Source organism: Alligator mississippiensis, chromosome 9 (genome assembly GCF_030867095.1).
Source record: "Alligator mississippiensis isolate rAllMis1 chromosome 9, rAllMis1, whole genome shotgun sequence".
NCBI lineage: Eukaryota > Metazoa > Chordata > Crocodylia > Alligatoridae > Alligator > Alligator mississippiensis.
Window position 1 is genome coordinate 17,817,796 of NC_081832.1, and position 144,179 is coordinate 17,961,974.

Genomic DNA, 144,179 nt, shown 5'->3' on the forward strand with positions numbered 1-144,179 from the left:
AAGCACTTTAGAGGACAGAGGTCAAGGATTCAGGAAGACCTCGACAGGCTGGTCCTACAGACTGAACAAAACCAGATGAGGTTCAACAGGGACAAAGGCCAGGTCTTTCATCTGGGTAGGAAGAACCCTCACCGTATCTATACAATGGGTGGTGGTCCACTGGCAGGCACTGCATCCGAAAGGGACCTGAATGAATATGAATGAATGACTGCCATGTGACAATCTACCAGAAGATGAATATGAATGCTATCATGTAACAATCAACCAGAAGATGAATGAGCCACCATTGTGATGAAGTCGCCAACAGAGCAAGTACAACTCTGGCATGCATCAGCCAATGTGTCGCCAATGGATCCATAGAGGTGCTCCTCCTCCTCTATTCAGTGTTGGTGAGGCCACAGCTGGAGTACTAGGTCCAGTTCTGGGCACCACACTTCAAGAAGGATGCGGACAAGCTCAAAAGGGTGCAATGAAGGGCCACCCACATGATCAAGGGCCTGGGGACAGGCCCTATGAGGAGAGACTTCAGGATCTGGGACTGTTCAGCCTGAGCAAAAGAAGGCTGAGAGGTGCCTTGATAGCCACCTACAAATATGTCAAGGGAGAACACCAGGACCTAGGTGAACCACTTTTCAGAAAAGCGCCCCACCCCCAGGAAGACGCAGACCAGTGGACCCAAACTAATCGAGGAAAAGTGTTGCCTGGACATAAGGAAAAACTTATTTTCTGTAAAGGTAACTTGAATCTGGAACACACTCCCAGCAGAGGTGGTGCAGTCACCGTCTCTGGCGTCTTTAAGAGGACACTAGACAAATACCTCGTTGAGCCCATTTGAGTCCAATTACCTCCTGCCCTTGATGATCTTATAGGTCCCTTCTGGTCCTTCTTCCTAGGATTCTATGTGTAGACACATCCACTGAGTACATGTACAGTGCCTAACACAATGGGGCCTTGTAATCAATCGAAGCCCCTTGATGCTACTGGAATAAGCTCACTTCAACAAGCCTGGGGCATATCCAACATGATGTACTATATTTTTGTCAGCAAAGGAAGATTTCTGTTGAGAGCAGAAAGAGTTGAGAATCTGGTGGACATTCCCCATCTGACAGTCTTGGGGCAGAACATTTGGGAATCTGTGATATTGTGAGATGTCAAAATTGCTATAACAGACATGTTTCCCTTTAACTGAGAATGGAGGATTACTTATTTACTTGTTCAACTTTCAAAGTAGAGTGGACCTTGCATCTCTTGGGCCTGCAACTACTATTTTTAGGTTTGTGTCTCTAGTGAATTAGGGTTTCCTTTTGTGTTCTGTGTTGGCTTTGCATTCCAGTGATTGTAGTTTTACCTGGTATAACATACTGCATAAAGAAGCCGCCCACCTGACCACTGTGCTAATACTTCAGTATGTTTGACTGGACTTTCTTAAAGCTAACTAGAGAACTAATATCATGAATGTAGGTTGTAATGAGAATTGAAAAAAAAGCCAATCTGATATCCTCTGATCCATGCATCTAGTTGCAACTTGAAAGGAGGAAAAGCTTCATGAAAAATGAGCCTGAGCATGGCTTAATTGCAGTGTAATGGACCCCTGATCATCATCTCTTGGATAAGGTGACTGTTTTCCTATCTCAGATGTCTTGTTTTGAAACTACCCATAATACATTTGCTTGAAGCTTTTAGGTTGATTTCTCCTGGGAGTCTATACATGTATTACTGCTGCTATTGGGCACTGCTCCTACCCCCTCCCTACCCCCCAACACATACTACAGCTCCTGAACAGCTTCTGCTAATGAGCCTTCTTCAAGCATGTTTGTGCAGTTCAACTGCTTCGGGAAGCTGCATTCTAGCAAGTAAAGAATGACTGCCCAGCAAACAGGAATGCATTCAAGAGACTTACTGTAAGTCCAGCAGTGACCTCATGAAATATCCATTTACCGCCACAGCATGGGCAGAGCTTTTACAGGGACTGGCAATCACAGCACATACCCTGCTAATACATGGAGCTGAGGGGAGGCCTCCATGGATATACACACCCCTCCCACAGTCTACCCCCACCCACTTTTGGTAAAGCATTTGTCTCTGGTTACAGCGGAGTCTTTTACTACATCTGCCCCACAGGCATGATGGCTCCTCAGTACTTTCACAGCACATGACCGACTGTGGCCACTTCATTATTAGATGCTGAAAACTCTGCTCCGCAGTTTCCAAGTACTCTTCCGCTCTGCATTAGCCCATGTGGTAGCATTTCTGTATACCACAGATTCAGTCTCAAGCCCCCTTTTTCTACTGAGATGTGAGATTTTTTAGATTGTCCGTTTCCAGAAGGGAACAATACATGGGAGGCTGAAATGCAGCATCCTCAGCGCAAAGGGACCGAACGAGTGAAACCAAATGGCATGAAGCATGATAAGCAGAGGTACATTTTTGGACAAAAATGATCAAGCTAACTTCCACTACTTGTGAAAAGAAGCCCAGAAAACTGGCAGGACACTGAGGTTTAACTGTTACTTCTAAACGCAGCTGAAAAGAATGTATGGGGAACACAATCTCCTTTAAGAAAGCAAAAGTCTAACTCAGCCAAACCAGGATTCAAAACCTATGATTTCAGTTAGATTAGGCATTTAAAGCTAATATTTAGGCCACTAGGCCATCTCAGCACATGTGGGACCACAGAACCACAAAGCAGTATCTAAATACTCTTTTCTCTATGCACAAATGATTGGTTATATTTTGGGTTGCATAATGTGCAACACTGCTCTCTACTGGATAGAATATAAGTTGTTTTGAATAGCCTGAACACACATCCATGCCTAGTATCCGATACAGTATAAGCAAACTTGCGCTGAGGACCTCTCCTGGATGGAATCAAAGTTGCTCAAACATCTGTGATTTCTATGCTATCTATCTTAGCAAGTGGCATGCAGACTGCTGTACAGCAGCTAACAGGTTTTGCTTTGACCTATGGTTCTGAAGCAGAGAAAAATCACAGCTTTTATTTCTCTTTTTTCACAAAGCATGTAGTTTAGTTGTTAGTCTTACCTATACAACCAGGTTACAGTTTGGCCATCTGTTGCACCAAGTTTGCATGCACCAGTGGGGGGGAAACAATTTTACTGTTTTCAAATTAATGCCTGGGTTTAAACTGAGGCTTTGTTCCTGTTTCTGGACCTCCATTTTTAGCAAGATCCTTTTGACAAAGGGAAAGGAGGTGGAGGGGGAACGGAGGTGGAGTGGGGTGAGATGGGAAGCAGCACTACTCAGTTCTAGCCAGCAATTTTGTTACACATCTCAAAATTGCTACCATGGACAAGGCAAATCATGGTTTATCCTTTGAAACCACTGGAAAGGCCACCTGTGTATAAGACTTACCTTATTGCATATTAAGACTTATCCTGTCCAGATTAGAGTTTTGCATTAGAGCTGGTGGGGACACTTTTGCTGGAAATGGTGATTTGTTGGACAAAAAACCCCCTCTTCCTATGAAAAGACTAGTTTTCAAGGACTTTTCTGACTCAAAACATTTTGAAGCTAGGTTTAAAGTAGCCTGAAGGTTGTGTTTCAACATTTTTAAACAAAAAAAATTTCAACATTCTGATTCAAAACAACTTCGGGTTTCACCATTTAAGCTGATTATAACAATATTTTAAATGAAAATGATACAGAAAGAAACATTTTGCTATCACTGAAACAAAATGTTGGGATTGAAACAAACTGCCCTTTTTATTTCACCAATTTTTTTTTTTAATTTCTCCTTTTCCTGATGAAGGACTGGAACCTTTTTTCACTTTGAAAATTTTCTTGAAATAGAAATCTCCTGCTGAGTCCAGCTTTGTACTGGTGCAGTTACACTGGTAGTTGGAACTAGGGCAAATTTCCCAGTATTGAGAAAGCATAGAAAACCAAAGTCCCTTCCTCCACTGTCTCAAACATTTTTCTGCTGTATTCCTTATCTTACAAAGGAAAATGATAACTGTGGCACAAGAACAGAGAGCATAAACCCGTCAGCCCATTACAACTTTCAGCCCTTCTGCACACCCTGAGTTTCCTGTGATGAATTCCTGATTCCAAAATACTGGATTTTTGTACTAGAAAAAGCAATTCAGTAAAAATAAGGGTATGTTCTGTTGCATACACATTTCTATACTAACCCCATCACTGCAGTATCTGAATGCCTTCCAACAGAGGGTTAAACAGCATAACTAATGCTTATCACATGTCATTTGCTCTTACTCTCACCCTCACCCCAAGAGGAAGGCTGTGGAGAGATTTGGTTTGGTGGGGTTTTCAGCATGCACACACTGCTTTGTGTACAGGCTTCAAAAGACAAGGTCAAAGCAGCATACCTTGTACTTGGGAGTAGATGAGACTAGAGACTGCCTTTCTTTCCAGCAGGGAAATCAGATCCACAAAATTACAAAATAAAATAAAAAGTAACACTGATATTATGCTGCTTGGTCTGTCATATGATTTTTTTAACTCCCTACTGCCGTGCTCCTGCACATAAGTGACAATTTCATAGATTCATAGATGTTAGGGTTGGAAGGGACCTCAATAGATCATTGAGTCCAACCCCCTGCATAGGCAGGAAAGAGTGCTGGGTTTAGATGACCCCAGCTAGATGCTCATCTAACCTCCTCTTGAAGATCCCCAGGGTAGGGGAGAGCACCACCACCCTTGGGAACCCGTTCCAGACCTTGGCCACTCGAACTGTGAAGAAGTTCTTCCTAATGTCTAGTCTAAATCTGCTCTCTGCTAGCTTGTGGCCATTATTTCTTGTAACTCCCAGGGGAGCCTTGGTGAGTAAAGCCTCACCAATTCCCTTCTGTGCCCCCATGATGAACTTATAGGCAGCCACAAGGTCGCCTCTCAACCTTCTCTTGCAGAGGCTGAAGAGGTCCAGGTGCCCCAGTCTCTCCTCATAGGTCTTGGCCTGCAAGCCCTTAACCATACGAGTGGCCCTTCTCTGGACCCTCTCCAGGTTATCTACATCCCTCTTAAAGTGTGGCATCCAAAACTGCACGCAGTACTCCAACTGCAGTCTGACCAGCGCCCGATAGAGGGGAAGTATCACCTCCTTGGATCTGTTCGTCATGCATCTGCTGATGCACGATAAAGTGCCATTAGCTTTTCTGATGACTTTGTCACACTGACGACTCATGTTCATCTTGGAGTCCACTAGGACTCCAAGATCCCTTTCCACTTCCGTGCCACCCAGCAGGTCATTTCCTAGGCAGTAGGTGTGCTGGACATTTTTCCTCCCTAGATGCAGCACTTTGCATTTCTCGTTGAACTGCATTCTGTTGTTTTCTGCCCACTTGTCCAACCTGTCCAGGTCTGCTTGTAGTTGTTCCCTGCCCTCCGGTGTGTCCACTTCTCCCCATAGCTTTGTGTCATCTGCAAACTTGGACAGAGTGCACTTCACTCCCTCGTCCAAGTCGCTGATGAAGACATTGAAGAGTATCAGTCCAAGAACCGAGCCCTGCAGAACTCCACCAACGCCCCTATTTATTGAGGAACATGATTCTGACCTACCTTTTAACTACAGAAGCTCTCACTAGGTGCCCAGCGATGCAGAACTCCCAGATTCTTCCCAGCCTCCCAAAGTATAAATCAATATACTCCGAGTCCACATCTGCCCATTCCCCAGCCCAGCAATTAATTTTTTTACTTCTTGCAGTTCCTGAGGACTCATCTTTCTTCTCCTTCCCAGATGTGGTGTTAGTGAGAGCAAACAGTAACCCACTGTTCACAGGAAGGAAAAGGGAGGAAGGACTGGAGTTACTGGTACAATAGGCATCACATTTGAATCGGTTTGCTTCTTGAGAATCAGCTGCTTAAGTTGGGGGTAGCATGGGCATGGACATAATAGCCCACACTACTTCATTGCTTTGGCTTTATCTGATTTCTTCACTGCCTTCTTGGCCTTGGCAGGTTTGGTCTCAGTCATAGCTGGCTTTTTGGCTTTCTTTTGGCTTTTTCTCAGACCCAGCCTGTCTAGGCTCCTTGGCAATAGACTTCTTTGGCTTAAATCGCCACCCTTTTTCTCTGGGTATTTTCCTGTTGGATATTTTGCTCTGTTTGAAGGCACCAGATGCACCATTTCTCTTGGTGTTAACCAGGTGCCCTGGCTTGCCAGGTTTTTGAGCTTCAGTCCAATGCAGCTGCTGTTCCCTCCATGTTGTGCCCTCCCGTAACCATCCAGAAAGCAAGTGAGACCCCTTTGCACTCCTTGGAAGCTGGGACTGAGGTTCAAAGGGCATTGGTGCCTCCTGATGTCTTCTTCAGCTTTTGATCTGGAACCTCTGAGGCAGAGACGGAGGTACTATCAGCAGCTGCATCGGGTAGATGGGATTCAGCAACTTTGTCTGCTCCCCCTCTTTCCACTGTTAATGGAAGGCATGAAGGAAAAGCTCTGCTTGCTTCCTGCAACAGCCCTTGGGGATAGACAGACTAGGGAAGATAGCCAATCAAGTGCTCTCTGCACCCATCCTGACAGGACGACCAGAAGACTAGAACTTCTGGGGTCCCGGCTCCACGGGCTTCTAGTCCTGGCTAAAATCTTATTACTCATAGAAAATGATGCAGGATTGCAGCACTGATCCTGGTTTACCACAGCTGGCCAATTGACAGTGCTAGGCAGAAATCAGGCCCCATGTGAACCATTTTATACCATGCAGGAGCCTTTATAAAACTCTTAAGGGACTCTTGGCTGGGCTCATGGTCCTTTAAGAATTTTGGACATGACTGTCCCCCTCCCACCCTCAACTGAGAGTCCCCACTGTCTCTACCCCCAGCACGTAGTACAAGATAAATGTCCTTGGGAAAGCAGGAGGCCTAGGTCTGAGAAACTGCAAGCTGCTTTCTCCAAGACGAGCTACGTCCATTGTTTCCTGTGTTCACCTGTTCACAATTTGAAAATGGAAACACCTTCCCACTCTAAGTGCCTCAGGACTCAATAATGAACAACTCCACTGAGAAACACTAAGTGACAAGATTTGCAAACTAGGGAATGCTTTAACTACAAGAGGCAAAGCTAATAAACCTCTTTGGGCCCAATGCAAACCCCAGTGAGACTTCATTGACTCCAATGGGCTTTGGATCCAGTCCAATAAGACAATTTCAAGTGCTCAGTATGTGAGACTGGATTCAAGGTCTTGAGAACAGATCATGGTTTCAGGACTCAACTTCTAGGAACCCAGTGCAACAGACACTGATTGTCAGATGTATGGGACAGATGCATCAGAAATCAATATGCTGAGCACATCCAAGTGGAAACAGAGCTCTTATGAACCTCTAACCACAGTCTATAGTTTCTTCATCTCTGAAATAGAGGTAATTGTGTTATCACAGCACAGGTGTGGATGCAACAGTATTTATAAATGCTTTGAAGACACCAGTTACTAGTCTGTTTTCCAAATAGTTGCCTGGGATCACAGGGAATTGAATAGCGTGACCTGAATGCTCCCTTCCACACCCACTTTTCTTGTTAAGAGCATTATGTCCTAATCACAAGCTCCTGGTTATTTCTCATTTTTTTTTTTTTTTACAGGTTTAAGAATAAAGTCTCCTCCCATCCTCCCTAACAATTTTGTACTTTCCTTTATGGCAGTAAAGGGCTTTCTTCACTTGATTCTCAAATGAGCCAAAGCTCAGTGCTTATTTTCTACATCTGTGTGCAGCTTTGCCAGCAAGTTCAGCAGGAGCACATGCAACCGGTGAAGGTCACAGGTATCAGCACTGAAAGTACATTTCCCTATGAGATAAGTTTAGTTAGGCCCAAATCTTGTCAAGCTTATGTGCTCATATCCCTTTAAATGATTTCTTCGCAGAACACAATCCCTCGCGTTCTTTCTTGGCAGCTCCAACCACGTTATGGATCACATTTAGTGAGGGAGAGGCCTTGGGGCGTTTTATTTCCTGCTTGTTTCAGATGCAGACAAAGGAGGAGGGAGTCCCTGGTGAGGAATGCTGTTTCCCTGGAATATGAGGCATTTGATAGTTTTCTGCTCTGTAATCTTAAAACACAAGAGACTAATTCAGCCCTGAGCTCTCAATTATAGGATAGGAGGCCGTATAAACAGAATGTTTTTAACCAGTCTGCCTTGTTTTAAACGTAAACCGGCTGTGAAGGTAAAGGACAGCTATACAGTCTTTTCCCATTACATCAGCATTTTTGTGCTGCACGCTTAACAGGAAGCTGTTTGGGTAAGCTGGAAGAATCAGATTGCTGCAGCTACCTACAAAAACCCCAAGACCCAGCAGTAACAAAGTTTTTCTTAAAAGCCAATAAAGAATAATTCAGATGGGAAGGCTGGTTCTCACAGCAGCTTTAGGATATAAAGCAGATCTGATAGCAAAGCTATTCCTTCTAGAATGTGCCAGACCTTGAAGTTGTTTATGCCCTGCCTCCTGGAGTCTGAAAATGCAGTTATTCCCACAGTAGTTGAACAAATGCAGCGCTGCAGAGAACTGTCTGGTCCACAGGAAAGGTTCGTCTTCACAGTGGACAGGGGGTAAGGTCATAGCCCAATAGATAGCTCAAAAGCCACCTTATTCTCTCCTGGAGACTGCACCGTTCCTGGATGGACCCCCAGCTGAATCCCTGCCCCACCCCAGGCCTCCCTTGGAATGCAAATGTCACAATACAGGAGGACACGGTTCTCTGGGTGAATCTGATATCTTTTATTAGACCAACTTAAATAGTTGGAAAAAAAATGTTAAGCAAGCTTTCGGGTTCAAAAACACTTTGTCAGGCTGAGGAAGTTTCAGCAGTTGGTTGGTGTGTGCTCTTCCTGGGTGGATGAAAAGTAAAGAGGCTGGTCTGCACACAGGATAGGTAGTCATGAAGATGTAGATTGAGGAATCAATGGGTGAGAGACAGGCTGGGTGCGGGGGAGAGAAGGGGAATGAATAGTGGAAAGGTACCTGGGGAGTCAGATGTCAGGCAGGTTATAAATGTGTCAGAAATCCAATGTCTATATTTAGTCCATGACACGGCTACAACATATACCCCCACAATACAGGAGGGGCCTGCATTACTTTACCTGGGGAAACCCTTGCAATTCTCCCTTGCCTTCCCACAGCAGGGGATGATCATTGCTGACTTAATTCCCTCTCTTGGGCACAATCTTGGCCAAAGGAGAACTATGAAGCAGATGGAGAAACTTAGGCACATGGAGGGAAGACTAGCCAGCAAGAACAGAACAAGCAGCTAGGCTGCAGCACTTGTTCTCATCTACTGGTACACAGCCGCACAGAGCTGCCGCAGTTAGCCCTTCCGCTAACACACATCACACAAGTAGTTCTTGCGGCTATTCCAGCAGAAACTTGTTCACTATTTCTGTGCTTTTGCTGCCAACAGCAGCAGGTCAGGCTACAGCACATAGCAAAACCCTACCTGCAGGGTCAAAGGGCAGGCCAGTGTCTTCAGGCTCTCTTCCAAGGTCAGAGAGGGCTGTTCCCTGCTTGATTAGGAGGGAACCAGACCGAGACCATCAATTATTGAAGCCTGGAAGAGAAGTAGGGCAGACTGAGTGCACTGGTGGGACAAGTAACAGTGCAGACCAATTGTACCCTCAGTTGTCTCTTTACTCCCCACACTGAGTCCGAGTCAAAGCTGGCAGGTTCTGAGCACACAGATGGACGGGAGCCGAGGGCTGCGAGAGCAGAGGAACCTCCTGAGCGCTGGCCAGCTTTGGTGGACTCCTTTTCCACCAAATCAGTTTTTAGCATCTACAGCTGCAAGGCTAAGCTCCTAATGGCTGCTCCACGCTGCATTGCCATTTAACAACTCATCGCCCTCCGCTACATCAGCTCATTAGTCCTCCTCTCTTCGTACAGCAAAGCTCACTCGTAAGTCCAGCCCCTGGTCTTGAAAGCATATCCCCAACTGACAGCCCTGCATTGTGTGCTGACTACAGCTTTTTCCACCTGTATTCGGTCACCTCTGTTGTTTCCGTCAGAGGTTTCTGTCAGTCCTTTGTGCAGCTGTTGGAGAGAAGCTGCAGTGTAATTAGCCTGCATTCAACTGCAGAGGGCTCAGGGATGCTTACAGACTCGGTGTTATTGATTACAGCCACTTGTCAGCTTGCACTGCTTGTCAGATAAGCAAGTAGATTGTCTTAATCCCCCAAGTCCTTCCCCAAATGCAAATACATGGTGGTGGGAGAAAGAAAAGGCAGTTTTTGTCATACTGTTCCTTCCCCATCTTTGCCACCACCCTCAAACCACCCTGTCTATCACAGCCCCACTGCCAGCACTGGAGAGGGAAGACAACTAGAAGCAGGAAGCACCTTCTCCTTGCATCCAGCAGATCAACTGCTTAAAAGCAATGTACGTCTCTCCCTAATACAAGGCCCTAGACTCTGAGCTTCAGGTAGAGACCTAGGAACTGTTCCCAGGCTCCTGCCTGGCAGAAGTAAAAATGAGAGAGGCAGTCTGACCAGCAGCATTACTAAGGCTTTGATGCAGCCAGAAGGGTTGATCTTATTAAAATTAAGTGATGGTCCCCTATAAGTACACCTCTGCTTTTTTGGTCTTCTACCCCTGTCACCTCATCTATATGGAACCAAACTGTTCTGCATAATGACTGCAAAATCAGCCCCCCTTTCCCTTTGGGATCAAAATTCAGCTATCTACTATACCAGTGACTCTCAGTGAGGATGTCCCACATTTTTTGAAGGGTGTCAAGGTGTGAAGAGATAATAAGCAAGGTCTTAGAAGATAAAGTAAGCAAATAAGCACAGGCTCAGGCTTGTCCCTGCCTGGACCCCCCATTCCCACTGCCAGGCTCCTCTACATGGAAGTAAGTGCAGTAATGCATAAATTCATTTTTTAAGTTGGGTGCCATTCAATTCACAGAAGTTATGGAGAGGTACTTTAAGTCCAATGAGGGGTGCCTTGAATCCAAACAGTTTGAGAACCACTGCATTACACAAAAGTGTGCAGCAGAATTGAAGACTGCTTAGCTGACATTATACCAAAGAAACATAGAAAGGCAACATAGGCAAATATCAGGGCAAAGAACCCCAACCCCCCCAGACACAGTGGAAAGCACCACAGAATCCAGTGACCACTAACAGAGGGTGATATAACCCAGACTCACCCGTTGCAATAAAACACTGCTACCAGACAAAAGACGACACAGACAATGGCGTTCAGTTAAGTTGTAGGAATTTATTTTAAATAACCTACAGTTGATTAAAAGGGAATTCATGATAAAAATAGAAGATACTTGTTGAGGAAAGACTGCAGGAAATGGCCTTCGCACACACACTAAGCTAACAATGCCTCTAAAACTAATGATTATAGCAAAAAAAGGTTTCACATTAAAATTCTGCTTTTTAATTTTTTTAAAATTTTTTTACACAATTACAAAATAAAAAATAAAAGCCCTAAAATCTTGATTATTTTTTCCTTTTTGGACCAATGCTTGTTTCCCTCGAAATTTATTGACCTGTGAAACTTCTTTTTACACAATAAAATCTTTCAAGTAAAAGAGGGGAGTGGGGCTTAGAAAAAAGGGGGGGGAGGAGGGGGGGGAGAAAGTACAACAGTCCGTCAAACCTAAAAAGTGGATATTCTTGAAGTGTTGAAGCATGCTCAGAACAAAGCACGATGGGAAATTGTTTGTCACTGATTTCATTTGTCCTCAAAATTCCACACTCACCCCCCATTTGCCCTCCCATTCTGCCTCCCACCCTCCCACGCCATCACCCCCAAATCTACACGATCTTTAAGATCAAGAAGAAAAAAATGTTTAAATATTTTAAAATAATTAAAAGAAATAAAAATTCACATTTAAAAAAAGAAACACTCAAGTCAGGAAGCATCTTCCCATCATGCTTTGCTCTGAACTGATGTGGAGGGTTTTAATTCATGTTCCAATGCCACGACTGTATCGAGTGAAACTGATGAAAAAAATTGGGGATATTTCCATGACGATAGTGACCGCTGTAACAGGTGCGTTGGGTTTTTAATTTTTTTTGTTAAATTCCTGAAATGGGGTGGGGTGGGGGGAGGGCAGGGGTTGAAGGAGTCCGTTTTTCTATTAAAATATAGAAGTTATTGCAAAACCCTAACTGTAAAAACGCACCAATATAATTGGATTTTGTATACAGTAGCTAAAGATTCCCAAGCTCTTCAGTGTAATGGTGAATTTGCCTGGCGGAAGGTTGACAAATCCCCCATCCACTTGCCCTGCCTCGAGAGAAAACACACAAACCATACAGCTAGAATTTGGATCTCTGAAACATTTTTAAATAAGTTGTCCATAGGACAACTGGCTCAGCTCCTTTATAATATTTCCAGGTTTATCTTTTCTCAAAGATGTTGGTTTCTTTGTCTGATGCTCACTTGCCCCTCCTTACCCCTTCCCCCAAAATATAAGGACAAGTAAGGCTCACAGTTTATCAATCTCCCTAAAACCAGGCTATCCCCCCTTTTTCCATAAAATCCAGCTCATTAAAAACAGGTTAAAACTCATAGTCTTCCTCTGCCATGTCAATAGCCCAGGCAAATTTCTCTCGTTGGGTTTTGTTATATATCTTCTCTATAGGAATCCCCCACTTCTTACACCTGGAAGAGAAAAGGAGACACAAAGGTTAGCAAGCAGCTCATCCACACACAAGTGCTCTCCTGGGATTCCTCCCTCCCTGTACTCCACTGTATACTGCAGCTGGTCTTTTGTGCACTCCCTTATATCCAGTACAATGGGTTGGAAGCAGCTTTTCCCCCCCATACATAGAGCTCTGTCACTAGCCCCATCACTCTCCAACTAGCCCAGCTTGTTGTTACCTGTCATTAGCCACCAGCTGCTGATCAGACAAGGACTCCTCCATTGTGTTACATATGGTAGAAAGAGGAAGATGTAGGGAGCTTGCAATCTGCTGCTAGTTCTTCCCAACCTTCACCCCACTCCCAATCCATCTCTTGCTAACTTGCCTCTTTTCCCAGCTACATTCCAGATTCAGGAGGAAAAGAGGTCAGAGTACCCACACTAAGATGACAGGACAACTCTCAGCTCTCACAAAGAAGAGCCATGTAACTGAGTAATTCCTCTTGGATGGATTTAATTCACAAGGGTAACATTCAATTTCCAGGACTGTCTGAGTACTTGAAGCTAAGCAGAAGTGGGGATGGCTAATAGAGATCTTTGTTAAGAGCCATTCAGGCTGAAGAGCTTTCAACTTGCCTATACAGGTGCAATGAAAGAGTAATGGAAATCTCCTGCTACCACCAGCCACCCATTTCTCAAGCAGCAACCTTTGCCTCAGGAACCTCTATTGCTTGAGGCAGTGTAAAAGATTAAGTTCACCAGCATCAGTGCAGAATCTCCAGCTCCTGAATACAACATGACCTAATCTTTACTTGCCCACAGGAGAAACCCCAACAGCCTTCTTTACATATGCAGAACTGGCATGGTTACAGCATCTGCTCAGGAATGGCTCAGGCTTGGAGGAATGACATGATACACCAGTGGTGGGCAATTATTTTGGCTGACAGGCCACTTAAAACAAATCGTATACTAAAAAACAAACATCTACTATAACATATTTTAATTTAAAAAAATAGTTTTTGTCCTGGGTTGAATAGTGTATATAGAGGTGATTGCATAATAGCTCAACATAAAGTCTTACTCTTGTATTGTATTTTGGGGGTGGGGGGTGGGGGGGGTGAAAGAGGGGTGGGCTGCCCATGTGCTGAGTCTTGAGAGGTGGCCAGAGGTAGAGGAAAAAGTGGGGCAGGCAGAGGGCACATACAGCAGAGCTCACCCAGGCAGGGCAGCGCAGTGCAGGTGCGCGTTCTACATGGGGCCGAGCCCTGCCCGTTCCTGCTCAGGACAGCTTGTGCCACACTCCAGCCCACACCTGCCTCATGCCCACCAATGACAATGCCCCAGCCCCTTCCTGGTGGGGCTGTTGTTGATGCTGCCCAGCTCCCTCTGCCTCCAGCAACTCCTTTTTCAGCCCCTGCTGCACCACTCCAGCCACCTTCCACCCATTCAGTGCCTGCAGGTAATGGTCATTGTGCCAGGCAGCTGAGTGGGTGGAAAGCAGCTCAGAGCTGAAGTTCCATTTGCTGGGGCAGGAGCTGCCTGGATGCAGCTTCCCCACCCCGACCTGGCTGGGCATGTGGTGCCTGGCACATATCACCATGGCTGCTGCTGCTGCAAGCGGCACAGCAGGGGCAGGAGAAGCAGCTGCCGCCACTGGAGGCAGAGGGAGCCAAGCAGTGCCTGGGTGGGTGCAGCAGCAGCCGAAGCAGCTCCACTGAGAAGCTGTGCATTCTCATGGGGGCTGGGCTGGTGTCACAGAGCGGGTGCAGGACACAAGCTGCCTGGGGTGGGCCTTGGTTCCATGCAGAGCACCACAGGGGGCAGCCATGGGCCAGACAGCATTAACAGGTGGTCCAGATAGAGCTGTGGGCCATATTTTTCCCACCCCTTTGACCAGCCGCCCACTTCAAGCAGTAATTTTTACCCCAGGAACTTCTAGCATAAAGATTCAATTCACCAACACCCATGCAGAATCTCTAGCTGCTGAATACAATATAACCTAAATCTTGATTTGCTTCCAGGAAAAACCCCAAAAGCCTTCCTTCCACACGCAGAGCTGGAATGGTTGCAGCGTCTGCTCAGGAATGGCTTAGGCTTGGAGAACGACATGACAGGTCACCCCTGAGACCACAGATGTGCTGCAGAGTTGGCGGGGCAGGGAGAGAATGTACACAGTGTGCTTGGCTCTACCCTCTGTCTCCAGTGAAAGTTAGGACACCGACATGGAAGAGATGGCAATTAAAACCTTGTAGGTGTTATCTATTTAACTGTCACTTTCCCCAAGATCCCAGAGATGTTGCTGGTCCTGGTGGAACACGCCTTTCGTCTCAACTGGTCTAAAATTCAGCAGAGGACTCTGAGGCTGAAGTATCAGAAAGTACTTGAATAATGTGCTCAAAATGATCCTGAGGTAGTGCAAGACCTTCCACCTTCAGAACAGTAGCTTACCAGGCAACTGAGATCCGAGGATCCAGGTAATTGAGTTTGGAGGTGCCCAAGGCAATCTGCTTGTTCTCCTCCCTGTCTGTGGCCTGAACCTCCAGCTTCATCAGTTGCTCCTCAACCCTCTGCACAGCTTTCTTCTTGCTCTCCACTGTCCTGTAACAGAGGGAGGGAATCAGGGAACCATTCGCCAATGCCTCTGGGGGAGCATTATTGACCAGTGATTCAAAGGGGCCCAGGCAACATGCACCCTTCTTTCTAGGATCCTTATGTGCAAGTGATGCTCAACCACACCAAAGTGCAGCCATGTCTGGGGAGAGAAGTCACATGCTTTCAATAGTCCAGTACCTGAAATCAAGGGCTGGAACTTAAACTATTTAGTAATACTCAAGAAGGCAAGTTTAAATTAAAGGAGTAAGTAAGAATTGGAACTGATCTAAGACTGGAGATAACACACTATTTAGGCATAGAGAATGAGGTCAGAATACCAGTATCAAGCTTCATTTAACAGAGGGCTATTCTTACACTGCCTGTAGAGCCTTGTCTCACAGTAAAACGCACATGCCTAGCCAGTATTTCACTTTGGCCCTAAACTGTTCCATAGCTTCTAAATGGACTAGAAGGTAAGATCTAGCCGTCTCATGAGTCAATAGGAATGCACACTGCACGGCAAATGTTACCAAGGGACCAGGGGAGGGAGAGGGAAAAAGGATGCAGGGAGATTACATGGTGGCCTAAGAAGGGTTAAATGCATCGCCAACCAGTGTGTCATTAAGCAAGCAGCTGCATGGTGGGCTCATGGAAGCATCTGAAGGCCATATATGAAGGTGGAACATCTTAATATTCAGTTAAGGAGACCTCCAGAGTTACTTGTGGGGGCTAAAAATGGCTAGAAGGCTATTTTTAATACAAAGCCCTATGTATGGGGTTGAACAATGAAAACTAGATCCCTCAAAACTCTTTGAGGTCCACCAACCTGGAGGTATTTTAAGAACCACTGCAGTGAGAAGTCCCATTTTGGGCTAGTGGCTATGCCACAAGCCACCATGTGACATTTTTCACCTCTTTGTGGCCCTGAAGCCAGCCTTACTTTTTAGACTTTTCATCCCTCCGGACCTTGGCATCAGCTTTGGCGCTTTTCAGTTCTCTCCTGGCATCAGCTAACTGTTCCTTCTTGGCATCAATCTAGGAGAGGCAAAAACCCAGACAGCAGGAATGTGAACAAGTGTGAATAATTGCGGAAGTGGAGATCACTCATCCTGGGGAACTAGAAAAGGCTCTTGACAGATTCACCAGCTGCACTGCAGTCTACAATCCAACAGCTTGCTTACATGCAAGAGTGGGACATCTCATCCATAATGGAAGAGCTTGGGGAAAAAAAAACAAACCACCAAATCGGCTTTTGGAAAAAAAAAAATGTACAAGTTCAAAGAGCGCTTAAAAACCTTGTCTGCCTATGTCCTTAGACCAACACGGCTACAACCTACACCCCTTAAAAACTAAGGACACTTTAAAAGGGCCTGATTTTCTGGGCACCTTTCCTTTGAAAGTCAACCTATCTTAGGCTTAATTTGAGCACTAGTAAAACAAAACTAAACCAAACCAAACAATTCCCCACCCAAAAAAAGAGAGAAACCCCTCCTGAGATGTTCAAAATCACTTACCACTTTTGGCAGGTGAAAAAAGTGGCACCAGCTTTACAAATCCATTGTACACAGAGACTAACTTGATAAAAAAAAGCTGCTTATGAAATATCAGGATGGGCAATTCAAAACAAGCAGCAGCAAACTGGGAAAAGCCTCTGGAAGCTCCCTCACTCAGGTGCAAAGCGCAGTAGATAAGTACACTGGGATTTGCCAAAGCATAGCTGATCCAGGGCCCTTTTGGTCAGTCAGTCCCTAGGCTGGATGCAAACTAAGACCAGATCACCTAGAGGTACCATGTTATCCCATGGAGGAAAACTTCTTGGGCAGAGATGACAATCAGTTTATACCCTGAATTATACAGATTGAAAGCTCTTTAAACCTTCTAAAAATACCGAGGACTGCAACTAGGCTGACAGTTTTAGCCTTTGCTTGGGATTCAGTGACATTTAGAGTTTCACAGCTTCCCAGTCTTTAATTGCTACTCTCAAACATGCCACCTACTCCAAAGTTGAAGGCTCAACCCAGTTGTAAAAATCAGGGGTGAGGGCAGAACAGGTTAAGTATCAAGGAAGCAAGGAAACACTACAGTGCTAAAACAGAAGATCTTATTGTAAGGGTTATTTTGAAGACAGGATGTGAACAGACTTAACCACATTTGAACCTCACCGCCTTTGTCAGAAAATCTATAAAGGAAGAGGTCAAGTCAGAAGTGTATTGGAGACAAGCTGAACTGATACAATGGTCTACAGGCCACACTGAGGGACCAGACACCCGCACTTATTTCCTTTTACAAGTCAGAGACAAGAGACCTCTGGTTTCAAGGTCAACTCAATGGCAAGTCCTCAGAGCAATTCAGAGTTTGAGGATGGGAAGCATTCTGATTTGTTTTCTCCCTGAGCAAAGGTGCCTGATAGTATTCTATCTGAAAGGAGAAAAGCACTTGTAACTATACATTTCCTTTAAAAAAAAAAAAAAAAGAAAAAAGATTCACTTCCCAGAGCAGATTAGTTTCAGACATAGATGCATTAATGCCCCAACCTAAGGAGTCTGGTTCTCCACAGACCAAAGGAAATAAGATACCCAAGACCCAAAGAAGAGGTATTTCTAACACTACTTTTAATTTAATGGAAACTGGGCATTACCTTGGTCTGAAGATTCATCATGGATTTTTCAAAGGTCTTCGGTGGCGCCCTCTGGTGGTTACATAGAATAGCAACAGCTCTATTGGCACGGTTATAGGAAAGGATCTTTGCTGGGATGTTATCATCCGCTGGAAAAGTTTAAAAGCAGGTGAAGTGGAGCTCTGCAAGGTTGAGTATTCACGGCCACATTCTGCTGGTTTAACAAGTTCATATCTACTGAGGACGCTACTGAGGTAATCTGTATTCTTCTCTACCGTGCCAGTCTCAGCATTGCATTTCAACTACTTAGCACTAAGTACCAGTTTACTTGTATTCCAAATACTAATTCATTTTGGGTCAAGTTCCTTCAATGGAAGCCTTGGCCTGCTGGCACCAAAGAATTAAAGGTGTATTTTGCTTTTTTCTTCATGCATTATAATCATGAATAACTGTAATGGAGACCACCAACAATGGAGAGTGGGGAGGTCTGTCTGGTGGCGAGGACAGGGGTCTGTGAACTAGATTTGCTCTTGACAACGTGAGACATTGGACAGGACACTTAACTTTCATGTGCTTCAACATACATACTCTTCTAGAAGGGACTGGGTCTTCCTGTCTCAGAAGGTATGTTAGGCTGGATTGAGAGCCTGCAACACCCATTTTGGCCAGTCCCAGATACGAGCTGCATACAGTGTGCACTCCAGCCAGTTTGAGGCAGACACCACATGCCACAGATCCCGGAGTGGTCAGAGTGGGTCCTGGATCTGGCATGTGGTGGACCCCTTGGAACATGCCCCTCCCCACCATACCAGATCCAGCACCTGCTCTGACTGGTCCTGGACAGCTCCACATGTAGTGCCTGCACTGGGACCTCTGCTGCATACAGCGCCTGCCCTGAACAAGCCTTATGTGCAGCCTGCATCCTGGACTGGCCAGAGAAGGTGCACGGGCCACATGATGTGGTTCTGCGGCTCTGGTACAGCCCGCAGGCCTCATCTTCAACACCATTTTGATGAATGGCACCAGAGAAACGTTAAATACTAATGCTGGCTTGTTAGTTTGCAGGTGCCCAGCTGGAACAAGTGGGGCTTTAAAGGACACCTCTGCTCCCTGCACGAAGAGTAACTTCCAAAATGTTAAATAAAAAGACAAGACATTTGCAGGGCCCTGGCGGCTAGGTACATTCCAACGGGCACAACTAGAGGCTGGGGACAGAGTGCATGTGGCTGATCATACATCAGTTTACTACTGCCCCAACCCTGGGCTTCTTCCCAGTGCAAGAGCACCCACAAGGCTGTTTTGGCAGTCAATTTCGGTACAAGCCACAGGCCCAGTCATGCTGCTTATACTGGGAGAAGTACAAAGGGAGTGCCACAGGTTTAGAATAACTAAGTCTACAATACCTGTATTGACCCATCCTAAGGGAATCCCTAGGAAAACTGATGAAATTCTCTTTCAAGCTGTTCAGTGCCGCAAGAATGGGGACCAGAACCTGATCCCGTGGAGCCCAAAAAACACTTCCCCCTTTTAATCTAAATATGCATGCTGGGTCAAACTGGTTCTAAAGACAAAAGGAGGAGAGAGGTTTTTGGGGAAGAGTAAAGGGGAAATTCTAACTTGTAGGCCTCATCTTAAGTATCTTCTCCATCTCCACAATGATCTTTGTGCCAGACATCAAAAAAGTGCCCACATGCATTAGCTAAGGTAAAAAAGGGATCCATCCAGGACACTGCAGTCATCACAGTTCCAAATGAGCCAGTCCCAGACAACAGAACTTACGGGTAGTGAGCTCCTTTAGCTGCTGCTGTAGCGTGATGGAGGCATTGTAAGTACGGAATACCTTGGCTGTCAGTCCCTCCATAAGGTCTTGAAGATGTTTATTTAAGATACTGGTCTATGGAAGCAGAAAAAGGTTGAGGCTTCAATCAGTCCAGCATCATGACCAGAATCCAGCAAAACATTTGTGTCCTTACTAGCCTCATTACTGAACTGAACTGGAAGTCGAGTAGTGAATTTCTAGGCACACACAAGACTTGCTTCCTGGAACAGGAATCCTGCTGACAAGGACAGGTAACCATGCCTAGAATTTTGCTAGGACTTTCATAGATTCATAGATGTTAGGGTCGGAAGGGACCTCAATAGATCGAGTCTGACCCCCTGCGTAAGCAGGAAAGAGTGCTGGGTCTAGATGACCCCAGCTAGATACTCATCTAACCCCCTCTTGAAGACCCCCAGGGTAGGGGAGAGCACCACCTCCCTTGGGAGCCCGTTCCAGACCTTGGCCACTCGAACTGTGAAGAAGTTCTTCCTAAAGTCCAATCTAAATCTGCTCTCTGCTAGCTTGTGGCCATTGTTTCTTGTAACCCCCGGGGGTTACAAGAAACCCCCTCTTTCTAGATCTAAATCTGAGGACAGGGTGGCTATGCTGTGGCACAGCAGGCAAGGACCTGGGGTGGAACTGGGCTTTACATCTAAATTAACAGGCTGGGAAGGAGAAAGTGATTATAAACCAGTAAGTGATGGTTGGTTACCATTCATTCTAGAGGTCACATTTCTTCTTTCACATTTACACTTTGGGCCCCAGAATGTGTGAGTGGGTCTATCTCACCCCACTCAGCACCTTCACTGTGTTCCTATTAATCTGAACTCGTTTGGTTGGAGCAGACAGGAAAGCTGTTATCTCATGCATCCTTCCCCTCCACCTAACACTCAGGCTGCTCCTGTACCAAGTCCTAAGGCATTGAATGGCAGTTTCTGTAAAGAGATTGTAATAGGCACACCCCTACTGGAAAGATGACCCACTGTTTCTGGGCCACAATGACAGGCCTAGCTGGTTAAAAAAAAAAAAAAGAGATGAAATCAAGGCCTCTGCTGTGGCAGGGCATTTGCAATCAGCTGGCTGTCAGCAATGCCTTCACTCTAAGACTCTCTCTAACAGCATAGTAACAATTGCTAGGGCTAGATTAAAGGATCTCCAAAATGCCATTTATGTGCTTACATTCAGTCGGTCAAAGAGGTCATCCTCAGGCTGCTTATTCTCCATGAACAGCTGAAGATTCTTAAAAACCTACAAGAAAGAAGGGGGAAAGGGATGGAGGGCTCTTAATAAGGAGACTGGGTGGTTGGCAACAGGATATGGAAGCTTTTACTTCCAGGTTACCAGTTCAAATCCAGCCCAGCTTGATAGTGTATGAAACCCACCATCTTTAAAAAGCTGCATGGTGAGCAGGTGAAAAGACCTGTCCCATTCCTAATAGATACTTGTCTGCACATTAAGGCAATGCCAGAAGCTTGTCTAATGCTTCACTCCCTGATAGCAGAAATCAGGGGCTGACTGGCCACTGAAGTGAACTCCCCCCTCCCAATCACAAGCAACTAGGTTACTTGCCAAGTACGTCTGATATCCAAAAGTATGCCCCTGACCATTCTCCAAACAAACAAACAGACTTGCCAGCACAGGCCCAAATAAGAGACATAAGCAGCCCAGGACATCCAGAAGTGACCACACTCCCTTTGCCCTACTAGATATTTCACACAACTGTCCCACATTTGTAAATTCCCTTGATTACACCAAGACTGTGAATAGTGCCCTATGCAGCTTGGAAACTTCAACATCCAGGCTTTTTAATCAGAACACATTCTCATAAGAAGATACCAAATATACAAAGATTTCTGTTTTCTTTAATAAGGAGTTCCCTACTGGAAACTCTGGAGAAGATGCACCAAGAGGAACAACCATTTTAAACAATTAAAAAAAATTGTTTTCTTCTTTTAAATAACGATTCATTTATATAGTGGCCACAGTTTTATAAAAGGTCAACATTTACTGCTCTTTTACATTAAATTTACCACAGTATTGCATACACTGTATTTTACACACTGTGCTAAGTGTATACCTTGCGGGCCAGATTCTAAACTCAGCTACACCCACATAAATACAGAGCACCTTCCTGGACTTTTTAAACCCCTCCATTTGCATTACATAGACACAGATTTATTTTTGGATTCATTCACACAATTTGAGGAATAGAACAGATGAACCGATAAGAAACAAACAAACTTTGCCTCAAAGACGACGACCTCAGGCAGCATGTAAGAACCTTACATACTGGTTATTAGGAGTGGACCTGCTCTCCATAGTACCCAAGATCAGGATGTAGACCAGTAGAGGAACATATTCAGATGTGAATGCAAATGAAACCAAGGGCTCACAGAATATTTAGACGTCACCCAGGGACTGCCTCTTAAGGCGTAACTATGTATTTACTGTTATACCAGTAGCTGTATAGTTCAGTATTGACCACTTATGATATTAGGGAAAGTTTGTCTTTTGGGGTTGTAGATATGAAAGCATCTCTAAGAAGTCTACCTTCACAGTACCTGCCAAAAAGCCAAGGCTGATGACTAGTTGTTATATGGCAGCATGTCCATATAACAACTCTAAAACAGTCATTTCTAGTCACAACGGGAGCATACAACCACAATGGCTGAGAGCTCAAGGTGGTGAGAGGGTAGGAAAAAGAAGAAAGCTGTTTACATCCTTCATATTTGGTCCATAATCAGAACAAGGCAGGTACCATCCTTACCCCTTTAAAAAGCATTTCACAAGAAGGAAGGTTAGGAAATAAACTATTTGTTTTCTGCTTACACATTTGTCTAATATCTACCAACACATTTGGTTTCTACCACCCAGCTCCTCTTTTCCCTGTAGTACAGTGTGGAGGGGAATGATTGCAGATATCTTACCCTCTTCTCAACAGGGACTTTGTTGTAGTATCGGATGGAGTCTTTTCCGAGGAAATCAAACTCAACCACGTATTCCTGACCATCCAACTCTGGATGCAACTTAATATGTTCTACTCGGAGAGAGCAGCAGCCCACAGTGTCAGCCGTCTCCCCTTCTTCCTTTTCATTACCAGCTCTCAGGGCAAGCTACAAATTGAGTAAGGAAGAGAAGACTGTTAGCATTTCAAACTGCTCTGGTATTTATGGACTGTGGGGACCTCAAGACATACTGGCTTTGGGGTCAGGGCATTCTCCATTTGGTTTAAAAATCTTAGATTTCAGTGCACTAGTGCATTGCTCTCAAAACAGGAGGTGAAAACGGATGTTCACAAAAGCTTAAAAGTAACTCAGAAGGAGGGTTTTGAAAGTCAGATTGCTGAAAGCGATTTATTAATAGCTGTAAGCAAAATGAAATGCAGTTGGATTTACATGCCCGGGGGAGAAGAAAAATAAAGATGCATCAGGGTAGATAAGTTATTTATTTAAAAAAAACACAAGTTTTTCTTTTTAAAAGTAAATCTGTTTACAGTTCAATAAAAAAAAAAGATGATGATAACGATGATTGCAGCCTAAACTTTAATCATAATTTCTTTAAATTATTTAAATGTAAATAATATGAAATAAAACGTGAAATTCACTTAAACTTTTTGCATTTAAAAGTTACCTAAACTGGAATGAATCATTCACTATTTGCTATTGTAATAAAAAGTAAGGGTTAAATATCCACATAAACATATGCCAAGCTGTTTAATAAAAATGTATTCTCCTGGAAAGAAAAAGGTATACCCACTTTGGTAAAAAAGGCTATGTCTGGCTGCAAAACAGTAAGCCCTTCTTTATAAACATACAAATATAGAAATCAATAATTTAAATCAAGATCTCCTGCTTTAAATCAATCCACCTTGATCAGCATGGATACTTATCTGGTCACAGAACCCACACAGAGCTGGGATGTCATTATAGGTTTAAATACTACAGTGGCATAAAAAATGTAGTTCTTCTGTAGTGTGTGTGCGCGCGTGTGTGTACGTACGTACACACGTGCATGTGTACACACATATATACACGTGTATGCATGCATGCATATATATGTATGTGTACACACACACACACACACACACACACACACACACACACTACAGAAGAACTACCTTTATGCCATTGTAGTATTTGAAACAATGACAGCCTATATAGGCTGTGCACACGTGTATATATGTATGTGTGTACACGCGCGTGCATGCATGCATGTACAGGGGGCAAGAGCAACTAGCATAGTTTGGGTCATGATCACGGAGCCCACAGGTGCCAATGAAAAGCAGAGCTTTCCAATTAGAATTAGAAACAGCTGGAAACAAGAGCCATATACCCACATGTACAATTCCCACTGATCCAACTAGGGAATTCTGGAATTAACCAAATTGTGAATTTTGTCTGAACACAACAATGCAGTCAAAAATAGCCAGGTTCAGTCTGGCAGTTTCCAGTTATTCGGAAAGAAGCAGAGGGTAGAATGCCCCCAGAAGACCCCATGCACTTGAAAAGTTGGGGTCCCAATACAATAATGAACAACTTCTCTCAAGGCCCTTTCAACTCCTCTACTTTGCAGAGGGTGCAAATGTTTTAATCAGGGCCTGATTTAGGGCTCTGGCACAGGCATCCAACCATCTTGCATTTTTATACCTAGCAAGATAGAAGAAAATGACTGACAGACTGCTACTCACTTTATCAATGAAGTACAACGCCACAGCCCTCTGTCGTACTTTCATTTCTTTGGACTTCCAATCTTCTCGATATTGATTCCGGATCTTGTCCACACACTTCTTCAACCTCCGAGCTGTCTCATACTTCTGCCAGTCCTTCTCACCCTGTGGAGACAGACACAGCCAAGTCAACCTGAGAAAGTGAGCAGCAAGAGCAAGGAGCTTGATCTTAAATCCTGCTCAACCCTGAATGCAACTGATAGTCTGTCACTTACAAAAGCCCTAGGATTTCACTACTTACAGCCCTACTCCAGACTACATTCATAGGCAGCTGCAGATAATTCAGTTAGCCATATTAAATGCCAGCAAACAGGTAACTATAGAAGACAAATGAGTCGGGTACTTAGTCTTCCATCTTTCTATATGTAAAATAGTGTCTCCCTATTCTATTAAGATGACTTAATTACTTGCAACTTCTATTCTCACAAGCAGGCACCCTCACAACAAAGACATAAAAATAGTCGACACAGTGAACGTTAAACAACATGCAGAATACCTGTGTGATGACATAATTAGAAATTGGGAATTTGTTCTTTGGAACAAGGTCCCCACACATGCAGAACAAGCCTCTTATTTTCACTCCCTGAAGAGTCAACCCAGTGAGACTATGGGTGTCTTAAAAGGAAGCAATTTTCTTGGTGTAGAACTTCCAAAATATAATCTTACTTAAACAGAAATTCAATTAGGTTTTAAAGGATTTTGTCATACACTTGTTGCAGGATGCACGTGCATACACAGCACGTCTTTTCAAATCACTTCCGTTCTGCAGGTAAGTAACATGGCTTTAGGGGTATGCGAAATGGGCAGTATTCAATTTGGATTTAGCCCGAGTTAAAGGACAGTGATTCAATTTTGCTGAATCTGAAGATTCAAGTCTGATTCAGCCATAGACACAGCTTTGTATGTTTTTTCTATGTACCTCAAGGTACCAGGCATGGCTCATGAATGCTGAGATGGTGGGGTGGATGAAACGTCTCACAGGAGCACAGGGAGCACCCCATGCGCTCGGTGGTGGACCTGGAAGTGGACCGGAAGCACTTCTGGTCCACTTCTGGGTCTGCTGGTGAGCGCACTGGGGGACCCCCTCTGCGCTCCTGTGGGACACTCCATTCACCCCATCTCAGCCTTCATGAGCTGCACCTAGCACCTTGAAGTACGTAGAAAAAAACCCCAAAACAAAACAAAAAACCACACACATATAAAAGCTGTGTCTATGGCCGAATCGTTGAATCTCTCCAAATCGAATTAGAGGCTTCTGATGTAATTCGGAGAGATTAATAGGTCTCAGATTGATTCAGATTTGGAGATTCATCTGCCAAATTGGGCCAAATCTCCTCCAAATTGAATCAGCAACTGAAGCATTGCACTGCCCTAATTGCTTTATGATGGGGAGATGCTGTTGTCCAGCACATAGCTAGCGCTTCACTGCATAACTAGGAAGGAGAAAGCAGGGACAAACCAACAGCTGAAACAGGTTAAATATTTAAAAAGACTTTAGGAACCAAGTTTCTCGTTAAGTTGACTTCATAGTGTGAGTAGTTCTCATTAAAAGGAGGGGTAACACTGCAACTCTGATGTACAAAATCTGAAAGCACTTACTATTCTTATCTTGCATTGCTGCAAAGTAGCAGTTACCCCTTTCTGCAGACAGGAAAGGAGGTGACACATGCCTGTCTCTTGTTTTAAATCAACAAGCTTCACTACTCCCCCTTCTTTAGAGGGTCAGTTGTGAGACTACATGGCCAAGCAACTTTCCAGACAATTACCTTGATTCTAGAGCTGGGGTTCAACATGATGTATTTGATAGATCCCTGGATGTTCTCAGTCCATGACACTAGCCAGGTCACTTTGTTATCATGCCGGACTTCCTTCCATTTGTGCCCTGGAGGTGGTGGAGGAACCTTGGAATCTCTGCAAAAGGAAGGAAAAGCAAGAAGAGAAAAGGAACAGTCTTAAGAAGTCCAAAGTAATACAATATAAATGAGCAGCAGTGGACAGTGAAAAGCAGTACACAAGTCTCTTGCCCTTCAGTGGTTTGGATAACTGCCCGTTTCCCACAGTACATGACACAAACTAGAAGACATCAGAAGTTTCACTGCTATGCTCTACCTCTTCAAGAATTATCCTGTTAGTCACTGTTCTAAGAGATAATATTGGGCAGTCTACTGTTCTGATTTGGGGATGTTCCTGCAGTTACAGCATGGGAATGGAAAAAAAAACTATAGGACCTAAACATAGGTTTATTACCTCTTAGGCCACAAACTGAAGTGAGGTGGAACAGCTGTATACTGAAGAAGTTGTGCACTTCAGTGCTTAGCAGTACCATTAATGGGTCTGGTCTTAAATAAACAGTGCATACAGTTTATCAAGGATGTTCATCAAGACAGATATGCTGACGGAGGTACATGCATGAATTGTGAGAAAGTTTCTACAACTTACTTGCATTATACCTCTTTTTCCAACTATTTAAGCTGGTCTAATAAAAGATCTCAGATTCACCCAAAGAACCTTGTCTGCCCATGTCCTTAGACCAACATGGCTACAACGTACACCCCTCTCACCTCTGAGACTAATAGTGCTAAGATACCCACCCACATGACCTTTAAAGTATTTTGGTGCCAAATCAAATTATACATGATAAAAAAAATAGGTTAGCTAGGAAACATATAAGGTACAAAGTATTCTATGCTCACTTGCTGCAATTAATGACGATGTCTTCTGGCATGATCCGTCTCTTCAGCATGCCCATCTTGGGATGGTTGCCACGCCCTCTGAAGAGGCCTGGGGGCTCAATCTTGAAGTTGGCAATCCTTTCCTTATGGTTATCCATGACGCAATAGCCATATTCTTTCAATAACCTCTCATTCTCCTCTTTAATTTTCTAGGAAGACCCAAAGTCAGGAGATTACAAGCCGCTCAATGTTTTGTTCAATGTTAAGAACAAGGTCAAAATTACTTGTACTCTGGTCATGGCTAGACTCCATCATGTTACATGCCATATAAACCTTCAGTAACAGCAGTCTTTGCCCAACAGATCATAGGCATCTACATATAAATCACCAGACAAAACACTTTGTAACATCTAAAACCCACTCAAACTTTGAGGGAAATAAGTTCGAGCAACTGAAACAATTTCCCTACATCAACCCCCCCCATTCATCTGTCTGCAGACCACAACTAGCTAATAACTTAACAAGACTGCTTGTTAAGCTTGACCCAGCACCCATTTTAAGATCTCTTGATTGACTGCACTTAACAAAACATGTTGCTTAAAGAAAGGGAATTCCTATTGTTCAGGTCCTAACACCATGAGATGAAAAGGTATAAAGAAATCGATGCATCCTTAATTAAGCTGCATGCTCTCCCACTAATGTCACTGAAGATCTGCCAACTGAGACCTGACAAAAAAGCCATTTCTACTCCATTAGTAATAGCACAGACAGAGGAAACTAACCAATAAAAGTCAGCCAAGTGAGACAGAGTTTCACACTGGGAACCTTTGAATGCTGACACGATGGGGTTTGGTGCTACTGGGAAAGATATTTCCCCACAATTAGTAGACCTCTGAAGTAGTGTTAGATTGGAGTTTCATTATCAAAGACACTACACAGGAGCAAATTTAGATGGTCAGATAAGCCTTTTGCTCTTACTGAAGTGGCCCTGAGGAAATATAGGGCTACCTGCTTCTAAGAAGCTTTGTCTTAACTATACACCACAATGCAGGAGGAGCGTGATCAGAGACATTCAGTTAAGGAGAAAGGCTCAGCAGGTGGCGATTCCTTATTCAAATTTTATCCTGAGATATGACTCATACAGACATGTTAAAGGAAGCAAATCACACACACACACACAAATCTAAGGGATGCTCAAAGGGAACAAAAACCCAGTGCCTTCAACACCATGGCAAGGTCACCAGGAACCCTTGAATTGTGAGACAATTGTTTCAGCTAACTCCTTCAGTATGAGAGAGGAGCATAATGACAGAAGAGTCATAAGTGGATGAACATATTAAAAAGTTTTCTACAGTTCCTTAGAGTACCTGTTTCTCTTCCTTGGACATCTGTTTCCTAGCTTCTGTTTGAGCTTTGAAATACTGGCTCATGTGGGTGAAGTCGCACTTGCTGAGGTTGCTAATAGTACTCTTCTCTTCTGCAGTCATTTCCTTGAAGGGAAAAGGCAAAGCTTTTAAGCCTTCTTGCATGCAAAAAATATTTGTCCCTCCCAGCCCTGTAAAGCAACACAGAACAGGTACTGACAATAAATACAGACTGTCAACTGCTACGAAAGAGCTCCAATTTCTATCAAGTGCTATGTATAGTGAAGGTTAGAGAGAAAGGGATGGATGAAAAGAACTTCTGATGCACAGAATTTTAAGACAGCCTGATCTTTGTAAACATTGCAAAATAGTGTGCATTTTATTACACAGTAACCTTTTCAAGTTGTTGAGATAACTGGGGGGGAAGAGAGGCTTGCCTAGGCAACTTTTGTCAATGGATCTAATTCGATCTTTTGGCATGCTTACATTGGTTGAGATGATGAAGCTCCTGCTTGGTAGGTCCCTGGAAGGGGCTTGTCTCCAACATAAAGATTATGATGGCTCTTCGGTGATGTACGCAATGATCAACTCAGCCATGCCTGTGATGTGGCATGATGGGTAAGCTTGCCTTGGAAAAGGTCGACCCTTGTTTGAGAACATATTTATCAGCAGGCCCTTCCTGGTAAACTATGTACAAGCTGGAAGCTCCAAAGCTAAATCTGAGGCTGCCCTTGGTCCACTGCCACTCACACTAGAGTTTTTGGGCACAGAGTCAGAGTAGTCCCTAGTCACTTCCTAGCCCTTGGAAGACAATAGCAGCTTTGGCAGACATCCAAGTCCAGGATTGCATACCTTTCTCCAGTCTTTAAAAAAGTTTTTCCTGAAGATTTCCTTTGTAGTGTACTCATGATCAAGCATTTTTGCAAAGAATGTGGCAACTTCTTCTGCTTTGGGGCTCAGCTTCATGACTTTACCTACAAAAAAGGAGTTTTTGAAAGTCAGCCAAAGAACTGGAGACACAGCGATGTTCGTCCCCACATGTCAATCTATTCTTCCCACCCATGCAAGGTTCAAGGCATGCAAGAAGTCTCTAACCAGTACTGGCCTTCTATGGAGGTATAATACACAACCAAAATAGTTACGCTAGGGATGTGCATGGCTTTTCCCCATTTCAGAGAGGATTTTTTTTTGCAGACAAGTAACCCCTAACTAGGCACTGAGGATTGATGGAAAAAAAAAGTGAGTTTGATTTCCATTAAATGGTTCTAATCCAATGAGGAAATTACCCTGAAATCTAAAGTAGTAAGCAAGAAGTAACAAGCAACTTAATGTTAGACAGTCCTGAAACAGATACAGTGGGAAGAAGGGACAACTCCTTGCAGCAAACCGCTAGCCAAGAGATAAAATTTCCAAAGGTGTGCAAATCCCAGTTGACAGGAATGGTGCTGTTGAGAAGGAAAAACTATTGGCTTCTATTCAATACTCTCTTTTCCCCTTCCACCATATTTAACAAGCCTACAGACAAAGAAATCATTTTCTCATTCCCTCTTCCCCAAAAGATCTCTTTCAATTGCACTTCTAATGATAAGCAGCTATTTCTAGCTAGATATGAGGCAACCTCATTTGCCAAGAAATATACCCATAGTGTCCTTATATTGGCTGGCAGGTGATACCAAACATTCACCTCTTGCTTTCATCGCAGGAAAGCACGCCAAACCTCTATTAACCAAGAGAATGAGAGACTAAGGTACCATGGGAATGCACTTTCCAAGTCAAACTCAAAAGCTAGTCATATTTGAGAGACCAACTGATCTTTCAATGAATAGGGAAGTCAGATTTCATCTCGGCTGCCAGACTGCTGAGAGGAAGGAGGAACTCTGATGGTTTGAGAGCAAAGCTGCAGATTCAACACTTAGCCCTTCAGTCCCAGATTGCATTCCTGATGACACGAGGCTTCAGTACTTCCTAGGAAGGATTCCATCTCTCTCTCACATGTATAACTAGTAGGGATGTGCAAAACAGCATCATGCCACTTCGACTTCTGTTTTGACGGAACAGCGTTTCGTTTAGCGTTTCGTTTTGAAACCACTGTGCTGTTTCGTTTTGTCAAAACTGTTTTGCCCACAAGCAATAATGGGGGAAGCACAAAAAACTGGCTTTAACTTCATCATTTCTAGCCAGATTCGGATGATGCTTGCAAAGATGGTATCTGAGGGCATGAAGCCTGCCAGTTTCAAAGAGACAGGTGTAGAGGTTTTTGAGAAACTGCACCTCAAGGTGCGGACAGGCAACACTGCCATTTGCAGGCAGCCTCCTGTCATCCGGTAGGCAGGTCTGGGGGCCCGCATGTCTGGGAGGGCTGTGCCGGACTCCTTCCTCGCGCCGGGAAGATTGGTGCGCTGGACTCCTTCCTCGCGCCGGGAAGATTGGTGCTGCTGCCGGTCCCAGGCTGCAAGACCAGCCTCCTGCGATCTAGCAGGCAGACTGGGGGCCCGCACCCCCAGGAGGAGTCCGGAACAGCCCCCGCAGCCCTCCTGGGGGTGCAGGCAGGCCCCTGATCTGCCTGCTGGACCACAGGAGGTGGCTGCTGCTGGCTGGGGCCAGCGGTAACACCAATCTTCCTGCCACTGGGTGCGGGCTGCGCTCTCCACCAGTCCCAGCTGGCAGCAGCAGCCTCCTGTGACCTGGCAGGCAGATCAGGGGTCTGCCCACACCCCTGGGAGGAGTCTGGTAGAGCCCCACAGCCCTCCCAGGGGTGTAGGCGGGTCCCCAATCTGCCTGCCGGATCACAGGAGACTTCTTCTGCTGCCTGGGACTGGTGCTGGGCACAGCCCACACCCAGCGCCTGGAAGGCTGGTGCTGCTGCCGACAGGCAGATCAGGGGCTCGCACCCCCGGGAGGGCTGTGGGGCTCTGCCAGACTCCTCCCAGGGATATGGGCAGGCCCCAATCTGCCTGCCGAATCATAGGAGGCTGCTGCTGTTGGCTGGAACTGGTGGTGGGCGCAGCCCACACCCAGTGCCGGGAAGACTGGTGCTACTCCTGGCCCCGGCTGGCAGCAACAGCATGCTGTCATCCAGTGCACAGATCTGGGGGCTGGTGCCCCCTGGGAAGGCTGGGGGCTGTGCCAGAATCCTCCTGGGGGCCACAGCCTCCAGATCTGTGTGGGATAACAAAAAGCTGATGCTTCTGGCTGGAGCCAGCGCTGAAGCCAAGCCTGAATTTGAAACTTGAAATGTTTCGAGTGACCTTGTTTCATTTTGAAGGCTTTTGTTTCATTTTGATTTTGCTGTTTTGAGCTCAAAACACTTTGAAACAGCTTCGAAAAGAAACACCCAGCAAAATTTCACGCAGCCCTAATAACTAGTAGCAAGACATATTTAAGATCCTGATAACCTTGTGAAGAGTCTGCGCATCAGTGTTCTTTTTCCTAGCGAACTGTTTTCTCTCACAAGCCAATGCTAAAGCTACTACTATTACCACCGACTATAACTAGCTATTGAGAAAGTAGAATATAGACCTTTTAATTTACTGTGTGCAAAAGAAAAAAAAAAAAGTTGGCCATGTGCAGACATTAAAGTGAAGTAACTATCTATCTGGCCAGAGTAAAGAAATCAGCCTTCTTTTGGTATCTTGTTTAGACCTGGGTAAACCCAACGTGCGTGAGAACAGACAACACTAAAAACTAAGAGGACTGCTGCTAGTTTACTTGTCACAGAAAACATTGTGACAGTTTACTTGCATAGAAAAGGACCCCATGTAATGGGGTTTTCACTCCTGTTACTAGCGAAAGACTACAGGGAAGAGCCACAGGGATAGGTCACTTCAACGTGAGGACTTTTCAAACTAGAGAGGATGAAGACAGGAGATGCAGCTGAGGGCAAGCTACAGACCTACCTTTCCTGGAGACTATTCCCTGGTAAGGAAGACCACCTGACTGTGTGGGATTTGGGGACCAGAGATGGAGAAAGACCTGAAGCCATGAAAGCAGACCCCAGCCACTGGGGGGGAGGGCGAGAGAGAAAGAGACAGACACTTGGCAGTGGTGCCAGGTCTGAATGCCCGAGGGGGAGACACCCCACAAACTGGCTAGCAGTGCCCTGGGATGCATGGGGAATGGACCTACAGATGTGTGGATCACCGCAGCGCTAAGCTGCGTGTTTTTTTTTCCCCGTTGTATCTTTTGGGCCAAGGGAGCCAAAGATTTGTGTTTGGGACTCTGTTTGGTGGCCCAGAGGGCAGGACAGTTAGTAGAAAAAAACCCAAATTCTCTGTTGTTAACAACCAGTGGAATGGACATGGCTATAAGGGGCTACACGTGGAAGCCGTGCAACAGGGAACCAAGATGAGGGAGCTATAATTGACCCTCGGCACTTTGTGGGTGCTTGTTCTAAGGCCCAAGTCCTGCCAGGGCAAGCAGAGACCAAAAGCCCACTGATCTAGCTCAAAGGTTGATTAGCCTGCAGAGCCAGGGGTGCTGGATTCAAGACCCAGAAGGGACACAATAATTAAGATAACTGGGCAGCACAGGGTGGGATCTTGCAGTCATCAAGGCTGACACCCTGGAAGCCTGGACTCAACCACGGACAGGGACAACACAGATAAGGATGAAGCAGTGAAGCCTGGCTTTAAATCCACCCCACCCCTTCTGGGATGAAGTAACCTCTTCAAATTATTTAACATTGAGACATGGCAGGTAAGTGACAGAGGAGGAGTGTGGAGCCAAAAGGGAATGGAAACTTGAGGGTCACTTGCCAGTGGCAGTCTGTAACACCCTCAAACAGATTGCAGAAGGAAAAAGTGTCTGGGCTGAAAAACAGATGATTTAAAAAAAAAAAAAAGTGATCAGGCAGTCTTGTTTTAGGGTTAATACTATTAAGAGTGCTCAAAAGCTACCTAAAGGTTGGGGGTAACCCCACTTACTCTGTACCACCAACTTTGGAAACACAGCTGGGGAAACCAGATCTGCTTGAACTGCATTTTCACACCTTAATTTTCCTTCTCTCAAAGGCTTGGGAAAGTTTCCAATAATGGAAGTGCATCTTCAAAGACCATGGAAGATGTCCAGAGCTCTGGACATGTTACTTGGCTTATAAAGCAAAGAGCAACTAGTAAGCTGCTTTGGCTTTAAAAGCTAATTTACAGATTCTGGTGCTGCAAGTGACTGGGAGCTCTAACAATAGCTCAGGCAATAATTACAGACATCTTATCAGATGGAAGCAGGCATTCTGTTGTAAAAGAAGGACTAGGAAAGGGAGAGATGCCTCTATTCAGTCTGGTAGCCTAGCAGCTGGCAGACCAAGTGTGGAAGGATTATTTAAGTCTACAAGCAATACTGGGGTAATCTCTAAATTGGACAATGCCTTGTGCACAGAGAAGATGATGTTGAGTGGCTCTCTTAATAGCTGGCTTGTGAATTAGATACCTCATTTTTGAAGACTTCAGTGCAACTTGGACATGCAAATAAATGTGTTATTAATTAACAGAAGAATCCTGCAGTTATTTAAAAATTTAAAGCCCACACTATTGCCAGGGAACAGCCCAATCTCTGAAGGGAACAGCTTCTGAAGCAGTTCCAGGAACAGATGTCCCTTCAGTCAAAAATTCAATTTTCATCCACTCAAAAGCCTCTGCCTTCCACTTAATCCAATCCCTAGTTAATTTGGTCCTCCATTTAATATGATCAAACCTGCTGGAACCCAATCACTTGTATTAAAATAATGTTGGCCTTTTATTCTGATCACTTCAAGCAGGTGTTATTGTAAAATTTAATAATGGGCTATAGAAAATTGCAATTTAATTAATAACAAAGAGAGAGAGAGAGAGAGAGAGACCAACACTGGGAATAAACAGAATGCCTGAGGAAGACCAGTGACGATGATGCATAGCTACAATCACAGGCTGCACTGGTTAGATATTGTCCTTGCCAGTGCAAAACATTGTCAGGTGCATCTGAGTTGTGATGTGTATCAAAAGGAGAGTAAGTGCACCCGTTTAATTCATTCTAAACCAAAGAATCCTGTAGACTTTTCATTGTTTGTTCCTCTAACATTGTTCCGTTTGTTCCTCTAACGGAATCTGCTTTAGAAGCAAATCATTAAGTCAGATCACCACTTCATTCTTCCCTTCCTTAAAAGAACCCCCAATCCAAAATGCCACTTTCTTTTCCCAATGGGACCCCTAGTGACCCACCATCATAGTAAAACTTGACGTTTTCAGGCAGAGGTTCATATGGAGGAGCAAACACAGGACCTTTGTGCTCTAGGAATTTCCATTTAATGCCCTCAGGATAGCGCTCTTCCTCCCACCTTTAAAAGAGGAGACAGACATTAGTTGATACCAACTCATCACCCTGTAGCCATCGATCCATTAACTACTTAGATATGATGTTGCATAAAACATGAAGCAATCACTGCACTTAACTTCAGAATTTGGAGAAAGCAGTATGAACAAACTTTGAACAGCAAATATACTGTTCTCTTTTTCAGCATGGTAGTCTCTACATGCAAATTAACATTCTGGATCAAAGTTGTCTTGCTATCTTGCCAAAGAATTATCAGTTGGTTGAAGCATCTTGACATCCACCTTGCTGGGGTCATCTGACCCCAGCACTCTTTCCTGCTCAAGTGCAGGGGGGCTGGACTCAATGTTTTTGTAAGGTCCCTTCCAGCCTCTAACATCTATGCATCTATGAAGCAGAGATGATGTTAACCTGCCATATATCTTCACCAAAAGGTTTTGAATGCATGTTTGAAAAACCCCGGTTCTTGGCCAAAGGAAAGCACAGGTTGCCAGACTGGTGCAGGCTTCTTTACTACAAAAAGGTAGTTAAATAAAGCCCCAAATTACCACCGAGTCTGGGACCTCTCCTTAGCACAAACAAATAGTGGCAAATGTGACCCTTTCTGATGTGGAAAGGTGTCCTATTAAAGGCAGAGAGATGGTCAACCTCATCATCAGTTGCTGATTCCTGCCACTCACTGGGTCTGGCAGTACCATAGCTCCTGAAATAACAGTTTCACTTCTGACCTAAGGAAACCCAGGTGTCTGGAAAGAGAAGTAAGTGCTAATGATTCTGCTGATAGCACAACCTTTTTTTCTGCAAAAAATAAAAAAGGCAATCTGAGGCAAGGCAAAGAAAGGATAAGGACAGAGGTGCCCTAAAGCACTCTGTGCTCAAGTACTCAAGTATGTGACAGTGGCTTGCAGTCAGTAATTAAGTATCACAATATTGGCCAAGTAGGTATAAATACCCTCATCTTGCAAATTAACCAACTGAGGCAGAGAGGATGGGAGATTCTTCTAAATTAGACAGCTGAGTCAATGATCAAGCTAGAAAAATAAAACCTAAGAAATTCCCAAATTCTGAGCCCCAATCTTATGCTCAATCCACCACATCACATTTCTGCAGGCATTTGCTCCAGTCCTCCATTATGATGGCAATAAAGTCATTGTTACGTGCCATCCACACAGGATCTCCTGCTGAGAAAACAGTCTACTGCACCTTCGTATTTAAGCTGTGGGAGGGAGGGGCACCATTATCCTGTCACAATGTTCAATCTCTTAATTACCCAGCCAATTTGTTGAACAGAAAAAAGCCAGGTTTCCCCATGCTCCTCCTGATTCCCACAGTCCCAGCCTCCTACTCATTTCACACTGAGGAGTGTCTCCAGCTGGGTGAAGACGTACATGTACTGGGAGCAACACAGGAAATGTTGTGCACAAATAAATGCTGGTTACTGCAGTTCTAATTAGATAACAGGATCACTGTACAAAAGGTAGGCATTATATGGAGGGGCTGCTGCTCCTTGAAGGAGCCTAAAATTGTATGCACAGAGGCTCTGCTGAAAAGCAGTTGCAGTCAGAGTAGAGAGCAGCATTCATTTGAGATGCAGTTAACAGCTACTGGTCAGACAACACCGCCTTTGCCCAGAAAACCTAAGGGCTAATCTTTACTTCGGGCAATGCAGGGAAATCCAAACAAAACAGGTAGAGCCTGAGGTGTTAAGATCTCAGCATAAGGGAATGCAATGCACTAAGTTGACCATAGGGAGGTATGACCCTGTATTGCAAGGAGATACAGGTATTTCTAGCCTGAAGTGTTAGCCATTCAGAAATTCCTTCAGAAATTCAGAAACTGGGTAAACACTTTTCACTCAAAGAACAGTAGGAAAAGTTGTTTTTTTGAGAATGCCAAGCACTGTTTTTTGAGACTGCCATGCTTACTGGTTCCCAAAGTTGTCCTCTTCAAGATCAGGTACAAATGGCAACCTGACCAATTCAGATCTCTCAAGCAGAAAAATCTCTCAGATAATCAGAGCCATCTCAGTAATAAAGAATTCCAGAGCAGTTTACAGAAGCAATGTTTTTTATCCATACAAGGAGGACACACTCAAGAGACTGAGATGGGTCATGGGGTATTTTAGCTCAGATATACAAACCCAACTACAATGCAAACTGTGAGTAGATCCCCTATTGCACAAGTGCTGGATTGTGCAACACAAACATCTTTGATGTCTCCCACATATGACCCTTGAAAAAGGAGCTACACAAGATAAAAGGCAATGGCAATGCCTAGGAATATCTAGTATACCATCATAGCAAGGACTAAAATGCTCAAAGCATCCAGTGCTGGAGGAAGCAGCACAAAGAATTCAGACTTTCAGAAAACTGACTAGGATGGAACACAAAATGCCCCGAGGAGATGAGAGTTCTCCAACATGGAGACGAAACCCAGCCCAGAAAAGACGCACTATAAAAAGCTGCAGAGGGACTCGGGGAACATCAGCAGAAGGACATTCTTACCAACTGCCAGGTTTTGCAAAACTGCTGAATGAAACTGCATTTGAAAGCATGTCAGCACAATCTGCAGAGCTCTGGCAGAGAATACCTGGAATTCAGCTGCCAGAACAGGCAAGGGGAGAATTCTATGGTCTTTCAAGTAGGAAGCTGGCTAGGATAAAAAGGGAGTCGTGACGACAAAACATAAGGATACAGAGACCAATAAGGAAGCTTTGTTTAAGACAAAGCCAAAGAGTCTTGTTAGCCCAAGAGAACTTCTGCGGTTTACCAATTGTGGATCCCAGTGAAGCATTTAAAAAAACAAAACCAACCAACCAAAAAAAACCCGAGTTGAAAAAGTCAGAGCATCAAAAAGATCAAGAAACCAAGAGGATATGCACAGAAAAGGACCAGGAAATTTACAGAGGGGCTAAAGAGGTCAATTTAATGAACCAAATAAGGGAACAGGTGGGCTACTTGCAGACATTTAAAAAAAAAAGACACCCCACTTTACCAGAAGAGGCAGCGCATTACTATGAGCTGGCTTTGCAGCATCTATATAGATCGGGTGCTTCAGAGGAGTTTTTTGGTGCTTTTAGCTAAAGTTGATTAAAACAAAAAAAAGCCCCACTAAAGTATACAATCTATTCAGATGTTAGGCAAGCCAGATCCACCTAACACAATGCCTCTTTTGCGCTTGCACTGGGTTCAGCATGGGAGCATGTGGAGTTTCAAGTAAAGCACCTTTTGGCAGGGGGAGCGAGGGGGGTTAACAGCTGTAAGTAGCCATGGTGGCTGAATCTAAAGTCATAACAACTAAAGGAAAATATTTGAAGGCTGACAATAGAATCATGGAGGAGAATTATTTTTAGGGTGATCCAAGGAGCTACCATCAGATGCGGCAAGGTAAAAAAAAAAAAAAAACGAAAACAAAACCCGCAAACAATTTTCTAAAAGCTTTCCCCAATAATACCATCCACTACAACAGATGAATGATCTCCCAAGAGATAAAGAGGTACCAGAAGTCTGGCAAATATGTTATAAGTGCTGAGATCACAGGAAACAAGACAAATATTTGCATTTGAAGCTCAGGTGGAAAGTGATGATGGTCAGTCCCCCTCAAATACATGAGCATTCACTGCCCTACAAGTATTCTAGGCATGACAGTGGATTACATTAGAGGTACCCATAAAAAAGCAGCAGTTAAAAAGATCGATTTGAGTCATCACTGACTTGATAAATTCATAACGGGTAGGCAAATACAGGTGCAATTCAAGTCATGGATAGTTTCCTTCTCCTCCACTCACCAAACTGAAGGGTCCTCATTTATTTGTAATCTGTATTTAAAAAATGCCAATGTCAGTGAAAGCTGAACTTCAGTCACACAAGTACGTTAATTTTAGATTCTGTACAGCAAAGAAAATGCTTCTCATTCAATTGTATTTTCAGATTGGACAGATTAAGCTTTAAAATGCTTTTAAAAATGTCTCAAGAAAGAATCTGTCACTTGATCAGTTTTCATTCACGAGTTCTTTTAGCAAAATCCTTTTGGAAAGGCACAACGTTACACAGCTGAGTTCAGACCGTAATAAAAGCAGGTGAAACTTGCTTATGTTGCATCCCTCTATATAGATAAGAGTGCCACTAGAATCAAGCTTACTAATAAAAAGCTGTGGTGATGACACTTTGTGTAATATACCACAACATGAAAGAACCCACACCAAAAAATACATCCCAAGTTTATGAACTTTCATATTTGTAAGGGAAGAACATTTGGGGAGTCCAAAGGCTGAGAACTCCAGTGCGCGATCACAATCTGTAGCCTGTTTTACAGGAGGGTAAGAATCTACTTTAGTTTCTGGATCTCTCATTACATAAGCAGGAAGGAAAGGAGCTCGTTTTAAAAAGGTGTCCAGGAAAAGCAATATGATTAAGGAAGTTAAAATTCCTAATTTGTTTTAATTTAAAGAATGAATGTTCCTAATGAGGAAGCTCAACCAGCTAGTGAAAAGGCAAACCTTGATGAATCAGCAGAGAAACAGGGTCACTTTGCATACTTAATCTCTAGTCAGAACAGGAAGTAGTAGATGGAAAGCCAAATAGCAGAGGTTAACTGATCAGCAAGGTGTTACCATTTCCATTTCTGTTCCTCTTCTTTCTTTTGTTTCTTTCTCTTGTTGTCTCCTTCAGGAGCTTTCTTATCTTTGCTCTTGGCTTTCTTGGCTTTAATGTCCTGCAATGGAATGGGGGAAAGATAGTCTGATTACTATAAAAAGCTACCATATACTGCTCAGCAAATGTTAAAACAAAACTAACAATCCCCACCCTTTCTTAGCTCTACACTAAATACTTTTCCTGGGACATTGTTTGAGCAAAATGCCCAAACACAGATACATTTACACTGGCAGAAAGTTGATTTTGCCTGGATGTTGTATGGTATATATGTTATATTAAAAAAGGCATTTGCAAAGCTTTGGAAAACTAAGTACACCAGCTAGGATTCCTGCAAAGATCATTTCAAACCATACCTTTGTGAGCAGATGTAAAATCTGGAGCTCCACTCCCACCCAACAAATAGCCCAACAAAAACTGAATTCTGTTGTCATCTTAGAATTCCCTTTGTCAATTCCCTTTCCAAATAAGGCATGCCTCAAGCTCCACCTATAACGGCTTTTATAACGGCATTCTGCAGCTGCAATTATGCTCCATTCTCATTGTTACACTGCTATACCAGGTACTAAATAAATACTCTGCATCTGAACTGTATCACATCTGTGCAATTACCAGATGTTGCTAATAAAGCTCTGACATCCACTGAGAAAGGTCTAACAACAGGAGGAGTATGAGCTGCCTAGATCAGATGGGAGACTTTTGTTAAGATGCCTCCAGGAAGAAAAACTTTCTTAAATGATCAATTTTAAAACGAGTGTTTATTTCCTTGAAATAAATTGGTGCCTTCTTGGACACACGAGCTAGCTCACTCATGTAATTCAAAGATATTGTGAGAACCTCATCCTTGAACCCAGGAATTGCAACCTTCCTCTCCCACCTATCACCCACAGTTTACCTCCTCCTCCTCTTGTTTCCTCTTCTTCGATTTCTTGATGTCTTCTGTTTTGATTTTCTTGGGTTTGTACTCAACACTGGAGAAGAGAGACAAGTTGACAAAAAAAGATAAGTCCCTTGGTTTAAAAATCATATCTACACATGGATCTGCAGAAGCTCATAATTGCTTCTGCCACCACATCTGTGTCCATTCTCCCCATCCTCCCAAACTTAGAGGGATTCACTGAATAGGGTGTTTTTTGCTGGAGGAGATTGCTCTGCCATCACTGTCCAGTCATAGCCCTTAAAATGAACTTTGGGGATCAGCCTTCTGAACTTCAGTGTGTCCAAGTGCAAGAATCTTTCTGGTAAGAAAGAATACACATGCATTACTAGTTCTGCACTCAGAATAATTCCAAGGTTGAAATACTTTACAAAAGAACTGGGGAAGGGGAGTGCCTTTCTTCTTTCTTTGTGACTATCTGAGATCTGGATATTGGCTCGTGTATTTCAATTAATTCAACAACGTCACTATCCAGTGTTAGCACATAATAATCTTTTTATCACGGGACACTAGACTGGGAGGTTACTGAAATGCATCAGGCAGAACACAATGTGTGATCATACAGAAGAAAACTATTAATGTTATTCCCATCTCTGTCTTCTGGAAACAAAGTACCACCACACACGCACAAGAACAGACTTAAAAGGCTAAAGACTAAATCATCGGCATAACTTGCAACATATTTAGGCCATTTTAAAGGGGAATTCATCCAAGCATCTCGGGCAAAAAATTGGGCTGAGTCTGCATTTTTTCCTCAGGCAGTCATTTCATCACCCAGGAGAAAATTACTGCAGCCACTTAGCTAGCATTAATGCCCCACTCAATCAGATTTATGTTTTCCGTTCTTAAGTCTTGTCCCTTTTCTCTGCCTATCTTCTGATTTTATATTCACTGGTCCTGTAATGCTTAACACCACCTTCTGCTTCTTGCAGGATGCACAGAAGGGTGCATACTACAGCAAAACACACCCTAAAACACTCTACATTTATAGAATTTCACTTTTACTTTCTAATAAAGAAACTGGTCCCAGTTCCCTAGTCTTCCATCTTCCCTGCTCCTTCTGAAATACCCATGACTTCCCCCCACACTTCTCCAAATCCTTCTCTTCACCACAAAGGCAACATATCAAAGTTGCTTACTCATCATCCTCTCGAGGTCTCTTTAAAGGTTTGAAGTCCTCTTTGGGAGAAGTGTAAAAGCCATCATCATCCTGTTCTTCTTTAATACGTGGTGGACTAAGGGAAGAACAGAGAAGAATCGCTTTAACTACAAAACACCGACTGAGAAATTTTGAGACCAGAACCAGTTCACTTTATTAAAGTAAATTATAAAAGAGATCATGCCTGCTGGGTCTGCAGCACAGGGTTGTCACTCTCCCCCATACCTATAAACAATGTTAAGCAGATACATTCTGTAGGCAGTGAGTACTTGCATTTCCCCAATACAATAAAATATAAATATAACAAACATAAATATAATGACACTGCTACAGCATAAGGAGCACTATTTTATCAGTAAGCATGTTAAATGCTTATTCACTTTTGAGAACAAATCCAGATATCAACATTTGCAAATGTATTTTTAAAGGCAAAATATGGAAATCTAAGCATTTTTTAATATTGATCAAATTCCAATATCCTATTTGAGTTTTTATTTTAAGACACCTTGGAAAAAAATTAAGTAAGAAGAATAGTTTTTCAACTGAAAACTGATTTCCAAACTATTCCCTGCAGTCTTTGCAAATGTAATGGCTTATGCATGAGAACTAGAGAGGAAACCAATGATCAACAACAAAAGCTAAAACTTAATTAGTCTGTTTTGACTGTCCAAACTGGAGGAAATGCATTAACTAACCTTTGCAAACAGACACTATTAATATTAAATTGGGCTTAACATTTCCACTTATAATATTCCAAGGTCCTAGCAAAAGAAATTATTTTTAAATATGATTTTAAAGAGAACATCCCTTTAATGAACTTACTATTTTTAAATGTCAACCTTGTGCTTCTAACAAAAGGACTTCACTTTTCCTTATAAAACAAACATGTTGCAGAATGCTTTAGGAATTGTATTTTGAAGCATTTAGCTGCAATTTGACTCAGGTGAAAGACACTCAAGAGTGACAATCTGGGTTTTCCTATTCATCAATTATTTCCTATTTTCTATAATTCTGTGATGCTCCATCAAAGATTTTGGTATCAAATTAGCTCAGTTTCCAAGTCAACACTCAGATTTTGTGATTGGGTGGAGTGGGAGAAGAGAAAATCAAGCAGCATTCTGCTTTGTACATCACCATCAGCAAGAGACATTCTAGAATCTTATTTTAGCTGGCAATTGTGTTGATGAAGCAGAACAAGGCAGTTTGCTCTTTCACAGCTGTATAGCCTCTGCAGTGCTGGCAGATGCAACTCAAGACATAGGGAACCAATATATGCTGTTAGAAGGAGCCATTTTTATAGCACTGCTTGCTACTTAAGACGACCTGAGCCATAAGCTTTCAGACATTTCCAATAGGGGTGGGAGAGGAAGGGGGGCAGTATTAATTTGCCCTGGATAACTTACTCCCTTCTGGAGGCAGAAATCTGTCATCTGTCTTATCTAGGCAACGTTAAATGTTGGAACATCTCCAACCATTTTGCAACAATAGGAAATGAAGTGTCTAATATTTTAAAAGACAGGAATTGCATGACTGGAATAAACCTTGACCTGCTTTGTTCCTGAGAATACACATCCATCTCCCCGAGGCATATCTCAAATTATGATGTTTCCCCTGCATCTCAAGTCTTCTTTTGAGGACTTTAGATATTTCTGGAAGGACATATACCTCTGTCAAACTTGATAATGGAACATTTCAGTGAAAGAAAGTGGTATGGGGACATAAAATGACTTCCCTCTTTAGCCTGTTTTGGGTTCTCTACAGCATGAGGCTGGGGAAAATCTTGGCAAATTGGCATGGGGACATAATGACTTACTATTTACACCAAGTGCTGCATTAGGAATCTGACAGGGTTAATATAAGCTCCAGGTTTTAACGCCATAATATCTAGCATTCACCACTGTTTGTAATCATCCCACTTTCTACATTTCTAATACAGCAATTCCTAAAGATGCCTAGAGAGGGCGCCTCTTTCCTCTGCCTTGAATTAAATGCAGCATTTGCATTTTCAAATAAAGCTTCTTGAGAAAATGAAACTGAAAGACCCATGCACTGAGCAGGCACATTTAAAATAACTTTTGCACAACTTCAATCAGAGAAGATAGGCAGGCTCCTTCTCTTGACCTCACTGAACTGCCCCAATTCCACTATACCAAAAAGCATGATTGGGAAGAAAAATAATTCTTGATGGCAGCATAAAGATAGGCAAAAATGTCTTCAGCTGTAGATAAATTGCTTCCAAAGCACATCTATTTAAATATACAGCAGGTGGCCAGACATCCCTCCCAGGGAAATGCATGTGAAGCCATTAGCAAGGCACTGGATCAAACTCAGCAACTCAAAGCTACTAAGAACAGGTAGCACACAAACAGAAGGGAAATCCTCGTTTGTCAAATATTAAGAAAGTATGTTAATTTTTTTTTTTAAAGATAATGAATCAATAGAGGGGGAAAAACCCAACTATGTAGCATCTGGTACAGTATTTATGAAGTCCAGGTAGTTCTCTAAGGATTAGGAATTCAACAGAGTAGAATAAGAGAAAGATATTCTCTGAAGATTTTGTTCAGCTTTAAACAACTGTCCCTTCTATCTGTTATTCCCTTACAAAGGAGAGTATGAAGCTGCAGTCCTCTGATGTCTCCCTCTCTCTCAGATAAGCAAGTAACCAGAGATATAGCATTCTCAAGTGCAACCAAAGGAAACCAACTCCATGATGGGAGTCAAATATTTCATAGATTTCATAGACATTAGGGCTGGAAGGGACCTCGGAAGATCATCGAGTCCAGCCCCCGCCCAAAGGGCAGGACGTCAGCTGGGGTCATAGGATCCCAGCAAGATAAGCATCCAGTTTCATCTTGAAGGTGTTCAATGAAGGCGCTTGAACGACCTCCGGTGGCAGGCTGTTCCAGACCTTGGGGGCTCGGACAGTAAAGAAATTCTTCCTTATGTCCAGCCTGAAACGATCTTGTAGTAGTTTGTGACCATTCGTCCTCGTCATCCCTTGGGGCGCTCTGGTGAACAAACGTTCCCCTAGATACTGGTGGTCACCCCTGATAAATTTGTAGGTGGCCATCAGATCACCCCTGAGCCTGCGCTTTTCCAGGCTAAAGAACCCCAGGGCTCTCAGCCTGTCATTGTAGGGTCTGCTTCCCTGACCTCTGATCATGCGCGTGGCTCTTCTCTGGACTCTCTCAAGCTTCTCCACATCCTTTTTAAATTGTGGAGCCCAAAACTGGACGCAGTATTCCAGCTGCGGCCTCACTAAGGCCGAGTACAGGGGGAGAATGACGTCCCGGGATTTGCTTGAGAAGCATCTATGGATGCAAGCCAGCGTTTTGGTCGCTTTACTAGCCGCAGCATCGCATTGCAGGCTCATGTTCATCTTGTGGTCAATGACGACGCCCAAGTCTCTTTCTTCTATAGTGCTAACCAACATAGCACTGCCGAGCCTATAAGGATGCTGCGGGTTTTTTTTCCCCAAGGTGGAGAACCTTGCATTTATCGGCGTTGAACACCATCAGATTCTCATCCGCCCAGTTGCTGAGCCTGTCCAGGTCAGCCTGGATCATCCGCCTGTCTTCTGGTGTGGATGCTTTGCCCCAAAGTTTGGTGTCATCGGCGAACTTGGCCAGTCCGCTTCTGACTCCAGTGTCCACATCATTAATGAAGATGTTGAACAGTATGGGTCCAAGGACAGAGCCTTGGGGGACCCCACTGGTCACAGGACACCACGATGAGTGACTTCCATCAATTACTACCCTCTGGGTCTGACCCCGGAGCCAATTTTCCAGCCAGTGGATCGTGGGGGACCCAAGGAGACACAATTGGCCAGTTTCTCCAAGAGACGATCATGGGACACCAGATCGAAGGCTTTTTTGAAGTCAAGATATATGACATCAATCTCTTCTCCCTTGTCCAGGTGATAGGTCACCTGGTCGTAGAAGGAAATGAGATTGGTCAAGCAAGACCTACCCGCAACAAACCCGTGCTGGCTATCCCTTAAGATGTTGGCGTTGGCCAGTCCATTAAGGATGGCCTCCTTAATAAACTTTTCTAAGATCTTCCCTGGGATAGAAGTCAGGCTGATGGGCCTATAGTTAGCCGGATCCACTTTCCTCCCTTTCTTGAAGACAGGCACCACGTTGGCCTTCTTCCAGTCTTCGGGCACTACACCAGAGCGCCAAGAGTTTTCAAAGATCCGTGCTAGAGGCTGGGCTATGATGCTCGCCAGCTCCTTGAGTACCCTGGGGTGAAGATTGTCAGGGCCGGCTGACTTGAAGGTATCCAGCTTCTCAAGATGTTCCTTCACAAAGTCAGCATTAATGGAGGGCAGGGGATCACCCTCACCCGGACTTCCCGGCCCTGTAGCGGGCACGGGCGTCCCATGGGGCTGATGAAAGACCGACGCAAAGTACCTATTTAATAGGTTGGCTTTTTCCTGGGCGTCAGTTGTCAGTTGCCCCATCTGGTTCAGCAGGGGTCCAACGTTGCCCCTGCTTTTCCTCCGGCTCCCCACATATCTGAAAAAGGACTTTTTATTGTCCTTGATGCTCATAGCTAGCTGGAGTTCAGTTGCAGCCTTGGCTTTCCTGGTCTGCTCCCTACAGGACCGGACCAGTGCAGAATAATCCTCCTTGGAGGTGACTCCCATCCTCCATCCTATGTAGGCCTTTCTTTTTAGCCTCAGGAGGTCTGCTAGGTCCCTGGAGAGCCAGGGGGGCTGCTGTGCCCTCTTGCTGCCTTTCCTCCGAGATGGAATAGACTTAGTTTGTGCATTGAGGATCGCTCCCTTGAGGAGCAACCACTCTTCTTGAACTCCCCTCTCCCTGTGGTCACAGTCCCTTAGGGCCTCACTGACAAGCCTCCTGAGCTTGTCAAAGTCGGCTTTCCTGAAGTCAAGGACTTGCGTGTTGCTGACTGACTTGCCAGCTTTTCGGCGGATGGTGAAGGCGATCAGCTCGTGGTCGCTGTCACCCAGCTTCCCATCGATCACTAGGTCGCCAACTAGGTCCTCCCCAGTAGCCAGCACCAGGTCAAGCAGTGCTTTGCCTCTCGTTGGCCCATAGACTTCTTGAGTCAGGTAGAGGTCATCCACGCACGAGAGGAAGCTCTGCGACCGCTCAGATTTTGCTGAGCGATCCTCCCATGAGATGTCTGGGTAACTGAAGTCACCCTTGACAACCATGGTCCTGGAGCAAGCTGCCTCAGCCAGTTCCTGGGCAAACTCCTGGTCTAGCTCAGGACTTTGGGTGGGAGGTCTGTAATAGACTCCCACCATTGTGTCCCCTGTGCCGTGTTCCCCACGGATTTTAACCCAGAGGGTCTCCAGCCGTCCACCCTGGTCACCAATATCGGCTTGCAGGGACGCGTAGCTTTCCTTAACAGAGAGAGCTACACCCCCGCCCCTTTTCTCTACATGATCCCTCCTGTACAGGGTATAGCCATCTATCCCCGTGGTCCAGTCATGGGTGGAGTCCCACCAGGTCTCCATGATCCCTATGACATCGTAATTGTTTGCACTGAGCAGGAGGATGAGCTCCTCCTGCTTATTCCCCAAGCTCCTGGCATTTGTGTACAGGCAGGCAAGTGTCCCCTGGGGGGCTCCTTCCTTGCCCACAGATTTTACCAGGGCTGGGGCTGGGATGGGCTCCCTTGAGTGCTGTGATCCGCTGGCTTTGCAAGAATTGTTCAGCGGGCCAGCAGTGGCGGTCGTCCCCCCGTCCCCCAGCGGGCTTAGTTTGAAGCCCGGTGGAGCAGGTCAGCCAGTCTGGCTGAGAAGAGCCTCCTCCCTAGGGGAGAGAGGTGGAGACCATCTCTTCCCAGCAGCTCGCTGCCTCTCTCGCCAAAGAGCGGGCTGTGGTCATTTGTAGTAGTTATAGCCAGAGAGGGCTTTTGTCCAACTTAATGTTTCCAGGAGTCTACACTGTCCTGGATAGAACCCAACCTCCTGGATCAAAGTATTTAAGTATCCACTGTAGGTAACAATCCTGCATGCACAGGCCACATGCCCTCCCAGCACTTTCCTCATTACTATTTTCTATTTAACTGGTTGCTTAACCAAAAACGTAGCTACATGGGCACATATCACACAAAGGGAAGATACCTCAAACAGAACCCCTGCCTCTGCAAGCTGGCTGGGAGCTTACAAAAGAAACCCAGGCTACAGGATTCTGGACCTGCTGTCTTACCTGGAGAATCCATTTTCCTTTTCCTTCTTTATTTTTATATCACCAGAAGATTTGCTCTGAAAGACAAAAGGTAACTATTGGTCAGTTAGCACCGCATCTTTGACCCACATGCAAATCAAAGAGAACAAAGAACCTGCAGCAGGAAACAAGTGCACTGCAAGCACTTGCGACTTAATGCCTTCAGTACCAACTGACATACTAGGAGCACAGAAAACACCCATATTTTGTTCAGGTGTTCCTTGTCTCTTTCAGCTGGGCAAGGCAAAAGTAGTATCAATGCAACATTTCCGGTCTCTTATACTGGGTAACTAACTGTCTCCTGTCCTTGCATAGGATGAAGTCAATATTTACTTGGTCTTTTCTTATATTTAAGAACTAGGGATTAAACTCAGCAAGAGTTCTGACTGCAACTATAACAGGAACGATTTACATCAAGTGGGCATAGTGTCCACTTGATTTCAGTAGTATGATGCCTATTTATACTGCCTGAGGATACGGCTCTGTATCTATTGAGCCACAAAATCTAAGGACCAATCCTAAATGGGAGCGAGTTCTCAGTCCTAAACTAAACACTTAAAAGTAAATGCCAGAAACAGCCTTTCTGCTTTCACGCAGCACAACAGCTGAAAACCAACCCCCCTACACCTCACATAAAAGAGAGCCCCAGACCTTTTCTTCCTTCCGTTTCTCCTTGTCTTTATCTTTGTGTTTGTCTTTGTGTTTCTCTGAGCTGCCATCTTTGTGTTTGGTTTTCTCCTTCTCTTTGTGTTTCTTCTCCGAGGAATCTTTGTGCTCGCTGCAAGATAAGAGAGTCAGTTCAGAGAGGGGACATCAAGAGTTTTGACCGGTGTGAACAATTTACAATGTTCACTGAGTCCCTGAAGCTTTGCCGCTTACAATCACTTGAAATAAATGATCTTATTAATAGGAAGATCCAAAAAAACAGTCAGCTGTACGTCAGGCCTGGTTCTTCAGAAGGGAAGGAAGAGAAAAGAACTTGTGGTAAAAATCAAGCTGTCAAGCGCTTCTAATCAGGGAACCAGAGCCCATGTGGGGGTGCCAAGGAAATTCACCTTGTGCACTGCTTATTGAGCTTGAACACTTTCACAGGAACCCCCACTGTTCTTGTTTGCTTCATTTCCCAATCAGCTCTGAATAGGCACAACTGAAATAAAATGGAAAACCAGGTCCCACTCCTCAGTGGATAATGCCCTGTTGTTTTGATATTTCTTTCATCCAAGGAACTAAACCCCCCTTATGATTGGCATGTGTGTTTACTCCCAAACAGCTGGGGGAGCCAAGGCAGGGAGATTAAATGACTGTGCCTAGGGTTAAATGAACATAAACAGAAAGGCTAGGGGTAAACTCAGCAGTACCTATTCCTAGTCGCTTCTTCCAGTAGCTAGCACTTACTGTTCCCCAATCAGAACTGGTGTACGGGTTGACACAACTGATCCTGCTCATGAGAAGGTCAAAATTCAAAAAGTTACAAGTCAGTGCATCCCTGTCCTTACAAGACACTACAGCGGAGTCTTAGCCAATGCCATTATATCACTTCAGATCAGATTAAACAAATCCAGATTATGGAGTTACCAACCTAGTGCCCAAAAAATCTGGAGTCAGGCTGCAAGAACCAACAATTGTTTTAAATTTTCTCCTACTGGTTTCTGAGCCTAATAGATTCAGATCACGTTGTCAAACATTTTGTTGCAACCACAAGGGCGAGAAGGTTATTTTTATTTTTTCAAATGAAAACTGAAACGCTGATAGAATTACTTTACCCCTTGCACTGAAGCTTCACAAGAACAACAGACTATTGTGAGACTAGTGATAAAAATCTCAAGAACCCGAGACAGATTCACATCAGTGTTCAGGGAGCTAGGCAAGAAGTCTGTCATTTGAACACACCTCAGATGCCCATTTACAGGACTTCAGGCACTCTCTTAAAAATCATATATCACTCATTTCAAGGTAGTAACATGGTGGAAACTAGGTTCTCTTTTTTCCTGGGAATAGTGAAATAGATGCTTTTCCCTTTCTGACCCCATGTGTAGGCCCATTTCCATCAGTAATTTTTATTCCATCAGAAATTTTTATTACATGCTATCTTTCCCCACTATTATCCTTTGAAATATTTTCCACCACTCCTTGAGTGGAAGTGGTCTAATACAAAATGTTATTAGAAGCATGCCGCCCATTTCAGCCGTTTAACACTCAAATGCAAGGAATGAAACTTTGCAAGACAGAACAGTGGAAAATTAAATTTACGACAACATGGGAGGAACCTTTTCAAAACTGCAAACTTTCCAATGCTTTCACTTCTATCTAAAGGAATAGCGACTAGGAATAACGGGTGCAAACTAGTGGAGAGTGGATTTAGGTTACATGTTAGGAAGACATTTTTCACAGTAAGGGTGGCCAGGATCTGGAACGGGCTTCCAAGAGAGGTGGTGCTATCACCTGGCTTGCAGGTCTTCAAGAGGAGGCTAGATAGGTCACCTTGCTGGGGTCATCTGACCTCCGTCCTCTTTCCTGCCAGGGGCAAGGGGTCGGACACGATGATCCACTGTGGTCCCTTCTGATTCTACAATCTATGAATAGGAGCATGTGGGGGGACTGGCCTGACAAAGCTTGACAAGAGTTATCCAGCATCCAGAAAGAATGCACAAGATAAAGAGGAAGGTAACTGAAATTACAGTGTACAGATCTGTTTGTACTTCTAGCACTTCTGAGAAAAATCTGACTTGGACACAGCTTGACATCCTTATTTTATATCCATGCAAGCCTTGCAATGTATATGCTTGAAGACTTAAACCAGGGCCTGGCAACCTTTTGCCACTATGGGCCAGAGCTTGCGACCCAGCTGTCCACTGCAGGCCACAAATCTCCACCTCCTGTAGCATACAAGTCACCTATGCTTACCACTACTGCCAAACCTTGTCCTCTCTGTAGCAAGGGTAAGCATAGGTATGAGAGTGAAAACTGGGAGAACAGCAGAGGGGATGGGCAGCCTGGTACATCCATGTGTATGACCTAGTCCCATGCTACCCCAGGGCAGGCTGGACCTTCATAAGCTGGATCCAGCCTGTGGACTATAGGTTGAAGATCCCTGATCTAGAGACTAAAGCTCAAAGTAGCATAGTACAACATACACCCATTTCCCTTGATGCAAACAGTTGAAGAAAATCTCATTAGGATCTGAATGGATTTTGAACTCAGCATGGCACAGAACAGTGAAAAAAAATCAAGAGGATCTCCTGCTGGTGGTTCAAACTATAATAATAATAATAATAATAATAATAATAATAATAATAAAAAAGCCTACTTAGCAGGGTGATCTCTTCTAACTTGCATATAAATCAGTTTCCATTTAACTCTTTGGAGACAGGATTAGACTAGCGGAATAACAAAGTAATATTTACCGGTGAAGACAAGTGGCACTCTAGAAATGCTTTTAGATGGACATGTCACACCACAATCAGCCTGCTTGTGAGAATTTAAAAACTGCATATTATTCTTACCTAGCAGTTTACATTATGGACACTGTGTGAACAAGACAGCAAGTACATACAGAATCCAACACTGGATTGAGAAATCAATTGTATGCCTGCTATTGTTATACTCATTTTTTACCTCAGATAAGATTTCCCAGCTTTAGTATCCTGTCCCCACTCCCCGTGAAGCTCAAAGACTCCGGCATTCATTTTGCATCATTGTAACTTGCTGACAGTCCCTCTGAAAGCACAGGATCTGTTTGTGTTATTAATCAAAGCCTTAAACTCACAAAAGCCTGGAAATTCTTACTTAATATCTCACAGTTATGTCTGTACGGATATTAGGTGCCTTATCTGCCAAGAGATTAAAGCTTTACAACCACATCACCACAGATAAATCAAAATAGGAATAAATACAAAATAGGTCAACCCCCCGCCCCCTTTTTTAAATGTTGGATGCATTAAGTAATTTCCATTTTCTGAGCTTGATGACTTTCCTAAACCTAAGGAGTGGACATAGAGATCACCCTTTACTGCCCCAAAAGGGGCACTTTGGGGATGTCGGCCAAGTTTCAGAAAAGAGAAACTCCACTGACTAGCATTTTTTAGAGGAATATGGCACAAGAAATGATCAAATCATTGCAAACCTTACAAAACAAAACTGAAAAAAGATGAGCTAATGGTTCTCACTCTGTTAATTAGCTTATGATATTATAGTTAGGGATCACTAAATAACTCAGAAGAGCTCAGCTATTGCAACAAGTGCCTTGTAGGTTTAGCACCTATGTAGCTGAATATACTAGCCAGGTGAGAAAAGTAACTTAGCTGCTTCTTTTACACAGCAGGGCTCAAACCTGAACATTTGTTTGCAAGTCTCTATCGTTTTGTCCTGACCAGAAGATTTGCATAGTTTCTCCCTTCTTCCCCCTGTTTTGGAGTCCTACCTGAAACCATTCATACAAAATACTAGAAATGGCTTCTATAGCAGCTCAGTGGCCTTGACAAAGTTAGTTTAGCTCTGGGAAGTATGCAAGTGCTGCCATGACAATTTCACAAGCAAGGAAGGACAGGAGATTTAAAAGGACAACATTTTCAGGAGCATCCCGCTTCTTTTGAATGTCACCCTAGCAGCCGTACCTGCAGGCCGCATTTTCTGACATGCTGAGCAGAGCACAGCTTTCCACCTGTGGTAAGCTGTGCCCAAGGACTCTTGTAAGGCAACAGAAAAAGCTGAGGCATTGCCCTTCAAACATAAAATTCAGTGTCCACTCATGAAAATGTTTAAGTGCCTTACCCAAAGCCAAAAGTTATACCAGACTAGGAGCCAAGAACAGGAGTCTGGGGTCCTGTCTACCAGTCTGAGTTCTTATCCAAAGGCTACCCCCCCTTCCTCCTTTTGCTTTTTTTTGGCAAGAAGTCACATTTGTCACCTCCCAGGACCCTTAATGGTGGACTCTCACTGATGTTCAGAGTCTAGAACGGCATTAGGAGTGGTAGCTCGGAGAATGCAAGATATATATGGGATACTGGCCCATAAAGCCTATTCCAAAATATCAATGGTGAGGTCTGAGGTCCTCTACCCTCTTGTTATAAAGCTAAAAGAAGTAACCCAGAGTCCTTTTGTTTTATTTTTGTTTTTTAAACCCACCTGCTACCTCCTCTGAGGAAATAGATTATTTCCCCCGTTCTTAAGCACTTTCCTTGACATACCTAACCATCTTCTGGATATCAGAACACAGCTCTGATTTAAAAGACAAGCAAAGCTGGATATACTGAATAGCAGAGACAATCATGACATCATCCTGCCTCCCTGGAAAGACCTGATCTCTGTCTGTACCCATGAGCAAAGCCTATAGTAGATCGCTTCAGCCAGTTGTCTTGGCAACAGCAGGGTTTCCTCCCCCCGACCCTTCCACACATGTAATTCCTCTAAATATATCCGTTTCAGTCAGGAAACAGAATTGCTTTGCCCTATCACTTGCGTCTATTAGGCTACTATCTAGAGAAGTTAAATAAGGGAATGAACCAGTTTGGCCACTATCATATTTGGCAAAACAAAATGAGTCAATGTGGTACCTATTACAAGACACCATCCTTAACCTGCAGAATGGGCTCTGGCCTCCTACCAGCTGTTCATTAAGGCTACTTAATGCTATGATTAGGAGGTAGTTGTCATATAGTAAAGTTCAGGGAATCCCTTTCAAACCACTGCAAAGTTGAAACAACTTGTGTGCCATGCCCTACCCGCCCCAGCCTTCACTAAGGAGACTCGATGCAACTGTAAAATTCTACTGAGCAACCGATTCCTTTCCAGCACTCTGGATACCTCCTGCTTTTGCTAACCCTGCTGCCTACATACGCCCTTGGACAGTCTCATTTGTTTCAAATGCAGAAGTTAAACAGTGAAGCCCACTTTGGATATAGTTAAACTTCCTGCTGTGCTAAAAGTTGCCCTAACTGGAATACACGTTATTCACAGGAGATGTATTCATGGAAGGTTTCACGAACACTAGAGCCTCCTTGCAATGTCATGTACATAGAAAAAAACCAGAACCACTTTACTTATACCATTATAGTTAAATTGGTACAATTCTGTACCCTGGTTACAATTATATCTCTATAAAAGTGCTTTAATAGAGCTTATTTCTGCCTGGAAATAGGAATATGCTTTAGTACATGGCACATTTTTTACAGTACAGCTACAGCCACATTAGGGGTTGTGGTGATATAACTATTTTTTGTCCAGAGACATGCGTCATATCTTTAAGAGACATAGATACACTGATTCAACATGTGTACGTCAGACAAATAAAGAATATACCTGTTAAAACAATGCAGTCTTGTTGCAGTGAAGTTACCCAGTAGAATATTCCTGATGAATACCAATGTATTCATAGAGGAAAAAGAAACCTGCCTGCCACACACCTTAGACACATAAGGCAGCACCCAATTCGCACTAGATTTGTTTGTAGGCTTTCATTTTAGGAAGCTTGTTCTAAGGAGGGACTGAATGGCAGGAAATTGTAAACACCTCAAACAAAACTGCCTCTCTGAAAAGTCAAGCAAGTGTTCCTCAGTTGGGCTGCCAAGAGGAAGATGTAAGGGAGTGTTTTTTCTTTCCCCTTAAACCAGAGCAGGGAAAGAGAGAACATGCACCTGGCAGCACACCTGCTTATACTATGCTCACATAGACAGCTACAAGTGGAAAGTGTTTCCAAAAAAATAGGAGATGTACAAATACACAGCTCCCTTCAAGCCACAGCAGCATTACAGTGCATTTAACACTGCATTCTTCAGGCACCATTTGTGTACTTCAATAAGCCCTCTCCCTGCCCTTTTCATCCCCACCTCAAATGACAGGCAGGGAAAGATGCTTTCTTTAAAGCTCCTCTATTTCCTCTCTCATTCTCTCCGCTGTAATTAACTTCTTGTACAGTGGCTGGGAAATTTCTACTGATGAGCATTAGAACTAGCTGCAAACAGCATTCTGCTACCCTAGCTGGTATCGGTTAAGACTCCAACTAAAGCATAAGTAAAAGGGAGCTATGATTTCACTGAAATCAAAAAACACAATAGGGACAGAACAGAGGTTACTTGGCCCCATGTCTTGTCTGAAGAATTATGATACGAACTCAAAGCTGCGATTACATTTCAGACCTATATGCAGCAAGCAGTGTCCAACTAATTGGAAGATTTTAACCAAAACATGGTCACATTTTCAGCTGCCTTGGTGTTTTGCAAGCTCACATTTAGAGATGCATCAAACAGTAAAACTGGGTGTAAATCTGTGCGCGCCTCAGTTATACAGCTGAGCTCCCAACTACGTAACAAGGTGACTTCAGCAAACACTGGATCAATAGGAATCTTTCCATTAACTTCCACATACAAGCAATCAGGCCCTTAGTGGGCACAGTGCTGTGGAGATAAAACAGAAGGCCAGGGCTGTAAACATCCACTGAGACAGAAGACAGTGGAACCGTGTCAGAGTGCAAGCTCTCAGAGACTGGGGGTGGGCAAAGCATGCACATTTTAGGCACTATGGGAACATAACAGATTTTACTACTGGAAGCCAGTCTCTCACTAGATAACGGGCCAAGGTCAACAGTATACACACAAGAAAAAACAGAATTAAATCAGCACACCCACACATGCAAGAAAACTAGGTTTATGTATGTGGCTTTTTTCCCCAAATGGTCTTTTCCTTTACATTAATGATAGCCCTTCCTCCACACCCCTCACCAAAACAAAGTGAATGGCTAAGGGGGAAAGACCATGTGAAAAACAGAACTTTCAATTATCTGAATTTTTATTTTATTACTTTATTTAATTTATTATCCACAAACAGAGGCCCTCTCCATTTCAATATTTATTGGCAAAACAAAAAGCCCAGAGCACACCAATCGGGTCACAATCCCTGTTACATCCTGCAAAATCTCTGTTTAAACCAAACAGATATCAAGAGGCATTTTGGAACTAAAGCAAATATACAAGCTGATGGAGGATTTTTCTTCTGGAGCATTTAAGATACTTGTCATGCTTGTAATATGGATCAGTGCTGCCAAAGCAACCTGGGGGGAAAAAAACCTAGTCTCTTCACTCCAGTCACTGCAGCAGCCGCTTCCTGCAGCATTGCTGTTCGTGGGATGCGGCTGTCAGGGAACTGAAAGTCACCTGGCAGAAAGATATTCAAATCTGCCTTAAGGCTTGCTAGAGATCAGTTTAATTTCAAACAAGGTCCATTATCTCATTATTTTATCAAGATTTTTCATTTGGTCCAAGGAAGACAAGTGTTTTAAAGGTCTATTATGAGATCAGATTTCTTTCATGCCTAGATATTTCAGAGGTTCAATATTGCTTTATCAGACGTCAGTTTAAAGTAAAACCAAACCCAAATAAAACAGAGGCAGCGCTTCAAATGATGCAGATCTATTCTCTGATAAGGAGGTTGCTTATGTGGGCTGAGGGTGAAAAAAAAAACAAACCAACAACAACCCTGAAATGTACAGGAACATTTTTCTCCCAGTTTGCTATATCTGTATTTGAGCGGTTAAGATATAAATGTCATCTTGCAAGTGGGAGAGAAGGAAAGCAAAAAGTGAAATTAAGGAGTTCTGTATATCAAGCCATTACACTTCTACCAAAAATAGATCATCTTGATCTCGTGTGACATTTCTGAGACACTTATCTCAGCAGCTTAGAACCCTCACCCAGAAATGGGACACAGACACTGTTCATTCTGCATGGGAGTGTGGTGGTCCTCTTGACAACACAGGTTTATAAAAAAAAAGGCTCGTTAAATTTGTGAAAAGGCATGACGGAGCCTTCAAACTATTATAGACAGACGTGGAAGGCACATGGCCTGCTTCTCCTACAAGGAGGAAATGCTTCTTTCAGCACATGTTCAAATACAACTTTGTACCTTATGGAATGGGGAGATGTGTTAATCCTCCAACTAGGAAAAAACCGCGGGGGAGGGGGGGGAGGAGGAGGAGGAGGAGGATGACGACACACCACAAACATTTTATGCTGAACACATTAGGGAAATGCCCACTCTAGCTCTATAGTTAAGGATAACTTAAGTTTGACTTAGAGCAATGATTCAAGCTCTTTGTTAAATATGAAAAACACAGCAGTCTTTCCATAAGATTACAGCACATTAAGTGCAGGCTGGATTTTCTGTGAGTTTAGAAACAATTCTAATTAGTATGAGGCAATTTTTTCAAAGACTTCCCTTTTTACTTCTAGCAGCAGTAGAAGACCTTTTCTCATAATTATAACAAACAGAGCACCAGTTTTCAAAAACTTCTTACAGTTAAAACAATTCAACGTTATGCATTAGCTGCATTCTCCCATCCTTTCTTAAGTACCAACAAGCCATTTTCTGCAGTTACTCTCCACAGCTAACATTTTCTTCAGAGAATTCCATGCAAATCCCTCTTTCAATATGGCAACTTTCCTAGTCTTTTCAATGGGACTAAGCTATGCAGGCCAAAATAGACATCGTTTCCATTCACCTGCTCCTCATCACATCCTAAACTGCTACTATATTCCTAATTAGCAAAGAAGAAAAAAGGTGGCAGCCATTTTGATCAAGGATAGCCTTTCATGTGTTTCTCTAAAAGATTTTTTTCCTTCAACCTCTAAAAATCAGTTATAAATCTGGCAAAAGAGGACTATGAATTCTAAAAGAGATTTCCTGAAGTGGCCCGTTTCCTCAGGCTTACACAAAAGGAAGGGCAAGAGGCATGTTGAAACTTCACTGAATTAGTTCAAAATTAAATTAAAATCAAAATTAAGGAAGCCACCCTGAGTCCATGTTATAAAAAAAAAATTCAGGCTGCACTAGGACAATCACAATCCCCAAAAAAATCAAACTAGGTTCCATATCAAGATTAATAAAGAAATTGTATGTTCTGCTTTCACTGTGTGTCAACATTTTCTTTAAGTGCTTTACACTGGTTGACTTGTGACATTCAGATTTGATACCTCCATATGTCTCTAATCATCTTTTCTTCCACTTCAATCTCTGAAATGTTTTCACCATAAATTTCCCTCTGGGCGCGTGCACTCTTAGATTGGCACATTCTGTCCATACACTTGGGAGTCTCCTTGCTCCTCATCCACTGAGCAGTGTCTTTAAAATTCTTCCAGAACTATTCCCCACTGCTCTCTCTATACCTCTCTTACCCACTAAGTTGCTGGTCCTTGTTTTGAGTGTCAAAATTGCATGCTTTACAAAGGATTGATAGTTACTTAGCCTAGGTCTATGGACTGTACTGGTGAAAAACCAAGTGTATGAATGATATCAGTTGTTTCCATTAGTAAGCTGCTTGTTTTAAATATATGTGATGTGACAGTGAGACGGCTGTTACGTTGTGCATGACTGAATGAGGATGGGCAAGAGCAGCATCTTTCCAGTATTCTTTGATAAACATTCCAGCTGAAGTGTTCTTAATGTATGCAATTTTATCTTCCTAGGGTTATCAGCCTACAGTCATGATTTAGTGATACACCAGCCAGATGTGTGGGCTACATTTTCAAAAGGAAAAAAATGCACGTAAGTACATGCGGCTGCAAATTGTAGGCACAAGGGGAAGTCAACGTGCAAAAAAGGGAAATCGGGTGCCTCACAACCTACTTGTACTGAGCACAGAGAAGAGGAAGACTGCAGTAGGGAATCTTTGCAATATGAATTCTCACCTCTGCTGGGATTCTTTAAAACAAACAACGAATACAACATGTGTGGTCCACCAAGGGATTCCACGAGCCCCTGCCCCAATCCCCTTTCAAGCAGGGGTGCACTGATAGAGATTTTCTGGAACAATACCAATGGCTGACAGCAATCTGATTCAGATATACAGCTCAGCAACTTGGAGACTAGTGTCAGGCTGGTAAGTCTGGTGTGGGGGAAGGGACGTGGGGGGCACATTGAGGCCCTGAGATCTGCTATACACACCCTGGGAGGGCATGGAGGTGTGCGTGCCCCCAAATCTGTGCATGGGGTAAGGGTGGACTGCCACTCAGGGTGGGGCCGGGGTGGTGCTGGACTCCTCCAGGCAGGAGCTGGGCCAGGCTGTGGCAGCAGCGATGGGAGGGGGACTACGGCTGGGGGGGTGGGGTGTGGTGCAGCCACACTAAAATTCGCAATAGGCCCCCCTGTAGCCCTGCTCCCAGCACTGATGCCACCTGCCCCAAGCACAGTTTGGCTCAACCCACCACCAGGAAGAGCTCGGTACCACCCCAGCCCATAGTGGCAGCCCGCCCCCCCGGCAGATTTGGAAGCATGCACCCTATGCCTTCCTAGGGGTGCGCAAGCGGTGGGAGCCACCCTCCTCTCTGCCAGACAAACTGCAGCTCCATCTTGTGCCCCACCCCAGATGAGCAGCGCCTGCCCCAGCCCCATTCCCTCCTTCACCATGGGGGCCTCAATCTGCGCATCCCCCCCCCTCCCCCCCCCTTTCCTTCAAGCCATAACAGACTTACCAGCGCAATGCTGGTCTCCAAGCTGCCAGGCTGCACTCTTGGCCATACGCATGCTGTGGCTGTATGCATGCACATGGAATTTAATCGGCCACATTAGGCGAGAAAAAAAAAAGCCGATTGCCGATACTGTCAATTTCCCCTACATCAGTGCCAATCTGATATGGGACTGATGTATTGATGCACCTCTATTTTCAAATACTGTCTACAGGGTAAATCAGCTTCTTAGGCAAGAATGTATGAGCCCTTTGAGGCACGGACCTTTTGGGGTATCACCTTTATATTGGACCAACTTCATATTTGGGAGAAATTTTGGATACATTTTTGGGCACAAAATACCCTCTCTAAGGCCTTCCTGAAGGTTTTAGGCTTTACAATAGACCAGGCTGTGGTGCCTAGTCATATGAGCTAGTTCTTCATACCATGAGTCGCTTCATTCCTTTCAGTAGAAGTACTTGTGGAGTCAGTCATTATTCAAACTAAACTTTACTGCATTCTAAAACAACGTGAGCTTAATCCTTCTAATCTCATGGCGAAATGTCTCTCAAGAAACACAGCAGTCATCCTGAGTAACTCCATTCCATTGCTGTTTATTATATACAATTAAAGATGACCATTTTGGGGCTACCTCAAGTTATGAACTATTTGATTTGTGTGCTGGGAAAGGTACTTTTTCCAGTTAAAACAAATCCTGACCCCTCCTTCCTACAGCAAGAAGCTCCAAATATACATGAACTCTTAAACTTTACATATGGCATATACATTAATCCTTACTGAAGGGAACTTGCTTTGCTATGATTGCAGAAAAATGGCTTTTTAAAATGAAGTGATAAATATCTGGATGTGTAGGATTTTGAATGTCTACCAAGAAATCATGTTATGTTGTAAGGTGAGAAGTCAAGAGACTGAGGCAGTGCCAACAAATGAGCAATGAGGAGAGTATGCAAGACTGTGTCCAAGGAATTTACAATCTCTGCTGCTGAAGCTGGTAAATGTTGTAAGCAATTTGGCTTGTACATGTCTCTTCTCAACTACCCATTTAAATCCATAAAGACATGCAAAATATGGTGGGGTACGAGACTGTACAGTTAGTGAAGAAAATCAAGTTAGTTATAGACACAATAATGCATCTCAAGTGCACGTAAGTGGTAACTGCTACTCCTGTTTTTCTAAGGTACATAAGTAACAGTTACTTACCCTCCAGTAACTCTGGTTCTTTGGTGTATTAATCAGTGCAGATCCCGTGCAGATATATCTATCTGAGCCTTATGAACAAGAACTTGGAATCATTTCCAAGACAATCTATTCATTAGGGCCACACGTGTAACTGGTGTCTTTTAAAGAAGCGAGTAGCTGCATGCCCTTTTTCAGAGCCTATGTCAGAGTATTACAAAGGGTAGGGATGGCAAGTAGGCTGCAGAGTTCATACTGACTAAGCATCTTGAAAAAAATACCAGTCACTAAAAGGTAAATAGCTCTTCTTGGAATACATGTTAAGGTAGATCCCACCATAGCAAGAGGTATCCTCTCCCTAGGTGGGACTGCAAAGTATCAGCTGTATCGGTCAAACTCAGATTTGAATACAACTTTACTAAATTTAGCCTCTGATCAGTAACTAAGCCCAGTGCATGCTCGATGAATGCGAATGGATTGCCCCACGGAGCTACTTTGCAGATTTAAGATAGTAGTACAATTTTGGAAGCAGGCCGAGGATGTCATTCAGGCTCTCATCAAGTGTCCCCAATGGACTTAGGCAGACAAGGTTCCTTGGGTGAATTTGATATCTTTTATTAGACCAACCAAACTTCATTGCCCAATGGACTTAGCCACTCCAAAAAGAGTGAGCTTCTGTGACTACAGTGAGACTCTCACCAACATGTGCTCAAAGGACTTAAAATATTAATGCTGAACATACACACAGTACCACAAAAAAGTGTGTAGTATCAGCTGGACTGAGCTAACACTCCTTCACCTTATCAAAGACATTTTCCAACCACTTTTAATTATATCATCTAAATTACTAATTCCTACCATTTTAAAAGCATATGGATTCAACTGCACATGTAAAACTATATGCGTATCTCTCAGCAATTTTGACTTTGATTACAGTTCCACTATATACCAAGAACTTAAAAATCCTGTCAAACACGCACAAAAAAACGTACTATCATCACATGGACTGTTTATACAAAGCTTTGACTGTGGGTGAGCAAAGGCCTTTTTTGGGGTCAATGACAACACATCAACTGATTTTCCTTACCTATTACTGTGCTTGGACTTCTCCCGATCTTTTTCCTTGTCCTTCTTGTGCTCTTTATGCCGGTGTTCTCGATCTTTGTGTTTATCTTTGTGTTTGTGAGAATCTGCAAGGAGAAAAGCAAAAGGAGTTAAGAAATAAAATCAGGAGCAATCTGTGTTTTGGGCCACAAGCCCCACATCTATGCATCCTGATGCTGCTATCATATCCCCCTCAAGTCAACATGTGGAAGAACAACTCAGCACTAACAGATTCTATCGTACTTAACAGATAGATCAGTTTATTGGGAACAGTTCACTCCTGATAGCAGCAACTGCATTTAGTCTTTGGCCCAACAATTCTCAAAGACTTCAGGGACATGAAGAGCTCTGTGAATTGGTAAGTATGGTTAACATTATTTTGTTGGTAGGAAAACTAATTTCTCCAGGCAATTAGGTAATTAAGGTAAAATAGCTCCAAGACATTGGTAAAAAGGCAGAAACACTGAGTATGAGGCTGGGAAGTCAGGGTCGCTGGATCCCTAAAGTTAGGCTGCACTGTCCCTTATTCACATATTACTCTACACCCATTAACCCACAGAAGGCAAAACCAACCATGAATATTCTACCTCACAGTCTTCTGCCACAGAAATCTCCTTAGATAGTCAGGATGTCACAGAAACATACAACTGCCTCCAAGAATCACCTATGGACACCTCTCTTTGAGGACTATGTAGACAAAACCTATAGAAGTTTAGTAACTCCATTTAATTTTGGAAAGCAAGTATAGCAACATTTCTGTGATAATTTACATCTAAGAATCTCTTTATACTTTAGGACAATTTAATCTTCACAGTTTCTCTGTGAAGTAGTGATTATCCCCAAGTTAAAGATGGAGAAACTCAGTAAAATTATTTAGCAACTTTGAGGTTTCAGTCTTCCTCCTGCAAGAGATTTCTGATCCAACTATGACAGGTCTCCCGACTCCTAGTCTCGTGCCCTCTAACAAGTTCTTGTAGCTTCTAAACTTTGATTTTACTGTGGATGTACAAAGAAAAAATGCCTTATGTAAATTCCATTTAACCCACTGTTTTATTTGCCTTCAGGTACTGACAGGAGACGCTTGCAATAAAGAAGCTAAAGGAATGCATGAAGGTTGACATTCCAACCTTCCATCTGACTTCTGCCTCTTTCTTTGCTTCTGCTAACTGAGTTCTGTTCTAATACTCCCATATCTCACATCCAATTCAGTATGTAATAATTCACTAATAAGTATATAACTGAGCAAGAAATAATCCAATTCTCTGCATTTTCAGTCACCAGGTGAGTGACTTTAGATTTCTGCACTTCAGTGTTGCAGCTTAATTGTGCTACAGTTTTTAGATCTCAGGCAGCAAGTTGTCTACTGTCCCAGTACACTGAAGCCTTAAAGCAACCTCTGGGCAGACTTTGACAAGTCTCAGAACTGCCAAGGAGTGGTTTCTTGGAAAAAAAAATTACCAAAACAAGACATGTATTTCAGTGGCATGTTGGCAGCCAGCCCTTGCCAATCTTGTGATCCTTCAGATTAGCCACCAGCTGGATGCCTCCACAGGCTGGAAACTGTCTTGGTTTTTCTTCCACAGACCTTTTACTCATGGATTCCTAAGGCAAGGACTGAAATGAACAACTGCCTACTTACATGGGATGAATGGAGCAAATCACTAGAGAAACCATCACAGTGCTATACATAGAAATATGTAAACTAACTTATTTTATAATACAGTCAGATTTCAAAGAGGCACATACATGGTGTCAAACTTTTTCTATTGACTGGTTCACGTTCCCCTGAAGTTGGACAGTATCTGTGTTTGAAATTATAACATGTTAAATGCAGAACAGTAAGATTCATTTATTGTGAGAAAAACACACATGCACGCAAGAGCTGCCTTGCATTGACCTCAGCATTCCATTGCAACCAAGGCCTCTGCTTTCCAGCAACTGCCTGCTGAAATGATCATAGAAAAACAAGGGTTGAAGAGACCCTGAGAAAAAGTCTGATCCACCGCCTGCCCAAGAATAGGATCAATCATCCCAGACAGATAACCTGCAAACCGTAGTCTAATGAGAAATGCTCCCCTGCTTTTACAAGGCAAATTCATTGGCTTCGAGTTCTGAAGCCACATCCCTATAGTAGCAGGGACACAGAAAAGTCATAGTCAAGCTCTGACAACACTTCTCTGCACTGCTGTCCTCTGCACTTAACCCTATGGCCCACCATAGGAGCACTACCACAAAATGCACATGCGCACTTGGTAAGATGAGCTCATTACAAAGTTTTATGGGAAGGAGAGAGAGTACCATTCACCTATTCCATATCCCAGTGGCCAAAAAGCCATGAAAGAAATGCTCCTGGAAAAGAAAACAGAAGCTCTAGTTTCTACTCTGTCTGTAGACAGATACCAAGAGAAAAAAAAGTTTATTTTCAGAAGTACAAAAGAGTAGAGTCTTGTGCCAATAGATATGTCTGCCAATTATCATGTCGCCACTGTCCTCACCATTGCCTAGTGAGAAAATGAGATGAGCGCTCTAAGAAAGGCAGACTAACTGGCAGACAGAAATGGCTGGTGAACAGGCAGCTTTCTGCCTACTTTATGAGGATAAGGGAAACAGAGCAGCATCTAGAGTCATTATTAATGGCTTTTCAGTGGCTTGGTCATTAAATTCCACTTTAGGTATGCGCAGTGCTGGAACCGATGCAGAAGTTGGAACCACTTGAGACTAGCGAATGCAAAAGACAGATGACCAAATCGGCACGAGATCTAAATTCTTCTTGTTCCTGGATATTATTTCCATCCAAGTTCACCGGCCTTGCAGTAGTCAGAGGAAACATGCAACTGTAGTGTACATGACTACTTCTAGAGGTAAATAGTTTTAACACCCTATGAAAATCTCTCCAGTGCCTTCTTTCTGGTTCATTATCCAATTCCTAACTATAAACAAGGACAACCTCCTGCAAGTGAAGGAGGGGACAATCCTTCCATAACAACATACCTATCAAGTGTCTAATAGGATCTGGCCCTAAGTGGACTTCAGTGCCTATTTGTAATCCTATTTCACCCTCCTTGAGTTTCTGAAAAATTATTAACAAAAAGATGGATGGGCTCTGCTGGACAATGCTTTCTGTGAGACTTAACCTTAAGGCCCATTACAAAATTGGCATACTAACTTTTTCATGGATATAAATAGGGTGGGAAAGGATCACACTTAGGCACCTAACAGATCTTTAGATCTCCCTTTTACAGCTAGCTAAAGAATATTTGCTTCTCCCATCCTATACAGGGAAATAATTCTGCTTCTTTTTCAGGATTATAAGTGAAGCCTGTTTTCTGCTGTGAGCTTGATTTGTCCATAAGGAAGTTAGATACGATGTTTACAGATACGCAAGAAATCAAAGATTTAAATGGTTCATGGTTATGCAGGAAGGGGGAAGATGACACACTTCATGGCAGACTTGATAAAAGTCCAACAACTCCAAGCCAGGTATTACCTCTAAGCCTCCCTTGTTGGGATCTGCTAATACATGTGTGGTGTTTAGCATCCCTTCTATTCCAGAATCACTTAATGGATCTGGAGCTGGATTTGTCTGTCAGTATGGTATATCTCCAGAAAAAGATGCCAATTCTCATGCACTTCCTGCTATTCCTTGATCATAAGCTGCTCTGAGTTTCACTGTTGCTTCAGAGTCTCAAGCCTGTCCATTTAAAAGTACTCCTGACATAAGTAAAAAATTATAGACATTTTTTGATTTGTGACACTGCTTTTAATGTGTTTCTTTGGAAAAGGTTGAATCACAAGCCTGTTAGTGACCATGAATATATATTATTGAAACAGTGATGTTTTATTCTCCATGCAGAAACAAAATTCTCGAAGTTAGGATGGCTTTTTAAGTACAGAATCCCCAGAGAAGAGAGACAGGGCTTCAAGACTGTCATGCAGTAGAGATAAACCTAGAGCACTCCTTACTTACCGATGCTAGCTGACAGAAAAGGTCAAACAAAAACAGCATGCAACTATGCTCCCGGAAAGGCCTACCATTTCTTCTACCAAAATGAGCCACCATGTAACCAAAGTAAATCTTGTTAGGCTACATCCTGTTACCCAGCACAGCTTCAGGCCTGATTTCTCAAAGGAGTATTAAGGCCCAAGTCACCATGCTACAGGTACATTTTTTCATGCACGTTTTTAAACCTTAAGTCCTAGAGAGGGAATTGCATTTACCAGGTGAGTGTAATGGCAGATCTAGCAAAACTTTCAGAAGTGTTTCATGTAACATTGCCAGCTGTACAGCAAATCCCATGATATGGATTTTAGAAATCATTTGCCAATCTGATCCAATTTAACTCCCAAGAAATCTGGCTTTCTGAGGAATCTAGTTACTATGGTTTGGTTTGTGTTTTAAGCACACAAAAAGAGGCTAAACATAAAATGTCTGGCTCATCTTCCTTCTATTAAAAAAGTGTCATAACTATTAACATAATACCTGGTACCCCCTATTTTCAAGGCAATTATACTATTTTCCTAGATTAATCAATTCTACTGGATGTGATTGTTTATTACAAATAGGTTCCCCTTCTTATAAGAAGTCTTTGTGGCCAAAGTACAACTTTTTCATTTGTTCTGCTTACGAAGTTTCCATTAGTAATTGCTGCTTTTTTGGGAGATGTTATTCAGTTCTGGGAACCAGGCATTTTTTAATTCCCCTTCCAACTCAGTTAATGGGGAGTTACCTTTGCTCCCACCTTAATACTCTATGGACACATTGATAAATCTCTCAAGTTGTCAATGTATTTTAATTAGATTTTAATGGTATAGGTGAGGATGATCAGAAGGGTTATTCTATATTCACTGCATCTAGACATGGCAATGCAATCAATTATACCAGTCTGAATTTTAACTTAGTTTAGTTTCTCTAGCTTTTCAATAGCTTTTAAACCACATCACCAACCATCAACCTTACTGATGATAAACTCCTGTTCCCAGCAAGTCTTTCCAAAACATTGGTTCATTAATCCCCACCCCTGCCCATTCTGAAGCTGTAAACTCAAAAGCATATGAAGTGGAAACTGTTAAAGGCAAAAATCAGAAAAAAACCCCTCACGTACAATTATGTTAGTTTTGAAGAACCAGATAGTAGACCTTTCTGGCTCAGCATATGTCCACACAGCATTTATTGTGCGGATTTGAAGAAAAAAAAAACCAAACAAACCAGGATGACCTGACCACAGTATTTTCCTCCTTTTCAAGTCAAAATAATCCGTTAAATAACAATTCTAATTACCTCACCTGTATGCAACAGCTTCAGATTATGGGAAGGGCTGATAGAAATGGCAGTTACCCCATTTCTGGCAAAATACTGCTTATCCTTTAGAAGGCATTAAGGGCTATTTTAGCCACATACTGATAACAAAAGATTAATGGGAGGCTACAAATTCCATTAGACTGCTTGGGTGGCACCTGAAGGCAAATCAGGTAATTCAGTTAAGTACATCTGGAAAGAAACTTAAGTTTCATTACAAAAGGCTGGAAAAAGTCAGCTGGGAAGAGGAATCTTGAGCAAAGAAGTATTTTAGCAGGATAATGGTTGACACCCTTTCCCTGGTAAAGAAAACCAATAGGTGTTATGCGAATGGAGCCATGTACCTGTGGCGTGCTGCAAGAACAAGGAACTTGAAGAGAAGTCGAAGAAATCTTTATCTGAATCCAAACCTGTGGTGGACAAATGATACTTAAATTTAGTTTGATTTGTTTACAATTCCGAACAATGCTACTGGAGAGAGCCCGGAGTCTTCTTATTCTAAATAGAAAAATGGAAGAGAAGGGGAGCTCGGGACAGGAGATGAGTGATACATTAGGACTACTGTTGTATGTATGGGAAGCCATGTGGTTGAGACACTTAGTTCCTGTTCAGGGGTGGGAAGGACATTGTTACCCTGAAAGATGTGGAACTGAGAGACCAGCAACACAATGGCCTCTTAGTCTTGGGAAACAAGCAACCAGAAGGCCAGAGTAGATTTACTGCATCCAGCAGGAGGAAGCGTGCTGTGTAGAGAGAAATCCAAAAGCAAAGCAAACCAAGAAATAGTCCACTTTTATTTAAAAACTCTGTTATAATGAGCAGAAGAACAAGATAAATATTAAAGAACCTATTTCCAAAACATATTTGGGGAGAGGTAAATAATTTTGTCCTCTGCTTTCTAAAACAGTCTCTCAACAAGTCTAATTTGTTTACCTTTTAAAATATGGCCCCATTTTCCACCAGGAAGCATCAGAACTTTGACTTCTATAGGAAAGGTCCCACGAAGAAAAGTTTAAGGGCAGCACTGGTGGTGAGATCCCTATATTAAAAATTAACTAAATATAGGAAATCCATTCCTCCCCCTTCCCGCAACACACACAGATTGGTTTACTGGCCTTGTTCTACTTTATAAAGGGAAAAAAAAGAATTCATTCTGTTAATTCTAATAGATGATTGGGTGGAGAGCAATACCTACCAAGGAATAAACCAGTTTCACTATGCTGCCATTTTCTTTTTGGGAAAGTATGTGGCTTTCAATAGAAAATCTGTCCTTGGCTCCACTAACAGATCATCCCTGGAACATCACTGTGAGAACTGGCAATTCTTCTTTTGAGGGCCTTGCATAACCAAAGAACAGACAGGGTGAAAAAGCTAAACTCACCCAATTCCTATTACAAAGTGGTCTCTCTTGTTTTTAAGTTTATGGCTGCTGACATCTGTTTAAAGGCATGATGGGATCTTATCTCTGATCCCAACAATTGTACCTCCTGCTGTGCCACATATGAATGGCAGGGTACAAGATTCTGGGATTTGGAATCTGATGCAAATCATATTCTACTTGTCAGTGCAGGGGGAGCCCAGGATCATGAGTTAAAATTCAGGTGCCCAACAAATCAGCTGATTATTGGCTGGACTAAGACTGGCGTGGTTCAAGCCTCAGCATGGTCCTGGATGGTCAGCCTGCAGGGACCACACCAGGCCTCGCTGGAGATCCTGATGCTGTCCTAACCCTGTCACGCATTCAGTTTGTGTGATAGAAACCAGCCACAAATCTTACACGTTTTTGTGTACTATTTTTCTGGCTGGTTTTCTTTTGTGTGGAGACATTAATTCCCTGAAAGCGTGGCTGGGTTACTATTTAAGACAAGATTAACAGACTAATTGAGTCTTAAGGTTAACATTTGCCAGGGGTCTTTATTCTTAACCTTGTGATGTTTTACAAAGCCTCCTTTTCCATCAAAAAGTTTGGACTAATGGGTATTAGTTTGTGGAGACAAAACAGGGCTTTGCTGCCTAAACTCCTGGGCTGGAAGTGCCTGTTGAGGATGTTAGTTCTCTTTACCAGCAAGGAAGCCTGACTATAAACTACGGAAGAGCTACAGGAACTTCCTTTGGCCACAGACTAACACTACATAAAGGGATGGATCATGACCATTACACTGAACAGGTTGGGTTTTTCCCATTTGTGGTATGTGCTGGTGTGCTATATTTTGAACACTGGCTAATATGAGACAAAAGGAAGTAGAGAGAGCCTTGGCTTCCACAGAAACACTGTTTCATTTCCCTTTGCTCTCTATAAATTTAAAATTACACTGGCTCTGTTTTAAAGGCAAGTATCTGTACACAACTGTTATCACACAAGTTTTAAGATGGAAAGATGGGGGGGTCCTTAAAGAAAAAAAATGAGGAGGAAAAGGTTTGATCTCCCCAAAAGTGCACTCCCTAGTCTGACCTAAAGTAAAGCAGTTGGGACTGCTCTTAAGTGAAGTTTGGTGCCTTCACAGCAGTTATTAGTGGTCAGCATGTGATTCTTCAGTGCCATCCAAGATCACTGGCTCCAAGTATGAAGTTCTTTCCACTCCTAGGCTTCTCAGAATCATCTACAACTTCGGGCAAGAATGTTATCTCTAAGCTTAGAGATATTATACATTTGCAAACAACTGGACATGGTAGTGGTCTACAAAGCAAGTGTTTCCACATCGTGATTTTTATAGTTCCGAGGCATGGGTATCTTGAATGGGTGTTAAAGGCTTTATGACTCAGTTTCAGAATTATGCAGTTGACCTCTTTGCACAGAAGGGAGGCACACTTATATTGAGAGACAACAGTCATTGCCTAGACAGGTCTGGCTAGTCTTATAACTAGTAGTATCAACTGAGAAAGGGTTAGCCCCGTTCTGGGCTCAAGCTTTGCCATGGTCCTGAACAACAATATTTATTACACAGTGAAGATATTTTTGGATTATAGGGTCCATCATCCTATTTACTGGGTTGGATGAAGAGTATGCTTGCGTGACCACGCTGAAGTACTGTTACTACCAATTGAACCCCCCTTTCTTCCCCCAATTTATTTCTTGCAATTGTTAGCATAATTTAACATGGTGCTGAATAAAAGTGTTATGCTGCTGAAAGGACACTGAATCTATCAACACATGCATGTTACACTCAAAGACTTGAGTCAACTATAATTTCTTTAAACAATCATTGTGTTGCTGGCAAAAAAGGCACTGTCTCAATAGGCAAATGTCTTAGGCATTTAATTAAGATGAAGTTGGTGACACAAGCTCCCCATCAGAAAAAACTTAAGTCATAACAGTTATCCAACATCTTCAAAAGCAACAGAGTGATCTGGTTGTGGAGGGGGTGGGAGGTGGATTATCTAGCAAGCCCTAACTGTAATCCTATTCATAAGCATTGCTTTGTGGGAGGTTCTGGTCAGCTTAGGTTAAGCAAGCAATTCACAGCAAAAAGCTTACTTCAGACAAGAAAAGCAAAAAGATAGGGCAAAGCTTCCATGCAGCTTGAAAGGCAGAAGTAAAACAGTTACAACTCTGGACTGTTACCGACTTATGCGATCTAACAACTTTCAAACCTTACTTTAAAAGGTTATTGTGCTTCTTGACCACACAAAGATTTCAAGAAGCTTAACTGTTGACACAGCTCTTTATGATCCTTGGGCAGAAAGTCTATAGAAACTAGAGGTGCACCGATACACTGGTCCCGTACCCACGGTGAGGGAGCAAGTGGGACTGGGGCTGGTACTGCCCAGCTGGGGTGGGTCCGGGGGGATGTGGGTTTGTGTGTGATGACTCTTGCTTCTGCATGCACCCCAGGAGGAAGCAGAGGGGACACGTGCCCCCCAGATCTGTGTATGGGGCAAGCTGTAACAACAGGCTGCCGCTGGGGCCAGGGGTGATGTTGGCCTCTTCCTGGTAGGGGTGTTGGGCAGGGGCTGTGCTCAGGGAGGGTGGCAGCAGTCCTAGGAGGGGGAGTTCAAGAGTCAGTGATTTTGGGGTGGCTGTAGCCCAGCCCGCTTCCAGCACTGCCACCACCTGCCCTGCCTGAGTGGAGCCCTGGCCCAAACCCTCCCACCAGGAAGAACCCAGTACTGCTCCTAGCTCCAGCCCACAGTGGCAGCCTGCCCTCACCCTGTGCAGAGATCCAGAGGGCACATGCCCCCCCCATGCTTCCTCCAGGGGTGCGCACAGTGGGAGGCACTGCCACCCCCTCCCCACAGCCCCTCTAGACGAGCCACTTGCAGCTTGGTTCTCCACCCCACCCCATCCAGGCAGCACCTGTACCTGCCCCAGCCCCATTTCTGTCCCCCACTCACCAGCTGGATGCTGCTTTCCAAGCTGCCGGGGTGCATAATGGCAAACTGGATCAGTATTGGTTGACGTGGCCCATTAATAATTGGCCATCAGTATTGACTCAAAAAATCTTTATCAATATACCCCTAATAAAAACTCTAGGTATAATCATAAAGTTACAGTAACTGAAAATTAACCATGTATCTGGCTCTCAATGACATGGGCTTGGCATGGAGAGAAGCACAGGACTCAGAGGTAAGTGGTTTTTGTCTAGACACAAAGGAAGTAGTTAAAAAAGCAAAGAGCAGCTTCTAGGAATTGCTGACCACGTCACCATCAGAGCAATAGAGGAGTCAGGGCAGAGGACAGTAACTACAGAGAGCAATCAAAAGAACTTTCACACTTCCTATCACTGCCAGGACCTGGAATCCTTCTACATGTTCCTGGCGAGATGGATAATGCATTTAAACAGTGCTTGTGGACAAAATGCAGCACTTCTGATGTCTAACTTTACAATGGGCTTCCTGTGGAAAATCAGAAATCTCACTATTATTCCAGTGCCTTGGTTTCCCTTATAAAACAGGGCACCATCACCTACTATTGAGAGTCAGTGCTCATCTTTAATGTTTGCAAGTCATCTAATGTTCTGACATGGCACAAGGGATGTACAAAAGCATAATCTATGGGAAGACCACTTTCTGCTCATTAAGACCAAATTCCACGTAACATTAAATCATTCATCTTTAACTGAATAATTCTCTGGCTTGTAAGTGGAGGTCCATGCCAACTTCTATTCCATTATTTTGACTCTAAACCTGCATGTCTGTCTGCTAATTAAAACTAGACAATGAAGAAAATGGACTTGTATTTTCAGTCACTTCCAACTCCCAAGAAATACTGGAAGTACCGCTGAAACAAATTGGCTGGGTTTCTGGTACTTCTGCTAGAAGCAACATGTGTAAGCCGGTTCTTACAAAAGCTGCCTGATGTGTGAACCTTACCCAATAGAGTTCAAAGCTACCCCTGTAATATTTGGTACTACAGACCACCTTTGGCCCCTGAGCTTGTAAAATCCAGCCCATGCTCAAACAGAAACAGACTGGCTCAATTAAATGTACACTGGCTAACTCTTTAAAGCCCGTTAGAATTTATTTTGCTGTCAAATTCAAGCAAACAAAGAAAAAATGGCTTTGCCCCAACCCACTTCTTTCCAGTGCATCACCAGCCTGGCTCAATTAGCTTACAGCAGTTGTTATCATTTGAATACATTCCAGCAGTTGCCGAGAGACTTCCAGCATGTGCAGGATTCAGTCCCAGACTGGTATGACAGGGTAAAAGCTGACAACATGTCCCTTTGATGCAAAGGCTTTAGCTACAGTACCTGCTGTCTCTACCTCAAATAACAAAATGTATATATGCCATTTCTTTGTCAATCTTCCAAAGACCCTACTGCTATATGGCAGAAAAAGAAAGTACAAACCCATGGAAGAATATTACACAAGGAATACTGACCTGAAGACACTGAAGGTGGTCAAAAGGCCAAGTGGTCCTTTCTGCATTCTTTCTGCCCCTTGAGATAGGTACATAGATTTATGAGGAATTCCTGAATTTACTAGAATATAAGATGACTCTGATCACAGGATGACCTCCCCCCCATAGTTAATTCTATATATGGAAAAATTTATCAATTAGATATAATTTTCCAGGAACAGAATCTAATTATTGGAGGTTTGCCTTGAGTTTGTCTCCTTCCCACTGCTAGAGCAAGGAAGATGAATCGGGGGGGGGGGGGGGGGGGGTCAGGTGGCCCTGCTGCCCTCTGCCTGCCCCTTGCAGTGCCCCGCTTACTCGTCATACCATATTCTCCCTGAGCACATGGAAGCGCAGAGCAAATTTGAAAACAATGACCTTAAAAATCAACACAGCTGTAGTAATTTGCATACAGTACCCATAGACTTCATTCATCCAGAACTGATACATTCTGCCTTTTTTTTCCCTTCAAACTGCTGCAAATTTTGGCAGTTTTCCATATATACCTTTTAAGTGGCACTTTTGTACCTACTTATACATAGAGGTCTGCCAAACAAGGCAGGTGCTGACAGATTTTCCAGGCAGACCACAGGACTGGAAGCCATTTCTGCAGGTGAAGAATGGCAGGCCCCTCCCCATCACACCTCTGACTGGCTGAGGGGCCCTGGTGGCCCCTCCTCTCAATGGTTGCAAGGGCTGCCCATCATGTGGTCACACAAGCATACCCCATGTCAACTGGCAACAAGGGACAGCCCTCACAGCCAATCAGCAACAAGAGGTGGGGCTGGCAGAGGGAGCCAGTATTTTATTTTCTGAGAGATTCCATCCCCCCAGAGCCCAAAATAGAAGTTTCCACAAAAATCATAAAATTTTGTCAGGTCCCTACTAATATAAAAGCACAAACTATGCATGATGTTAGTACAAAACCAAAAGGCTTACCACATAGTTCATTGGTCTGGGCCCCAGCAGAATAAGAGCATTTCAAGCCACAGTGATGCCATAGCTCAACACTGCTTAGTATGTGCGTGTACTCCAGATAACCTCTTAACAAAGAATCTGTATCCTAATTAGCCCCCAACTCATGACTGGAACCAGATGTCCTTGTCATGAGTCCTGGGATCCCTTAAAAACTTATATGCAGATGAGGTAAAAGGCAACCTAGTTTGGCTCCACCTCATAGAGGGCAGGGCCACACAAATCATGTGCAACAAGCTAAGCGGAGTCAACACAGGGATACTGGGTGAACAGTTTGGGTGATGTTTGACAGATATAAGGCTGGTAAAGAAACAGGAATCATTGTAAATGGGAAAGAAAAGGTGAAGTTCAGTTGTGGGAGTGAAGAAGAAATTGAACTGTATGCAGTGCGGTGGCTCACCATGACTTTATTTGAAGACAGTGCTGACGGGGACTGTGGTCATGGAATCCTAGAAAAAAGTATGGTTGGAAGGGATCTAAAAGCAGGACCATCCCCAACTATATCATGTCACTGTATCACCAGCTGGTCAATGGGCACTACCACATATCTTATTCAAATAGGCTGCACTGACAATTCTTGTGGTAGATTCCCATCAGCATTGAAAACCTAATGATAATCTATGCCTTAAAGGTAGAGAAAGGGAGCAACAGACCATTGGGGTATGGAGCAGGGGCGGGCAACTATTTCAGGCGGAGGACTGCTTACCCAGTTTTGGCAACCTGTTGAGGGCCACATGGGTAGCTCTGCCCCTTGTCAGGTGCCCCACCCCCTGGTCACCATCTTGGGACCAATGTCCCAATGTCCTGGGACCAAAGCCCCAGAGCCAGCACCAGCAGGGAGAGGGGGAAGCTGACCCAGCTCCATAGAGCCCCTACCAGCTGGGACCCTGTACTCCTGCTGCCCTGCTCTGGGCCCTGCTGGCGCTGGCCCCAGGACACTGGTGCAGGCCCCATGCTCCCACTGGCACACGTGCCCCCCCTCCCCCCCAGCTCCGTAGTACAAGTGGGGGGCTGCACGCAGCCCTGACCCCCTGCTTGCTGGCAGGAAACGAGGTAGTTCCAAGTGCAGGGGGAAAAGCGGCCCCTCCCCGCCCTGTGGCTGGCACTCCCTGCTGCAGCTGCTCGCAGCCTGTGCAGGGCCATCCTGAGCAGGCATAGGCAGCCCCATAAGGGCTGTGAGTGGCTACAGCATGGGTCACCTGTGGGGCCGGTTTTCCCCCACGCTCAGCACCAGCTTGTAACCCACTCCCATTGCCAGCCTGGGCCGGCTCCCAGGAGATGCTTAGCGTGGAAGAAAGCACCCTCCCTTTCTTGCCGTGCTAGGCAGTGTTTGCTGCTACTACCCACCCAAAGCTCGCATGCTGGGAAGCACAGAGACGGCAGTGGCAGCCTTACTACATCCTACTGTGGCCCTGGTGGGGAGCGGGACAGGGCTGTAAGGGGCAGGGCCAGCTCCTCACCACTGGGCACACTCCCAGGGGGGCAGGGGTAACCTGTGTCCCCCCAGATCTGTGCATGGGGCAGGGATGGGACAGGCTGCCCGCTGCAGGCTTGGGGAGCTGCTCCCTGCTACTGCACACACTCCCAAGGGGCAGAGGGGCTCCATGTCCCACACATCTGTGTGTGGGGCAGAGGCTGCGTGCTGTCCACATCAGGCTCGTGCTCCCTGCTCTGCTGCCCTCCCCTGCAGCCCAGCATCTGTGACCTTGCACTGCAGGGAACAGTGGAGCAGCACTTGAAGCTGCCTGATGCTGCAAGCCCCGCACATGACATGTTTTCCTCTGTGCACAGGAATACATGCCATGGTGAGGATCAGCCTCCTGCCCAAACCTGTAGCAGACAGGCAGCAGGGGTGAAGCCAGACTCTGTGCTCCACTCCACTGCAGGAGAGACAACCTCCTGGCAGGGGGCTGCAGACCTAGGTTCCTGGCCCTGTAGCCCTGGCAGCTAGGAGCCCCCTCTGGCAGGGCTAGGGGAGCTGAGGGGCTCCAGCATGGCTAGGGGGGCTTGTCACTTTAATCATGGATTCAAGGTTTTTTTTAATCAGAGAATTTGCAAATTTTTTTTTAAATCAGAGGAAACCAGGATCCTGGTTTGATATGACAGAGTGGATCATGATTACATTTTTGAGGCGTTATAAATTTATCTGGGAACCCCGCTTTTCCTATGTTGGATAAAGTTACTGTATAGAGAAGCAGAGAGTCAAGTCCAAGTTAAAAGGCACCTAAGCAGGGTCTTTAAAATTCATACAGGGGCAAGAAAACTATTTGTGCATGGCACAGAACCGTTTCCTGAAGGAATAAGGAAAAACAAGATTGTAAGTGGACTAAAGATACCAGGAAGGGGTGAGGTAAAATGTGTACTATACAGGAACGATCAGTGTAGTAGTTAGACAGAATTTCAGTGTAAAGGATACTAAAGCATACAGAATATGGAGAAGTAACGGGCTAAATTAAATGCATCGAAAAGCACCGTGTGGGAGTGGGGAACTGGAGGGACTTGGAGAAATTGGGCCTTCAAATAAGAGAGAAATCAGAGTGCTTGGGATCCTGGTGAATGCCAAAGGGAAAGGTAATGCAGCATGGGAAAAGGTAACAGCAAGGCTATAGCAAATACTTTGGTTATCATCTGGAAGGACACTGTCCTTTGCCAAAAAAGTGGCAGCAGTTAAAACTATGCTACGGTTGATTATTCTACATACGGGAACTGTATTCCCACTGATGTGGCAGCAGACAGCCAAAGTACAGAGGGAAACGTGTGTTCTTCTGGAATGCTAAAAGAGAAAGGTTCGCTAGAGATGAACCATACGAAGCAAAAGAGGTGAGGGGATGGAGGCTGCTGGACTTGAGATTGTTCATCTATCCAAAACACAGGTCAGTCGCATCATATACGCATTTAACTTGCGCAAATTCAACTATACATGGGGGGCAGGGCTTGAGCTTGCACATGGCGCTGCCAGTTACCTTGAGGCCCATTATGGCAGTGACAGCCACTGCCTCCAAAACCTCCTGCTGTCTCCATGGAGCCATGCCCAGAGCTGTGTGACCAGCCGCCAGCGTGGTGGTGGCCAGGCGGCGCGAAGCCATCCCCACCACCACCCTGTGCTGTGCCGCTGCCTCCGGCTGCACAGCTCTAAGCATGGCACCACGTGCAAACTCAAGCCCCACCCCCCCCCCCACCCTGCATATAGTCACCGATTTTCGCCTTAGGCGCTGGCTTCAGTACCTAACCCCCACGTAAGATGTGACTGACCTGTACGTAAGCTCGATATGCAAGGCAATACTGGAAGGTGAGGGGAAAGCAGCGCATATTACCCAAGTTCACATGGCTGCAATTCTGAGGAAACAGGGAGTAGTGTCAGACCTCTATGAAGAGTCCATGGCCATGGCAACCACTGACTCATTACATCAGGATGGAAGGATTAATGCAGAGGTATAAAATAAGCAAAGGTAGGGCTGGAGGTCCTAAAGGATCATAAGAAATTGACGAAAGCCGCAAGGGAAAGTCAGGATGGCACTGGTGGGAAACTTTACAGAAGGACAAGTAAAGAACGTGTGCGAAGTGGGGGGCGGATAAACAACTAAAAGGCGAACATGGTGACCTAGTGAGGATGCTTGTAAGAAATATCTTGCCAGTGAGGGAAGTGCAACACAGATGGGGCTTGACAAGCTCATTAAGGTGCCTAAGAGAGGTGCAGGAAAGAAGAAACAGCAGGACAAGTTTTTGGGAGTATACATATGCAAAGGATGCGTGGGAAAAGGTCTGCTGCTTTCTGAATGTCACCCAAATAAACCTGTCATTAGTGCAGGAGATACTAGTATATGGACTCATAACAGAGGAACAAGAGGAAAAGAGGAAACATTAAGGACTTTGTCAGCATGTGTTTAAACTAGTTTACAAAAAGTAAGAAACCTCTGAGTGTTTAAGGGTTGGCATTCCCTTAAAGAGAAAGCCTGAAGCTGGGGCTGCATAAGCTGAAATACTAAATCAATAGGGACAAGGATGAGATCAGGGAGGAAGAGTTGGAGAAGAGAAGGAAAAAGGAGCAGACACACTTGTTTCGCTAAACCAAGAGAGGCCTGACGGGAAAGGTGGAGTTTCAGGTGGTTACTGAGGTAACTGTTTTTTATGGGGTTCTGTATGAATAAAATAATTTCTAAGGGTTTGTTTTTTTCTGGTAAGTTAATATATGTTGTTTAATATAGGGGCAGGCAATTATTTTGGGTGGAAGGCCGCTTACCAAGTTTTGGCAAGCTGTTGAGGGCCACACGGGTAGCCCTGCCACTTGATAGGTGTCCTACCCCCTGGTTACCATTTTGGGACTGGAAGTCCCACCCCTTAAACCCCGACTTTTGTCCAGAAGTGTCTCCTATTGCCTCTAAAAGTACTCCTTCTAGCAAGGGTTTTTGCCATCTTAAAGCCAGAAAAAATACCTAATTATATTCTAAAAAGCAAACACCTAAACATTCATTAATTTGATTTCAAAAAATATTTTTGTCCTGGTTTACATGAGTTTCTGTAGTATACACAGAGATAATTGTATATAATAGCTTAAAATGAAATCTTACTCTTTATGTTGTAGGGGTCTGTGGGTATGGTGTGAGGAAGCAAGTGGTTGGGTATGGGTTTGTGGGGGGCTGTGAGGGGAGGCTAGCTGGAGCGTGTGAGGGGGCATGGGGGTCTGCATATATGGCAGTGCGAGGCAGGGGGAGGTGTTGAGTGTATGTGTATCATGGGGTGTGTGTGGGACTTGCCCTATGAAAAAATACACACACACCCTGGAGTACTGGTGCAGCCCCATGCTCCTGGTCTGGGGATGCAGCAGGGAGCCATGTGGTGCTGGAACAGGGCTGGGGTAGGAAAGTAGGGAAATGGCTGGGGTGGGCTCCTGCTGCTGGCTCTTCCAGGTCCTACTGCCTCTGGCTCCTGTGGTCTTTGGCAGGCAGCCAGAAGCAGATAAATATTTTTCAGGAATCCCACGGTCCAGAAAGAATGGCCTGGTGGGCTGGATTCAGCCCATGGGCTGTACTTTGCCCACCCTGGTTTAATATATATATAGTTTTTTTATATGTAGTTATTTCTGTGACATGAACTCTTGCTAAAACAAGGATGCTCAATATGTGTAGCTTTGTAAGTGTAGGGTAAGTGTGTTCTTAATAATATTTGTAAGAAAATGAAAGAAAAAGTCCCCATCCTCCTTTTGGAACCAGGGAAGGGAGTCAGAGCTTGTCTGGCCTCTCCAAGTGCTGGCTTGGTATTGCAGTACACTTCCAGACCTAGTCTTTGTTTCTTCCTGGGGGGGGGGAAAAAAAAAAAACTGCTCTCTTTTTTTCCTGAAGGGCCCCACACACAAAAATACATTTCCCAATATGGGCCACATGTTTCAGTCACGCTCAGGTGTTGCCTGAAATTAAAAATCAGCTTCACAGTTGGTTTCCATTGCTAAGCACATGCTGCTTTTAGCAGCAGTTTAGTGATAGACAAGGTGTTTAATGAGGTTTCCTGGTATGCAAATATAAGACCAGAGGCCCCCCCCCCCCTCCCCGTGCCAATTGGAGCAGGGGGAACTCGCCTTGCGTTCAAGTAAGTATGGTGAGGACTGGAAGTTTCATGTCATACAGGAAAGGACTATGAGAAAGTACCTTAATTAAATGTGGTGACAATTTACAGGCTAGTAGTGGCATATACTGCATGCAACAGGAAACTTTGGGCAGTTGCTTCAATTTCCACCTTTCTAAAGTTGAACAGGAATGACTTAAGGCAGGGGAAATAGGGATCAGTATCATATGAGTGGCTGACATCAGCCTGAACTCAAATTATAATATTGATACAGCACTCTCATATTCAACACATACCTTTCCCCAAAAAATCAACCCCCCCCCCCCCATTTTGGGGAAGGCGCCAGGGTAATATTATGGAGGAACTGATTTTCTGAACAGGGCTGGAACCACTCTGGTTCGAGTCCTGCTCTATAGCACCACAGCTGGGTATTACCTGGTTTTGACAGCTGAGGGAGTCAATTGACTTAATGAAGTTGACTAAATTGATGTTAATACCTGTAGAGTGAAAACATTGCTCCTTTTTAATAGTCTTGATGCTCAAACTAATCAAGCTAACCTTCCTTAAGGCAATTTTGCTGTCTGCTAGTTGCTCCTAGTCTCCGTTTCACAGCCTTCTTTTCAAAATCATAGATCCACATCTGAAGACCAGTCTCCAGCAGCAGCTAGAGATTCAGCTGAGCAATCAGCTCTGTCCCTGCCCGTGCAGCCGTAACTCCAGAAAAGTCTTTTGTCTTCATTCTGTCTTCCAAAAACAAGGTGCACCTTCTATTTGGGGAGGTGTTACACATGACAGGATATGGAAAGCAGGACAATCATGAAGGAGGCAGACAATTTTATCAAGATGGAGTGAAAAACATCCTCTATCCATAGAGGATGGGTGGCTAAGAGTTATAAAAGGCCTCGCTTCAGGTTGCTGCAAAGAAGCCATTTCTTTTCTATACTCACCACTTATGTTGAAAAGAATTTATTTTACATGATGTTTCAGGGACATTAGCACAATTAAGACTGTTGTACTAATAATACAGTAAAACGTGCTTTCTAAGTTAGATGCAGTCATGAAGAAACCCTGACCTTGAAGTTCACAATAGATGCTTCAGCAAAACAAGTGAATAAATTAAGACTCAACATGCAGTTTTAAGTTATTTGCAAGCATTTTTGTTTCCACTTCTAAAAGGTAGCTTCTGAAAGGTAGATACCACAAGCCTAATTCATCAAATCAGCGCAAACAGATTTTTACTGGAAGACACTATAGAGAATACAGGGGGAGTCTCTGAAGCATGAAAATAAGAATGTATCATTATTTTATGGCTAAGAAGAGGTTATAACACTAGCTTTTCTGAATTCAAGATCTTTCACATCACTTAGGTCACAATTCAGAGGCATCAACTAGATTACAATCCAGCAGTTTGGACTTCAAGAGCCAGTAAATCCAACAAGAATAGAAATGCATGTTTTGTGGTTTGTCAAGATGTAAGACATTCCCTATGGTAGTATCAAGTAAGTGTCAAAATAGCAATAACAGAAAAACAATTTTCTGAAAACCACCGGTGTTTAGCCTATTGGGTTAGTGGCAAGAAAATCCCAGTGCCCCTCCAAGTGGGCCTTAAGAGAGAAGGCTGCTCAATGACATTGTTAGGGATCTCTATAAACTGGAGAGAAAGTGCCCTCTGTAGCTGCTCCTCTGATTTTTCATTTCATTGCTTGCCCTTCCACCCCATGATTAGTGGAGGGACCCTGCCGGCTGGGCCATTTGTTGCTCATTGCTGGGAAAGTGAAAACCACAGTTTTAAATATGGCACTGTTTTTGCCTCCCTACCCATCAGCAGCAAACAGTAGGGCCGCCGGTGCCTCTCCACCAATCAGCAGTAGGAAGGCAAAAACCATGGCATATTTAAACCTGCAGTTTGTGCTTCCTTGGTGATTAGCAAACAGTCCAGCTGGCAGGGCCCCTCCGCCATCTGGGAAGGGGGTGGTACAGCAAGTGGTAAAATGAAAAAAATTCAAGGAGCTGCTGCAGGGGGGCACTTCCTCTGCAATTTATGGAGTTCCCTACATACTGTGAATAACAGTACAAGTATCCCATGCCCTGATCATCGCTCTAGTTTTAAAGCATTTTACATAGAATCCGCATAACAGACGATTCAATTAATTTGGGTTTTGCCCCCTTAGAAAATGCATGTGTGTGCATGCATGAGCAAGAAGCTAATTTTTGCTCATATAGCCTGAAAGAGAGCGCTACAGTGAAGAAATACTGTATTTAATTCTGAGAAGAGAGGATTAAAACAAGGTCACTCATCTTGCAGGATCAGTCACTCTACTGATGAGAACCCCAGAACAATGACAGATACTTTACCTCAGGAATGAGGGACATTGGAGGGGCAGAAACAGTCCAGCGGGAGCTCGGGACTAAAACAGAGCAGATGGTACCACTGAGTAGGTGTGCTGACAGAATAGTGTGGAAACTAGCTGGCCATGGACATAGGCTATGAACATGCCTTGTTATGTGCATTTGTCTGGTTTCAAGTTTAACTCCTATGCACCTAAAAAAAAAACAACTCACTTTTTGTGGCAACAATAGACATACGCAAAATTAATAGGATGGGAGGACTTCTGGGCAATGATATGGGCAAACCTGGCTGTGTGCAGGCTCTGTGCGTCTGTGCACACCGCTTTCCCCCTGCTGCAGCCATCCAGAGCCTGCACCCGGGCTGCCCTATGGCCCTCTGTCCTGCCCCATGAGGCTAAGCCTCAACCCTTCAGAAAGGCATCCCTTGGGAGGACAAGGACCAACGGGCAAAGGCTCACTGAGGAAAAATTTAGGCTAGACATAATGAAAAACTTCTTTTCTGTAAGGGCATCTAGAATCTGGAACATGCTCCCGGCAGAGGTGGTACAGTCGCCATTGCTGGAGGTGTTCAAGAGGAGACTGGACAAGTACCTCATAGGAGCTCATTTGAGCTTAAATACCTCCTGCCCATGGCAGGGGACTGGACTTGATGATCTTACAGGTCCCTTCCTGGTCCTTCTATTCTACATTGGAAGAAAGGGGCACAGGCACTAGATGAGAAGTAGCATTGGTAAACATCCTGTAGCACATTAAAATAGACAGGCTCTTTTGGTGCATTTTTTAAATCTACAGCGTCATGATGTGTGTATTCACCAAAATATCCAAAAATCCTTTTTCCCCCAATTTGTCAAGAGCAGCAAACAGACACAGCAGGGCCAATCAGAGCAATTGGGAGTCCCTGGCTATGGTGGATATCCCAAGAGTGGAATTATCATTTAAAATGTTGAAATGAAAATAGATTTGGTGGGATTAATGGACAACCTGGGAGACACTAATCTAGTTTTCAGAGTTAATAGAATAATCAGGCTAGTCAGGCTTCCCAGCAACTATTTAATGGAGAGCCTCTAGCTTTAGCAAATGGACCTTTATTTCAGTGCAGTGACAAAATAACCCAGGATGTTCTGGTGATACACCTCTCTATGCAGCAGACAAAAAAGGGACACGTGGGAATGAGAAGACGAAGGGAACTGCCATGGGTTGTTCCTGATTTGCACACATGAGGAAGTGCTTGTCATTCTTGGTGTAAGCAAACTTCTGCTCTTCAGTTTTCCAGAAGCTTTCCCTATGCTGAAGCTATTGCAACAGGAGCAGCCATGTTTAGACTTCAGAGCAATTGGCTGACTGCCTGAAATAATGTGTCCCTTTATCATAATTCAAAGGAAGAACAGTACAGTTAACCCTGCTGTTCCTGGATGATTTTATGGAGTGCCTTTGGCTCACCAATGCCCTGACCCCAAGAACTGTGCAAACTAAACTGTGACAGTACAGACTTCTCCTTTGCCATATGACCAAGATTTAGCACAACATCAGTTAGTGGTCCACCTCAACAGTGCTAGTTTTTTGTTTAAACCTCAAAGTGCTCAGCACTGCACACTTTGAGAAGACAGAGCATCAATCTCATTTCACAGCAGCTAAGATTCTAACGGTCTGCATCTCAAACGATTCTGGTTCCAACTGACTGGAACATTAGAAAACATGCAATCACATTAGCCCTATTATGCAGCTGCTAGCTGCTCACAATATGTAGTCAAACATCCAAAAGGCAGCTGAATCAGGAAAAAGCATCAAATACTGGAAACCTAAATTCCATCATCTTAACCCAGAACCAATAAACTTCAGCCATACCAATAAACAAACAGACAGCGTTATTTGGTGGCTTGGGAAGAAATGAGCTTTCATTTTAACGTGACATCAGCCAACAAGAAAATCACTGTGTTGTTGGGAATAATTGCACCATAATGCTGCTTGTATTAACTAAAAAATATAAATATATCTATCTATCTACATACACATTTTTTTTTTTTTTTTTTTTTTTTTTTTTTTTTTTTTTTTACACTTGCTGGCTGTGCAACACAGATCTCTTAAATCACTAACCTTTTTGGACAAACTAAGAGATGATGTTTGTAGAGTTTTCATTAAGCCTGGTGACTGCAGCACTTTGAACAGAGCACGCATTTATACCAATGCAGCACATGGACATTATCCAGTCCAAAACATGAGCTTCACTGAAGAGCAAGAGGGGACAAAGGTTAAAAAATAGTTCTGTCCCCACTGAAGCTAGTGGGGAACGTACACCGACTAGAATGGAATCAAGATTTCAGCCACAGCATATATTTTTGGCAGCCTCTTGTATTCAACAATATTGGTAAGAAGGCTACAGTGCTACACACTCAGGACTGCAGTGGCCTCACTCACTTATACCATGGTTGCATCAGAATAGCTGATGCATGCTCCTAAGCAGCTACTCCCCCTGTTCTTGTAAAGCAGCTGAACATTTCATCCATCCATGACCTTAGTTTTTTTTCCTCTCAGTCATGTATCAATACGCTGAGTAATAAGCACAACTCTTAAACACTAACTGATTAAATCAGCAAGCAGGAAATCTTGATTTAAGTAATTGATTTTAATCCAGTTTTGCATTTGTGTTTTCTTAGAGGTTGATTCTTCGTGGTTGGTAAAACATGTCAATAAACTTGGCTTTACACTGAATTCTATAGCCGTGTAAATTTTACACAAGAAACTATATGGTTGTGTCATCTAAACTCTTCTCCTACTTAGAAAAGCCTTAAAATTGAGTGATATCTAAGAAAAGCTTGTTTAAATGCGTCTTGCACTTAAGAACTGATTTACCATTGTATTACCAGCAGTGAACTGATGGATATCAAGCCAAGGTTTGACAACCCATAGATCTCACCCCCCTCGCATCTGGTTTTCAGCACACAGACTGTATGAGAAAGCTAGCTTTCCTGCTCTTTCTATTCCTAGTTTCTCAATTTTGAGTGAATTAGTCACCAAACTGAACTAATTGAAAAAAACTGAAAACAAAATGTCTTGTGAACTATTCCTCTCAAAAGCCATGTTGGCACATCAACAAACTCCGATTCCTAGGTGCTTAACCAGTTACTTCTAGCAGATAAGCAGGCTGACTTTCTTTAAAGCTTAAGGAGACCATTTTCCAGTATGTGGAACACGTACCACCAGTGGTACACAGAAACCCCCCCACAGCACCCACCAACAAGTTGTGCTCTGCCCAGACCTTCTGCCCATGAGGATGGAAGCAAAGCACCCACATGTAGCCCTTCCCTGCCCCCTCCAAAACATACCCTTATTATGCCCCGCTCCCATCCTTGTGGGCAGAAGGGTGTGGCCCTGGCAGCACACAGTCCAGGCAGGGCTGCTACTGCAGCCCTTGGGGACCTGCTCTGCTTTATCTCCTACTTGCTCCGGGCAGCAGGTAGGGTGGGGCTGCAGCTGGGTAGGACCATGTAGCGTGGGGCTGGGGGCAGTGGGGAGTGTGGGTGTGAGGGAGGGTGGGGGGACTACCTAACATCCCCCATGGCGCACAGCCTGAGCAGGCAGGGGTGCTCATGCCTAGCACAGGTGCCCAGTGGGGCACAGCTCAAGCCAGCATTGCACATAGCAGCAAGGGGAGCAGCCTCTGCTGGGCTGTCTATCACCAGCACTCTCCGCACGCACGTGGGGCATGGGAGGGAAGCGCCACACGTTGTGGCTGGCTGCCTTCCCTACCAGGGCTGTGTGGTGTGGGAGGGAAGCCCCAGGCACCTTTCTCTGGGGGATGAGGAAGGCAGCTGGCTTCAGCCCACCAGGCTTCACTCCCTGCACTCACCAGGCACAGGAGGACTAGCAATAGAGACTGCCTGGTGAAAGATGTGCCCCTTGCTGTGATGTGCAGCACTCACCAGAGCCACACCCCACCAGGCACCTGCATCCTGAGCACCCCACGTGGTAGCACGTAGCGGCAGCGTTATGAGGCTCGCTGCTTTTCTTGGGCACAGCGTGCCTTTCTGGGCTGCTGTCAGGCTGCCTACAGGGTTCCTGAGCTGCATGGAACCCAGTGCTTTGCTCCATGCCTGTAGAAGCAAACTAAAACTCCTTGGAGGAGTTTTAGTTTGCTGCGCCCCAAGTCATTCATTTAAGGTGCATTACACCGCTGAATTGCCTGCAGTGACTGGAATTAATATGCAATACACTGCCAAGGCGTGCAAACGCCAACACCATTAAAGCAGTGCAAAGACATTTAGCCCGCTTTCGAGTGTTGTACACACCCCCCTTGTTGTGTCTACACACGGTTTGTGTGTATGAAAAATTTGCCAGTGGTACTTAAGGTTATATTGTTTTAAATTGGTGGTGCACTATCTGTCATAGTTTGGGAAATGCTGTTTGAGGAGACACGTACTCCTAACTGTACTTAACCACGTAAGTTTATGACTTAAATCCATTTAGACCAGGGGCTGGCAACATTTTTGGGTGGAGTGCCAAAAACATCCACAACCTTGACTTGTAAGATGTTGGCATGCCAGGGGTGGATGGCAGGGGAACCATGAGTGGCCTGATCCTTGCTGTGGCAGCCCAGTCTGGGCCCCTTCTCTGCTGTCCACCCCAAGGTGCCCGCGCACCTACCACCACCACCAAGCTGGGTGGGGGCTCTGCAGACCTCACTGCAACCTCCCAGGTGCCTGCCACAGCCAGCCTTGGCTTTGGGCAGGCCCCTGCTGCCAGCCATGGAGCCCAGACTGCTTGTAGCAGGTGACAGGGAGGCTGCAAGCTGCTGCACCGAGGTCTGTGGAGCCCTGGCCCATCTTGCTGCTGGCTGTAGGTACATGCACACCTTAGGGAGGATGGTGGGAGAACTGAGACATGCCTGATCCTTGCTATACCAGCACAGCCATGGCACCTTCTCACCAACCACCCCAAGGGATATGCGCCAAGCAAAGCATCTGTGCACGCCATGTTCTGGCACGCATGCCAGGGGTTGCCAACTCCTAATTTAAATCATTTTTCTTCCCATGCTATCTTGGATTAAGAGCATCTCCTGCTGATTAAAAGGTACCTTTGCTTTTCTCCCCTAATAAAATTTGAAGGGAAAAGCAAGGAACCAAAATAGCACGGTAAGCATATATGGGAGGCGAGGAGGAAAAGAGAATACACATTACTTCTGCATCCAGGGTTAGAGAAGCTAGAACAGGGGTGGGCAAAATATGGTCTGTGGGCCAGATCCAGCTCACAGAAGGACTTAGTTTGGCCCACGGCATGTCCTTTGGTCCTGCCTGACCCAGATGTAGTCTGGCCCATGGGGCATCCTTCCCCCCTCTGCAGCTGGACTACCTTTCTAGGCAGCCCCGGTAGTAGCAGCTCCTTCTGGCTGCCACCAGCCCTGGGGTACTGGTGGGGACCCATGAACACAGCTCTGACCCCAGCCCACCCTGCACCCACTCAAGACTCAGCCTGGCAAAGCAGACCAGATCCGGACCAGCCAGAACCCATGCACACAGCCCCAACCCTGGGCTTGCCCTATGCTTGCTCTAGATGCCGAGCAGCAGCAGCAGTTGCTGAGCGGAAGCTGCTGCTCGGTGCAAGGGAGGAACCACTTTTCCCCTTTGCCATTGCTGGACCCTTCTTGAGGCAGCCACCCAGAACCTGTGCCCAGGCTCCCCTGAAGCTCCTCTGCACTGCCACTGCTGCCCTGCTGGGTGGCCCCGAGGGGTGGAGAGGAGCCGCAGGATAGCTTGGGTGCGGGCTTTGAGTGGTCGCAGCAAGGAGGGCCCGGCAGCAGTGAGGGGCCACTTTTCCCCTGTGCTGAGCAGCAGCTTCTGCCTGGATGCCACCACTGGTCAGCATGAGTGGGCAGTGTGGAGCAGGTGGGGGTCAGGTTGGGTTTGGGGCTGTGCGCATGGGTTCTGGCTGACCTGCTCCAGCCAGGGCAAGTCTGGAGCAGGTGCAGGGCAGGCCGGGTCCAGGGCTAGGGCTGTGCGCTGTTGGCAGTCAGGAGCTGCAGGGCATGTAGGCTCCAGGCTGTTGTGGGGCAGGTGCTGGCCAGCCTGCAACAGCTCCCCAGAACTAACTATGTGCCCTGCAGGCCCAAATAACTGCCCACCCCTGGTCTAGAATATGGCCATATCACATCACTTAAAAACCAGAATGAAATGCCATCACTGTCAAAACACAAAGCAAGCTATTAAGGAAGCATTCATGTTTTCAACTCCTTGCTTGTAAATTTTACAAGTTAGACACTCCCAGACTTGAGAGACTGTTTGATTATAAGGGCTATGCACTAAATTTGGGTTTATATATACAATTTTCCCCAGAAATCTACCATGCAGGTAGTGAAAGACTGAAACCTCTAGACCAGAGTTGGGCAAAATACAGCCCATGAGCCAGATCCAGCCACCCAAGGGATTTTGTCCAGCCCACTGTGGGTCCTTCCATCCCATCTGGCCCAGGCAGAGGGGGCTGGTCCCACCACACCTAGGCATATAGTAGGGGTGGGGCAGTGTGGCAGCCAGACTAAGGTTCCTAGCAGCCTCCACAACAGCAGCTCCTTCTGGCTTCTACTACACCTGGACCCAGCCCTGCTGTCCAGGCACCCAGGCCCATCTGCCCAGCACCCACCATGTGGGTAAGGGCATAGAGCCAGGCAAATCGGATGGGCCACAGGAAGGCAAGGACCAGCATCCAGGAGCAGTGACAGCACAGGGCCAGGTCCTGGGGCAGAGCCACAATCCTTCTCTGCACCCCTGTGACAGGCATCAGCTAGCTCTACGGGCAGCAGATTGTGGCTCTGTCCTGGGCCCTAACCCCATGCTGGCATGGCCCTGTGATCCCAGTCTTGGCTGTGCATCCTGATGCCAGACAGCCCCATTCCCCACCTGGCCCTAACCCCATCCCTTCTGCCCAGCTGTGTGCCCTGCCCATGCAGGTCCCTGCTGGTCTCCATGGAGACCCCAGGATCACAGGGCCATGACAGTGTGGGGCCAGGGCCCAGGGCAGAGCCATGTCCACTGTCTGCATGCCCCTGCCCATGGAACTAGCACCCGTGTTGCAGGGGCATGCAGGGAGCAGTTCTTGGCTCTGCCCTGGACCTGGGCCCTGCCCCACCTCCCCACTGTCAAGACCCCACGATCCTGGCCCCACCCTCCCATCCCACTTCCACGCTAACCACCTGGCTTAGCACAGAGCAGAACCACCGAGGGAGTTTTGGTGAGCTGTTACAGGGGAAGAGGAAGGTGCTGACCTGGCATCAGGGGGAAAGGGAATGGAGCTTACTGGAACTCCCCAAGTGGCCCTCCAGCCCAAATGACTATCCACCCCTGGCTCTGGGTCCTGGAGCCCTCTTACTTGTTTTGTACCTACACTAGTGTGGGACACAGCAGCAATGCATTACTTTATGCTGCCTTGCAAAATGTCCTTTGAGCCAAGCTTAAGCTGGACAGTACCAGCTCCTAGGGGTGAGAGCATGCACCTCTTCCACATTTCTAGTGGGCAAGAAATCCTAGCTCACTCCCATTCACAAGGCTGGATGTTTGCTTACTAAAAATTCACAACAGAGAAGCTTCTGTAAGCTGCTCCAGGGATTTCTAGAATGCAAACATTAGCCATGTGCTAACAGACCTGTGGGTGTATTTCAGTTATGCTGTAAAGAAGTGCCTCTTTAGTTTTTAAACTTCAGATCTACTTTACTAGTAGCTACCACCCCTCACTTCCTTTATTATAACCTTGGACAGATAGATAGGGCTGGTACAAGGCAGTTGTTCTTGGTATCTTCAGATCAAAGGTCACCGTTTCAGGAAACTAAATGTGTCAAATTCAGTGGCTGGCAACATTTGTTAATAAGAACCTGTGTACAAGCAGTAGGCAAAAGATGTGCTTCCTACCACTTTAAAGGATGGATTATTTATATCACTGTCTAACAATTGGTAAGAACAATACAATTCATTAACAGAACATCCCATCCCAAAACTGCCAAGCGGGAAAAAGATGATAGTTTTGAAAAATTACTTTAAAATGAAAGTGTTATGACATGGGCAGACAAGGTTCCTTGGGTGAATTTGATCTCTTTTATTAGACCAACCCAAATGGTTGGAGAATAGTTGTTAAGCAAGCTTTCGGGTTCAAAAACCCTTCGTCAGGCTAAGGACGCTGCAGCAGTTGCTGCGTGCTCTTCCTGGATGGAATGAAAAGTCTTATGTGACTTATGAAAAGTGTTATGACATGATAAGTCATAACGTTAACTGCTCATCTCTGGAGATCCAGATTCAAAACCCAATTGGACAAAAATGAAAGGGTTTGACAAATTAAACCTTATTTCTAAAGGATGTCTGTTTACATTGCAGTGGCCATGTAGTTTGGAGGCATGTGCCCAGAGAGCTATGATTAGAGAATAAAGTCATAGCCAAGAGTTTTTAAAAAAAAAAGTTAGCTTACATGCTTTTTTAGCAAGTCTCGATACAACATATTAGGAAAGTTGGGTAGCTTTGGCAAATTTATGTAGCGAGAAGAGTCAAGTATTATTAGTTCTTCAGTTTCCTCAGAAAAAGATTAACAAGATTAAAACAGAAAGAAGGAAGCGTATTTACACTGAAGTAAGACTGCATTTATTACCACCATGAGTTCCATAAACATACTTGTTCAGATCTGCATTCCTCAAACTCACGTCATTCATATGAAAGTACTTCTATACTGGAGATGAATGTGCATTAAAGTTTATTGTCTTGACTGACAACAGGGAAAGGGAAGTCATCCGACTCCCAGTAAACAAAGATGTTTAAATACCCATTCCCACTTTAGATGCCCTTCTAGAAACACAGGCTTACTTTCAGCATCCATTTCAATTAGTTGCCCATTAAGTGTTGTTGCAAGGACAGATTCAGACCACAGGACTTAAGACATCCCATACCAATGACTGCAACACTAGCATTACAGTTCAACAAGGCAATGTTTAGTTTTACTTGTGAAAAAAATCAACAGCAAAAATTGCTAGGTTTTCTATCTGCAAAGCCAATTCTTAGCTAGTGCCACATTCATACTCTTGACACTTGCACTGTGACTTGAGAACACAAAACCAAAGACAGGAGAAATAGAAGTTTTGATCCATTTTCAGTACAAACATTTAACAGACGCCAACAGGTGAGCTGCTCTGACCCTTTGATCCATTTCAAAAGCAAAGATTAATAGACAGAAGGGAGATTTCTGCGTCTCTCCAAGTGTTAGGAACACAGTAGATCTTACTGTGGACTACACTGACTTGAGATCACCTATTTCTAACTAGTAGTTAGAAAATGGTTCCTCCCCTATTGGGGAAAAAAATAAAACCGACACTATTTTCAGAGTTGTGCTGAGGGGAAGCGAGGAGATAGTTTACAAAAAAAAAGCATGAAGAAGGCACTACAGAAACTGAACTCGCTGCATTTAACTCGTCTGCCCCTTGACAGTGCACTCTGCTTCACAGTAATCACATCTCTGCACTATCCTGCATAATAAGTACTAAAACGAGACTGGAAAAAAACAACAAAAAAACCCCAACATCCTTTCCCTCCCAAAACATTATGACAAGTAGAGGCAGCTCACAGAGGGCATTATTGGGTTACATGCAAAGAGGCTTTCCATGGCATTTGAGACTCACTAGTTTTGGTTAAAGCTAAAGCAGTAGGCTCCTAGGTATGCAGATATGCCAGACTTACAAAGAAAAACTGAAGAAAGTAAAAGAAAATAGTACTGAAATGACCACAGATTGGGATCATTTAGTATGCCTTGAATACATCTTTACAAAGACAACATTCTTAAGAACAGGGGATTGTTTTAGAAATAGAAGTTCTGTTAATTTATTCTCTCAAAACTATTTGAAATACAAGCTATATTTGGATTATATCTATAATATTAGCAAGACCTTGTAAACACACTTCCTCAGCATAAATTCAGTGCCCTGGCCTGAAAATGATCATTTTTGCAATCCTAACACACGGAAAGAAATTAACTAAAAAGCAGAGTACAAGAACTAATCACTTCCTAGTTGATGCAACCCACTTTGTAGATCCACCAAATCTTCAAGGGACACTGAAAGTACTGTAGTCGTAGTCTCACATACAATGGACGCCATTTTTTCCCCCCAAAATGTACTAAGCAGGGAGGCTGATTTTTCTGACCAGGATTGGAGCACCCTACTTTGATTCCTGCTCCACAGTATAGCAGTAGCTGCATTACTATTCTAGCAGCTGAGGGAGTCAGTTGACTTAATGGATCATTGTTAACACTCCAGAGGTGTTACTGTTAACATGCACCTCTCCTTTCCAGTCTTGATGTTCCACTAATCAAGCTAACCATGTACCAGGCAATTTTGCTGTCTGCTAGCTGCTCCGGGTCTCTCTCCTATTTCACAGCATTGGAAACTTCTTAAGTCTTTTCAAAATCATAGATTCACCCATGGAAACAAGTCTTCGGTAGCAGAGGATAAATCAGCTGAAGATTAGGTTCTGTCTCTGCTTTATGCAGCCATAATTCTGAAAAAGTCTTTCCCCCTTTATTCTGCTTTTCAAAAACAAGGTACATGTTATATTCAGGGCATATTGTATGTGCAAACAATATGGTGCTTCTGAGTAAGCACCAAGAATTTTGAGCCAGAGCACAGAAACAACTCATGAAAAAGAAAAAAAAAAAAATCTTAACTGGGAAGTGGATGTTGAGATTCATCTAAAGAAGGAGGGAGGGAATATGGACTTGGGGGTGGGGGCTAGGGGAACAGATGCAGGACACAGGAGGTAGATGCTTGCATCACAGCAGTCTGCATGGGATGAGTTAGCAGTTTAACTAATCCTTTAAGTAGCAGAGGCCAATTAATTGTTATCAGTTCTTCAGCCTGCAGGAACAGACAACAGGGCAAAAATGAACCCAAGGGGTGAGCCAGCTTAGCATCAACTGTTCTGATCCCTCTTTCAGAAGAGGAAACTCTAGCTAGGGGTCATGTACAGCTGTATGCCTACTCAGTGGTGTAGGTACTGAGCTTGCTCCTTTCAAATAAGCAGATAAGGCACCCAAGTGCTTGACACTTGGCTTTGACATGTTTCCTCTTTATAGTTTAATTAGAGATGATCTAAGCTTACATGGCATTTAAAATGAGTGCCTAGATGTGTGCCTGCTTGGGGATGAAGTTATTCTCTAATTAACCAGCATCTTACCATATAACTGATTGTTTTTCCTGATGTTTTGATAGCTATACACTTTAAAATTAAAAGATGCTATCCAACTTAAAAAAAAAAGGCGCAAGGACTCTGGTCTTAATAAAATGCTGATCAGCCCATGCAACTACAACGGTGACTAGCACCAAGATGAGCCACTGCCTCCTTTGAAGAGCTTCCGAGGGGGGCAAGCAAGAGGAACACAAAATAAAGAGAACAAGATTCTTTAAATACTTGGAATTCAGCTCTCATTAGCAAAAAGATTCTGGACAGCTGGAGAGGTCGCTTCAACCTGCTAGAGCAGAGCATGCACATGCATACAAACCAAGGACGACAGTCTTTAAGTGCCAGACATGGGGAGGGAAGAAGGGAGGTAGTGCCATCTCAAGTCTGATTTTTATCAGGCTTCTGCCAGAAAGATGCATCACTCACTTGGTTAGGACAGGATTGGACAGTATTGAGGGGCAGAGGGGGAGGATATCAGCTACTTAATAAATAAATAAATAAATAAATAAAAGCAGGTTGACATGTCTGAGTACATGGCCTGATCTCATAACACATAAGCATTTGCATAGAGTTTGCCCCATTTATCTCAACCACAATAAAGTTCAAGAGCTTTTCCTCCTATCCTCAGTTAGTCAAGCCCAGCAGCCTAATGCTACTTACGCTGCTGAAACCATGCGATAGTGTGGAAACACTAGTAGGGAAAGTTATTCTCTTTCATGTATACAGGCTTTATGGAGAGTGAAGCATTATGATGGATACCTTTTTTTAGCTCCAATAGCTTCAATGACATTTTCAAACCTTAGAAAAGAAGCAGGCAGCTTTTTCCTTTGCATCTGGTGGTCATTAACTCTGTAGCAAACCTCTGAGTAGGCTGTTAGTACTGCTCAATCCCTCCATTTTGTATAAAGTGCTCCTGTTGTAATGAATCATGCCATTACATGGATCTCTCCAAAGTGCTCACGCTCCCACTTTTCCAGACAGCTAGATTAAAACAGAGTGTCTATGTTATAAACGTACCTTCCTAGCTAGACAAGTTAGAACTGATGCATGCCCAGCCTAGCTGTTTTGCTCTGCCTTTCACGCTCTGGTACTGGGAGAAAAGAATACGGTATACAGGTGCTCACCAGGTCACTTAATGCGTTTCTGAAAGACAATCATACCAGGACGATGAGCACAGAAAGAAACACTGAAGACAGAGCAGTACCTGAAACCCAAAACTAATAGGTATGATTCAGTACTAATCCCCATCCAGTTAATTCAGCAGTTTAATGAACATTTCCAAAATACAAACAAGTGCTAGCATGCTGTATGTCAATTTAGTTCTAAAATTGAGGAATGACATCTAGCCCTGAAGCCCGGTGTTCCTCATTTACTTTGAGAACAGATGCAGCATGGGCTGGAAAAAAAACTAACTTTTGTGCTGCCCTTCCAATGTACTGGGGGGGGGAGGGGGGAGGAGGAGGAGGGGGCTACTTAAAATCAAGGTCAGTTCTTGAGGTTAGGGCAACCGCTTTTCTACTAGGACCCTCTTACTATGTGTGTGCAGAATGTGCCTAGCAGAATACGACCTTAATCTTGCTGGGAGCCTCTAAAAACCAGACAACAACAAAAATCCCCAAGAACAGTCTTAATTGCCATTCAATACTTAGTCTCTAAAAAGATCTAGAGTTGCTGACTTGTATGAGCTATAGCTGTAGTTTCAGATACTGACACTATCACACAAGCTAAATCCAACACTAAGAATATGGAAGGTTTCAAAAAAGCCATGTCTCCATTTAATGGAAACAATCAACGCCTGATGAAAAACCTAAGGGCAATCTAGATAACAGATGCCCAAACCATCTCATCTCCCAAGTATGTTAAGGCTGTGTTTTCTACTCCAAAACTTATTTGGCATTTAAACAGCAGTAATATTTAATTATTGCAAATTCTTTTAAAAAGGACAAATTGCATTTCCGTACTATTAAAATTCTGCTCAAAGAATATCAGTGCTCCTACTCCTAATGCAATAGCAAAATAGTTCAGAAATCCCTCACACAACCAGTTAAAAAGCCACCATCTCTCAAAAATAAAATAAAGATTCTGCTGCCCATGTTCTACAGGAAGATAAGCTGTGTCTCTGTCCCCAGCAGGCATTTTAAGCCACCTCTAAAACAAGATACTGGAATCACAAAATACCTTGTAACAGCTGTTCATCAAATTTGGCCCTCATTCAAATATTGCAAGATAGAATGCATAATTGCTCAAGTATTATCAATGAAAACTTCAGCATGTGCCATGCTAATATTTTGACTCAGTTGGGGAGAGAATAAAGCCTCACATCACATACAAAGCAGGGTTTAGGAAAAAAAGATCTTAATAAAATAACATGGCATGGGGAAAAAAACAAAATCAGCCCTCACACTGCAAGTTCAGTTCTCATACATCAGGAGCAGCATTAGGATACAGAGCACAGCAAGCAACAAATGGCAGGACAAATTTAAAGAGCTGTTTCATTTTAGCAATTGCTAAAATTTCCATTAATTGTTTTGCTGATTTTCACCATGCATCTGTACATTAAAGCACAGATGATGCCTGACAGAAAGCTTTGTTTAGACTATTCTACTTCAAAGTGATTCTGTGCCCCTTAATGGAAGAGGGCTTCAAGTCCCACCTACAGCAAGAAGTGAAACTGGTCCAACACTATATGAAATGCTTAGGTCAATGGCTTTCTACACTGTTAGACTCAAGGCACACCTTGGAACATAACATCTCTTAGTTTTCACTCATTTTTTGACTACATAAAATTATAGATCAATTTTTCTGTTGCAAAGAACTCAGAAAGACCACAACAGGTCAGAATGTATTTATCACTGTAGCTTTCAATTTGGAAGCTCTAGGTTTATTTTATGAATTGTGTTTGCACACTTAACAGTGGCAACATTGTGTGACACTCCACGGCATCCTTGAAAGGATTTGAAGGACCCAGGGTGCCGCCGCACGCTGGGCAAGAGCAACTGGCTTCGGTAATTAGAAGACCCAGTTGACACTGGATGAGCACTCACCCTGCCAGGCTAAATAGCTTGAACAGTTCTATCCAGAACGTAGATGAAACACAAGAATTCACTAGTTCCTACTGCTCATTCCCATCATGAATGAAATGTAGGCTAATCCCTCTGCTGGTGAGATCCCAGATGGTTGCTGTGGAAATTAGTAAAATGTTGGAAAAAAATAAAAATCAATCAATCAAGGATTAGGATTCTAGCAAGGGCAATAAGCAGCCAAGAGAGGATAGAGCAATCCTATTTCCACATGATCATCTTCATAAAAGAAGAAACCAGTACAGAAAATAAGGTACATGGAAGTTCTCAATGAAGTCTTACTGGTTCTTTAAATGCTACGCAGTACAGCTGTCAAGAAGTAAAACTCAAGTCTTTCTTTCAAGTAATAAACCCTCACCATACAGCACGTCTTTGAGACAGATGTGTGATCCAGGGAAAGGTGTTATAGGGCCAGATCAAAATATTTGATTAGAACTGGGACTACACCAGTTTCAAGGCATAAACTTGTCTCTATTTAGTCACAGAAAGATAGTTCTGCTACGTGCAGAACAACTCGGCACAGGAATTCTGTTCTTTAAACAATTCTCTCTCCTTAACAAGCTTCCATCTACATGGACTGTGAGAAGATTCACTTTTTCAGAGGGGCATCATAAACCTCATTAGTTTTGCATGATAGCTTCTTTCTGACATGGTGTTTCGCTAAGACCCAATGTTATTTTTAGTTCCAGTTAATGTAAACATGATAGTTAAAAATGCCTATGCACAACTGCATACAGCAACGCATTAGGAGGTTGCGAGTGTTCAAAATTATGTAATAGGGGATGGCCAAATACTAGTGATAGATGAGGAATCCAAAGAGATAACTGACTGGGCACGTTGGAAACAGCTATTTCCCAACTGCACAGAAGTTGCTGGGACAAGCTAAATTGAACCACGACAGCAGCAGCCTTCAAACTGAAGCTCTCAAGATTTAAGCAAAAACAATGGGTACTTCTATATGAAGCCAAAACCTGAACCGTAACAGTAAGAGATTGTTTTTCAGAGCATAATTTTAGCAAAGAAATATATTGAAGTGTCTGACATCCGTGCTATAAGCCGATGAAAAATATTCCCACTACGTACTTGTGATATACCTCTTAAAAGTTTCAGAATGTGGCAATGCTAGTCATTTAAGGACTGTCTCTTTCTTGATCATCTTTCTACTCTTTAGCGTTAAGATTAAATTGTATCCTCCTTTGGGATGCAAAACCTTGGCTGACCTTCCCTTTGCCCCAGCCCTTGTAATGTCATTTCAACTTACAAATATCAGGAAATTGCAAGTCTGGTTTCCACTGCTATTGCTGGGCATTTCCAATAAGGCTGTTCACTGAAAGTACATATATACACATCTCTCTCTCTCTCACACTTCATGGAATACTCGTGTCTGCTAACAGTGCAGCTTAGAGGATGGTTTGGGGAAAACACAAAAAAACCCCAAACAAACCTTTTCTCCAATGTTTATCAGTTAACTAGATAAAAAAAAAATATATAAGAAGGTTTAAATCCAACTAAAACTTTGTCCCTCTGAATTTTCAGTCTTGGATTGGAAGTTATCCTTTCATTATTACCTCAGGCATTCTAGTATCTTTATACTCAAATTTAAAATTTCCAAATTAAAAAAAAAAATTTATATATGTGAACATGCCAACCATATAGCCCAAATTTCAGCTTTTTTTTTTTTTTTAAATACCCCCCCCGGAAAACAGTGGAAGACAGCACGAAACATTTTTCCCCTTTTAAAGGTTACAGGGGCCCTTCTGTGACATCAATTGTTACCACTGCTCCAGTATACAATTGTTACTTATTCTTAAAATATTAGCTGGTAAAAAAAGAAAGAGGGACAGATTCTGATCAAGCAGCTTCTGATAAAGTCTGAATAATTCTACTAAAGTCAACAGTTATTCTAAATATACACTAGTGTTGGCACATGTACAAACGCTAAGCTGACAATTAAATACTATGGTTTTATTCACACTAGCAACTCTAAAAACAAAAACTACCACACCCCGAAAAAACCACAGATCCTCCCACAGCGCCATGACCAGATTGTGGCAGCCATAGAGTAGACAGATCTCCTCTCTGCTGGTCACACCAAGCTGTTACCACTGTATCAATTAAGTAAGCCTTTCTGCAATAAACTGATAGATACTGAATGTTGAAAGCCAGAGGCATGGAGGGAATTTTTAAACTCCCCTACAGCAAACAGTTGATAGCAATGCAAGGAAGCAACCCAGGGTTGCTATCAACCTTACAAAATTTATTACAGTTGACAGAACTGAAGTTCTTTACCTGCCATTTTGTGTGGGAACGATTTTTAACTGATCGAGCTTGTATGTTGCTGTTCTTTGACTCTCCATTCAGACTGGAGTGCTCCTCCTGTTACTTTAACAGGGAATTCATTTTGAAGTCTAATGATGATACATACTTAAACCCTGACAGTGCCACCCAGCTTATAACTGATAGTTATGCTGGGGGAAGAAAAAGCAGGGTTGGACATATTTGGCACATGCTGCTGTTTTAGTCAAATCAAGCAGACACTCCAGAGGAGTAAAACTTCAAGTACTGAATATGAAACAATGAATATTCTCCTAAGACACGGGATACAGTTCTTTAAAAGCATGGGTAAGAGTAGAATATATGATGCCATGCTGTTTAAAAGCATTTACTCCCATGGTGTGGACTGTGGGATTTTCTATAAAACTTGGGCCAGTTTCTATGAAACTAGCAACCGCAAAGGCAGTTCAATTTAATAAGCCAATAAATATTTCTGAATGACTGCATGTCTTACAAGACTATCTGCCATTATATTAGCAGAATGAGCTCAAGCAGAATTGAAGAAAGAAATCAAATCCTGGGAAACCGAGTGAAAATCCTTGCTAATGTCTCATGTTAAATTATGCCTTTCATAAGGAAGTCACCCAGCTCATTAAAGTCCACCTTAGCCTAGTAACAGGAGCAGGTACACATTGTCCTAACTCCACTGACTTGGACAGTTCTGACACCAGTTGAAAATCTACCTTAAGAGTCTGTGTTTACCAGAAGTTTGCATTATTTTCAGCAAGTATTACTTTAACAAGCATTCAGTGAAATCATTAACAGAAGAATGTGAGTCAATGGGATGTTAGGTACTTGCTATAATTACATGTTATTGTAATTTCTGCTGATAGAGCAATTCAGAAAGAGGCTGGAGTTCAATGAATTATCTAACATATCTATAGATATAGTCATGCTCTTTGACTAACTATCGTTAATTCAGAATTTATTGCATAAACCCATATTAGAACAGGCATCTAGCTCATGTGGTGGTATGTAAATAACTGAGCTTTTGCTTAAGGAGTGATTTCAACCTTGGAACCAATTTTTATTCTGGTATTTAAAAAACAGCAGCTGTTATAGAAGATAAATAGGAGCTAAGTAAAAAAAGGGAAAGTGTTTTTATTGTAGTGCCAAGACTCTTGTTAGAAGCAAAGCCTACTGGCCTTTAGTCCCCCAAACAGACCCCAAATACATTTGCATCATCTTGCTGGGATACAACAAAAAACAAAATTGACCAAGACTGGAAGAAGAATGTTTAGCTCCTGCAACGCACCAAACACGCACTATAAATTGTAACCTGAAAGCTGCACATACAAAATAACTACAGTGACAGATTTCAAAGTCTCTTGGTAAAGCCTTTATGAAATTTTTGAGGAAAAGCTACTATAGCAAATTTGCTCAGTGCACTGCCATTAAGATCCCATTGCAAGGAATGCATTTTGAAGATTCACATTTCTTGAGTTTCATGTACAACTGGCATTTTTGTCCCCAACATGCATCTCAACCAGCTTACTTCAATGTTATTACTGGTAACACTGACTGCAGCACTCCTCAGTATACTGTGAGCTCCAAATTCTATGATAAGTTATGGTAAGGAAACTCCTTGGAATATTTAAATCTAGACTTTAAGTTGATATTAAAGAGTACTTTCAAAACCCCACAAAAACCCAAGATAAACAGTTCCAGTGTTGCAACCATCTCCAACTGATGCGTTTTGTTAGGCCGCTGTAAGAGCCTGCATTGTCAGCACACCTCAGTTAAGAAGCAATAGCACTGCATAATTCAGTGCAGAGGTTTAAAAGAGAGTGAAGGAAGCTCTGTTCCTCAGGATTCACAAGCACGCATTTATCTTGGAAAGATAAAGGAAATTTGTAGAGAAGACTGACAATCTCTTTTTAAATACCATTAAAAGGATGTTTGGCTCATAATTCAAAGACACTTGACTTGAGAAGGCATGCTCCCTACCAACTCAACAACAGCTTTGCCGTCAACTCCGGTAAGTGACAGATAGACCCAACATGAGCCTGGCTTCAAGTTCCCTAGCTTTTACAAGCTTGTTTATTTTCATGTATTGTCTGCAAAAATAGGGTGTAGATACTCAAAAGTTCAGAGTCATTTCTGTTCTTCATTTGAAAAATAAAGGTCACCCATCTAAAGCAAGCAAGTCCATTCTTCTAGTTGACTACAAAATCTAACAATATTTACCCAATGGAATATCCTGCTGGTTTGAGAACCATGGGAATATTTTTTCCATCTTCTCAAATTAATATTAAGCTCATTAAGTGTTAATAAACACAAATGCACAGATGAGGAAATGAGGCAAAGATTTAAGGGACTTGCCAAAGGTCGCTCATTAAGCGACTGGTGCAACCAGGAATAGAAAGCAGAAGTTCTGGGCTGTAGCCTACTGCTCCTAAAAACATCCCACCCTTTATGCACCCCCCACTCCAGTGCAGAGTTATTTTATTTTACTATGTTGGTGCTCAGAAGCCTTTATGAAGAGATTTAAAAAGATCTTCCCTAAAATATTAAAAGCCTATTTAAACTGAGACCAGACTGACATTTCCTGAACTCATTACTTTCCTGGCAACATCAGTGATACCCAATTGACACCAGTGCCATGGTATATCATAAAAGTTAATTTATAATGCCTTGTATAATCTTGGTTTTTTAAAGTTAATTAGTATTTAAATCCCCCACCCCTCCATTCTACTAAGGTACACTTTCCACATACCCAAATCTATGAGCTTAAGTGAAACATGCATTTCATGCAAAATAGAAAACATGTGCTGAAGTGGGTTCTGGAATTCCATCACTTACAAGGCATTTGTTCAGGTCCACTGCCATTTAATTTAAATTTCCCTCTTCCATTCCTCACCCACTTTCACATTCACACCCTCTGATACAAAGCTGCCACCAAGCTGTCATATTAATGCTCATGACAGCACTACAAAACTGCCAGCTTCTGATAAGATACAAAAATTTGGAATGCAAGTATTTTTTAAATTTACTATTAAAGGAAGCATCTCTCAGTCAAGCACATTCATCTCCTAGAAGAAAGCTCTATGAAGCCAAATCATCAAAATTTGTACCCGAGTCCACTTATAATCTATTTTACTGGTTGCTACAGTGATGTTTGCCTCAAATTGCATCTTAAGATGTATAGTTAAATCAAAACTAAGAAAAAGAAATTCCCTGAGGGCCACACCTGAAAGATTTTTAAAGCAGAACTTCCATTAGATTTTGTAGGCATTTGGAACACAGGGTGATGGTCAGGTAAGATATAGCCTTATGCTGTAGAAATGGCATTGTAGGGATTTAAAATGTAATGCATCATAGGAGTTCCACATGAGTTTTAGAAATATAATGATATTGTTTCTAACTGTTGTGTTCTTCAAACACAATGGGAGAACTGAAAGTCAAACTTAAATTCCTTCTGACCTGTCTGTTCTCATCAGTAATAAGAAGTTCTTTAACTGAAACTTAGTTTTCAATACTATTTATTAAGCAGAGACCAAGAAAATCCAGCCAGATTTCAAATCTATACTATCTCTACAAGAAAAAACGAATAGTATGGAGTAAGGTTTTTTTGCCCTCAATACATGCAGGTATGTCTCAGTATACATCTGTTGAACAAGGTGTCATTTTCAGACGGTGACCATAACTGTACATTAAAATGACATCTTGCACCAGAAAATAAGAAGTTTACATACTGTGATGAAGATATTTTCTAAAATGGTAAATATATTTCAGGTTGGTGTTTTAACAGTGCACCGCTTACAACATCATCAGCTAAGAATGCATTTATACACTAAGCAATTAAATCACTTCACTACACAAAAGGACATGTCATCACTTCTAAGACCAAACATGTTAAGTTCCTAACAGTTCATAGTAACACCAAAGAACCATTGAAAAATACTATAGCCAAATTAAATTGGTCTAACTACCTCCATTGCTGCAGCTGACCAAGTAGGAATTCACCCAGGATAGTCCTACAAACACTGGTATGATTATTTAATAGCCAGAAACAGTCAGGACCTTGTTTTATGTACAGTATTGCCTCCAATATTGCAATACTTTACATCAAGTTAAATACTAAATTTATTTGGACTGTATTCCGAGACAACACTGCTACATTCTGAACCATAACCTGAGTATTTCTGGAAGGTCTCCCTTAAAATTAGAAGAGCCACCTTCATATACTGCAAACTAACAAAGATGGATGAAGTGATTAAAATAAAAAGGTTGCATGAGTGCAGACTAAAAAAAAACCAGATCCTTCCCAACTCTTTCTCTGAGTGGTCATCTACTCCATCCTTATCTTATACCCAGCAGGACCTTTTATACCCGAATCATTCCTTACAAGTGCGTCTCCAGATCAAATGTCAAGTTCCTTGTCATAATAAGAATAGTTAATTGCAAGTATGTAGCCAATGCATTATAAATACTATAAATCAGAAGATACCCAATATATTCTTTATTCCTAAGAAGGCATCTCTGCCTAATACTTATATTTTATGGATTAATGAAACTTCCCTTCAGCCTTGTAACTGTAATAAGCAAAGGGTCTGGAAAAAAAAAAAAAAAAAAAAGAGACGCACACATTTGTTGCCCACAGAACAGAGTAAAGTAGCCAACATTTTTAAGAGTTTGGAAAAAAAATATCCGTGGGAGTCTTACTACTCCCCACCCAATCCTCAGCACTAATTAAAAAAAAAAAATCAAAACAAGTATATAAAAAGCAGAGCCCCAGCACCATGCCTAAAATGAAAGACGATATTCTAAGATTGCTATGTGACAGAAGCAAAGGATATTACTGTGCAATAGAAGCAAGGAAGAACCTGAAGAGAAAAAAAAAACTCCATGTTCCCAGAAGTTAAAGCTTTGGCAAGGTCAGAAAAGACACAGGCTACTAATAGTGCTATTCTCCTAACAAGCCAAACAGGGTTACAAGCATCATTCATTGCTGAAGAGTTCCTGGGCCACTAAGGGACAAAATAAAAAAATAAATAAATAAAAAAAAATAAAAAAAAAATTAGCTAGTCATGTCTACTGACAACAAAAGGAAGATATGGGATTGCAATGCGAAGGCAGAAGTCTACAATGCCTTCACTGCCCGAAATTCAGACACCTTTAATTCACCGGTGTACAGTGTCAGAGGTACCCGACATGTTCTTAGTTTAAATCTGTGTACCAGACTTCCTTCAGCAGTTGTGCGGGGACAAGAAAAGGCTAAGAGTTAAGAGCATCTAGCACTGCATTTCTAAAAGCATCCCTAATTAGGAACAAAAGAAACCAAGCAGAGCTAGCCTTAATATGTTAGAAGGGAAATCCCAGTTAAGCTGGTCACCACAATTTGGGATAGAGGGATCGACATGCATCACTTCACATATGTAAATTAGCAAGTAACTGAGGCTTTTTTTTCTGACTACAATTACCCCTAATATTTATCTGCATATGAAGGTTACAAAAATTCATACACATGCATATTTTAAGTATTTCTAAGAAACCCAATTCGGGTCCAAGCAGTAAGCGATTTTCCCCTTCTTCCTTTAAATATTTAGTTTTGGGGCTTCACGTTATCTATATAATGGAAAAATTGTTTAAGAACCGAGTAACTAAATCACCACAATCCTGTTACATACACACACTTACACCATTTCATTTTATTCATATGCACAGGTACCAAGAGATGGGTACACACTAATATTCACATGCAAGACAAAGAACAGGTTGCAAAGCAGGTAGACACACAAACAGTATCCAAAACAGTATGGCAGGGAAGGCAAGAACCTAGGCTCATAAAAACAGTGCTGCCCCAAAGGTGTGGGGGGCCAGTTCAGTGACCTTTCCAGAGTGAGGGAAGAATGAGTTCAAGGCACCTTCACACACCTGGGCCATGGTCCTCCCCCCGTCTCCACCCTCCATCAATCAGGGGACAGAGCTCTTCATGTAACTCACCGTGTAACAGTGACACATGGATGTAGAGGCAGGTAATAATAGTCCCTTGAACAATACCACCCACCAGTTGGGGGGGGGGGGGGAGAAGAGGTGCAACCTATATGCTACCCTGTAATAGATCCTCCCCCCACCCCCAAAAGAAAGAAAGAAAAAGCCCCTGCCACCCATAAAACTCCTCCAACCCTCCCCACCACAATGAACAGCGGACTGGTGAACTTTCTGAAGTGATGCCCTCTCCTTTGCTGCCATTGCCTTGGCTGTCTTTTATAGTTTTTTTCTGAAGCTGAAAATAAAAGTTAAAGCCCCACCCAGCCAGGTGAAAGTTAAAGCCATTCAAAGAAATAAAAGCCTGGGCTTAAAATGGATGCAGCAGAATCTTTTAAAGAGCAACATGTTGCAACCACCTTTCATGCGAGGGAAGGGAGGGAATGACTGGCAGGCTGGGAGCCGGGGAGCCGAGGGGGGCGGCTGCAGCAAAAGCAGCTCGAGGAAGGGGGAGGGGGGCCGATTTAGCCTAAAAAAATAATCGCCTTCCCCCCCAGGAAGAAGGGTGCGAGGGCAGGAGGGGGCCACTTGGCCCGGGTTCCTCGGCAGGAGGCTGGTTCCCAGCGGCGAAGGGAAGGAGGAGAAGGAGAGAAAAAGACACACGCACAGGAGAGAGAGGAGAGGAGAAAAAGAAAATGGCGCAGAGACTAAGTCCCGACCGTCGACAAGGCGACTTTCCAGGGAGGAATCGGGGCCCAAGGGGAGCCCCGGGGACGAGATGGGGGCCGGGGCGGGGGCCGGGGGGCCGCCCCTGGCGGGGGAGCGGGCGGGCGGGGGCCCCGGCGGCAGCAGGCGGCAGCACTGGGCGGCTCGATGGGAACAATGGGGCCGGTGAGCGAGCAGCCGGGACTTAGTCTCTGGGACGCCATGTCTGGCCGTGCCCGAGCTGGGCCGCGGGGGCCGCGGGGCCGGGGCGGACTCACCGTTGGCTCGGAAATCCGCCTCGATCTGCGGGGGGAAGCGGAGACAAGCGACAATGGGTTACGGCGGCGCCGGCGGCTCCATGTCGGCTGCGTTTCACAAGGGAGCAGCCCCCCCCACCCCATCCGCGGCCCGGTCGGGGGGTCCCCCCCACCCTCCAAACCCGCACAGGGAGGGGAGGAAACCCCCAGCGCCCTCCCCGTGGCGTGGCTAGGCCCGGGGCCCGGCGGGGAAGGGCCCGGCCGAGGGCAGTGGGGAAGGGCCGGCGGGGACGCCCGCCCCGCGGTGCCCGAGGGGGGTCACCTGGGAGTCGTTGTGCAGCTGGTCTCCGCTCATGCCGGCCGCTGTGTGGGGAGGCCGCGGGAGAGCTGAGGCGCCTGGGAGCAGTGGAGTCGGCGGCCACAGCGCAGCCCCTCGCTCCGCAGCCGCTTGTGTAACAGACTAAGTCCTTATTTGCCCTCAGTGCGCAGGCGCCGCGGCTTTTAAAGCGGGGGTGGGAGGGAGGAACGGGCGCCAAGATTTGCATGCGGGCCCCGCCCACCCGCGCGCGGGACGCCGGGTAAGGCTCGCGCCAGGCTCCGCCCCCTTTACGAAAAATGCCGGCTGAGTTCTCGGTGTACCCTACCCCCACCCTAGAACGCCGGCTTTATTTACATATCCGGTCCCACCTCTTCCTGCCCTTCCTCCAATCGCCGAGGCGATGCGGGCTCTCATTTGCATATTCGGACACGCCCTGGCGCAGGAAGGCGCCTACCGCCCTGCAGCACATTGTGTAAGAGCCGGCCTCAACCGGCGCTGAATACGCATGCGCAACGTCTCCCCGCCGGGGGTTCTCTATTTGCATACGGGGCCCCGCCCTGGTTCTTCAAGCTCCGCCCTCTTGGGCTGTCAGCTGCTTGTGTGAGTGGCATGAAAGGGGCAAAGGCAGGATGCAGCGGCCTGCGTTCTTCTCCCTGCCTGCCAGGTCGGGCAGGGCAGCGTGCGGGGCATAGGCGCAGCAGGGGGAGGGGGCAGGTGGGAAAGGGCACTAGCTCTGCAGCCCCAGCCCAAGAGCAGGGGGCAGGGGTAGAGGTAGAAGTAGAGAGGTGGGGGCAGGGGCAGGGCCAGGAAGTGAAGGCAGGTGACAGGTTGAACACATTCCTCACATCTCTACTTTCACCTTCTCTAGCTTCCCCTTAAATGAGTCTATACCTGGGCTTGCTGCAGAGACAGCAGTGACACGGACCAGACATCCAGCCATGATCCCGGTGTCAGCGGTAATGTGTTTAGGCTCAGGTTAATTGACTTCATCAGAAGGATTGTAAATTCCTTGGGGCAGGGACTGTCACTAACTGTATGTTGATCAAGCCCCACATCATCTCTTTGTCTTCACCTGCTATATTAGGGGTTAAAATAATAGACTTTTCCGCATGTGGATAAGTTTCTTGTAAGTAGTGTTTGTTTATATTATGGTGGCATCTATGTAACCTAATCCTCATTTGCAACCCTTCATTTTATTCAACCACAGGCCCAATTATAGCAGAGTATATCATTAGCATAGCCATAACAATATAGGATCTTGATTGTTTGTCTCAGTGTTTCATTTTTTTCCCATTTTTCCTCTCAGCTGTAACTTCTCATGTCTTATGAACCTGATTCTCTGTTTCCTTGTATTGGTTTTGCACCAGTCATGCCACTAACGGTAAGTGAGTCACGTTAATGTCAAACTGGTGGAAGAAGGTAGAGAATCAGGTCCTCTCACTTGTAATTTGATGATGAATATTTAACGTTGGAAGTTTATTGTGGTGGGAAATATAGCCTTTCTGTAGGACACATGCACAGAGTGAGTAGATGGTCAAGCTGGTATCATCATTATTACTATTACTACTACTACTAACAACAATAATATTGTTAAACCCACAGTCAGCATTAAAGGCTATGTTCTCGATGCTGTACAAACAAACACAATGCTAAGAAATAGAGCAGAGATGGAGATGGGGTAGACATGTGCTGGTCTTTAAGACAAAGGTAATAATCACCAGTGCTTCATAAGTTAGAAGTTTTCATTGTAAATTCAGAACAGCCCAAAGATTTTTTTCCTAGTGTAGACATGCCCTTTAACCTAATTTCCAGCAAGGAAATTGAGGGAGAACAGGGATTTTTTAATTTTTTCCCCCTTTAGCTACATCTTGTACCTTCTTTTAAAAAAATCCTAAGGACATCTGCTTCTGTTCTGCAACTGTTAATTGTCTGTACCAAAGGAGCTTTCTCTCTGGTCTACTGAATGGACAAGTTTAATATGTATAGCTAGTACAATATCTCAGAGGACCGCCTTGTCTTCCATCACAAGTTCCATGCAGTACTACAACATGAAGTATATCTTTTCCCTGCTCCTTTATACTACTGGAGCCTTGACTTGATATGAAAATAATCCTGTGCTACCAGGCTAAATGAAGAGCTCAAAAAAAGCACACGAATGTGAGCAGGCAGCATCAGTCACCTTTTGCATGTTATATTTATAGTTCTGTAAGGGTAAAACACTTGTCATTCTCTTACACCCTTCAGAAGAGGATCTGAGGACTTCCTTTTTACCCACAGCCCCCAAGTATTTCTGGCTCTAAATCTGTTTATTATGCAAAATGCTTTACTAACAGATAGGTTTTTAAATAAGTCTTGTCAAGGGATTGCATTGTGTCTCAGAGACATCTACACTGTTGCTTGCAGAAAATCTTCTCTGACAGAAGTAGCAAGGGCCTGTGCTACTGAAGTACAAGGATTTGAATTCTGCTCTGCAGCTCCCATATTCTGAGCACCTGTGGTGGGACTAGAATGATAACCAGGAAGTCCTAAGTATCCACTTATTTGTTACCGTATTTACCTTTTGTCACAGCAGGACAGTATGGGGTGTTTAGTTCCCACAGCATTGGCTATAGTGAAAATCTCTAAATACATGTCTTTTTGAAGAAGCAGTATCATTTCGTATAAGAAAATAGAGTGAGAATCAGTCTTATGCTTCCTGAAGTTATAGCTATTTCATTAATTCCCCCTTATACCCTATGGCCGGATCTCCGAGGCGGCTTCAAAGCTTCAGGGCCACTTCAGCTGGATCAAAGTGGAAACCTGGCCTGGAGCTGCAGATCGGATCCCTGGCATCCGAAGCTGCTGGATCCAAAGCCGGATCGAATAGCTGCCTACTTGCACAGGCCTAACACACACACACACACACACACACACACACACACACACACACACACACACGTGTGCGCACATGCTTGTGAGCGTGTGCGCGCACACTTGTGAGTGCACACACACATGCACGCACACATACTTGTGAGCGCGTGCACACTCACACACTTGTGAGCAGCCTGCACTCATAGTGGCGCTCTCCACCCACCCCGCCTTGGCCAATCCCTACCCTAGGCAGGAGGAGGAATGCCTAGCCCAGCCTGGCCCCCTGCCTCCAGCCGCTGCTGAGAAGGAGTTGAGCCAGGCAGTGTGAGCCTGCCTGGCGCACCATGCTACTCCACCTTGCCACTGGATTGTGCCCTGTGCCACAGCCTGCCCGACTGTGCCTGCAACAGTTCTGCTGACTTGTGGGGGTGTTGGGGTGGGCACCAAAATACAAGTTCACTCCAGGTGCCATTTTCTATAAGGCTGGCTCTGGGAGCATCTTCCAAGAAGGGCCAAGCAGGATAGCTGAGCACCAGCGGGAGCTAATCCCAAGGACCATGTTGGAGATTTATTTTGAACCTCTGGAAAATCTCCTGGGAGGCTTCCCAGTTATTCTGGTGCCTCAACTACTTTATGAGTGAAATTTGAAGGAATATTACACCTTTTTCTCCCTCAGCTGAACCTTCTTGTGCCATCAGGGGGAGGCAGGATTGGAATAAAACATCATTCAGAAGATATGTATAAGCATATCAGACTGAAATGCTTTTGCAGCTGCTTCTGCTGCAGCAAGTTTCAGAGAAAACTCACAATTTTTTGGTGCCCTTCTAGATTCTATAGACAGCACCAGGGGAGTCCGGCAGTTTTTAGCTGATGTAACTTTCTGTCTTAATCAGAAGCACAGTTGCAAGCATGCCTTTTACCCTAATAACTGGAGGAATATTTGGCTATCTTGCATTCAAAATTTTCATCCTCCTTGCAGTGGAACATCTTTCCAAAAAAAAAAAAGAAATCCAGTCCAGGACATGAGTCCATTTTAATTGGATGTCTCAGTTGCAGAGGCCAGCAGAGAGGGTGTGATGAGGGTCAGTTAACTAGCAAGACAGTTCACACCCCATAAAGATAAATGCTGGAAGTTCACACTTCTTGGAGCTATTGTTTCAGTCTGTCTGCTGACTCAACAGGTCGGCAGAGCATCCTAAGATCATTTAAATAAAACTAAGGTGATAGGTTTGAAAAGAAATAGCTGGAATATTTTACATGAAATAATAAATCCCAATGAATACCATAATAAATCAGTAAAAAGCCCTAAAATCTTCAGACCAGTTGAATTTCTACTCACTTAGCTCCTAAGTACTTTGATACCTTTTCCTTTTGCCAGTCTTCAAGAGCTCTACTCAGACACAAAATAAAGATCTTATTAGAATCTTGTTTTAAAGAAAGCTGTTGGGGATGCTGCGGTTCCATCTCCCTCTTTTAACTGTTGGGTCAAATGAAGGGTCAAATCCTGTTATCAGGGCCAGCTCAAGTTAATTGGTGTACTCGGAGGAGCTGCAAAAAGTCTTTTCCCAAGCCAGGTTTGTGGCTGCTTGGTGATCTCAGGGCAGTAGTAGTAGCCTCCATTTCTGCTGTACCTCTGTCCGGGTGAGAAACAGTGTCCCCATATCTGACCCTTCTTCATGGCAGAATCATCATCCTTCTAATGTGCTCAGGGATCTTTGCAGTTGCACAGGGAGGGGCAGGTTTGTCAAATGTACAAATACAGTCAGAAGGACATGCTGTGGCTTTGAGCCCTCCACCTAAGCAGGACCGGTGCAGAATGAATACACTACAGTGGACTACCTTAGATAGATTATCTCCATCGGATATGTGCCTGCAGGTGCCTAAAGCCACACAAGGCACTGTCACCTGTCAAAGAAAATGGAGAACACTATACACCATACTCCTCAATTAGTAGTTGTGGGGAGCACTCACCTTCAGATAACATATATTATCACTAGCAGCACGCACCCAATGGGAAACCTTGGGGACAAGATCAAAATAAGGGCAGATGGGGTCAAAATAAGGAGTGCCCAGGTACTGCATGTAACAGTCTCCTCTCCTGTACCTCTGTACCCTGTACTTGAAAGGGACTGCAATAGTGTAGCAGCTGTTTCCCCTGCTCAGGGATCTCAGTACATGCTGTTACAATTGATGGTAATTCATTATTTAAAGTGGGTCAACCAGCACTGTAGGGGAGTGAATATAGTAGCACTGTAGTCTAGTGTTTCAGGCCTAAAAATCAGATGGTAACGATAAAAGCAAAGATGTAGGTAGCAGTGACCCAAAGTTCTGAATCAGCAACCTGAAAATTAAACCACCCATGTATTTATGTCACCTGGCATAAAATAATTCTACAGTAATTCCAGAATTACTTATCTTTTGGATTACATTTATTTCTATATATAATGCTACTAGATTTTACATTTTAATAGATATAATTCCTTGCCATTTTAGATTATAAAGCCATGGATCCAGATCCTTGACACTGTAGTCAGAGAGAAAAAAGTGTGCATGTATGTGTGAATATGCAAAATTATATGTGCGTACATGTGTATATGTATGGTGTTGTCACCTCTGCTGCTTTTGTAGAAAATCCTATAACTGGGGTTCTTTTCCCCCTTTCTTAGAGACCCCCGCTACTAGAATCAAGAGATTTCAGGACAATTTCAGGTTTCAGCTGAAGGAAAAACTAAATTTCTAGCCTTTGTAGTTCTGAAGCAAGTGCAGCATAAAGTCTTAGAAAAATAAAATACAAAGAAAGGATCCTGAAGATATGCACAAACAAAATGTACTGATTTTTAAAGACTGTGTTATCATTTTGAGGGTGGGATCATGATTCTTAGATGTCTGGGTTTGGCAATGCTGTAGGTATATTTCCAGCCTTCAGGTTTTTGTGTCCAGACATACCTGCATGATTTCCTGGATTCCACATCAGTGTAAATATGTGTAACCAAACAACTTTTTGAAAAGTGAAAACCCAGATCAATAATTGCCTCCATTTGTTTTTTTTCCAAGATAACCTGCTGAGAAACAGTCATGCCAATTATACTGATCTGTATTTTGTTGTTATATTATATTTTGAAACAAAATGATCTCCACACTACTGAAAGCTTATTTTCCACCTTGATAAATTGCAGCAATTATTCATGGCTTAATATGTAGCATGCAGGAGCAGATCCAGCACAACTAGCAGTTCCATTGTGAGTGGTAACTTTCAAAGGCCAGTTTTAATTACTGAGTTTCATCCAGGAAGGGAGAGGTTTGTAATCATGGGTAATTACTAGTTAGGGAACAATAGCTGATATTGGCTGTGACTACATTATGAGAAAGTTTACATTTGATGCCATAGTTTATTATCGTTATTGAAACAAGGAGTCATATGGAAAGGATGGTACCTAAACACAGGAGAAGAATGAAGCCAAGAAACTTTGAATTGTCTTTAATCCAAAAATGACATGTATCATTTCATATGGTTAGAAGCCATTTAATATGCAACATGTACATAAGTGGAATACATTAATCAATACTGTAATAAATGGGTTAGTATTTGTGTGTGTTACCATCCTACTGGATGCAATCAGAACTGCCCCATTCTGTCACACAGTGTCGGTATTATGCTAATAGATAACTTGCTAAATGGGTACTTTGTGTCGGTTTTTCACTAGTCCCAAGGGACACCCCTGCCCATTATGGGATGGGAAGGCTTGGGTGAGGGAGTTTCCTTACCCTCCATCAATGCTGACCTTGTGAAGGAACACCTTGAGAGGCTGGATACCTCCAAGTCAGCCGGCCCTGACAATTTACACCCCAGGGTACTCAAGAATCTGGCAAGCATCATAGCCCAGCCCCTGGCACGGATCTTTGAGAACTCCTGGCGCTCTGGTGAAGTGCCCGAAGATTGGAAGAAGGCCAGTGTGGTACCTATCTTCAAGAAGGGGAGGAAAGTAGTTCTGGCAAACTACAGACCCATCAGCCTGACCTCTATAGCGGGGAAGATCATAGAAAAGATTATCAAAAAGACCATTCTCAACAGACTGGCCGATGGCAACATCCTGAGGGATAGCCAGCACAGTTTTGCTGCGGGTAGGTCTTGCTTGACCCATCTTATTTCCTTTTACAACCAGGTGACCTATCACCTGGACAAGGGAGAAGAGATTGATGTCATATATCTTTACTTTAAAAAAGTCTTCGATCTGGTACAACTGTCCAACTGCGGCCTTGGCTTCACCATGATCCGTTGGCTGGGGAATTGGCTCCGTGGTCGGACCCAGAGGGTGGTGGTTGACGGAAGTCAATCATTGTGGTGCGCTGTGACCAGTGGGGTCCCTCAAAGCTCTGTCCTTGGACCTATACTATTCAACATCTTCATTAACGATGTAGACATTGGTATCAGAAGCGGACTGGCCAAGTTCACTGACAACACCAAACTTTGGGGTAAAGCGTCCACACCTGAGGACAGGAGGGAGATCCAGGCTGATCTTGACAGGCTCAGGAAATGGGCAGATGAGAACCTGATGGTTTTTAACACCGAAAAATGCCAGGTTCTCCACCTTGGGAAGAAAAACCTGCAGCATGCTTATAGGCTTGGCAGTGCTACCCTGGCTAGCACTACCGGTGAAAGGGACTTGGGGGTTATGATTGACCACAAGATGAACATGAGCCTTCAATGTGATGCTGCAGCTAGTAACGCGAGCAAAATTCTGGCTTGCATCCATAGAGGCTTCTCAAGTAAATCCCAGGACGTCATTCGTCCATTGTACTTGGCCTTGGTGAGGCCACAGCTGGAGTATTGCGTCTAGTTTTGGGCTCCACAATTCAAACAGGATGTGGAGAAGCTTGAGAGAGTGCAGAGGAGAGCCACACGCATGATCAGAGGTCAGGAAAACAGACCTTATGATGAGAGGCTGAGAGCTATGGGACTCTTCAGCCTGGAAAAGTGCAGGCTCAGGGGTGATCTGTTGGCTGCCTATAAGTTTATAAGGGGTGCTCACCAGGATCTGGGGGAACATCTGTTCACCAGAGCACCCCAAGGAATGACAAGGTCGAACAGTCATAAACTCCTCCATGACCATTTCAGGCTGGACATAAGGAAGAACTTCTTTACTGTCCGAGCCCCCAAGATTTGGAATACACTGCCACCAGAGGTGGTTCAAGCACCTACTTTGAATGCCTTCAAGAGACATTTGGATGTTTATCTTGCTGGGATCCTATGATCCCTGCTGACTTCCTGCCCCTGGGGCAGGGGGTGGACTTGAAGATCTTCCGAGGTCCCTTCCAGCCCTAATGTCTATGAAATCTGTGACAAGAAGAATCCATCCATTCAGAGAACAGGAAGCTACAAATAGTGTACTGCTTCAGCCCTAGCTCCTAGCAGCTTTCCACAGTGCAATGTCTGTCATTTGGCAATTACGCCATAGTCTCTTTTCTCAGCAAGGGTGAGGTGGGTACTTCAGGGATGGCAAAATGCACTGGAAAAAGCCACTGTTGCATAAGATGCTGGGTGTGGGGAAACAATAATGGTTTTCTCACAATATTAATAATGAGATACAAGCACAAGTGAAACAAGAAACCAATTCATGTAATCAGTGTTCCTGCAGTAGTTTCCTCCTTTTAACTTTGATACAGCCTGAAATTAGATTAGTCAATTCTACTCTTTCCTTTTTCATAATCAGTTTCACTTTCTGTTTCTGATAGAACAGCATGATGCTGCTGTTTGGATTCTCAAGTTTGCAAAGACATTTTTAAATCCAAACATTTCTAACCATATTAGGTTGTATTCATATTAGGTCGTATACGTAAATATATGTGTGTGTATAAGTAGTATCTGTGTGTCTGTGTGTGTGTGTGTGTATACACATAAACACTTCCCCCTATAAAACCTGTGTGTATATACCCACATACACATAAGTAAACATATATATATATGTATTTAAGAAATCCTCTAATCTAAATTTGGTACAAATAATTCAAGGTATCCCTTTCAATTAGAATGTCTCAAATTTCTAAAGCACTTTCCTCCCTAGATGGATGTAGAGCCCCCCTTTTGCAGAAGGCTCTGAGAAGCTCAAGTTGGAGATTTTGAAATTTGGATGGGATAGTTTCTCAGCAGCCAGAGTAGGTGGACTGACCAAAAACAGTGATGATCAGTGACCCTACATTAATAGAGAAACCAAGCCTGCAACCCTTACTCATAAATATGGCTCTTACCCACTTGAATAATTTCATTGGAATGGCATGGTAAGTAAAGGCTATGTCCCTAGGGTAAGGGCTTAAGGGAAAGGATGGTCCAGTGATTAGGACCCTAGCTTCAGATGCAGTTCAGTTCCTTGCACTGTCACAGATTGCCTATTGTGCAAGTAACTCAGGCTTTGTCTGCATGTAAAGGCTTTGCTGCTTTCAAAAGTACTGGCATATTAAAAACAGCAACTGCCCCTCTCAGTGGAGATATATATTAATTGGAAAGTGCTTACATTGGTATCCTGGTTTAGGAAATCAAAATAAGCTGTAAGGTGATAAGCACTGCAATTGGTCTGAGTGTATATACAGTAGCACTTTCACTCATATAGCTGTGATAGCAAAAATCACACCCATAATGGGCATACGTCTGCCTGTCAAACTGCTAAGTGTAGGACTGAGGCTATGTCTACACTGGGAACTATTTGTCAGTACAAGAACACTGGTATACTGTAATGCCAAAGAACTTCTCGTGTGGACACAGCTTAGACCAGCACACTTGTGCTATGTATCCATATAATAAGGGTTTTATGGCTACAGGGTATAAGGGCTTTTTTGGCTTAGCTACATTGGCAAAGGTTAATATCTCTTTGGACACCTGACTGACATAGTTATGTCAGCGGAAACATGGAGCACATATTTAGCCTGTGTCTCTCTGTACCTCCAGGTGTCATCTATAATAAAATGGGGATCTTGGTGCCTCGCTACCTGTTGTGGGTGGTGTAAAGATAAATCTATTGAAAGATGTTGGGGTGCTAAGATGCTAGAGTAGCAGGGGGCAATGAAAGCACCAGAGAAAGAGAGAGAGGATTTGGAACTGTTGTCAGGTTTAAACCTCTGTGTCTGATTCATCACTCCTCATCTGTGCAGGCGTAACATTTTGTGACCAAGGTCATAGGGCGGGTCATTGACAAAACCAGGAATAAAACCTGGTTGCAGGCCCCTGGGCAGAGCTGCTCCCTGATGATGCCTTGTGTGTGGCTTGAGAGCCACTGACCTCGATAGATTGTCTCTGTCTCCAACTTCAGTGATTAAATGGGACTGCTATCAGGGAACATTAATTTAAAGGCCTGTTTACAGCCTTGTCACCATTCATCCTGCAGGACAGCTTGTCAGCAATGTCATGATCTTTGCATTGTCACACTCTGGGCACTGTGACTTACAGGGCCAGATCCAATCCCAGACTGTGACCCCATTATAATGCTCCTGTGGGGCAAATGGGACATAAAGCTGCTCTTACTGGGCAGCTGATGATTACCCTGTCACAAATTAATTACTTCCTTATTCCCCATTCCTAGCATGTGAGAAACTGCAAGGAAGGAAAGGAAGTGCAAGGAAGCAGTATAATACTGCTACACTCTTCTGGCAATCCCCATTCCGAGTAAGAGTCTCTTGAGAGTCATTGCAGAAGGACACAGGCGAGAATAGTCTCAGGGCTGCTCTAACATACGGCAGGCAGGCTGCCATAGGGATCAGTAGACACAAAGATGCATAAATCCCCTTATACCTTTCCCTTGGTTTCTACTTCAAGTGAAGAGTGCATCTCAGTCAGACCCAAGAGTCGGACCACTGTCTTCTACTCATGACCCAGTATCATATTGAGATGCAGTGTTTTAATGTGACAACACTGCTGGTCTGAAACGATTTTCAAGATATGTTAGTACCTATGAGCCTAGCCTCCAGGGCATGGGACAGCATCATCAAAGCATGTTTAAGCCCACCAAAAAATAGAAACTGGGTCAACAAGAAATAGCCTTCAGTGTGTATCCAAGCTGAAGCTTGAACTGCATCTGTGGACTTGTAGCAAGACATGGCAACTGCTAAGTCGCTGAACTGCTAATGTGGGAGTTAGTTAATCCCAGGAGCCAAACTCAACAGGAAAATGACCACGAACACAGATGAAACTGACTAGTGTAATTTCAGAAGCGTGCTGTATCTGAAAGCTTGTCTAAATTTTTCCCAGCCACACAGTTGGTGCAATCATCCACTAAAACCCTTGCATTGTTTAGCTGATATAATTACCCTGGTACAGGAATTACCTAAAACATCATAAATTATTGTTTTTCAGAAAATAATGCAGATAAAAAGAAAAGAAATAGCAGTATTATCAACTTTAAATCATGAGTCAAGAGCCACATAATCATGAGACTGATTTTAAAATTATGAGACTAAAAATAATGCAATATGGGCTCCTTTTATTTATTTTTAAAAGTGAGTTAGGCACTTAGAAGACTACATCTCCTTGAAAGTTAGCAAGCCTGAGGCTGACCTTTGATTGCTGATGTGATTTTCCCATGCAGGCTTCCTTATTTTTTAAATTACAATGGAGATCCTCTCACAGTCACCTGACTCCCAAAGCTGGGGCTTTAAAAAGTAAAATAAAATGTTCTGAGACTTCCCATAAAACTGCAGGAGTTGGCAATACTGAATGACACAAATGGCAAAAAAGTAAATTCTATATATACAATTATTATTTTTCATTTGCAATGTGATGATGTCTAGGAGATCCAGTCCCGGACTGAGACCCCATTATGCAAGGCGAAGTACAAACATAGAACAACTGATTCAGCCACTACAACTGATTCAGAAACTATGGTACTGCGTATGGAATAAGCGCATAGACAGATAGCTCTGTGGGAGTGCTTCTTTGTTACTGTAAGGTGAAAGACACAACACTGATAAAGATGTTCATTCTTTTATAAACACTCCAATCCTACAATAAGTTCTGCTTACAGACACCCCAGTGCCCACTTGAAAAACCAGTGGCTTGAATGGGCTCTTAACAAATGGAGGGATCTCTGTATGTCAAACTCCTTGCCTGATCAGGGCTTATGCTTTAAAATCTGCAAGCATTTGTGTGTGTATATATTCTCCCCTATGTAACATCATGAGAAGGCAGAACAGCAACCTGTGATTTGGAGACCAGCCAAAATTCCAAAACCATCATCTGCATTCCAAGCAATGCTACACCTCTGGATGTGTCACAGGTACACAGACAGTAATAACAATAATTAATAAATAAAAGGCTTACAGATGTGGAAAGAAAAAAGAAACCACTGGGGTTTAACCAGCTGAAATGGAGCAGGACTTGCCTTTAGAGGCCTTTTTCTGCACAGCTTGTGTACCTGGTTTGCTTACATGAAAGCAAATCAATGGGAAAGCATAAAGCGTGTTAGGGTACCAACCAAATAAGACTCAGGAGGGGGAGGATGAAGAAGATGAAACAAGCTTTCTGAAAAGCCTGTACTTGCCTCAGTTTTCAGCACAACTGCTTGCTGGTTCTGGCCTGCCAGGCTCTCTCTCCTTATCTATGCCAAGTGAGCTGTGAAAGTAGACAGAGGGTCTCTGGACAGGACATGACAGGAGGCAGGAGGGGTGCAGGCTGGTGTAAATGATACAGGGCAAGAGTTCCTGCCATCTGTTTGAGTAACCACCCCAGGACATAGAAGATTTTAGAAGGAAAATATTTCTTTTGGGGCATGGAGAGGTAGACGGTCACCTTGTCCCAAATGCAAAGGCAAATTGGAAAATAGGGACCTTATCCTATTGCCAGGCAATGTTGATCTCAGTGGGAGCAAAACAAGTTTCTTTTTCCAAAGCGAATATCCTATTGTGAGGTACAGGATACATCTGCAGCCAGAGGATCCTTAAAAAGAACACTCCTCCTTGTCACCCAAGATTAAGGACAAAACCAATCAACTATGAGGGTGCATCCAGATAACTGCACATATATGGGGATGCACATTTCCCGTGGCACAAATAGCAGGGCAGATATTTGGACCACTGCTTTGTGCCTCAGAGCATGTCTCTGCATGTGTGCTCTGGCATGTGGCCAATTGACCACCTGTGCTGGCCCCAGCAGCCTTACCTGAGGCAGCAGCATTGCCAATCTGGCTGCATAGATCCTGGCTGGCAGCCAGAATGTGGCTCTGGACAGCCAGACTTTGTTTTTGGCAGTGCATGCTGCTGTTGTATGCACCATGCCGCTTTTTTTAGCAGTGGTTTTGGGGGTTTTTTTTGGATTCAGGAATTTCCCGGTGTCAAATTTTGGTGCCACGCTGCAAATTAACAACACGGTGAATGGGTGCAGATGTGCCACATGTAGTTTGCAGTGCCTCAAACTGCACGTGTGTGCTCATCTGGATGCTCCCTGGGTGTTTTTTATTGCAGTTGAACTCCAAAATGGAGCAATTTCTATTAATTTATCAGAGAGCAAAGAAACGAGAACAAACATCCTGCTCATGTGCATTGATTTTTGATGATCAAATTTAGACCAATAGAGATGCAAATGAGTGGTGTCCATCCTGCCGCATTACCAACAGGAAGCCTGATCCAAAGCTCATTGAAATCAATGGAAAGACCCCACTGATTCTAGTGAGACCATGGTCTCTGGTGGGCTCCACTGAATTTTCTATAGACAGAGATTCATTGAAGAGTGATGTCTAGGAACCTTTCTGTCTGCAATCAGGATTAAAACAACCAGCTTGGATAAGAGAAACAACCACATCTATACGGGCAAAGGGTGAAGTCCTGGCTTCACTGAAGTTAACAGGAGTTTTGCCATTAACTTTAGCAGAACCAGGATTTCATATTCACCTGGAGCAATATACGTCTCATATTATTTGGTACTGGCTATTACTGACCTGTCTCAGAGAGGCTCTGTGAGGGTTCAAAGTATCAAGAGTTGTTGAAATGACAATTATGTAGTAATTTTATCTGTTGAAATGTTGTGCTGTGTACTGCAAAGTAAACAGTTAGGCACTTTATAAGCACCATTATAATACTCATTGACTGTTATAGGTAATAATAGTAATATAATGGAACTAGAGTTTTAGTGAGGATTGTTATTAGAATCCTTAGGGCCTAAGAATGTTTGGCAATGCGTTCCTTTCATTGGGAAAAAGGATTGTTTTTCCACGTGTCTCCTATGCAAAAACAACCAAGGGTTTTTCCCCCTCAAACTTTCCAGAAAAAATAGAGGCTAGAGACCAAACCAGAGACATTTTGGCCCAAACAAAAATTCATTAGATGAGTAAAGTGGTTAACAATCCAGGATCAACCTGAACCAGCGACTTCTTTTGGGGATGTTTGCAAGTCAACCCCAGAGATGTATTTGAGTTTTGCTATTCTCATCATTACAGTGGACTGAACCAAAACCTTACATTTAGATACTCCTTAACTTTTGGGCGTTTGAAATCTCCAGCTGCCTCTTATAGCTTGTGCTCACCTTCAGTTATTACAAATGAAATAATTTATGAACCATAACTAGTGTGTAGTACCAGAATACTGTAAGAAGGTGATAAAGAAACCCAGTCAGGAAGCACCAGCTGTTCTACAATGTTACATTAAAGGTGCCCTATGGCTTAATGAAAGAAATGACTGGCTTGATTCTGTCCCTTGTCATAGCCCCTGTATGGCCCTTCATGTAATAAAGGGGAGGAACACATCTCACAGATAGTATTCCTTATGTGAGAGGAAGGTAATGGGCCACCTTCATATAGATCCATGATGAGAGTGCCAGGGCATGTGTCAGAGGAAAAAGTGAGTGTGGCTAGAGGGCAGTGCACTCTGGGTAATATCTGGGACCTGTTCATAATTGGCCATTGAAAACAACCATATTGCAGAGCTTGCCAATATTAGAGAAATACACCAGGTTAACTCACTTCCTTTAAATTCTGGTCATATTGGTACAAACCCCTCAAGGGATAGAGCTTGTGTTGGTAAGTTACCCAACCTTTTTGGCCTGTGGGCTGAATGGCTGGTGCTAGGTCCATCTGTGAGCTGGATTTGGTCCGTGGGCCCAATCAGCTATGTGGTGCCGGCCCAGCTAGGACCCAGTGTAGCTGCATGGGGCTGGTTTAGTCAGACTGATCCAGCTGTGTAAGGCTTAGAAATTTGGGAGTGGGGAGGGTGGTGGCAGTATGAATTGTCACCACTCGTGCACCACCAAATTTCCAGACCTGGGGAGCTGGATGACATAGATTTTTGGCCCAGATCTGGCCTACAGGCTGGGGTTGAGCGCCCCTGAGCTAAATGGATCTAAATGAGAGTTACAATTGTTTAAATATACCAGTAGTGAGGGCTTACAGCAGCATTACTAGCTGAAGGTTAATGGGGTATGTGTGTACGAAGTAAAGACAGTCTTTACAGTAGCCACTGCAATTTGGGCTCTAAGTGGAGTCAAAGGATAAATGCTGACCTGACCTAGAATTTGGAAAGACTAGAGATGATCCAAAGCCCATTCCCTCCCTGCATCTAGGCTGTGCCTTGTCTAAGAGTTTGCAGAATTTAGGCCTGCATTCCCGTTTGCTGACACTTTAAAACAGATGAATCCTGCTGCATTGGATACCTGGGAGTTAGCTGCACTGGTGCTAGGACCCTAGCTTGGCAGGACTCTTCAGTCACAATGCAAAGGCCAGGGGGACTCATTCATAAAACTGGTGCAGGGCAAGAATTCAGGGGAAACTGGGATAAGAGAAAGGGAACACTGGTTCTTTGTTTTTACAAAGTATGGGATGGAGGGCACATGTGAATGAGGGTCAGGAAGGGAAGAGAAGTTCCCTTCATTATATATGCCTCACCTGTGCCCTCTGTCCACCAAGTAGGTTTCATGTTTTAATTACCTAAACCTCTAGTTGGAAACCTCTGCCTCTGTACTCCTGTGATTGCAGCTGAACCCACAGAACTCACCTCCCAGCAACCCAGCCCTGCCCTCTTGGCTTATGCTCCCTTTTATCAGGCCAACTCCACACCCCGTTCTTACACTGGCCTTCATCTCTCTAGTAATGCCAAATGCATCATCCTTCTTATACAACCTCCGTTTCTACTGAACCAGGAGATGGGTGACAGTAGCCAGCCTGTTACTACAAATGACTTCATAATGCTAATCTGCTTGTCAAATGGACAGGGAGTTTTTACAGTGACTTGGATGGGAAAACAGCTGGTGGGATAGTAAGATAAAAAGACCTATTTAGACAGTATTAATAGAGTGCTGGGAAGCAGGCATCAGTGACCTGCCGCATGACGCCATTTATCTGTTCCTCAGTTTCCTATCTCTAAAATGGGGATAATACTGTTGACCTCTGCTGAAAAATGCTTTGAGATCTGCCATATGAGAAAAGCACTAGATATGGATGTTCACTGTATAGTTATTCAATGATATTGAAGATTTCATGTAGAATAATTTGTAAATATGGGGTACAACTAGCTCAAGCAGGCTTGAATGGACCAGAAAAGAATAGAAGCAAGCCTGATTTTGCTCTTATAGTGGTAGAGATCAGGAATCAGCCCACTGGACTTCATGGAGTCATATCAGTATAAGTGCAAAGCTGTCAAAAATACAGGAGACAAGGGTGACCAAATGCATATTAACCTGCCCTTCCAGTTGACTTCTTTCCTGAGCCTGTTGCCAGCAACCAGAGAATTCCTCAGCAGCAATATGAGAGCTTAAGTTTAACTCTAACCAAGTGTTCCTTTAAAAACATCCAAACAATCTGTGCCAAGGAAATACTCATTACACTAGCAGCTTTCTGTCAGGGACTACATAAAATTTAAAGGGCCATATTCAATGGGCAATCTAGTCAATTCAGAAAGAAAGAATGAGAGAATTTGGGGAGCTAGTACATGTTTCTGCATCTCCTACTAAACTCTGTGCTGATATAATCTCATGCTTTCTCGTGTTACTTGTCCTTTACAAAAGTGGCTGTGAGCTGGCTTCAGGAAATGCTGTCACACAGCTTTTATTCAGGATGGGGGTCTCCTGATTAAAGCAATGTGGGTAGATAAATATTTGTGGGATTGGGCCCTGGCTCAGAGTAGCCCCAGGTGTGATGACAGCTCTTCTCATTTTAATCATGAATCTCACGTGCTTTGCTTAAAGTCACAGCTTCCAGGTCCTGGAGTTGTGAGAATTTCAGCTTTCACTTAAAACAAAAAGTTCTGAACACAGAGGAAGGGATATGCATGCACACACACACACACAAGAGTGCTTTTAACACTTGGAGTTGGCTGTGATCTACTAGCGTTTAGAACACCTGGGAAATATCTACACTGCATAGGAGCCTGCTAAGGGCCACTGTGAAAACACACCCCAGCTATTAACTCCTGCTTTGTGAAAAAAATAGCACCTAGGTAATGCTCTCTTGAGTTTGCCCAAGAGTGAGAGCAGCGCTGCACATGCCTGGAACATTCACAAAAAATGCCTATATGAGATTTCTTTGGCATGCAGGACACCCAGAGTAGGAGTGAATACACTCTGTATTCACAGTGGTACTCCCTAGCCCAGTCTGATGCAGTGTAGACTTGACCTTGCTCTCTGTCTCAGCTTCCCATAGCCAGAGCTGCAAGCATGGGAGATTTCCTGCAAATTGGCAGTGTAGGCTCAAGACTAAGAACTTGGCTCTGCTAATGGTTTTTTTGGTCAGGCCCTCTTTTGCTAGCTCTAAGCCTCAAAACACATTCCCTTGAGTCATAGCATCTTCACATCTGAACCCAAGATGAAGTTTGTGTAAGGTGCCCAGAGAGGCTTTTGAGCAGGCAAATAGGCTGGTCCTGTACTGCTTCCCTGCTTGTTATTTAAATAAGAAAAGAAAGACAGTGAGGGAGAAGTGCCTCAGCCCAGAGAATTTAGCATCAGGTTTGTGTCTCTGCTGTCTGATACCACCACTTCTACTGAGCGCTCTGGAAACACAAAGATGTGATGTATTGGTCTAACAACAACCCTGTGTTGTTCTCTGCTATCTGGGTGTTGCAGAGGCCCCTGATAAAAAGGAAAGTTTTCTCAGTGCCCACAACAGCAAAGCTGAGGAAAAATGAACAATACACAGCTTGCATATTTTATACATCACAGTGCATGAACCCTGTTGACAACAAGGCCCTTACAGTATTTCAAAGGTTTTATTTAAACTGTGGCTGGCATGTCACCCACACTGGCAGCCATGGCACGTGGTTGGTGGCATGGGTGGAAGGAAGCAAAAGTCTCCCCCAGAAATGTCATGTTAGTAAAGGAAGCTGGGGGGTGAGAACATCTATGCTGAGCCACAATCCATAGAGAGCTGCAGTGTGCTCATGCTTTGCTGCCAGTAGGCCCTCCCCAACATATATATATATATATATATGTACATTCATATATATGCATATTATTTTGTCTCTTATTGTATGTCACTCTGAGCCCTTGTGGATATAGTGGGAATGGTGGGATATAAATCTACTAAATAAATAGCATAAAAATATACAGGCATATGCAAACATATGCATACTAATTCAGAAGTACACACATATATGCATGCATACAAATATATGCAGATATATAGTCTAATATTATAAAAGCCTAAGTCTGTTTGTCTGTCCATCCGTAACGCTTTATTCATGCTCTGATTGGCTGACAAACAGGGCCCAATGCGAGACAACATGATCACAGTGGGGAGAATAGCGGGTGTGTCATGGTGGCGGTGGTGGGGGGAGGGGAGGAGTTGGCCAGGGCCCAATGCAGGGGAGGACTAGGCTGGAGGGTGGGGAGAAGCTGGGCCGCTGCGGTGGAGGGAGGAGCAGGCCTGGGCTGACCCAGTAGCACTGGGGGAATGGGAGGAGCGGGTTTGGAGCCGATGTGGAGGGGGGTGAGGGTGGGAAAGGAGTGGGATTGGGCCCAAGAGGGGGAGAAGTTGGCTCACTGTGGGGGGAGGGGGGGAGGGAGCAGCAGGTCTGGCCTAATGTGGCAGCGGCTGGGGGAGGGGAGGAGCAGGTCTGCTCCCGGATTTGGGCCCAGTCCCGCTCCTCCCCCACTGCCCCCTGCATCAGGCCCTGGCCCATTCCACTCCTTCCCCAACTGGGCCCGACGCAGGGCAGGGAGCAGCGGGCCCGGCCTGATGCAGCAGCAACTGGGGGAGGGGAGGAGCGGGCCTCCTCCCCCATGTTGGGCCCGGGCCCACTCTTCCCCCACCCCCTCCCCCATGTTGGCCCTGAGCCCACTCCTCCTGTTCCCCTGCCACCACCGGGTCAGTCCGGGCCCACTGCTTCTGCCTGCCATGGCTTCTTCCCACCCTTGGGCCCAGTTCTCCCTCGCATTGGGCCCAGGCCTGCTCCTGCCTCCCCTGCCCCCAACTGCTGCGGCAGGGAGAGGGGGAACGGGCTCGGACCCCAAGCAGCAGGAGGAAAGGGGGGAGTGCACCCGGACGGGGCGGGAGAATGGGGCTCCGTCCCTGCCCGCTTCCCCCCCGGTCATTCTTGATGGGCAGTTGGCTAGTAATACTATAAAAGCCTTAGTCTGCCTGCCTGTCTGTCCGTCCATAATGCTTTATTCGCACTCTGATTGGTTGTCTTGGCAGTCAATCAGAGTGCTTCAACAGACAGAGACACATGGTAGAGCACCGCCTTGACAGTGGGGATGGAGGGGCTGGAGCTAGCCTTGCCCCCCCCTCCTGACCCTGCTCCTTGGAGCCAGGGGCTGGAGTGGGCCCCCCACAACAACAGCTGGCAGGGAGGGGGAGGCGCTGGGGAAGAGGGGAGGAAGTGGGGGAGGGGAAGGGGAAGGGGAGGGGGGATTTACCGGTGGCAACATGTGGCCACTCGCTGCTGCACTGCAGCTGCCCACCACTGCCTGCTGCCACTGGCCCTGGCTGCTGCTGCAGACTGTTGCCGTCACATGCAAACTCCCCTCCCACCCCAGTCCTGGGAGGCAGGAGGTGGGGGGGCCACATGGGCCTGCACCCAAAGTAGCATGGTGGAACCGGACCCAAAACAATGAGTGGTGGTGGGGAGGCGAATGAGCTGGGGCCCGAAGCAGTGGGTGGGGAAGGGAGGGAGTGGGTCAGATCCAAAGCGGTGGGAGGGAAAGGGGGGAAGCCAGACCCGGACCTGAGGCGGTGGCGGCAGGGACACGGACCTCTGTCCCTGCCCTTTTGTCATGCTTCACGGGCAATTTGCTAGTATATATATATACATATACACACACACACACACATTTGTATACAAACACATACAAATACACATGCACATACATCTATAAATGTGGAGACTATAGATACAGATATAGATACGGATCTATAGATCTTCCATACCTACAAGTACTCAGTGCCCTGTGCCAGTAATATCACCACCTTTTGAATCTTTCTCTGCTATATCCTTTTCTTCACTATATGGTAGAGCCAAAAAGTGAGATGGCTGGAACACCAGCCTATATGATAGTTTTGGATATATAAGAGATATTTATTTGTCCCTGGTCAAGCCTACCTCTGCCTGTAGTGAGGAACTGAAAAAGTCTCGCTCCCAGTTACCTTCTCTACATCCCTCAAGCAGCCATGCTGTTTGGAAGTGGGAGGAAATTATATATATTTTTTTAAAATTAGGAAAAATAATCTATCCCAGAAGTTCAGCAAATCCAGCGCAGTTTAAGAGCTCAGAAAGTATCATACTGTAGCCCGAATAAACTCTCTGGCCCAGATCTCCATTTGGGGTAAGTTTACACAGCTGCACTGATATCGGCGGAGCTACGCTGATTTTATACCAGCCAAGGATCTGGCCTACTGTTCCCCTTCTGTTCAGGGCTGTTTTCCTAGCCACAGGATTAGCAGCACGCATTGCAGAGATTTGTGGGCAACCTTGAGGAATCTCCAACCCTCACATCTCAGGCTCAGAGCGTGAAGTTTGTTCTCAGCTACTTCCCTCCTTCAAACACACAGCTGCCATTTTTGCACAGCACAACTACACAATCTGCACCCCCACCACCGGTTTGGAATTAATCAAATGCTGCTTTATTAGTTTGGGAAGTGGGAGACATCTAGTGGGCTTCTGTGGGAATTACGACACAAAGGAACAGTGAAAACAGCTCCCAGCCTGGTGAGATAGAACTGGATACAAATGGGTTCCCAAATCTCCTCTCCAGCACAGTCTAGAGACCTGTGTTTGACTGCTGGCTTCAGTATCTAACTACCTGGGTCAGGGAACCAGGAGACTACCTTTGTGCAGTGGATAAAAGCAGACTAACAGCAGCGAGAACTATATTTCTGGCAAAAATCATTGCTTAGTTAGTGACATCCCTTCTTTGGTTTCCTCCCATATTTAATTTTTCCTTTTTTGGTCTAATCTGCTGCCACAGTTGCTGTATGCTGTTATACTGCCCCAGAGGTGGCTGCATTTCCATGGTTGGCTAACAAAAACTAACCTTAGAGGGAGGAGATAAATTCTGTCTCGAGATAAACTGCAAAGTTCATTGACTGTGCTCATTGACTTCGTGGGAATTGCACCACAGAGAAAGGATGGGACCCATGCACAATTATACATGGTAACCCTTGTCTACACAGATCTTTGTGCTTGTCAGAATGTCATTGAATTGAATAGGGCACCAGCCCCTTTTGTTGGGTAGGGGCCTTGCTTAGCAAAAGGCAATGGACCAAAGAAATGTAAGCTACTGTTATTACTAATTAATGGTTGGAAAAAGTGGGCTGCTCCCATTCAAGATATTATTTACTGGTAATTTATTTAGCACCATGTCTGGCTTGGTATATAGATAATGAGGCAATATGTTAATTTTTAAAAGCTTTAAAGTGATTTAGGAACCAGGGTACCCATAGACAGAAGCGCTGCAGTCGAGTTTGTTGGAGAGTGGTAATTACCGTGCTCCAGCCAGCCCTGTGTCTTGTGTATTAGCATCCCCATGCCTCAGAATGGCAGCAGGGGTGCTTGAACGAGCTTTAGTTCAAGCACCCCTGCTGCCATTTTGAAGCACAGGGATGTTGTTCTTTTCTTTCCTAGCAAGCAGCATTTGTAAGCATTTTTTCCCTTACCAAGTCCAGAATCACCTTCTTTAAATGGTCCCTCTTTTGGGATATTTGTAGCAATTAGGGAAATGGGTGTATTTTTAACCAGTGCTTCTTTCTTCCAGCCTTTCTTGCTTTTTTACTATTTCTGTCAGAGGCAACTTCACTGTTCTGTAATACCTATAATATCTCTCCCATTATGAGTTGAACTGTCCCAGGTTAAAAAAAAACAAACTAACCAAAAAGAAAGACACCACAAGGGATAGAACAGGATGGGACAAATTATAGGAACTATGATTCCACTGTTGTTTTCCTGCAAGCCTGTCCTCACTAGATCTACTGACTCTAGTCAACCTACTCTTCACTTGTACTGAAACACCTCTCGCATACTTGCCTGGTGATTCTTGCTCACATGCTTGTGGTCAAACCACTTACCAGATTTGGGGGCAGAAAGGAATCTCTTTCCAGGTCGGATTGGCAAGGGCCAGCGTTATTGTTGTTATTTTTGCTTCCCTCTGTAGTATAGCGCAGAATCTACCTCCTAGGACCATACAAGCATATTTGATCTCACAGACTCCATGTAGGTGGTGCCCTTGTCCCTCCTGCGCTCTCCTGAGGTACATTTTAGGTTCTCTTTGTCAGGTGCTCTGTGGATTTTTTGGGCAAAGGGGGCCTGGAACGGATGATCTTGTGGACCTGTTGGACAAATGTTTATCTAAGAACACAGGGGCAGGATTTGGCAGTTTGGGAGGTTCCTTTCCAGCTCTGTTTCCATTCAGTTTGTTGCTGTCTTACAGCCTCATGCTGAGGGATTCACAGCACCCACCCCTCTCATTGAGTTCTTTGACAGTTGGAGGCTCAAAGCACCTCTTGGGTGAGGCCTGTGTAGTCACTGGGCTGCGTGCTCAATTGCACAAAGGCCCCTTGACATTGCTCTGGTGGTAGTGAGTGACCTTAAGGAGAAAGAAATAACCCCAACACGGAGAATGCAGGGGGTCACTGCAGTGCTGTTGTCATATCTCCACGCTCCTTTGCACTGGTAGCGGGCTTTGGAAGAGATTCTTTGCCCTGTGTTGCTTCTTCTCACAGCTCACCCCTGTAGCATTCTGTAGCTAATGGTGTGGATAGGATGGGCTGGTGACAATCTCATTCTGGCTTGTTTCTGCTTCCCAGGGCCACAAGAAACTGTTGGAAGCATGATGTCATGATTGATCACTCTTCCTGAGCCTGTTGATTGCCTTGAAATGCACATTGTATGTGTTCCACAACTAATACTTTCCCGTTCCCAGGAGGCAACCCCTCACTGATGCTACCAGAGAGGAAGTACCTAGCAGAGGGAGGAAAGCCTTCACCTAGATCTCAGGGGAGGAGATGGAGGCGGTAAGTATTCTGTTACCACCATACCTCACCCAGGCCTTTGTGCTGAGGGCAACATAGGGTCACAATCATGTCCAGTGCAGACAGTGCTCCAAGTGCAAGTGCATTTGGCTGAAGATCTATGCTACTCTTGGTCTCTTGACCTTTGGGGCCCTGGGCTGCTAATTAGCATAGGCTTTGTGCTGGGGGTGCTTCACTGGGTCCTAGTGCTGTCTGTCTCCCAGAGAGTTCTGCATAAACATTTGCTCACTGTTAGCTAACTAGTCACATCCTTGGGAGCCCTGCTGTGAGCTTAGCTATATTGCCCTATAGTGCAAGGCTCTGCTTTCCCAGTGCAGGGATGGTAATTCATACACGGAGCCTTGTGACCAGGCCATTATTTGTACTGATTTACAGAGGGTAGGAGGGTGGGAATGAAGCACTTGACCCCTTCTTTCTCCTGTTGTTCCACTGGGTTAGGCATTGACCTTTCTTCATCAATGCTGGAGGAGCTCCTTGTTGCCTTGGCTGCAGACAAGGGCTCAGGTCAGCAAGAACCAATCAGCATCCAGGCCCTTGCATTTGACAAAGTGCTGACTAGACTGAAATAAGGCATTCCTTCCAGAATAGCTTTCCCTCCTGTTCCCCCATCCTTATTGTTTAGAGACACTAAGATTGTGCAGTGAAAAATGAATTTTAATAGGACGTCCATGAAATAGGAAACTCAGATTTTTGTTTGTTTTTTCCTGGCTTGAATATGTTTGGTGGCAAAGGGGCGATGGTTGCTTGTCTTGGTGCAAAATTGGATCTTATGCTACTTTGTAAAATTAATTGGAAGGCTGCTTTCCTCCATGTATTGCATCCTGACTTTCCACCCCCATGCAAAGCCATTTCTACCTATGCCATGTAGGTATAAAATGCTGCTAACATCAGAAAAATATTTCCTTTTACCCACTTTGCATGGGTTTAAATTATGGCACAAACTACAAGACAATGGAAAGTGGGGCTGTAACAGAGTGAAAGGGGTCAGGAGAGAGAATCTCTTGCTTGCCCCTTCTCCCTTATCTGTGTGCTAGCGAAAATTTACGTTGGCCCTAGGTGCAGCTGGAATCCCTGGTGCCATGGTGCAGGACTCGCCACTGGCGTATGGCAGCCCAGAAGTGCAGACAGGAAGCCCTCAGCTGTTGGGGAGAGGAACCCTGGCGGTAGGAGGAAGTGGCACTGTCCGGGTGCTGAGGTCCAGGGAACCCTGTACCCTGGAGAGAGTCCCACCCACAACTCAGCTCAGGTGCATCTTCCTCTCGCAGGGAGCACAAGCTGCAGCTGAGAGGAGAGTCCCATCTCTGACTGGCTGGATGACTCCCAGGGTGGAAGTAAAAGGATGTCAGACATGAAGAGAGAGGCCCCTGGATGATGGATGACAGGGCGCATACCAGAAGGGGGTGAGAGGCAGCCAGACTTGCTAGGGTTATTTGACCCCAGCAGTCTTTCCTGCCCAAAGCAGTTGTGCTGGACCCGATGATCTCACGAGGTCCCTTCCAGCCCTAAACTTCTGTGAATCTGTGACTGCCTGTGTTTCTCTATTTTCATACTGAATGAACTGCTAGGGATTCCCAGCATGAAGCCAGGGATTCACTGTTAACAGACTCTCTGAGCTAGCAAAATGACCAGAGTTCAGCTGATGCTATGGCTGGAGCCAGAGTCCTGTGGGACAAGGGGACAAAAAACAAAAAACCATACGGAGGCCTGTGGTGGGAGGAGGAGGAGGAATTCCCAGTCTGGACTCCATGAGGGTCCCACCAACAGGCGTATAAGGATAGGACGAGCCAATCAGGGGACACACCCAGACCAGATGAGGCACTGCTTCTCACAGGACCAAATTCTATTAGTTTATTTCCATTGAGTCATGGTGGGTGAGAGTCTCAGCAAGAACCAGGCTCCTGGGGAGGGCAGTTGAAGTGGCAGCCCTTCACTATGCCAGCCTTGCCACAATTGGTGCACGGCCTGGGAATCTAATCCCTGGGCCAACAGAAAGTAATGAGTAATATGGAAAAAGAGCCACAAAAACCCATGCTGGGCACATCAGGAGCCCAGGTACAGGACCTGTTGATCCAGATCCTGCAGGGGCAACAGAGACAGATTGGATGAGCTGCTCTGAACAAAGGCAGAGGAGCAAGCTGCGCATAACACTTTGTTTGGATGACAGCAGATGTAGAAATTCTGCAAGGGATTAAGCGGGGTTGGTAGAAGGGCTCAGGGTACCCAAAATGGATAGAGATGATGATTTTGAGGTGTATTTAGAATCCTTCATAACACTGGCGATGCGTAGGGGGTGCACGTGGGTGCATGTGCACCCCCTGAGCGTGGCGGTGCACCCCCTATGTAAAGGCGCCACTGACACTGTCGGCAGCGCCTGTGGGCGGTTGCTCCTCATGACCCCCGCCATTGCCAGCAGCATCTGTAGGAGGTCAGCGATCACCGCTGGCTGCCGCCAATGCTGCCGGTGGCGTCTGCGGGTGGTCGCCAACCCCTGGTTGGCACTCGCCACCCGCCCCTGCTGCTGGCACAGGAGCTCCCTGCTTACTGGTGCTGCGCTCCTGCCATTGCCGTGCCCCCCCAGCAACCGGGGGCATGCGTTGTTCATGCTTCAGAAGACTTGACAGAGCCATGTGCTGGACCCTGGAGCACTGGGCTTATCAGCTCTGGCTTTTGCTGATGGGCTGAACACAGGCCACCTATAGGGCTCTGTCCTAGGAGGAGGCTGGGGCTTACAAGAAATTGAAAGATGTGATATTATATAGAATGGTGACGTCCACAGAAAGTTATCACATCTAGTTTCAGGGGAAGAAAGGGAAAGATGAAAAGCATCCATGTGTCTTGTTGTAGGCCCTGAGGCACCTGGTTCAGAAGTGGCTCAAACTGGAGGTATGGTCCCCAGCTGAGGGGATAGATGTATATGTGTTAGAAAAATTTACTGGGAACCTTGCAAGAAGGGTCTGGAGGCACCCATCTCAGTCCTCTGAGGAAGCCCCAAAAGGTGGCTGAGGTTTTCACCAAAGCAGAAGGGGTAAGTGCCCTGGAAGGGGAGACCTAAGATGATCTCACTCATTGGTGGGGGGCAGGGTTCAAATTACACTTTGACTCTTGGGGAGGGAGGAGGAGGAGGTCTGTCAAAAAAAAAAAAAAAAAAAGGAAACCAGTTCATTGATTATAACAAGTCCACTTAAGTGAAGGAGCAGTCTGATCAGAGAGCCCCCCAGGTTATGACTTTCAAAACTTACAGGGGGGCTCTTGTCTCTTACTGGCGGGCTTAGTCCCCCTGAGCTCCCCCTTAATTTGCATCCTGGCTGGGGGATGCAGGGAACGAGGCCACAGGACTTGGATATGCCCTAGGCTCCAGGATGAATGAGGATCATCATGGGGAAAAACATACCTGTCAGGAGAGGTTATGGAAGAAGCTGTGAAGTTGGAGCTGATGAACTGTAGTTTTGACTTTGATGGTGAGAAACTGCTGACACACTCTACAGTAGTGGTGACAGTGGAAGATACTTGAAGCCCTGGGTGGAAGAAATGGTAGAATGAATCGGTTTGGCTTGGTACATTACAATCCTCAGTATGAGCTAAGGATACTGGCAGATACTGATGGCTCATGAAGACTGGGAAAAGATGTTGTTTGGCACACTGTGGGGTCTCTTTGAATTCCAGAGAATGCCCTTTGGATTCCACGGTGTGGTGGCAACGTTTCAGCATCTGATGGACAAGGTATTAAATCCACATCAAGGTTATGCAGCAGCTTACATTGATGATGTTATCATTTTCTCACATAGTTGGCCACAACATCTAAAAGGTCTTAAGGCAGTGCTATAGGATCTAAGGGCAACAGGTCTAATGACCAATTGGAAAAAATGTCAATTGGGCCAGAGAGAAACTAAATACTTGGGTTTCATGGTAGGCCAGGGCCAGATCCATCTCATAATGAACAAAGTAGAGGCATTGCAAACATATGTTAGGCTGAGAACCAAGAAAGGCATTTGGTCTTCTGTGGGCCTGGTCAATTATTACAGAAAAATTATTCCCCATTTCTCTGAGATGGTGGTCCCACTCATTGACTTAATAAAGGGTGTACGAGGTCAAGAAGTGAGATGGATGGGAGAGCCCAGAGCGGCCTTCAAAAACATCAAGAAATCATTGTGTGAAGAACCTATACTCTTCACACCTGACTTCAGTAAGCTGTTCATCTTGGAGACTGATGTCTAAGGGACTGCCCTAGGTGCCATGCTAACACAGAGGGTTGATGGGGAGAACTGGCCAGTAGTATATGCAAGTTGCAGACTCCTGGACTATGAAGTGTGCTATGCTGCCATAGAGCATGAATGTTTAGCCATCAAGTGGGGCATGGAACTGTTTCAATATTATTTGTTGGGCTGAGAGTTCATGCTCATCACTGACCACATATCCCTCAAGTAGCTACAGTTCAACAAATCCAATAATGCTTCGATTATGCAATGGACATTAGCATTGCAGATGTACCATTTCTGGATAAAATACTGGCCTGGGGGAAAAAATATAGTTTCAGACTTCTTTTCCTATCAACTTGAGCCTCAGATCTTCCCAAGATGAAAGGCCAAGGAAGCATAGGAGAGCTCTCCCGCCAGAGACATCCCAAAGATAAACAAAAAGGATAGAGGTGCTCATGACTTAAGGGCGGGGGAGGTATAACAGGGCAAAGGAAGTCAGGAGAGAGAATCCCCTGCTTGCCCCCTTATTTCTTATCTGCACGGCAGCAAAGATCCCTGCTTGTCCTGGGTGGTGCAACCAGAATGCCTGGCACTGTGCCACGGGACTTGCCGCTGGTGTACAGCAGCCCAGAAGCCCTGACAGGAAACTCTCAGGTGCTGGGGAAAGAAGCCCTGGCCAGAAGAGGAAGTGGCACTGCTTGGGTGCTGAGGTCCAGGGAACCCTGTGCCCTGGGGAGAGAGAGTCCCACCCTCAATTCACCACAGGTGGGTCCTCCTCTCATAGGGAGCATGAGCTGCAGCTGGGTGGAGAGCCCCAGCTCTGACTGGCTGGATTGGAAGTTAAAGGATGCGGGACATGTAAAGAGAGACCCCTAGACAGCGGGGCACACACCAGAAGCAGGTGAGAAGCAGCCAGACTACTCACGTTTGTCTGTTTTCATACCGAATGGACTGTTAGGGATTCCCAGCATGAAGCCAGAGATTCACTGTTAACAGACTCTCTGAGCTAGTGTAATGACCGGAGCTCAGTTGATGCTATGGCTGAAGCCAGAGTCCTGTGGGACAAGGAAAAAAAGCAAAAATCATAAGGAGAAGCTCCCAATCTGGACTCCATCACACCAACAGGCATATAAGGATAGGATGAGCCGATCAAGGGATGTGCCCAGACTGGGTGAGGCATCGGTTCTTGGGGGACCAAATTCTACTAGATCATTTTCATCAAATCATGCCGGGTGGGAGTCTTAGCAAGAACTGGGCCCCTGGGGAGGGCAATTGAAGGGGCAGCCATGCCACTGAACTGGTCTTGCCATGGGGGCCCAGAATACAAAAGGAAAGGATGGGGGGCTTTTATCTATTCAAAGGAATTATGACCTTTCCAAAGTGATGCGTCTGATACATCAGACAGCAATTTCCCTTACAAATCAGGCATATTAAGCAATAGTGAAGTAGTTAATACAATGCACAACAGTGTCTTTAATTATTAAGCTATTTAGCAGTTTGGTCAAGATAACACAACAGTGAAATGAAGTTATGAATCTGTTTTGCTAGTGTTTAGTTCTTCCTGAGTATATTAACTGATAGATAAAAGTGTTGCTGATGCTCACAGAATTAATCACCTGGCTTTTTAATGTTTCCCATTTGACTTTTTCTAGATTTAAACTTTCAAACTGCAAATCATCAACAAATCCTTTCTTGGTGTTACAAATGCAGCCTTGGCGTTCTAGTGATCTAAAAGAATTTTTTAAATTTAATTGGCTCATTGTCATCTAATCAACCTATATGTTTTTTGCATTTCAATCATCTTGGAGGATGAAAATAACTTAATCAGTTTCAGTTCTTTTTTTTTTTTTGGCGTCAGTTTCACTCTGAGGCAGTATCTGCACTGCAAAAAAATAAGTGTGTTTCTTCATCTAGGTGGTTGTCCAGTCCACAGAACCAGTTCAAAATGCTGGTGAGGGCAGGGCGCAGGTAGGTATCACCTCTACTTGGCTTGTAAGCTGTCTGTTTCCCTTCATTGGAGATAACCTTTGCTAGCTCCACTAAGGTAAAAACTTATGATGGCTTGCCTCTAATTTAGCGGACTTGATGTAAATATACACCTTGTTTCCTCATGGAAGACTTCATCTTAGGGTGTCATGAATCAGCTACCTCCAAAAACCAAAAAAACACCTGCACCAAATAATCATAAAAACTTTCCTTCTCTTACATTTTTATTAATTCTGTTCTCTCTACCTGTTTTTTTAATGGTCTGTGGGATTCCATATTCTGGGCAAAAGAGATATGACTGAGTGCAAAAATGCTTAAAGGATTTGTTCTGAAATTATCTGAACTAATCATTTGAAATTTAAAGAGAATGAGTACATCAATAGTTAATACCCTAATTAGCAGCTATGCTTGTAAATGGCTAGGAAACTCCTCCTGTAATCACAGACTTAGTGTGCAGGCTTGGGGATGTTAGGTTGTATTATTCATATGTAAACGAGAGGTTAACCCTACCTTTATGTTCAGAGCAGTCTTAACAATGGAGCTGCAGTCAGCAATTCCTTTCTCTGTCTCTTTGCTTACATGTATGGACCCAAGAGTATGCAAGCTTTTGAACGTGAAAATAAAGATGACACAGAAGCTGTTACTATATTGCATGGGAACATTACTGCAAGAAGTACATACATAAAAGGGAAATTAAACACAAACACAGACACCCAATATGTCTAAGTTCTACAACTTAAAATAAAGAAACCACATGTTATGAAGAAGGATGAGAAAGAAGAATTAGCCATCACAGGGAAAGAAGAACATCATAAGGCAAAGCTGGTTAAGATGAAGGCAACCAGATGTCTGCAGAGCCAGGTGTACCCTGTAAACTTACATTGGCATAGTTAGGTCAGACAGTGCTAGCATGAGGTGTGACTGACACAGCTGTGCTAGCAAAAGTCCCTCATGCAGATAAAGTTGTAGCAGCAAATCAGTTCTCATATGGCTTATTTTGTTTAAGGGGCTATGGGTGGGGGAGGGGAAGAGGTTTTTGCTGAGGCCAGGTACAGACATTACACATAAACTAGTCTAAGCGATTGGAAATTGATGTAAATCCATAACCATACAGAAGTTCAGTGCACAGAGACCGGCGGAAATGCTGGAACCTGGTCTAAGACAGACAAGGTGTGATGTGCACTCAAATCTAGTATCAGTTTAGGTTAGACTGGTGAATCAAACATGTGTACCAGATCCCTTATCCATTGATTCAAGTTAGATCACTGTCCTCTGGCATCCCAGCTTCTTTTGTGGCTCTCCCTGCAACCCCTCCCTTGCAGGGAGGCATGCTAGCACTCAGCCCGTGCTTGGCTGCTGTGGCCAAGTGGGCCCCATCCTCCAAGCTTTCTTGGAGCTGAGCCAACACAGGCCCTCTCCCCAGCCTTGCCTCCTGCCTCTGGCTGTCTGTCAGTGAAGGGAAGTGCATGTCTATGTCCCCTGCATGAACCCCAGAACCCAGGCACCTACATCCATTGGCCATGCCCTTGCACCCTGTCATGAAGCACCCCACCATGTACATACAGACCGGAACCCAGGAGAACCCCTCCTGCTCAGACACAGCCCCACGGAGCCTGATCCTGGCTCCCACACACCCAGGCAGGGACCCCCATACCCCCATGCTCAGGCACAGCCCCATAAAGCCCAACTTTGGCTCTTACACACCACATCTCAGAGGCCAGAGACAGGAGCCCTGCCACCCGGTCCCCAGCATGGATCCCCCCCGAGCAGAAATCAGTGCAGATGGCTTGCCTCTAGTGGGTTGGGGTGAAAGGGGGAAGAACATCGGGGCTGGGCCTGCATAGAGGCAACCCTGTGACCTCTGCAGCTTAGCCACTGCCACCATATACCTGGGCCATGGGCACCTGGGGTGCTGCAAGGTTTTTTTGGCCTGCAGCTACAGGGTCCCAGAGTACTGGGGTGAGGGGAGGGAGGTATGGGAGCATGCTTGCCCATGACCGGCAGCTGATCAGGGGTGGCATGGGCACTAGGCTGTGCTTGGCAGTCTCTGCACTCTGAGGTGCATGTGCATTTGCAGTGCTGAGGAGCAATAAACTCCAGAGCAATAAGCTCTAGAATTTATTCAGGTGCCCTAATAGCACATGTAGATGTGCCCCATGATACAAAATTAGCATCTGCTCTATGCCCCACTTAACAGGTATTTCATTCCATTTCAACCCAATTGTTTGTCCTATTACCTGGTTCATTATCTTCTCAGTAGAAGAAAGAATGAAGATAAACACTCGATGTATCTACATGAGACACTTACTACACATTAGCCTAATATCACTGCTCAGTAGTGTGTCACAGTAAAAACTAGCTAATAGCCTGCTGCATAGTGTTATTAGGCTAATGTGCAGTGAGTGGCACTAAACTGTTCACTGGCACTACTCTAGGTACTGCACATTTAGTTAGTACTTTATTAAGGATGCACTAATCTAAATGCGCAGTATCTAAGGTGCATTAATGAACATGTAGATGTGCCCACTGAAACATAACCTCACCATCAAGCCTAAAGAAGTATTGTCACTAAAACTCTATCAAATCAAAGTTGATTCATTAGGGAAGGCCCTAGTTTAGATTTTGAAAGAGCATCAGAGGTATTTTAGGAAATTCAATATGAATCTAATAAGTTTTCTTTAGTTTTTCATGATGATATTGAATGTTCAGTGCAATACTGGTTTTAATTTTTGATCTTAAACATTTATTTTTCCATGTTGAAAACAGTGTCTTGCAAGTGTAGGAAATCTTGAAAGTGAAACTGATCATTAAAATACTGAAACTAACCACTTGAGTTTCACAGTTCAGTCTAAACTAAGGTGGGGATGGTGAAGGGGAGGAAGAAGCAAAGAAATAATCAGGAAGAATGAGGGACAAATTAGGGGCCCACTCCTCCAATGTAATTCATGTAATTGGGCTCTTAAAAGTGGATCCTAAAATTCCTCCAGGGTTTTACTAATCATAGTTGTATTAGCTAAGTAACCCAGGTCAGGAATTTCTATTTAAAATATTACAACTACTAGCAGCATTTTGGTGGCATGCAGGAACCCCAGCTGTGGGGCAGGACCCCCTGGTGCTAGGTGCTGTACAAAGAGAGATCAAGAAGACAGCCTGTCCATCTACCATTTAGGTATGGGCTTAATTTTCAGTGCCACCTCAACCCCCATCCAACTTGGAGAGTTAGCAGCTGTGCATGCAATTGGCAAACTCTAACTCCTCTTTGCATGAGAAAAGTTTGTTACTAGTATGTGCAGATGCTGGTGAATATAGAATACTGAGCGTGCACAAAAAGAGCCCGGGGCAGAAAAATCAGGCCTATGATTTATCTCTTGGCCGTGTGCCTCTAAAAGAATAATAAACATTAGAGGACCGCAAGGAGCTTTGCCAGGTCATGCACCATCTGGTATCTCATTCTCAGCGCCAGCAATATAGAACTGCTTCTCTCCATCCCCCCATTGCTTTTGAGAATGGTTAGCATATGTGCAGCACTTTGCATTTCCAGAGTGCTCTATAGCCATTAACTAATTGCTGCCCACTGCAGTTCTGCGAGGACAGCAGCTGGAGAAACTGAGACATACAGAGGGTAACTGACTTGTCCAATGTACCAAGTTAAGCAGTGCTGGATTTAGAACAGAAGAAATGCTGGCACCCAATCCCATGCCCAGGGCTCCTAGCTATGATAACCTGCACAAAGGCCACAAACACAATTACAGTGAGACAGCTTTGTGAATAACAGCCAATGGAGAAGGAGGTGTCTTTTGTGATATTGGCATTCTCAGCTAACTGAAACCATTCGGTACTGGGCACAGAACCCAGGATCTTCTGGTTTACAAAATCTGTTCTTTGTGTTAATAGCTAATGTCTAAACAGGGGTTGTCCAACTGGCAGCCTGCAAGAGGTTAATTTGTAGCCCCTAGGCTCCCACCTGCTTGCTGCTTGGCCATTACTCTGGCTGCAGCAACTCTATGCTCCCCCAGCCTCCTTCAGCTTCTGATTCCTGCCCCCACCACAGAGAACAGCATGTCATGGCTTGGTCCAGCCTTCAGTGCTGGGGGAGCTTGTGGCCTGGGGCTCCTATGCAATGCAATTCAGTGGGGAACCTGCAGCTGGGAAGCCTTAGGTATAGCCAGGATGTGTGCAGAGTGTGGTGCAGTGGGGGAGCATGTACATGGTGTGTGGACCAGAGGCTTGTGATCTATGTGGTCTCCAGCCCCTGCTTGCTTAGAAGTTGGAAAACCTTCCATCCAGGAAGAGCACACACCAACTGCTGCAGCTTCCTTAGCCTGACGAAGGGTTTTTGAACCCAAAAGCTTGCTTAATAACTATTCTCCAACCATTTGGGTTGGTCTAATAAAAGATATCAAATTCACCCAAGGAACCTTGTCTGCCTATGGTCTAAACCAGTGGTTTTCAACCTTTTTAAATGTGTACCCCTTCTGACTCCAAGTTTCAGCTCCTGTACCCTCTTATATTTTTTCTTGTTTTTAAGGGGGTGGGGTGCAGATTGTGGCCCCCTGGTTCAAGAAGGAGTGGGACTGGGGCAGGCACTGTAAAGTTGGGGCAGGGCAGGATGTGGGATGGAGCCACAAGTGGCTTGTCCATGGGGTGCAGGGGGGAGGGGGGCAGCTCCTGCCACTGCACACACCTCAGGAGGGCATGGGGAGTATGTGCCCCCAGCTCTGTGTGTGGAGCAGGGTGGGCTGAGCTGCCCCAGTGGTGGGGAAGGGAGTGGGGTTGGGGTAGGGGCTGCCCAGGCAAGGCAGGGAGCAGGACTGAGCTGCATGGAGGGGGCTGGGGGTGGCTTCTGTCACTACGTGCACCCCCTGGAGGGCATGGGGGGGGCATGGGCACTCAGATCTGCATGGGGCAGGGCAGGCTGTGGCAGCATTGGGCTCTTCCTGGTAGGGGCTGCTTGGGGTGGCCAGTGGCAACATTGGGAGAGGGGTTGGGAGGGCAACAGTGAATTCTGGGGTGGCCGCAGCCCCCACACCCCGTAGCCCCACTCCTGTAGGCCCCCATGGTGAGGGAGGGAGTGGGGCAGGGGCGGCACAGCTTGGTGGAGCTAAAGACTGAGCTGTACGCACCCTGGGAGGGCATAAGGAGGCACGTGCCCCCAGATCTGGGCATGGTGTGGGCTGGGGGTGGGGCTGGGGCAGCGCCAGGCTCTTCCGGGTGGGGGGTTGGGCCGGGCTGCCCCAGGGCAGGCAGCGGTGCTGGCAGTGGGGCTGCAGGAGGGGCTGTAGCCACTCCAGAATTCACCGTAGCCCCTCCAATCCCCCTCCCAGCTCTCCCCCCGCCCCAAGTGGGTGCCCAGCGTGCCCCTCCCCCAGGTAAGAGGCAAATGAGCTGGGGAAGATGCCTCTGCTGCGTCCTGGGGTGCCCTCCATCCCTGCCTGCCTGCCTGTCTATGCACATCTCCAGAGTCCTTTCTAAGTACCCCCCGGGGTATGCGTACTCCTGGTTGACAACCCCTGGTCTAAAGTAAAGCAATAGTGCTTAATTGTATGTACTCTCTTCTACGTAGGTGCTCAAGAGGGCAACAGTTTATTTCCCCTGCCCCCTTTTCTCTCTCTCTCATACATACTTAATCAGGACTCGCACTCTATGTAATAGAGAGCAGTGAGTTGCTGGTGGCAACTTCAGAGTCTTTCTCATCTTCCCTCCTTGAGACTTAAAAATACATTTCTTGTTTTCAAAAGGGTAACCACTGGCACTTCTATCTGGATAAGGCAATACTTCCCCTGCTGGTCAGACTGTGACATAACTTCCTCTGCACTGATGCCATGAATCCTAGAGCCATCACAACTTTACCTTGACAAACGTTTTTTGGCAGAAAATTTGACTTGCAGTAGAAAGAGAATAGCTTTTTAACTTTTTTTAAACATTAGCATTCTTTCCTCCTTGAATATTCTTTATTTCTTCCTCCTCAAACTACTATTGTCTCAGAGAGACAAAATAGCATAAAAGAATCTGGAACATACTAATATAGTTGCACGTGTCTCTTGGGACAGTTGTCAGTCGTCAAAAGTTGTTCCCATGGAAATGACCTAATATTTCATTTTCCCTTTTCCCCATTTTCATAGCTCCTCAACCTAACATTCAGCAGAGAGAAAAAGTTTACAAAAACAATTTTTTTAAGTCCCAGTTCTAAAATCGCTTTTGGAAGGAAGAACGGTAACAATATTAACCCTTTCTAGAATCACGCTGTAATAGGTCCTTTCAGGGAAACTAGAGGTATACTTCTAATTGGGACCTAGCTGTCATCAAGAAGGCACAAAGCAGCATGCTGAGTGGGTGTGGAGCACACAAGCATGACCTTGCTTCAGCCTGGAAAAATGGAATTCTGGAAAATGGAGTCCCTACAGGGACTTGAGCTCTTCTTCCCACCATAGATTCATAGATTCATAGATGTTAGGGTCGGAAGGGACCTCAATAGATCATCGAGTCCGACCCCCTGCATAAGCAGGAAAGAGTGCTGGGTCTAGATGACCCCAGCTAGATACTCATCTAACCTCCTCTTGAAAACCCCCAGGGTAGGGGAGAGCACCACCTCCCTTGGGAGCCCGTTCCAGACCTTGGCCACTCGAACTGTGAAGAAGTTCTTCCTAATGTCCAATCTAAATCTGCTCTCTGCTAGCTTGTGGCCATTGTTTCTTTCAACCCCCGGGGGCGCCTTGGTGAATAAATACTCACCAATTCCCTTCTGTGCCCCTGTGATGAACTTATAGGCAGCCACAAGGTCGCCTCTCAACCTTCTCTTGTGGAGGCTGAAAAGGTCCAGTTTCTCTAGTCTCTCCTCGTAGGGCTTGGTCTGCAGGCCCTTAACCATACGAGTGGCCCTTCTCTGGACCCTCTCCAGGTTATCCGCATCCTTCTTGAAGTGCACGCAGTACTCCAACTGCAGTCTGACCAGCGCCCAATAGAGGGGAAGTATCACCTCCTTGGACCTATTCGTCATGCATCTGCTGATGCACGATAAAGTGCCATTGGCTTTTTTGATGGCTGCGTCACACTGCCGACTCATGTTCATCTTGGAGCCCACTAGGACTCCAAGATCCCTTTCTACCTCTGTGCCACCCAGCAGGTCATTCCCTAGGCTGTAGGTGTGCTGGACATTTTTCCTCCCTAGGTGCAGCACTTTGCATTTCTCCTTGTTGAACTGCATCCTGTTGTTTTCTGCCCACTTGTCCAACCTATCCAGGTCTGCCTGCAGCTGTTCCCTGCCCTCCGGCGTGTCCACATCTCCCCATAGCTTTGTGTCATCTGCAAACTTGGACAGAGTACATTTCACTCCCTCGTCCAAGGCACTGATGAAGACATTAAAGAGTATTGGTCCAAGGACCAAGCCCTGCGGGACCCCACTGCCCACACCCTTCCAGGTTGAGACCGACCCATCCACCACGACTCTCTGGGTGTGACCCTCTAGCCAATTTGCCACCCACCAGACTGTGTAGTCATCCACGTCACAGCCTCTTAACTTGCTCACCAGTATGGGGTGGGATACTGTATCGAAGGCCTTCCTGAAGTCTAAGTATATGACATCCACCCCTCCTCCTGTGTCCAGGCGTTTTGTAACCTGGTCATAGAAAGAGACTAGATTGGTCAGGCATGATCTGCCCGCCACAAATCTGTGCTGGTTTCCCCTCAGCATAATTTGTCCTGCCGGGCTCTCACAAATGTGAGCCTTGATAATTTTTTCAAAGACTTTGCCAAGGATGGAGGTGAGACTGACTGGTCTATAGTTGCCCGGGTCCTCCTTCCTCCCCTTTTTGAAAACGGGGACCACGTTGGCCCTTTTCCAGTCCTCTGGGACTTGGCCTGCGCGCCACGAGTGTTCAAATATTCCTGCCAGTGGCTCTGCAATGATGTCGGCCAGTGCCTTCAGCACCCTCGGATGGAGCTCATCCGGGCCTGCCGACTTAAAGGCATCCAGTTCTTCCAAGTGACTCTGCACCATCTCAGGGTCTACGCATGGAAGTCTGGCGCCTTGCTGCTGTCTCTCTACAACCCCAGTGAGTGACACCATGTACTGCAGTAGCCTACAATACCTAAAAGATATATGCAGCAGCCTTCTGTTAGAAGAGCTATAGTGTAGAGTGAGGCTGTGTTTGCTGAGGCGGTAGCTTTGGGGTTGGGTGAAAAGCGGAGTGGTCAGGAGATCTAGAGACATCTTGGAGAGTACAGACCCTTGTATTTGAGGGTCTGGAGGAGTGCAGTGTCCCCTGATTGGCCCCTTGGTTCACCTGGAGGAGGATAAAAGGGGCAGCCCAGCTGACTCAAGAAAGACCAGCGAGGGACTACAAGGAAGGAGTTTCAAAGAGCTGGCAAGAGCTGGGCCAGCAGGGCAGGAGCAGTTGCCCCAGAAGAGCCTGAAGGAGTGGGACCTGCAGGCAGCAGTTGAACCCTCAGCAGTGCGGTGTGCGGCCGGCAGGAGAGGCTCCCTGCTGGGCTCCAGGATCGCCTACAAGAGTCTGTGGCCAGCAGTAGAGGCTCCCCAGCTCCAGCAAGGACCTGAGCAGCAACCTGAGATGTTCCCAGCCATGCTTCCAGCTCCTCCAATAAGAGGCCAGGAAGCTCAATGTGAGGCCGGGGCTCCTGGAAGGTCAATACTCTTTGCAGGTTGGGGCAGTGCCACTAGTGGTGGCTGTGTGGCAGCATTTCTACCTACCATGTGGGAGATCTGAGTTCAAGTTCCAGCTGGATGACTTGGGGTGAGTGAAGAAATCTTGCAGTGGAAAGGGGCCATTGTGTTTTCTCCCCCTCCTGGTACCTAGGCCCTATATTTCCTTGTCATTTGACATTTTGTATTTTGTGCCTTTTTATATTTCACCAACCAGTATTGTTTGCTCTGCTGTTTGTGTTTTATATTTTGTTAACCCTGTATTTTATCAATGATTGTAAACCTTTGTTGAATCCTGCCCTCTTGGGGCTTTGTAGTGACCCCTATACCCCCTGGTTTATTATGCCTGTTATGTTCCCAGTACTGTTTTTTAATTAAAAGGTATATGGTTAAATCCCCATTGGTGGTCTGGCTCTGCTGTATAGGGGGAGGAGAGTCCCTACACCTCCCACAGTGCTTGTGCACCTGCTTTGATCCCTTCAATTGGAGAAGGGGTACCTCTTGGAGTACCACCCGGGTTACACATTTTTGCAGGTGTAACTGCCTCATATGTATTTGAGATCCCCCCCTTCCTTTTCCCTCTTTTGAAGAACAATGAGCTAACATCAACATTTTTAAATGCCTTATTAACTAGATAGTTTTCATTTTTCAAGTCACTTCAGGTGCTTCAGACAGTAAAAATGTTATGACTACAGTGTAGGCTGGGTTCTTAAATATGAAGTTGGCATAAAGATCCTTTGTGGATTTAAAAAAAAAGGAGGTTTTTCCTTCCTTTCTAGTATCTGAGCCTTTAGAATGCACTTGCACCTTGATTTGAAAGTCCAACAGCTGGAATTTCAACAGAAACACGGAAGATTGCAAGACTCCCGGGCAAATCATGAGACTTGGCAACA

General features: G+C 44.6%; 1 protein-coding gene across 3 annotated transcripts; it reads right to left on the reverse strand.

The window, feature by feature from the left end:
- Nucleotides 1-11,158: 11,158 nt before the first annotated feature.
- Nucleotides 11,159-105,336, reverse strand: TOP1 (DNA topoisomerase I). Of its 3 annotated transcripts, none has more exons than XM_014609689.3 (22): nt 105,176-105,336; nt 104,875-104,899; nt 66,974-67,039; nt 61,317-61,419; nt 48,252-48,378; nt 47,583-47,656; nt 41,378-41,473; nt 40,197-40,272; nt 39,262-39,362; nt 34,541-34,656; nt 29,202-29,323; nt 28,353-28,475; nt 27,007-27,194; nt 26,080-26,224; nt 24,275-24,418; nt 22,515-22,700; nt 20,767-20,835; nt 19,548-19,662; nt 17,790-17,917; nt 16,092-16,186; nt 15,008-15,157; nt 11,159-12,579 (listed from the first exon to the last, which is right to left on the reverse strand). In XM_014609689.3, exons 1-22 carry the CDS (start codon nt 105,206-105,208, stop codon nt 12,477-12,479), a joined length of 2,385 nt encoding a protein of 794 aa, XP_014465175.1. In that variant the 5' UTR covers nt 105,209-105,336; the 3' UTR covers nt 11,159-12,476. The 3 variants fall into 3 exon arrangements, with proteins under 3 accessions (XP_014465175.1, XP_006275905.1, XP_014465176.1); XM_006275843.4 differs by having other exon boundaries at nt 47,583-47,638; nt 105,176-105,335; XM_014609690.3 differs by lacking the exon at nt 66,974-67,039 and having other exon boundaries at nt 105,176-105,335.
- Nucleotides 105,337-144,179: the final 38,843 nt, after the last annotated feature.

Coding starts and splice junctions, on each gene's coding strand:
- TOP1 (XM_014609689.3), bottom strand. CDS start 105,208: ATGAGCGGAGACCAGCTGCACAACGACTCCCAG. Junction 61,420..66,973: donor GTTCTTGCAGCACGCCACAG/GTACATGGCTCC, acceptor TTCTCCTTGCAG/ATTCTCACAAACACAAAGAT. Junction 19,663..20,766: donor ACCTCTTTGACCGACTGAAT/GTAAGCACATAA, acceptor CTGCTTCCATAG/ACCAGTATCTTAAATAAACA.